This window comes from Telopea speciosissima, chromosome 4, assembly GCF_018873765.1.
Source record: "Telopea speciosissima isolate NSW1024214 ecotype Mountain lineage chromosome 4, Tspe_v1, whole genome shotgun sequence".
NCBI lineage: Eukaryota > Viridiplantae > Streptophyta > Magnoliopsida > Proteales > Proteaceae > Telopea > Telopea speciosissima.
In genome coordinates, this window is record NC_057919.1 from 70,728,760 (window position 1) to 70,872,938 (window position 144,179).

The 144,179-nt window shown below is 41.1% G+C and overlaps 5 protein-coding genes, 1 long non-coding RNA gene and 1 pseudogene across 7 annotated transcripts; 4 read left to right on the plus strand and 3 right to left on the minus strand.

The window, feature by feature from the left end:
• Positions 1 to 22,359: 22,359 nt before the first annotated feature.
• Positions 22,360 to 22,913, minus strand: LOC122660155. The gene is made up of 4 exons (XR_006332633.1): positions 22,840 to 22,913; positions 22,701 to 22,760; positions 22,496 to 22,555; positions 22,360 to 22,415 (listed from the first exon to the last, which is right to left on the minus strand). It is a non-coding gene; the product is annotated as an uncharacterized LOC122660155 (long non-coding RNA).
• Positions 22,914 to 25,602: 2,689 nt separating this feature from the next.
• Positions 25,603 to 45,030, plus strand: LOC122660036 (pectin acetylesterase 12-like). Its single transcript, XM_043855209.1, has 12 exons — positions 25,603 to 25,839; positions 27,109 to 27,191; positions 28,335 to 28,464; positions 28,589 to 28,662; positions 40,943 to 41,029; positions 41,109 to 41,233; positions 41,336 to 41,396; positions 42,751 to 42,804; positions 43,003 to 43,080; positions 44,012 to 44,117; positions 44,244 to 44,389; positions 44,918 to 45,030. The coding sequence occupies exons 1-12, from the start codon at positions 25,668 to 25,670 to the stop codon at positions 45,023 to 45,025; spliced, it is 1,224 nt and encodes a 407-aa protein (XP_043711144.1). The 5' UTR covers positions 25,603 to 25,667; the 3' UTR covers positions 45,026 to 45,030.
• A 7,349-nt stretch (positions 45,031 to 52,379) lies between these two features.
• On the minus strand, positions 52,380 to 54,298 carry LOC122659620 (transcription factor MYB61-like). The gene is made up of 3 exons (XM_043854718.1): positions 54,113 to 54,298; positions 53,837 to 53,966; positions 52,380 to 53,652 (listed from the first exon to the last, which is right to left on the minus strand). The coding sequence occupies exons 1-3, from the start codon at positions 54,243 to 54,245 to the stop codon at positions 52,380 to 52,382; spliced, it is 1,536 nt and encodes a 511-aa protein (XP_043710653.1). The 5' UTR covers positions 54,246 to 54,298.
• A 33,352-nt stretch (positions 54,299 to 87,650) lies between these two features.
• On the plus strand, positions 87,651 to 89,342 carry LOC122660356 (muscle M-line assembly protein unc-89-like). Its single transcript, XM_043855627.1, has 2 exons — positions 87,651 to 88,162; positions 88,211 to 89,342. Exons 1-2 carry the CDS (start codon positions 87,822 to 87,824, stop codon positions 89,073 to 89,075), a joined length of 1,206 nt encoding a protein of 401 aa, XP_043711562.1. The 5' UTR covers positions 87,651 to 87,821; the 3' UTR covers positions 89,076 to 89,342.
• Positions 89,343 to 102,926: 13,584 nt separating this feature from the next.
• On the plus strand, positions 102,927 to 131,715 carry LOC122660253 (charged multivesicular body protein 7). 2 transcript variants are annotated; one of them, XM_043855472.1, is made up of 8 exons: positions 102,927 to 103,215; positions 103,637 to 103,696; positions 128,563 to 128,733; positions 129,183 to 129,365; positions 130,030 to 130,160; positions 130,619 to 130,787; positions 130,859 to 130,988; positions 131,382 to 131,715. In XM_043855472.1, exons 1-8 carry the CDS (start codon positions 103,027 to 103,029, stop codon positions 131,660 to 131,662), a joined length of 1,314 nt encoding a protein of 437 aa, XP_043711407.1. In that variant the 5' UTR covers positions 102,927 to 103,026; the 3' UTR covers positions 131,663 to 131,715. The 2 variants fall into 2 exon arrangements, with proteins under 2 accessions (XP_043711407.1, XP_043711408.1); XM_043855473.1 differs by lacking the exons at positions 102,927 to 103,215; positions 103,637 to 103,696 and adding exons at positions 117,547 to 117,551; positions 126,023 to 126,027.
• Positions 131,716 to 134,299: 2,584 nt separating this feature from the next.
• On the plus strand, positions 134,300 to 136,951 carry LOC122657749 (putative pentatricopeptide repeat-containing protein At3g01580). Its single transcript, XM_043852541.1, has one exon. The coding sequence runs from the start codon at positions 134,332 to 134,334 to the stop codon at positions 136,723 to 136,725; it is 2,394 nt and encodes a 797-aa protein (XP_043708476.1). The 5' UTR covers positions 134,300 to 134,331; the 3' UTR covers positions 136,726 to 136,951.
• A 1,715-nt stretch (positions 136,952 to 138,666) lies between these two features.
• On the minus strand, positions 138,667 to 141,454 carry LOC122659621 (annotated as a pseudogene).
• Between the last annotated feature and the right edge of the window lie 2,725 nt (positions 141,455 to 144,179).

The following is a 144,179-nucleotide window of genomic DNA, read 5'->3' on the forward strand; positions in this document are numbered from 1 at the left end:
TAGATGGATTGGCCAGTCGATTGATACGTGAAAATACTTCATTTGGAGATGGAACTTTCTCCCCTATAAGTAGTTGACCTTTCACTGATTGATAATTAGGATGCAATCCAGCCAGAAATTTAGCAACATGAAAATCATGCCAAGGATGTCTGGAATGATTTACGTGAAAGTTTTTCTTAAGAAAAGATTTTACTTTCCCAACTCATCGGATGGAGGAAGCGAGACATTTCTTTACCTTTCCAAAGGAATAAGAACATGAGATTTTCAATATCCTTTACGATTGATTGAGGAAGACCGTAGATTCTAGACTAATAGGTGATTGACGTCTTTCGAAGCATTCCGACTCCGTTCTTCATGTTCCTAAGTTTAACACTAACCTCTTATCTGTGAGCCACCTAACCAAATCCTTAAATTGTTACCACTTTTTTTCCATCTCATTGTATTTTTCAGGATTTGGTGGCAAAGAGGATTATTGGCAGTGGACGTGCAGAAAAGGGACTCTACCTTCTTGATCCAGGGACCTCCCCCTTACCTACTACTCAGTCTTACGCATGTGGGCGTAGTGACAACAGTACAGTTAACTCTGTGATGTTGTGGCATCAACGTTTGGGCCACCCTTCTTTCTGTGTTATGACTTATGAGGACAAAAATGCTGCACTTGTTTTCTTCCTTTCCTTCTTCCTATGTATTTCAGTGTGAACCCTGTTTGTTTGACAAACATTGCCGTTCTCCTTATCCCTATCATGGTAATAGATCTAATGTTCCTTTCCATAATGTGCATTCAGATGTTTGGGACCCTCCTCCCACTACTTCCTTGTTTGGTTATCGTTATTTTGTTTCCTTTGTTGATGACTATTCCCTGTCAACTTGGAATTTTTTGATGAAACAAAAAAATGATGTCTATAATACCTTTAAAAATTTTTATCAGCTCATTTGTACCCAGTTTCGTACTCGCATTCAAATTTTTCGTTCTAATAAAGGGGGCAAGTATATGTATAGGGGCTCCAACAGTTTTTTTACTGACCATGGCATCATCCATTAGGTTGCATGTGTTGACACTCCTCAATGGAATGTGGTGGATGAGAGGAAAAAACACCATTTGTTGGAAGTTACTAGGAGTCTCCTATTTGACATGCATGTTCCCAAGATTTTTTGGTCTGAAGCCTTTCTTACCGTTGCCTTTTTAATCAATCTCATGCCCACTAAACTTCTTGGCTCCAAATTCCCTTTAGACTTTGTTGTTTCATCAGACTTTTGCTTTCTCTCTTCCTCCCAAGGTGTTTGGGTGTGTCTGCTATGTCCATGTCAAAAAATCTGCTAGGACTAAGCTTGACCCCAAGGCACTTAAATGCCTTTTCCTTGGATATTCTTCCTCTACCAAGGGGTATAAGTTGTAAAACCCACCTCTAAACCAGGTCTAATTAAACTTGTATGATTCCAGGTCAAGGTTCAGCATCTGCGTATGCCTCTACGTTGTGGGCCCTAACTATTTTAGAATCGGGAAAATCCCCCAGTTCACCAATGGTGGATCTCGAAGAATCAACTGATGCAGCTATCATTAGGCCCAAGGAACCGGACAGGACCTCACATATAAGTTTTGCATGCGAGGAATGCTGGGTGGAGCATATGCAAAATCTATCAATCTCAAAGACCGGACAATAGGTAAGTGTTAACAGATTTAGAATTAGAGTAAGGCTTGGATGATTAATGATCACCCCAAGCTCTTTATTAATAGAGGACAGAAATATAAATAAGCAATGTGGGACTAAAGTCCACATAACAAAAAAAATAAAAGAAACAAAAAGAGGGTCCAAAATACCCCTACGCTTCTAATAGTTCTAACACTTCCCCTCAAGTTGGAGCAAATATGTCAATCATGCCCAACTTGACTAGACTAGGATGGAACAATTTCCCAGACAATCCCTTGGTGAAAATATTAGCAACCTGATCAGTAGACTTCACAAAGGGAACACAAATCAATCCGTCTTCCAACTTCTCCTTGATAAAATGCCTGTCCACTTCAACACGCTTGGTGTGATCATGTTGTACTAGATTGTGAGCAATGCCGATTGCAGCTTTGTTGTTACAGTACAACATTATAGGAAGATGGACAGGAATACCAAGGTCTTGTAGCAAGCCTTTCAGCCAAAGTAACTCACAAATGCCTTGTGCCATAGCATGAAACTCCGCTACAGCACTAGAATGAGCCACCACATTCTGCTTCTTGCTACGCCAAGTGACAAGATTGCCCCCTACAAAAGAACAATAACCAGAGCTAGGATTTCCGATCTGCAGAACCAGCCCAGTCAGCATCGGTATATGCCTCTACTCGTAGGTGACCATGAGGAGACAGAAGAATGCCTTTTCTAGGAGTTGACTTTAAGTAGTGAAGAATCCGAAGGATAGCCTCCATATGAGAAGAATAGGGGTCATGCATAAACTGACTCACAATACTCACAGCAACAGCAATGTCTGGACGTGTGTGTCAAAGATAAATCAGCTTCCCCACTAGTCTTTGGTACCGGCCTTTATCAACAGGTTCACCCTCCTTTTCTTTGAGATGAATAGTAGCCTCCATAGGAGTATCTGAAGGGTGACATCCTAACAAACTAGTTTCAGACAACAAGTCTCGGACTTACTTCCTTTAGGAGAGAAAGATGCCTTTAGAAGACCTAACAACCTCAATCCCTACAAAGTACCGTAGCTTCTATAGATCTTTAATCTTAAACTACTGCCCAAGAAACTTCTTCAACCGGTTGACCTCATCACCATCGTTGCCAGTAACTACAATGTCATCCACATAGACTATAAAAACAATGAGGTTTTTTCCAGCCCTCTTTATAAAGAGAATGTGATCAGCATTACTCTGCTTTTAGACCACAGAAAACATAGCCTTGTGAAACCGACCAAACCAAGCTCTAGGTGACTGCTTCAGCCCATAAAGTGCTCGCTTCAATTTGCACACTTTACCTTGATTACTTTCACAAGAAAACCCTGGTGGAATATCCATGTACACCTCCTCACCAAGTTCTCCATTTAGGAAGGCATTTTTCACATTCAACTGTTGTAAATCCCATCCAAGATTGACTGCACAGGATAGCAAAACCCGAACTGTTTTCAACTTTGCAACAGGAGCAAAGGTCTCTTGGTAGTCAATCCCATATGTCTGAGTGAAGCTTTTTACAACCATACGTGTCATATATCGATCCACAGTGCCATCAACCTTTTGTTTGACCACAAACACCCATTTCATCCCACTGATTTTTTTCCTGGAGGAAGATCTATAAGATCTCAAGTATTATTTTTTTTTAAGGCTCTCATTTCTTCCAACATAGCTGCCTTCCACTTTCCATCTGCATAAGTTTACTGCCAATTTTTAGGAACAGAAACAGAAGAAAGAGAAGACATAAATGCACAAAAAGACGGAGAAAGAGAACTATAAGAAACAAAGCGAGAAATGGGATGCAAGGTGCAAGTCTTAGTACGTTTGTGATGAGCAATCGGTAGTTCGGAAGGAAAAGTCTCACCAGGAGGAGGATGAGGATCTGGATCCTGAGCCGGCAATTGCATAGGTATTGGTGCCACAATGGATTGATGTTGCCCTCTTTTGGAGCATCTCTTTTGGTAGGTGATAACATTCGAGTTGTCAATTCTATTCTGAAATTCACTAATGGTCTTTTGGATTGGAGTCAACTCCCTCTGACTAGGAACATGACCATCATTATTTTCTACATGCTCCCCTTGTAAAGGGATCCCTGCGGAAGAAGGGGCAGCAGCCAAAGGAAACTGGGCAACAGCCAAAGTGGGCTACAAAGTAGGCTGGACAGCAGCCAAAATAGGCTCCAAAGGGGGCGGGCAGCAGCCAAAATAGGCTCCAAAGTAGATAGGAGAGGAGGAGCCTCAAGGGGAGGAAACACAAACACATCTTCACTAGATCTAGAATTCTCCCCCTGAAGATGTGGGCATGGATAGTAAACGACATCCATCTTGACCAGAGTACGACGGGAAGGGGGATGGTAACACTTATAACTTTTCTAGGTAGGAGAGTAACCCAAGAAAACACGCTGCAACCCACGAGGGTTAAGTTTACCATTAGATTTTGTGTCTCTAGCATAGCACACACAACCAAACACTTTGGGAGGAACCATAAAGGTAGAGTTCCCATGTAAAAGTTCGGCCGGACTGCGGGAGTCAAGAACACAAGAAGGCAACCGATTAATGAAATAGGTTGCAGTGAGGATAGCATCCCACCAATATTGAGAGGGAACATGGCGCGAAAACATCAACACCCTGGTCACTTCCAACAAATGTTGGTTCTTTTTAGCCACACCATTTTGGGCTGGGGTATTGACACAACTAGTCTGGTGAATAATCCCATTATCAACCAAATACTTCTGAAATTGGTTTTCCTTATACTCGGTGCCATTATCACTTCTCAAAACCTTGAGATTAGCCAGGAACTGAGTTTGGATCATTTTATGGAAATGCTGAAAATAGGAAAAAACTTAACTCTTTGTGTGCATAAGATAAACCCATGTATGCCTAGAATGATAATCAATAAAAGAAACAAACCAACGATGACTAGAAAGAGAAACTTTACGACTAGGGCCCCAAACATTAGAATGCACCAAGTGAAAAGGCGAAGAACTCCTTTGATTGGAAATCGAATAAGTAGAACGTGTCTGTTTAGCCAGAACATAAGCCTCACAAAAAAAAATCGGTCTTATCACTTTTTTTTTTTTTTTTTTTGGATGAATAAAAATATATTACGAAGAAAAAAGAAGGAATATACAAGCCCGTGGGCAAAAAAGCCGAAACTAGGGACTAGTTAGGGCACAAAATGGAAGAAGGGAGACCCCAGGAGACAACAATGAGCCTGTTCCTTGGGGAATCCTTAACATCCTTGAGGGGGAGGGATCTAACTTTAGATGAAACATAAAAAAAGATGGCCTTCCAAATCATGTCTAAGCAGCGGGAGTTGGATGTCCATCTTCTAAGGTTTCGTTCCATCCAGATGTGGGAGATAGTGGCACAGAAGGCGATCTTGCCAGTCGAGTCGCAAATCGACTTTCCTCCGTAAGTCATGTCGATCCAAATCCATTCCCTGCTGAGAGGAAGAGGAGTGCGCCGACCAGGCCAGCAATGGCGAAGAACTCGGGTCCATATGGAGGAGGCAAAAGGGCAAGTGAAAAATAGGTGATCGACGTCTTCAGTCCCGTTCCAACAGAGACAGCAGCTGGAGGGGACCTGAATATTCCGATGAAGAAGAAAGGCTTGGGTAGGAAGACAGCTTGCAAGGGCACGCCAAGCAGTGAGGCTATGCCGAGGAATGTGGCCACCAAACCAAACAACTCTGTACCAAGGACAAGGGGTCCCTCTATGTCTAACCAAATCCCAAGCGGAGTGAGAGCTGAATCTGCCCGATGGGGAAGGAAGCTAAAAGATGGTGTCGCCTCTGCCTCTATGCCCAGGGGGGATGGGGGGAAGGGAGCTCCAGAGGTCGGCAAGGGGAGGAGGGGAGAGGGGAGGGGACCACGAGCCATTGGAGATGATAGCGGCAACAGAGGCAGATCTGTCCAATCCGGAGGAGTAAATATCTCTAGGGCTGACAATGGAAGAGAGAACACCAGAAGGGTGCCACTTGTCAAGCCAAAGCAAGGTAGTCGAACCATCATCAATCCTGCTCGAAATGGCATCTCTGGCTAGCTGGCTCACCTGAAGAATTCTGCGCCAAACCCAAGAAGAATCAGCCCGAGGGCTAACGGACCAAATAGAGTCACTGCGCAGGGGTCCAGTATACACCCAAGAAGTCCAAATGGAGGATTTGTTGGTGAGGATCTTCCATATGAGCTTGATGGAACCAGCAATGTTGACATCTTTTATCCTCCTGAGCCCGAGTCCTCCTTCAGATTTGGGGACACAAAGGGAAGCCCAGCTCATAGGGTGGAGGAACCTGGCAGAGTCAACACCTTTCCAAAGGAAGGCACACATAATAGATTCCGCTGCCTTGATGGTAGCCTTTGGAAGACCAAAAATACCGCTCCAATAAATATAGCAAGACTGAAGCACCGATCTGATCAGCTCAAGACGACCAGCGTAGGATAAGAGTTTGGCTTTCCAAAGCTGCAACCTCTTGCGAAGAAGGTCTAGGATGGGGGAGCAGTGGTGGGCGGACAGTCTGACAGGGATAAGGGGAAGGCCAAGGTAGCAGACTGGGAGGGTGCCGATGGTAAAACCTGTGAGGGAGGAAAGGGCAGCTTTGGTGGTGTTAGGAACTCCGGCAAGGAAGATTTTGGACTTAGCCAGGTTGATGCGAAGCCCTGAAAGGCCTTGGAAAAGGTGGAGGGAAGACATGATGGATTCAATGGAGAGAGGGTCGGCCTTGGAGAAGATCATAAGATCATCAGCAAAGGCAAGGTGAGTCAGGTTTGTGGGCTTACATTTAGGGATGGGGGAGATGAGGTGGAGATCAGTTTTGGATTGGATACTGCGGGAGAGAACCTTGAGGGACAGGCAAAAGAGAAAGGGGGAGAGGGGGCAACCCTACCGGATACCAACAGAGGAGGGGAAGAACCCAGCAGGACTGCCATTCAAAAGGACCGAGAAACGGGGGGAGGAGATGCAAGAGTGGATCCAGTTGACAAAATGGGGGGGAAGGACATTTTGAGGAGGACTTGGGAGATGAAGTTCCAATGGATGGAGTCAAAAGCCTTGTGAATGTCGATTTTCAAAAGGGCAGTCGGAGAGTGGGACTTGCGGTCGAAGCCGCGGACAATTTCCTGGCAAAGGATGATATTATCCCAGATGCTTCTCCCAAGCAATGAAGGCAGACTGGTTGGGGCTAACAAGGGAGTCGATGACAAGGCTGAGCCGGTTGGCAAGGATTTTAGCGATGAATTTGTAGAGAAGGTTACAAAGGGAGATGGGTCTGAAGTCAGATATGGACGAAGCTCCAGGGAATTTGGGGATGAGACAGAGGAAGCTGTGGTTGATGTAATGAATCTGGTGAGGGTTCAAGAAGAAGCTCTTAATGGCACCGATAAGCTCAACGCCAATGATGTCGCAAGAGTGGGAAAAGAATCCCATCTGAACCCATCGGGGCCTGGAGCTTTGTTAGCCTTGTGGGAGCGACACGGAGGAGATTTGGAGTCGAGGGGATGGAGTTAAAGGAGTTGAGGAGATGGGGGGGGGGAGGAATTTGTTGATATGATCATCGGGGAGGGGGGAGTGGGTGTGGGAGGGAGGGCAAAAGATACCGGTGAAATGGTTCACGGCCTCACCTTTGATGGCATCAACAGAGGAGAGGAGAGATCCATCAGAGGAGGTAAGAGAGAGGATGGAGTTGGAGTTGGAGTTGAAGCGAGCTTTGAGGGAGCGGTGGAAGAAGGCGGTGTTTGAGTCGCCAAGCTCAAGCCATTTGATCCTGGATTTCTGCTTAAGGAAGCTTTCTTCTTGGGAGAGAGAGGAGGCAAGCTCGGAAGCAGCAATGGTTTCTTCTTCAGCAAGGGAGGGGTTGAGGGGGTCAGATTGGAGTCGGAGTTGGATGGCGGAGAGGTTATCTTGACAAGAGGAAACACGAGAAGAAATAATGCCGAAGGTGGTGGAATTCCAGGCTTTGAGAGCCACCTTGACATTTTTGAGTTTTTTGGAAAAGGCGAGGAGGGGAGAAGAGAAGGATTGGACTGGGATGTTCCAAGCTGCTTGGACAACGGGAAGGAAGCCAGGGTGAGAGGACCCCATGTCAAAGAACTTAAAGGGTTTAGGGCCAAAAGAAAGAGAGGGAAGGACAAAGAGAGAAATGGGGGAGTGGTCAGAGAGACCGGGAAGGTCAAAGAAGGCATAGGAGGAAGGAAGAGAGTAAAGCCAAGCATCATTGACAAGGACTCGCCGAGAGCAGGCAGCAACTCTGTCGGGCGGGCGCTTGTTGTGCCGGAGAGATCAGCACTGACCATCCGAGGTCGCTAAGCTCGAGTCCTCTAGACAGGAGTTGAAGGCTGCAATGCTTGAGTGGTCTGAGAGGAACCACCCAATTTTTCGTGGCTAAACGGATGACATTGAAGTCACCTCCAATACCCCGGGGGAGGAACCGCAGAAGAAGAGATGGATCGAATGTCGTCCCAGAGGGGGATCCTATCAGGGTGACGGTTGAGGGCATAAACCATGGTGAAGAAAAAAAGGTGGTTGTGAAGGTGATCTGAAATGCTAAGATGGAGAAGTTGGGCAGAGGAGGAGGAGACCGAGATTTGGAATTTGGAAGGATCCAAGAGAACCCAAATTCGGCCATTGGGGGAGTAGTTATAGTTGGAAAGGAATGACCAAGAGGGGGCAAGGGAGTGGGCAATGCGGGAAGAATTTTGCTCGAGCACTTTGGTTTCAAGGAGGCAGCAGAGGGAGGATTTGGTGGACTTGAGATGGGCACGGATTTCAGCTTGTTTGGCCGGAGCATTGAGCCCACGGACGTTCCAAATAATCCAAGGGATCATGAGAAAGGGGGGGGAGGGGGCAGCCAACCAGTGGAGGAATTAACCCTGGACCCCGGTGGGACACTACGAGGGCGGAGACGGTAGTCTTTCAAAGGGGGAAAGCAAACTAGGGAAGGGGAGGAGGGGGGGATGACACAAGGCGATGTGGGCCCAATTGAACCGGAGGGGTGAGTTGGGACAGGTTTGGCTGGGTTCAGCCGGATTGGTATAAGTGTGGAAAGGGTAGTTAAGTGGATAGGGGGGTGGGTATGCGGGTCGGGTCGACAGGGGCCAGGTTTAAGCGAGAAGGGATAAGGGGGGGTGGTTTAATTTAGAAGGGACAGGGGGGACCACGAGGAGTGGTCAATGGGGTTATATGGGGAACAGGGGACCTCGGTGGTGGTGGGTGAAAGCTAAAAAAAGGGGGGTTTTATAGCGTAGCAGTGGGGGGGCTGATGTTTAAGGTAGTAGAAGGGGAAGGGGAGCGAGGCAGGGCCAAAAGGTGAGATGCAGGGGGTTTCGCAAAGAGATGTTGCAGACCTTCGTTGAGAGTCAGCCTGGACTCCTTGGAAGCCGAAGAGACAGTGACAGCACAATCGTCTTCAGGATCGAGACTCATGAGGGCAGCGAATCGATTGTGGGCTTTGTCAGGAGAGCAGCGAGGTAGGTGGGCCTCGGGGAGCTCGCCGAGAGAGGAAATCTCTGCAAGTTCCCGGTGACTTCTCCGACGACGATTCCTTTGTTTTTTCCGGCCGCGAGGGGGGGGGTTTTGGGGTCGACTGCCTCAGGCGCCATGGAGGTCATCGTTGATTGTTCCACTGCCACAACCGCGATAGGGCCAGTCAAGTTATCTCCAGGAGCAGCAACAACCTGAGAAGAACCAAGCAGGGGGATCTCAGGGACAGCGGAATCAGCAGCAGGCAAGGCAAGCGAAGCCTCAGTAGGCAAAGTACCCGTGGCCAAAGACGAAGCAGGAAGGAGTTCTCCAGCTGGGGTCTCAGCCTCGACCGGCGTCACCGGTGCTGATTGGGAAGAAGCTGAGAGATCCTTGGCAGTGTTGGGGTCTGGCACGCAGCTCTTCGAGGTGTGACCAAAGAGTTTGCAGACAGAGCAGCGGTGGGGCAGACCTTCATAGAGGACACGCTGGGAGGAGTGACCATCTTCTTCCTGGATTGTGACGTAATCAGGAGGGGAGTCCTCAGCACTAAGCTCAACACAGATGCGAGCAAAGGAGAGGCGGTCCATTTTTTTTGTGCGCTCATCGGAGAAGAGGGGATTGTCGACGGTCGATCCGACGATGCTGAGACCAGAGGGGCATCAGTAATGGAAGGGGAGGCCAGGAAGGTTGATCCAAATGGGAATGGACTTGAGGTTAATCCTATTGAGGGTGGAACGGTGATCCCATTGCCTGAGAAAGATCTGCTTCCTTCCAATCTGCCAGGGGCCACCTTCAAGAGCTCGGGCTTGGTCAGCTTCGTCGGAGAATCTGAAGATGAAAATCCCACTAGACAACAAGTAGATGAAAACAGCGCCAGCAGCTCGCCATTGTTTGAGAAGAGAGGACTTGACGATATGGTAAGGAGGAAGGCTACCCAGGAAATGCCCCACAAGGCAGCACTGCCATTTGGAGATTTCTTCGTCGAGTAAACCTTTGGGACAGAAGCCAACTTTGGAATCTTTAAGGGAGGTGGGTGGGACAAAATGGAGAAGATGTCTGGCAGGGGTTGCAGAGGTGCTACCGGAGAAGGAGTTCCAAGGTTTAGCGACAGAGGTATGATGGTCGGGAGCTGGGGTGGATTGGGGGGAGTTGGGAGGAGAATGGGGGGGAGGGTCAGAGAGGGGAGTAGGGGGCAGGAAGCAGGGGAGCAGGCAGCGGTAGGGGCTGCCGGAGAAGGAGGGGGCATTCCCGAAACAGCCAAAATCAACCCCTTCAATTGTAAAACTTTACTCCATCTTTCGGCTGTGAATAATACATCGTCTCCCTTTCGGTCTTATCACTTGGTTTGACTAAAGTAGGAAATAAAGATGTTAATATTCCTAATGGAGGATGACCTAATCTAGAGTGCCACTGGTAAACTTCAGAAGAGACTAAGGAGTTCTGATGTAGAGATGGTAACGGGGTGGAGTGAGACGACCATCTTCAAGCAGGTACAAACCACCATGTACTTTACCCAATCCAATTGTCTTCCTAGAGGCTAGATCCTGAAACACACAGTGGGAAGGAAAAAAAGTCACTTTACAGTTAAGATCACGAGTAAGACTACCAATGGAAAGAAGGCTAGTAGTAAAATTAAGAATATGCAAAACCGAAGACAATGTAAGGGAGGAAGTGCAGTTGATGATTCCTTTTCAAGATATGAAGGAAAGGGAACCATCATCCACTTTAACCTTGTCTTTTCCAGAAGTGGGAGAATACTGATGGAACAGGCTAGAGGAACCGGTCATGTGATCCGTAGCCTCAGAATCGATGATCCAAGGATGGGAAGCTACAGAAGCACAATGACCACCAAATGGAATACCTGATCGGGCAAAGTGTGAACCTGAAGGAGCAGAAGAAGTGGCAGGTGCTGATGTAGTAGAGGCAGCTGCAGCGGAAGACCTTATCATTCGTAGGAAAGCCTGTAGATCACCCTGGGATAGACCAATGTCAGTAGCCGGGGCTGTAGGAATAGATTTAGAGTGGTTTGCCTTATTTTTTGTCTTCTTGGCAGCCTGTTTAGCCTCAACGTCAGCTGGTTTCCCGTGAAGCTTCCAACACTTCTTCTTGGTGTGGTAAGGCTTGTGACAATGCTCACAAGTAACTGTCCTTGTAGTACAATTACTAAGAGAAACATGTCCGACAGGTGCAGGGGTAGGCTGGGTAGCAAACTGGAGGGCTGATCTGTTAGTAACAGGAGGATGAAGCATAGCAGCCCGATGGTTCCCTTCAGAGGCGACCAAAGCATATGATTGTTCAAGTGTGGGAAAAGGGGAATGACCCAATACATGAACATGAATCTGGCCATACTCCATGTTCAAACCAGCCAAAAAATCATACACCTTGGTTTTGTCCAGATGCTTCTTATATGCAGTGATATCAGTAGCTGTAGTGGGATGGTAATCAGAAAAATGGTCCAGTTGCTGCCAGAGACTGCGCAAAGTAGCATAGTATTTGAAGACAGATAACTCCCCCTGAGTAGTATTATTAGACTTCTTGCGAAGTTCATACACTTATGCATCATTACCAAGTTGGCCATATGTCTCCTTGCAAGCAGACCAAATCTGATGGGCTGTATCAAGGAGAAGAAAACCATTGGCAAGATCAGATTGCATTGAGCCAATCAAATAAGACATAAGTATACCATTGTTGGAGATCCATCTAATCAAGAGAGTGCCAGGAGCAGTTGGCATGGTGATAGTACCATCAATATGGCCAGTAAGCCCACAGCCAGCAATAGCAAAGTAAGCCGAACGGGACCAGATCAAATAATTGCTCCTATCCAGTTTGATAGGATTAGGGAGGAGATCACGGTTGTCATTCCTACCAAGCCCATCAACAGCAGACGTGCCAGTAGAGACTTCAGAGTCACCCATAATGTAGCAAAAAAAAACCAAATCGCAAAGGAGGGTTGTGGTGACAAGAAACACAAGAAATCCTTCAAATTAAAGGCTGAAAATTGGAGGAGAATCCCCTTTCAATGTCACAAGATGTGTCTCCAAAAATCAGCAACAGCAGACAAGTGTAGCCCTTAGATCGATTTTTTCAGGGTTTTGAAAAAAAACCCTGTTAGGCTGAAATCGATATAAGGAAGAATTGTTTGCTTTAGAGTGGAAGAAGAAGAAGAGAAGAAACTTCAAGAGAGCAGCCATGGTTTTGGTTTGGTGTGTTATGTCTCAAAACAGGAAACTAACATCCTTATATTGAAAAGAATATATAATTACACACAGGCCCTTGGCCTCATACAAATGATATAAAGAATACATAAAAGAGGGGTTATGTACATATATACCCCTGATACAACTATTCTTAACACTCCCCCTCAAGCTGGGTGGTATATGTCATGCATACCCAGCTTGTCTAAGATAAAACTAAAGTGATGAGAGCTAAGTCCTTTGGTGAAGATGTCTGCCACTTGTTCATTTGTCTTCACAAAAGGAGTACAAATAGTCTTAGAGTCTATCTTCTCCTAGATAAAGTGTCTGTCAACCTCATCATGCTTTGTCCTGTCATGTTGAACTGGGTTGTGAGCAATACTTATGGCTGCCTTGTTATCGCAATATAGACTCATAGGTTTAGTCGTCTCAAATCCCAATTCTTGAACAAGTTTCTTCAACCACAAGATTTCACACACACCATAAGCTATGGCTCTAAACTCTGCTTCAGCACTTAACCTAACTACCACAGGTTGATTCTTACTTCTCCAGGTGACTAAATTTCCCCCCAACAAAGGTACAGTATCCAGAGGTGGATCTTCTATCAGAGATAGACCTGGCCCAATCAGCATCTATATATACTTTAATTCTTAAGTGACCATTCCTAAAGAAGAGAAGGCCTTTTCCAGGGCATGACTTCAAATACCTGAGGATCCTGTAAACTGCATCAAGATGTCCCATCTTGGGTGCATGCATAAACTGACTCACTACTCTAACAGCGTAGGTGATGTCAGGCCGGGTGAGGAAGAGATAGATTAGCTTACCTACTAATCTCTGATACTTTTCAGCATCCACAAGAGGTTCACCACAATCTTCCCCTAGTTTGTGGTTCTGCTCAATAGGGGAGGAGATTGGTTTGCATCCTAAGTAGCCTGTCTCTGTAAGTAGATCGAGAACAAACTTCCTTTGGCAAACATTGATCCCTTGCTTGGATCTTGAAACTTCAATCCCCAGAAAATACTTCAATGGACCGAGATCTTTGATCTCAAACTGCCGAGCCAAATAAAGCTTAAGCTTTGAGATTTCAGCTTGACTGTTTCCCGTGACCACAATTTCATCAACATAAACAATGAGAGCCGTAATAATGCTCCCCTTCCTTTGTATAAACAATGTGTGATCAGCTTGACTTTAAGTATATCCATTTTGCAGGAAGGCTTGTCTGAACCTCTCAAACCAAGCCTTAGGAGACTGTTTGAGTCCATAGAGAGCCTTCCTAAGATGACACACTTTCCCATTGTCACCAGGATGCTTGAACCCAGGAGGAGAGTGCATATATACCTCTTCTTCTAGGTCACCATGTAAGAATGCATTCTTTACATCAAGCTGGTACAATGGCCAATCAAGGTTTGCAGCCATTGAGAGAAGTACACGAATGGAGTTATGCATGGCCACCGGAGCAAAGGTTTCCTGATAGTCAATGCCATACACCTGTGTATAACCCTTGGCGACAAGTCTTACCTTATACCTCTCCACAATACCATCAAACTTGAACTTGACTGTGAATACCCATCTGCATCCAACAGGGATTCTCCCTTTAGGGAGTTCAACAAGGTCCCAAGTGTGATTCTTCTCAAGAGCCAACATCTCCGTGTTCATTGCTTCTCTCCATTTTGAATCTGCCATAGCCTTTGCTACATTCTTGGGAATAGATATGGATGAGATAGCTACAGTGAAGGCTATACCTGTAAGGGAGATAGAATCATAGGAAACAAACTTGGCAATGGGATTAGTACATGCCCGAGTTCCCTTGCGATGAGCAATAGCAAGATCTAAGTCTGAGGATGTAGAAGTAGAGGAAGGTACACCTGTCTTGATGGATGGAGGCTCAGGATGAGGAGACGAAGAAGGATTTTGGCAAGTCTTCTTTATAGGAAGCCATGAAGAAGGATTTCTCCTGTCCTTCGTATACACCAGTAGCTCCCCCTATTTTCTGTTTACCTGTGCACTAGGAGGCTCCCCCTCAACAACAGTATCCACATAATTTTTCTTTCCCTTGTCAATCTGAAAAGGGGAAATAGGAACAAGAGAGGAGAAAAAAAATGAAACAAACTTGGGAACCTCTTCACCCTCAACACTACTACCAAGAGATGAACACTCCCCCTGAAGAGGTAACTGAAAATACGGTATGGTTTCAAAGAAATGGACATCTTTGGAGAGAAGCCACCGACGAGTAGGAGGATGATAGCATTTATACCCTTTAGATGTGGAGGAATACCCAAGAAAGATGTACTTTAGAGCCTTAGGATCCAATTTAGTGTGGGCAGATTGCTAATATGTACATAGCAAATACAACCAAACACCCTTGGAGGAAGAGAAAGGAAGAAGACTGTGAGCGTAAGACATCAAGAGGAACCTTGAAGTTTAAGACACTAGACGGCATGTGATTAATAAGAAAGACAGCAGTGAGGAGAGCATCAGACAAAAAAGTTTTTGGAACATGCATGGTAAACCAAAGGGATCTAGCCACTTCAAGGAGATGGCGATTTTTTCTTTCAGCCACCCCATTTTGTTGTGGGGTATCAACACAGGCCACCTGATGAATAATGCCATGGTCAGAAAAAAAGGTTTCCAAACCACTATACATATACTCCCCACCTTTGTCAGAATGAACAATTTGGATCCGAGTTTGAAATTGGGTATACACTAACTCATAAAAATTTTTAAATGCAACATAGACATCACTCTTGTGTTTCAAAAGGTAAACCCAAGTAACTCGAGAATAGTCATCAATGAAAAAAACAAAGTAGCGGAAGCCACGCAAAGAGGTAACAGGGGAAGGCCCCCAAACATCAGTATGGATAAGATGAAAAGGTGAAATAGATCTATTACCATTAGATGTATAAACTGTTTTACAACTTTTGGCAAATAGACAAGGTTCACAATGAAAAACATGAGTAACAGGACAAGAAGTAAATAAATGTGGCAACAGTTTTCTCATAACAGAAAAAGAAGGGTGCCCCAAACGACGATGCCAAAGCAAAATATCCTCCCGAGTACATCCACCTTCTTGCCCACAAACATAGGACTGAGCTTGCACAACAGGGGAAGCACCAGTCTCCAAAATATACAAGCCGTTAGTTTCATGACCACTGCCAATCACCCTCCTCGTCACCAAATCCTGAAAAGGACAATGGGTAGGAAAGGTGACAAAGCAGTTCAAAGATTTAGTTAATTGGCTAACTGAAAGAAGGTTAGTGGCAAAGTTGGGAACATGAAAGGCAGACTTCAAGGGTAAAAGTGGTGTAACCTAGATATCTCCCTTACCAGAAATGGAAGAGAAGGAACCATCAACAATTTTTACCTTATCTTTCCCAGAACAAACAGAGTATGAATTATACAGCTGAGACCTACCAGTCATATGATCCGTGGTACTTGAGTCAATGACCCAAGGTGTGATGCCGGAGGAGGAAGAGGCTTGTAGTGCAGTGGAAGTAGGAGTAGTAGAGGAACCATCCAGGTGGGCTACAATCCGGCAAAATGCAACAATGTCTTCTTTGGAAAGAGAGGATGGATCAGATTCAATGACTCCAACATGAGCCTTAGGCCCTTTCTTCCGCTGTCCCTTCAGTCCCCCGGAGGAACCAGAAGGGGGCTTCCCATGGAGATCCCAACAAAAGTCCTTCGTATGCACAGATTTGCCACAATGGTCACATAAGAATCGGTCCTTCGCAGCTCCCTTAGCAGCCCCCTTATCAGCTCCCTTAGTGGAGTCCTGAGGGGTGGAAGAAATAAGAGCAGAGCGCTCAACAGTGGGACTAGTCCCCATGGCACCCCTACGGGTCTCCTCACTCTGTAGTTATCCACACACCTCCTCCAGTGAGGGAAGACTTGGTCGGCCAAGGACTTGTACCCTAAGAGGTTCAAAGTCAGAATTAAAGCCGCCAAAGAGACCCTCTCTTTCTCAAACAACCAGTGCACCTTGACCTCATCATCAAGACACAACTGAAGATCTCTATAGTGATCATACTCCTCCCAAAGGCCCACAACAAGACTATAGTAGTTAGAGATGCTTCTATCACCCTGGCGCAGGCTAACAATCTGTTGGAGAAGTTGGTACACCTTTGTAGAATCCCCAACCCGATCAAAGATACGAGCCACACTGTCCCAAATGTCTTTGGCAGTCTCCTTGCCCATAAACCTTCTTCCAATCTTAGGCTTCATTGAGAAAAGAAGCCAAGCCATCACAAGAGAATTCTCAGTGTCCCATCTGGAGTACCCTTGCTCGGTAGGGAGGGGGGCCTTGATGCTACCATTTATGTACCCCATCTTCCCCCTACACCGAAGAATCAATTTCATGGATTGGGGCCAATCCAAATAGTTGTGATTCTCAAGCTTGGCAATAGGAAGTTGGATATTGGGGCTCTCAAAGGAAGAAGGGAGAGATGGAGCTGTTTCCACACGGGGCAAGGGTGTTTCAATATTTTTCTCACCCATATTTGATCTCAAATCAGCCACTTAAAAGGAGGAAACAGCAGCACTTCAAGAAAACAGGTTTGTCTCAAAATAGTAGGCACAAAAACAGGGCAAACAATAGCCAAAAAAGGCTTGAAACACTTGTAGATCTTCTAAAAATACTCAAATAGCAGTGGAGTAAAGATGAGTAATGCTCCTTACCCAAAAACGATGCAAATGGACCATAAAAAATGGCAAACAAGGCTCTATTGAAGAGCAGGTGCCAAACAAGAACTCTAGTTGGCGGAAATTCTGGGCAGAACAGCCAAACCGAGATGCAAACCTGATGAATGGGTGCTTGCAGAAGGTGAGAGAGAAGCAAAGGAGATCAAAGAGGACCCCCAAACGAAACTAGAGCACCAAGAAGCACTCCATTTGGATTCCAAACGGGAGAGAAACAAGCTGGAGAAGATGACCTAACCAGTCCTTCGAACAACAGCAAAAAACAGGTGAATGAAACCCTTCTTCACACTCCAAACTTCCTTCGAACACTTGCAAACAGCAGGATCAATGCTCTGATACCATGTTTGCTTTTAGAGTGGAAGGAGAAGAAGAGAAGAAACTTCAAGAGAGCAGCCACGGTTTTGGTTTGGTGTGTTATGTCTCAAAACAAGAGACTAACATGCTTATATTGAAAAGAATATATAATTATACACAGGCCCTTGGCCTCATACAAATGACATAAAGAATACATAAAGAGGGGTAATGTACATATATACCCCTGATACAACTATTCTTAACAAGAATAGGCCCAAAAACTGAATTGTTGAGGCTCAAATTTGGGGAAGATATGTCTTTATAAGTGGAGAACCAGCCTTCAAAAAATCAGCACCAACAGAGGCTCAAAACCCTGAGATCGATTTTTTTAGGGTTTTGAAAAAAACCCTGATTTTGTTGAGATCGATGTAGGGAGAGGAACCTGCAAAAAAAAACACTGGATTGAGCTGAAACTTGGCTCGAGTGTGGGTCTAGAAGAGACTGAGCACCCCTCCAAATATCAGCCCCAACAGAGGACAGCAGCCCCTAGATCGATATTTGTCAGGGTTTTGAAAAAAACCCTATTTTTAAAGAAATCGATCTAAGGGGTCTTCAAGGTAGATCTGAGACAGAAAAAAACTTCAACAAAGGAACCTGCTGCAGTTCTTGATCTTCAATAAGGGAGATTGGTTGCTTACAGTTGAGGTGGAATCAATCAAATATGGGAAGCTTCAAATATCGCAGCCAAGGTGTTGTTGATATCGAAAAACTTATTTAACCATGGAATGAGGTGAGAAAGGGTAGCAGCTGGATCTATGGATTACCTCATCAATGCTGCCCTATTGAAGACTAGAAAACAAAAGAAGAAAAGAGAGAAGAGAAGAGGAGATCGAGAGAGAGAGAGAAGAGAAAGGAGCTGAAAATAGAAGGTAGAGGACCCTAATTCAAAACCTGCTCTGATACCATGTTAACAAATTTAGAATTAGAGTAAGGCTTGGATGATTAATGATCACCCCAAGCTCTTTATTTATATCCTTGAAAATAGAGGACTGAAATACAAATAAGCAATGTGGGACTAAAGTCCACATAACAGAAAAAATAAAAGAAACAAAAAGAGGGTCCAAAATACCCCGACGGTTCTAACAGTTCTAAGTTCTAACAGTAAGAAACCCTTTACTAATTTTACAGAAAACCATCATCTGGTTTTGTCACGGGGGATTTTATTGGTTGTGTTGCAATATGGGTTTCAAGGGTAAAAATGTCATAGGGGTAATATTATCCTTGTACCCATTCCAGAACATTCTTTCTCTTATTATAAGTAAAGATCAGCTGTAGTCACTCTGACACAAGCCATTATTCAAGGATTTCAACATGGCATCAGAGCCAAAAATCGGAGAATATGGGACCTAATATTCTTTTTCCTTTTTTTCTCTTTTTTCTTCTCTCCATCGTGTTTGTGACCTAGCAGCACCACCGCCTCCACCACTAACCTACCGTCAGCAGCCACCACCTTCGCCAGCAGCCACCTCTTCCGCTAGCAACCTGCACCACCGCCAACACTCCGCCAGCCCTGAACCATCCTTCTGCCACCCTCCCGCGACCTTTCTTTTCCCTTTTTCTCTCACGGGAGGCCTTCCTGAACCCTTGTGCTATTTTTTTCCCTTCCCTTGGTGATGAGTTGACTCCCACCAAGGGCCTTTTTCTCTGCCATATTTTTTCCCCTATGCCATAAATCTTTTCTGATTTTTTTTCTCTGTTATCGAGAGTTTCTCTGTGACCAACCACCATGCTGACCACTCTGAGATCACGTCTACCTCCCCCGGCCATGATGGCATATCGCAGCATGATTTTGTTCCTTTTCCCGCCAGTCCCATAAAATTAAGTAGGGCTAATTACCTACTGTGGTCTCGTTCCTGCTTGTTTGCTATCGGTTCTCGTGGTCTCTCTGGCTACATCACTGGAACCTCTATCAAACCTATTGATGCTGGTCCTGAACAAAATCGGTGGATGAATTTTAACTTCTTGGTTATGTCATATTTGGTGAATTCCATGGAGCAAGAGATTGCTGGTCGTTATCTTCTTCTAGATTCGGCAGCCAAGATCTGGAAGACAGCCCAAGACACATATTCACAGGTTGGGGATGCAGCCCAGTACTATGAGCTTCGCCAAAAAATCCACTCAACAAAGCAGTTGGAATTATCTCTATCTCAGTACTATAACAAGCTGTGCACGATGTGGCAGCAACTTGACTTCTTGGGCACCTTCACTGCTACCTATACTATTGATGCCACTGCCTTCCAGAAATGGGAAGACGGATTACGGGTGTTTATTTTTTGGCTGGCCTTAATCTCGAGTTTGATCAGATTCACTCCAATATTCTAAATCGGGATCCTCTTCCCACTCTTGAGGAAGCATATGCTATTCTTGCAACCAAAGATAGCCGTCGGACTGCCATGATTACTCCTGTTATTCAGGAACGTTCTGCTCTTATTTCTGGCCCTACAGCTCTTGCCCGTGGGAATTCTTCACGCTCTTCTAGTGGGGATCGTCCATCTGGTGAACATCTTCCTATTAAGAGTGATCACTGTGGCAAGGAATGGCACACTAAGGATCGATGCTGAAAGCTACATGGTCGCCCTACAGACACTCGCGGACATGGAAAAGGTGGTTCCAATCGATCCACTCCTGCCCGGGCAAATCAAGCAGCCACTGATGAATAGTACAGGTCACTTCCAACAAAAGGAGTGTATCAATTTTAGCTTGCTGGAATTCATTTTCAGCTATAAACGAATCCGATTTAACAGTATACCAGCTCAAGATAATGGGTAATCCGAATCTGATACAACCATTAATGAAATACAGAGATTCAAATGGAGCCTCAAATGGAATGAACTCAACCCAAGGGGATCGGAGGAATTATGACTGTTTAGAAAACCCCAAATTGTTAACCAATAAGTGAGTCTACTTGCAATAGATTCAACATTCTACCTGTAATAGAATGATTAAATGAGAGAGGAGAAACAAAGAAAATACTAAAAACAGAGTCTACGACATTCATTACCTCAAATGGAAAGAAGAAACCCAAGTACAAGCCATACCAATCTTCTTCTCCATTAACATTCCAAAACCAGAACCATAATGCATTCAAAGGACTCCATTCAAATAACAAAAGCTCCCAACAGAGTAAAAATTGTGGACTTATGTATGGGTGCCCTAACAAGTATAAGACACAACTGCCCCCCTATAACTAACTCCTTGGACCCTATACAATGTTGCCCTATGTAGAAGCCTCTAAGAAACAAGCAAATAAAAGATAACTTAAAAGGAAACTTCAAGTTTGTCACTCTTTCATTTTACAGAATTCTTGTGAAGCCGAGGGGATCTCCTTATGGCCTTGGGGTGGTCCCACTCCCTGTGTAACTTCTCTTTTATTGGTTCTGCTCAATCCTTCTCAAAGGGTGCATTTACATCAGTTGCATCATTTACCCTCTTCCTTCTCCACCCCTTCCTCCTCTTCTTTCTCTGCCTCCACCTACTTTTCATATGCCTCTCTCTCTCTCTCTCTCTCTTCCTATTAATCAGTCTCCCTCACCTTCCTTATCCATTCCACCACCTCCTTTTCTTTTTCTTCCACTATTTTTTCTTCACCGATACCCTTCTCTTACTTACTTGTTTTTTTCCGCTTCTTCCTCCTTTTTTTTTTGGGGGGGGGTGTGTGTGTGTGCTTCCCTTCATTCCTTCTCTCTTCTTTACAAACAATTCGAAGCAAGTCAGAGTTTGCATATCCCAATGTGCATCCAGACATGTCAACACACATGTCCATGTCAAACATGTATCAACATAGGAAAGAAAAACCCAGAAAGCCATGTACCCTCAACAAAACCTCAATTTTATAAAATGCATGTAAATATGTAGATTGACACCTAGTAATATTAAAAATTGCAGAAACTCTATCTAGACCAGAAGAAAAAAAGGTATTTCCCTCGGACAATGGACAATTAATTAAAATCTTATATATGCCATCTGAAAGGAGACAGAAGCTAAGGGAACATAGCAGCAGAAAAAAAAAAATAAAATTTTGCAGTTTAGGCTCTGTTCATCTTGATGTAAATTTGCACAAAATAAATATAAATGTATTACTTTCCCTACCATGTTTTAAATTCTTAGGACATGAAATAGTATGCCCAACTGTGAACTTTATGTCCATTATTTTTACTTGCAATGAAATAATAGAAATCTGTGTTCATTCTTTTATTTCTGGCCATCTTATGTCGAAAGAAACAGAGCCTTAAGAATCAAGGTAAATTAACATCATGTCACTTCTCCAATTGACAACACGATGTTCAAGAAATGACTAGTTCAACCATCCAAGTCAATACTCTCCAGCTATATCACATTTTATACAAAAAGCGATGAGTGAAGATGACTTTATAAAAAGTACACTCAAATATATTTTGCTTTTCAACATCTACTTTAGAAGAGCAATAAATTATATTCTAGGGATCAAAACAGATTCTGTTTAAGAAACAAATGGGAAACCGAAGAAATTCAAAATGCTGCAGTTCCTCATGTTCAAAACATGCTGATTGGGAAAAGGTTAGAATGCAATTCTGCGAGCGAACTTGACTGGTGTGTCAGAAATGCTTACCTCTGTTGCTGCTGCCAAGTCCTCAGTAGCCAAAACATGCTGATTGGGAAAAAGGTTAACTTCAACAGCCTAATTCAGGACTCTGCTTTGTCCGTCTGATTAAAGGCACAACTGATTTGCACCCAAAAAAAAAAAACTAGTTTGAAAAGTTGGCTGAGGTTGAGGAAAACAGGCACACCTTATTCGTCCTTTTACTAAACTTCTCTATTCTATGTCTTCCTTATCTCCTGCTTGCAATATTTCTCAAAATTTAAATAAGTTAGAATGCAATTCTGCAAGTGAACTTGACTGGCGCGAAGAAATGCTTACCTATTGCTGCTGCCAAGTCCTCAGTAGGATCTGTTCTTTTGGAGAATACAGATTTAGTGTAGAAACCAGTAATTAAGAATGTCATTGTTATACTGACAAACCGCTTTGCTAGTTCTTGCTTCTTCATATCTGGTGGCTTTCCATAAAAAACGTACCTGATAATTATAGTTAGGGGGGGGGGGGGGAAGGGATATTGAATGATTGAAGGTTGAGGGGGAGGAGGAAAGCAACTTACATCGGCTTCAATCCAGCTTCAAGAAGTCTAATTGTTCGTGTGAACATTCCTTGCAAGTGACTATACCACAAATTACAAATGAGCATTCAGTTTCGTAAGAAGTATAACTTGGGGTGGTGAAGAATGTCGCAAAAACAAAATGATAATGTTGAACAAAATATAAATTTTTTTTTTTTTGTTTAGTTTTATTCCCGCTAATTCCTACCTCGTTACTTCACCAGCCTCATTCGTTAGCATCTCAGTCTCTATCCGCCCCCACCACAATCTGCACAAACCAGCCGTATAAAGAAGTGGCCCAAAAGTGTCAAAGCTTATAGAACCTGAGAAATTATGAAAGTACGGACGAGAAACTGATAGATGTTCATGCTAGCATCAATGGCAATCCTTCGGCCAAAATAGCCCTCGAATTGTTGCTCTTTCATACACTAGGTCGCATTGTCTGCGAGCAGCTTTGTTAAACCCTATCAAAAAAATCCAGCCATGAGATCAGCAGGTAAAGGTAAAATAAGGCGGAATTTCAATCTATTAACTTCAAAACGCCAGCAAGCAAAAAAGAGTTAAAGGAATGAATTGTAAAGTACCTTGATACCCATTGGGATTCGCAGTGGAGAAACAGAACGATAACAAAGCGGCTGAACTCTATACTGTGTTCCTGTTGAAGCTCTTCTTGTTGATTAATTACGTAAATCCGTATAAAGTTGAAGGATTTCACTGTTAAGTTTTCTCCAGGACCCAATTGTGGATTCAGATCTTCTACGGCCTCTATAATAGCAGCCATCGTGCAGCCCTATATTCTGGACATGACACGTGTAAAACCCATAATCCAACGGATACTTTTGAAAATTTTGAAATTCGTTTGTTAAAAGCGGTTGAAGGCTTGCAAAAGCAAGCCCGACCGGTCGGACAAATCAAAACCGACCTGGTCCAGCTTGGTTTATACTAAACAATTGTCCCCTTTCCGAAACCCATATCTCTTCTTCCCAGCGAACCCAAACCGTACTTCTTCTTCCTCTGAAGCCTTTCAAACTCAAACCTTGCTTCTTCCTTCTCTGAGAAACCAAAATGGCATCAACCTCCGCTGTTATGGAAGCCTCTCTTCTTCCTCTTAGGCATCTGGTTCTGGGTTTTGGCTCAAATCGTTTGTTAATGGTGCGCTGCTATCTACCTTGCACAATCCTGAAAAGCTATCATGTTCTTGCTTTCTATAGATGAAAAAATAGTAGCTCGAGCAAGGAATCTGAACCCATCACATAAAGACACTCAAATCTTCATTATTAACCAAAATCAAAGAAGAAAATTATTCATCTTTGTTCTTCTCAAGTCGTTGCATCAGAATTTTATAAACAATAATATAAAAAAGAAGTCAGAGTGAGAAAGGGGGAGAGTGAAGATACCAATTAGAAATTGCAAGTTCTCTTTCTCATTCATTGAATTAGAATTTTCTATGTTTTTTTATACAATAAAAAAGATGGATAAGATACAAAGTTCGGCAGGCCAAAACTCCCCCCCCCCCAAAATTGCCCAAACCACCACCCCACCACCACCACCTTCAATAATAGAGACCAGATTTCAAGCCCATGAAGTTACAGAAACCTCCAGATCGCAAAGCTTATACAATAATTAGGGCAAAAAAAGTGGGGGAAAAACCCCCAACGACACACTGGTTGCGTTGAGGTGGGTGCTGAGGACCTGAGGGCGGATCTCTAACCCGACTCAAAATTGAAAAGCTACCCCACACGTGAGTACGAGAGACCAAATAAATATAGACTAATTATGATTTTTGAAGCCTTACCAAAAAAAAAAATTTCTGATTTTTGAAGCATGTCACTATTTTAAGACTAAAAGAAAATTCCAAAATAAAACCATATTGACTAAATTTTGACCCATCTATCTGTCGGTAGAGTTTAAAGAAGCTTCATGTACGTGAAGTGATTTTTCACGTCAAGTGGGCTATTACTTTTTTTTTTTTTTTTAAAAACGTGTCATTACATGACATTATGTACAAGACGAGTCCCCCCTCCCATTTGTCGGTGGAGGTTGCAATTTGCGAGTTTAGACCAGCTATTCACATGGGGATAGGTTCACACGGGAATAGGTGGGGACAGATCTGACCTTTTCATGGGACAAGAATCCCACACCCTAGAAGCGGATCCCACACTCTCATGAAAGATTCAGATCTATCCCCACCCGTTCCATGTGGATAACAAATCTAAACATACAACTTGAAAGCTTCGCACGAATTACGGAAGGCAAGGATGCCCGGCATCTCCGCCCTAATCTAATACTGATGCTTCTCGATAAAGTCGAAACGGTTTAATCTCTGTATATATATATATATATATATATATATATATATATATATATATATATATATATCAAAAAGTGGAAACAGCTTTCTTATCAAAAAAAAAAAAAATAAAATGGAAACAGCTGTAAATCTAACTGGATTATCTACCAATAATTATTTGCTTTAACAGCCTTTGTTTTTTTTTTCCCCTTCTTTTGTGCGGGAGGGGAAGAGAACAGACGTTTCAGACTACCAGACCATAAAAAAAATAGGGAAAGTAAAGATGCCAAACGTGAATGCAGAACCTTACTTGCGTTAATTTAATAAAAAAAAATTCTGAAGAGACGACAACCGTCTTCGTTCTTCTACTAATAAAGATTTCTCGAGAGGTCTGAACTACTGAGCTCTTTCACTCGTTTCCCTCATTATTATTTTTTATTTTTTATTTTTCCTTCGTGGATCAAATAATGGAGTTTTTACTGTGATATTTTCCTCTCAGGAGTCCACAATGCCAGCTGATCCATAGTCCATACTTTCCTAATTATAACGATGAATCACTATTCTCACTACCATCCCATCTAGGAAGCATCCAAATCTAGCAGGGGATATTGGCGAGATAACAGTCTGTTTCACTGTCTCACATTCCTAACTTCAGCTCAAAAGGGATTATATTTCCTCCCAAATTAGATATCCTCCACTCCACTCCCCTCCCCTCCACTCCACTCCATGCGTTAGATTTTTTGCTCATGGCGGGCGGTGTTTCAAACATTCAGATTCCAGTGTTGAGTTTAGTTAATTGGTTCATTTGTTTTATATTTGGTTTGGTAGCTTAGGCATTAGAACAGTAAGAACGGCTGCTGAGAACTGAGAAAGGCACCATATATCATGAAACTCTTGTGGGTCTTTGGTTTAGTTGGGTTTTTTGTGGGCAGATGGGTGGATTGTTTTGAGGGTTTGAATGTGACAGAGGTTTCTCATCTCGATAGTTATGGAGTCTCCAGCAATCTTTTGATGGTGGGTCTCAGCCTTATCAAAGGAGCTGCTGCAAAAGGAGCCGGTATGTATTATTTTTCTTACTTATTTTTCACTATCCTATACATATAATTTTCTATGTAATACAAAAAAAATAAAGGTTTGATGAAAGGTTCTATTGGTATGATTATATGGATATAGGCTTGCTTCTTGGTGTTGATGGCATTACGATATTTTCTTCTTCTTCTCCTCTGTCCAATCTCCCTCTCTTGCTCGCAGTGTCATAATGTTTTCAAGCAAAATTTCCTCTCCATAATGTTGTCTCCATATGCTTGGATCGCAAGCAAGGTCTATTATTTATTTCATTGGTAAAAATTTCCTGTTCCGTGGCTTCTCATTCCTTTCGATGTAGTACTATATTACTGCTTTTACTGTTGAGTGATGACATCGGTGTGATCTTGCTTCTTGTGGTATCACGAACTGATTCTCTTAATCTAGCGATTTATATGCTTCCTTTCATCTACATTTTGTTGTTCTCATATGAACCCTTATATTTTACCCTGCTTATCAATTACTTTGTTTTCTTAGCCAGGCATTGTACCTGTTTATGTACTTAATTCAGACCAATCCCATGGTGCATTTTAACCCTCCCCCCTTTTTTTTAAAGATTCAGTGTATGCCGCCAAAGCGGCTACTATACCCCCATGACTCCCTGGCTGTATGTTATATGTTTCTTCTTATGTGTTTATTTTTTTGTGTTTGAAAAAGAGCGGGGGGATGGAAAGTTCTTTTATCGAAAAAGAATTCAATTATGTATATAAGACTGAAACAAGAAGATGGAAAGTCCTTTTCTCGAAAAAAGAATTCAATTATGTATATAAGATTGAAGCAAGAATGTTTACCTTAATGGTATGATCCTTTCAAGAAGGGACACTATCGTGGAACAATTAAAAATTGTATTCACATTCATTCATGAATTATTGGGGAAGCAGCACATCTCTAGCAATGTCTCAAAGAGGTGTTTTTTTTATTGGGGGTGGGGTGGGGGGATAGTTTTTAGATTTTTTGTATTATGAATTGCAATTGTTGTTGTAGTATGTGGATATAGAGTTCCATATAGAAACATGGTTTTTTTTTTTTAATAATTATGTCAATACCCGTTTTTTCACTCTAGATGTCTTCATGTGGCGAAAGCTTTTCGATTGTCTTTGCCATTGACAACTTGACATTGGCCACTAAAGTGATGATAGTGTACATCACTGCATAGATCCTTTTATTTTTTTTTAAGATTCTTTAAAGTGAGAATGATGGAAAAGGATTGTAACTCTTCTATTTTGTAACTTTCAATGTACAGTTTGTCTGGATGGAACTTCACCTGGTTACCACTTGCATCGTGGATTCGGGTCAGGGGCGAACAGCTGGCTCATCCAATTGGAGGTCAGTGACCAGAATGAGAACTAGATAACACTATAACAGACAATGTGTGGTAGTTGCATTGTAATTCCATTGTACAGTTTAAAATCATGCTGTTTACCTGTTGTCCCGGGTTTCAGTGGCCAATGGGGGGTATGCTTGAGTCCTTTTATTTTTTGTATGGTATAACCTGAAAATGTGCGTAATTTCTTGGTTTAAAAGTATTATCAGTTTCACTAAGATAAGCTGCAACCGACATGACATTTGTATTTCTAACGTGGATGGATATGTATAGCATATGGAAAATAATTGTATGTTCTGCAGTAGTTTTGGTTCTAAGATTTTAAGCCAGGGTTTATTTTTGGTCTATAAAAGATATAAGTTTTGCAGAGCAGTGACATAACTCATTAGTGTCTTTACAAGATATTATTTATATTTTTGGGGGTTCTTTGTTCAACTCTATTTTCTATTCAAGCTGGAATGGGAATAGAATCAGAATTTCATTGAGATATATCTATATATATATATATATATTCCAACATGCCCATTAAAATATCTGAAATCTAAAAACAGTCTTTAATTTAGTCTTTGGTATGTTTACTTAGTGGACTCAGTGACATGGTAACTGGTATGATGCATAGACATTGACCATTGTACTGCAGTAGTGTCCTAATCTAAGCATATAGCAGCATCTACGTGTTCTATGTTTCATGGGACATGTATGTTATATTTTACCAGTTCAAGCCAAAATCATCTTGATCATGCAATATCCACTGTGTTATTGAAGTTTCTAAAAGGGCGTATCCAGAGCATGAGGCTTGGGAGGGTCATAATGTATGCAGCCTTAACCCTGCTTTTGCAGAGAGGCTGTTATGTAAGTTCCTATTTTCATTACAATCGGAAAATTATAGATCACATGATCAAGATTCTCAGCTGGTCAAGCTATTTTTAACCTAGGACCTTTGAAGTCGAGCCATGAATCCTCTAAACATGAGACATTTTGGGTTTCCTAGACCTATTTTACTAGTCCAAGCCACTTCACACCCCACTTGCCTGAACATTCCCCTCCCCCCTCACCCAAAAAAAAAAAAAAAAAGAAAAGAAGAAAAAGGAATTCCTTTGATTCAAACTTGACAAATTTGATCACGCTGTTGGTATTTATGACAGGGAGGAGGCTGGTGCAATGACATTAGGACTTGTGTTTACCGCAAGAAAACCCGCCGTGGTTCATCAACATATATGGAAAAGCAGATCCCTTTTACAGGAATTTTGAGCAATAAAGCTGAAGAAAATCCTGGTTTTCTCTCAAACTGCTTATTCTCTGTCTATCTAAAGCCAAAATATTATCTTTTTCATTATGTTTTTCTGGTGCCCTTTTGGGGACTTAATTTGTTTTTTCTATGGCACTTTGACACTTGCAGATTTTTTCAACTGGAATAGGGTCAAACTTCGTTATTGTGATGGTGCATCTTTTAGTGGGGATGGTCAAGATGAGGTAGTGGGTTTTCTCCTCATCTTCTATTGCATCATTGTCAATGTCAATTCTGCTAGCATTGTTAAGTACACTAATGGGTATTAAATTATAGAGAAACAATGGCACCTAAAAGATTCTTAGGTAGGCTTGCATGTATATGTATGACCACTGTAAAAAAGATTAAGGTGCTTGATCACCAGCCAAACTTGTCTAAGATGCTAAATAAATAATAGTCTATTTACTCCTGTAAATAAATCATCACCGTTAGGGTGTTACTCCTATGCGATAGAATTGGTACCTGGACATGATACAAAGTGCGATGCTCCCTAATAGTGATGTTGTAGGATTCTTGAATGTAAGAGCTGGTTGTAATTTTTAATATTTTATTTTTGAGAAGCCATGTAAAGGGAGGCTACTGAACTGCGTATCATAACCTCGTATCGACTCGGCATATCACTTCAAGTACCAATTTGGGTCTCTTGTGTGAGTCCCTTGCGCACCCGATGTATGGCTCATTAAATAGTGGTGTGGAGATGCCCTTTCCTCCAATTTTTTTGTTCGAAATCAATTTAAAATTATACGTTCCCAAACCCACACATTGTGAGATTTGTTTATGAGCCTAGCAAAATTTTTGGTCTCACCGTGTGGAAGAGAGAACCATTAATTTTAATTAGGGTTTCTTGAACAATTTTTTTTGTGAATTTATACTAAATGTCCTCCCTTCACATTATAGTGATGATTACCAAGAATGTTGTTGCTGACCTTAACCAAGGCAACAAGTTGGATGAAACCAACTATGACATTTGGCATTGTAAGATGAAGTTCTTATTTAATGAACAAGATTACCTTGAACACCTGACCTCTGAAATGGCTAAACCCGATGAGGGTACTACCGCTCGTCACTGTCAACAAAAGGAAGCCTATGAGACTTTGTTTAAAAGAGACCGTAGTGCTCGCTTTATTATGTTAAGCTCGATGCATAATGATCTCATCGGCCAGTATGAAAAGTACGAAACTGTCAAGTCCATGTGGGATCTGGTTAAGTTAGAATGTGGCGGTACATCAACTACAAGGTTGCGGGCTATGACCTTGAAGTTTGAGATGTACCGTAATGACCCCAAGCATAATATGGTTGAACACCTTAAGGTTGTGAAAGACATGATACGAAAGTTAGATGATGCTGGGGTACACCTTACCGATGAGCAGCAAGTTCAAGCCGTCATTAGGACGTTACCTGGTTCCTGGGCCCAAATGAAAGTGGTTCTCATACATAACGACAATGTTAAAACTTTCAATAACATGGCCGCTCATGTAGAGCTAGAGGCGGAGCACCTAGAGGTGACTCAATCATATGCCCTTGTCGCCCAAGCGGTGCAGCATTAGATTTTTGGGTCTAAGCGCAAGAGACAAAGGAACACAGGGAATCAGGGACAGGCTCAAAACGCTGCACCAAGTGGAGGCAAATCCACCAAGCGCAAATGTGGCAAGTGAGGTGGAAAAAGAGATATTACTAAGGTCAAGTGCTATAACTACCAGAAGATGGGGCACTTCGCTCGTGATTGCACTGAAGCGAAAAAGTACCATTTCTATCCCTCTCTCCCTGTACTTTTGTATGTACACATGTTTTGGTTGCCCAAATCCGATCTGACTGGATTGTAGATATAGGAGCAACAAGACACAGCGCATGATCGAGGGGAGTTCGTAGACTATAGAAAGATTCCGGATGACCTAGAACATCTATATGGAAAATAGCAAGAGTGAAGCAGTTCGAGGAGTTGGTACCTATCAGCTCATCTGGCGTACTGGGCACATCTTGCTTCTTCATGATGTGTTATATGTACCGGAAATCCAACATAATCTACTTTCTGTTACTGCACTTTTGACGTTAGGTTATTTATTTGTTTTTTATGGTGACACTTTTGAGATACTTTTGGATGTTAGTTCTTTTGGACAATGCAAATTTGCGAATGGTTTTATTAAATTAGTGTAAAGTGTAAACAGCCTTGAATATGAATGCTTGAGTAATCTAAATCGATCACCCAGCCCCTTTATTTATAATACCAGAATTACAAGTAGTCACAATGAAAGTAGGAATGCCACCCTTGCCTATTCCTATTAGGAATTCCTATTCCTACTAGGAATTCCAAATAGAGATTGGCTGAGGGGGGAAAAGTACAGAAAAAGAGATAAAACTAATAAAACTAGGACTAAATTACTCCTATCGGGTAAATTAGCCTATTTTAACACTCCCCCTCAAGTTGAAGCATAAATATCAACTATGCCCAACTTGACAACAGTAGGATGAAAAACCTTCCCACTTAAGCCTTCAGTATACACATCAGCGAGCTGGTTAGCAGATTGCACAAAAGGAACACACACCAGCCCTCCTTCCAACCTCTCTTTAATAAAATGCCTGTCAACCTCCACATGCTTGGTACGATCGTGCTGAACAGGGTTGTGAGCAATGCTAATAGCAGCCTTGTTGTCACAATATAACATCATGGGAAGATGAACAGGAGTATCAATATCTTGTAATAAACCTTTGAGCCATAACATCTCACAAATACCTTGTGCCATGGCACGAAATTCAGCTTCAGCATTAGACCTTGCCACTACGTTATGCTTTTTACCAAGTCAGGTAACAAGGTTGCCACCAACAAATGAGCAATAGCCAGAAATGGACTTTCTATCAGAGGAACCAACCCAATCTGCATCAGTATATGCTTCAACACGAAGATGGCCATTCAGAGACAAAAAAATTCCTTTTCCCGGTGCTGACTTTAAATACCGAAGGATTAGGATAACAGCATCCATGTGAGAGGAATGCGGATCATGCATGAACTGACTGACCATACTTACAGATACTGCTATGTCAAGTCTTGTATGAGACAAATAAATGAGCTTACCAACCAATCTTTGATAGCGACCTTTGTCGACCGGTGTTCCCTCCTTTTTATTAGGTCTGGTAGTAGCATCCATAGGTGTATCAGAAGGATGACACCCTAGCATCCCAGTCTCAGTCAATAAATCTAAGATGTACTTCCTTTGAGAAAGAAATATGCCTTTAGAAGATCAAGTAACTTCTATCCCTATAAAGTACTTTAGATTTCCCGGATCCTTTATTTCAAATTCTTGCCCAAGGTAAGTCTTCAACTGGGTGATCTCATGATTGTCATTCCTGGTCACCACAATATCATCCACATAAACTATGAGGATGGTTACCTTTTCACCATTCTTCTTGATAAATAGGGTATGATCAGCATTGCTCTGCTTATAACCCGCAGAGACCATTGCCTTGTGAAATCGTCCAAACCAAGCACGGGGGGACTGTTTCAGCCAGTATAAAGCACGCTTCAATTTACAAACTTTCCCGCTGGTTTTATCACAAGAGAAACCTGGTGGAATGTCCATATACACTTCCTCGTCAAGTTCTCCATGGAGGAAGGCATTCTTCACATCTAATTGTTGTAATTCCCAGCCCAGATTCACTGCACAAGAAAGTAGCACTCTGACGGTGTTTAGCTTTGCAACTGGTGCAAAAGTCTCCTGATAATCGATCCCATGAGTCTGAGTAAATCCCTTTGCAACCAAACGTGCTTTGTATCGATCCACAATGCCATCTACCCAACTGGTTTCTTTCCTGGAGGAAGAACCGCAAGCTCCCATGTATCGTTCTTTTTTAAGGCTTTCATTTCTTCCATCATTGCTGCTTTCCACTTTCCACTTTCCACTTTCTACTTTCCATCTGTAAAAGCTTCTTGCCAATTTTGGGGAATACTAACAGAAGAAAGAGAAGAGACAAATGTACGAAAGGATGGAGAAAAGGAATCATAAGAGACTATATGAGAAATAGGATGCTGGGTACAAGCCCGAATACCTTTACGATGAGCAATAGGTAAATCAAGAGAAGAAGGAGAAGATATGTTACTTGGAGATTGATCTGGTTTCAGGGCCGACAACTGTGGTGGTGCTGGTGCTGTAGTAGATGGGAGCTGCTTGTATTTGGAATGTCCCGTGTGATAGGTTTTAAGATTAGAGTCGTTAATTTTCTTCTGAAATTCCCTAATGGTTTGTTGGAACTGGAGTCATCTACCCCTGAAGGGAACCTTAGGTGGGACGACAAAGGAGGAAGAACCCTGCAGTAAAGAGGCAGGGTTGTCAGAGTCAAGGACTCAGGTAGGGAGCCTATTGATGAGATAGGCAGCAATCAGGACAGCATCTCCCCAATATTGGGAAGGGACAGAATGGGCAAATATAATAGCCCGAGTCACCTCAAGGAGGTGGCGATTTTTCCTTTCAGCCACACCATTTTGAGCTGGGGTATCGACACAACTGGTTTGATGGAGTATACCATGGGCAGCAAGGTAGTGTTGGAACTGACCATCCATGTATTCTTTACCATTGTCACTCCTTAATATCTTGAGAGTGGCATTGTATTGGGTTTTAATCATCTTATGAAAATTTTGAAAACAAGAAAAAACCACTTTTGTTGTGCATTGAATAGACCCACGTATTCCTAGAATAACAATCAATAAAAGAAACAAACCAACAATGGCCTTTGAGAGATGGTTTTCGGCTAGGACCCCAAACATCAAAATGAATAAAATTAAAAGGGGAAGAACTTCTTTTATTAGAAATGAAATAAGTAGAACGATGTTGTTTAGCCAAAGCACAGGCTTCACAAAAAAATTTGTTTCTATGACATTCTTTAGCTAATGCTGGAAATAAAAGGGATAATGTTCCTAAAGGGGGGTGACGTAGTCTGTTATGCCATTGTTGAAGTTCAGAAGAAACTAACGAGCTTTGATGTATCGGAGAAGCCAAAGATGGTAGTGAAGTAGGACTCCCATTATTAAGCAAGTACAATCCACCATGCATCTTACCACATCCAATCGTCACCCCCGTTGCCAGATCCTGAAACACAGTGAGAAGGAAAAAAAGTTACTTTGCAATTTAAATCACGGATAAGACTACTGATGGAAAGAAGATTAGTGGTAAATTTAGGAATATGTAAAACAGAGGATAAAGGTATGGAAGGAATGCAACTGATAGAGCTCTTCCCAGAGATAGAAGAGAGAGATCCATCAGCCACCCGTACTTTATCTTTACCAGATGTAGGAGAGTAACGAGTAAAGCGGCTGGAGGATCCAGTCATATGATCAGTGGCACCGGAGTCTATGATCCAGGGAGAGGAGACTACCGATGCACAGTGATTTGCAAAAGAAATACCTGAGTGGGCTAAATGTGAACCTGGAGGAGTGGAAGAACTGGCAGGTGTTTAGGTAGTAGAAGCAGCAGAAGCCTGTAACATACGACGGAAAGCCTGAAGTTCATCCTTGGACAGTCCAGTGTCAGTAGGAGGAGTAGGACTGACAGCCTCAGTATGATCAGCTTTTTTTTTCGATTTTCGAGCAGCACTTTTAGCATCAAAGTCGGTTGGTTTGCCATGTATCTTCCAACAGGTGGCCTTAGTGTGCCATAATTTGCCACAATGCTCACATTTAACTGCTGTTTTTTCAGATCTAGAAGTGTCAGCAACCGAAGGAGTAGAACCAGCCCTAGTGTGCAAGGTTGATCGATCAGGAAGTGTATTGTTAAGAATAGCAATTCTTCGGCGATCTTCACTATTAACCAAAGCATAGGACTGTTCCAATGTAGGGAAAGGATCCTTGCCTAGAATCTGAACCCTAATTGGGCCGTATTCCATATCAAGGCCAGCCAAGAAATCATAAACCCTAATTTTATCGACATACTTTCTGTAGGCAGCAATGTCAGTGGCATTAGTGGGCTGATAATTAGAGTAATGATCAATTTCTTGCTAGCACTTGAGGAGTTCAGCATAGTATTGATGGATGGATAAATCATTCTGCTTGGTGTCATGGATTTTTTTCCTTAATTCATATACCTAAGCATCATTTCCTACCTGTGAATAGGTGTCTTTGGCAGCCTTCCATATCTGGGCAGCAGTGTCTAGGAGAAGGTAACCGGGTGCAATGGAAGGATGCATAGAATGAATAAGATATGACTTGACCATGGAGTCAGTAGATAACCATTTAGTCAGAGCAGCTCCTTCTTCAGTAGGGATGGGAGTAGTGCCTGTAAGGTGTCCTGTGTAGCCATGGCCAGCGATCGTAAGGTAAGTGGATCTTGACCATATTAGATAATTTGTCCCATCTAGTTTGGTGGGAGAAGCAAAAGGAAGATACTCTGGTCGAGAAGATGCATCAGAGTCAGCTGAAATGATGTCAGACATCATGTAAGTGTAGAAGACACGGGTTTTTAAATTTCCACAAATTTAACCGTCAGAAATGGCTCAAACTAGGATCGAATTCCCTGCAGGTGGTGGGGAATAAGCCCTCAAAAAATCAGCAACTTCTGATGATGGAATAAGAAACCTTAACAGGGCTGGTACCAGAATCAATTAGAACCCTGGGTTTTGAAATTGTAGGAGTTCCAGCCGTCAGAATAGGCTGCAACAGTGATCGAATATTTCCCTTGTAGTGGAGAAGTTACCCTCAAAAAATTGACCCTTTCTGATGAGCCAATAAGAAGCCCTAAATTTTAAAAAATTTAGGAATAGCTGAATGCAAAGCAATCGCAGGTTTGAATCTGATGTAGTTTGGATTCAAAGCTACAATCTGAAAGTAAGTAAGGTGTAGATCAATAAGTGCAGCGATCAATCTCAAAAAATAACACAGAAATCCAGCTTAAAAAAGGCAGCAGCTCGATCTCCAAGGTTTGGAGGAAACCTGTGGCAGATTCTGATCACACCCAAGTTTGTATGATCTTCAGTGAGGTGTCATTGAGGGCAGCAGCTAAATCTTCATTGGATCACCTCAAAGTTGCTGCCCTGAATGAGATAGAGAGTCCGAGAGTAGTGGAGAAGAAGAAAACCAGAAGCCGAGAGAGTTGGAGAAGAAAAATCAAAAAAAGATCGAGAGGGCTGCTCTTCAGATCAGAGGTGGCTCTGATACCATGTAAACATCCTTGAATATGAATGCTTGAGTGATCTAAATCGATCACCCAACCCCTTTTATTTATAATACCAGAATTACAAGTAGTCACAATGAAAGTAGGAATGCCACCCTTGCCTATTCCTATTAGGAATTCCTATTCCCACTAGGAATTCCAAATAGAGATCGGCTGAGGGGGGAAAAATACAGAAAAAGAGATAAAACTAAAAGAAATAAAACTAATAAAACTAGGACTAAAGTACCCCTATCTGGTAAAGTAGTCTATTTTAACAATTAGACTTAATAACTCCTGTAGTTACTTCTTCATCTTTTGTAATTAATACTAATGTTTATTCAGAATCAATTGCATGGCATGCTAGACTAGGACACATAGGTCGAGATAGGATGGGATAGTTAGCTAGAGAAGGCCTTCTTGGTTCACTCGCTAAAACAACCTATCGACATGTGAGCTCTGTTTAGCTAGTAAGGCCCACTGGAAGCCGTTTGGAAAGGCAATCCGGGCAACCCAAACCCTAAAGCTTGTCCATTCGGACATCTGTGGACCAATGAATGTGAAGGCACGTCATGATTTCCTTACCTTTATAGATGACTATTTGTGATATAGTTATGTCTTTTTGATCGTTCATTGCTACGAAGCATTAGATTGCTTCAAACGCTTTGTAGCAAAGGTTGAGAATCAACAAGGCAAGAGCTTAAAAACTCTACGCACTGACCGAGGACGTATTTGTCAGATCAGTTCACAGAACTGTGAGGAAAAATGAATCACCAGATAATTAACTATTCCTTACACTCCGCAACAAAATGGTGTAGCAGTGCGAAGGAATAAAACACTTCTAGATATGGTTAGGTCGATGATGGCGCAGGCCAACCTCCCAATATCTTTCTGGGAGGATGCTCTGTTGACCGCTGCCTACATCCTTAACCATGTACCCTCACAGTCAGTTCCTTCCACTCCCTATGAATTATGGAAAGGCGCAAAACCCACTTTGGGGCATATGCGACCATGGGGATGTGTGGGATATGTTCATAGTACCTCCCATAAATTTGGGAAACTTGGCCCTATAGCTACAAAGAGTATCTTTATAAAATATTCCGATGGTTCAAAAGGCTATGTAATGTACTGTGGACATTAAGATAGAGGAATGACTGAGACTGAATCCCGTGATGTTGATTTTCTTGAGACCGATTTCCCTAGTATTAGAGACGCTGTCAGAGATCTTGATCTCTTTAAGATAGAGACTGATGAAAACGTTTTACCTACTCTTGGCGAAGGTGGGGAATTAATAACTCATGAGATCGCTAGAGAGGGTGAGAGTGATCATCAGCCCAGTGGGGGTGCGCCACTTAGTGAAAGCGTACAACTCGAAAGTTAAGATCCCTTTGCACGTAGGAGCGCACATGGACATGTTCCCCGTCGTTGTTTTGAGATTGAAGGGGACGCCCTCGTTTGCGTTTCAAGGGATGAGGATGAGCCAGCCTCAATCAGTGAGATACTCTCCTCTCCAACTAAGGAAATGTGGCAAGCTGCTATGGAAGATGAGTTGAATTTTATGAATAAGAACCAAGTTTAGGAGTTAGTTGACCTTCTGCCTAGACGCAAAGCCATCTGGAACAAATGAGTCTTGAAGGTCAAACACAAGGTATATGGTTCAAATGACAAGTATAAAGCACGCCTTATGGCAAAGGGATATACCCAAAGAGAGGGTGTAGATTACGATGAGACGTTCTCCCCCATGTGGTGAGAATGGTCTCTATATGCCTCAGTCTAGCGATTATCGCAAAGTTGGATTTGGAATTCTACCAAATGAACGTTAAAATTGCTTTTCTTAGTGGAGAAATGGACGAGGAGATCTTTATGGCTCAACCCATGGGTTTTGAGAAGGAGGGACAAGAGCGCAAAGTATGCTGTCTTAAACGTTCCATCTATGGCCTTAAGTAATCGTCCAGGCAATGGTACATTAGATTTCATCATGCCATTTCCTCTATAGGTTTTGATAGGATTGAAGAGGACCACTATGTGTATGTTGAACAATCTAAGGCAGGATTCCTTATCCTATCCTTATATGTTGATGACATCTTGTTGGCTGGGAATGACATTGAATTGATTGTCGCCACTAAAGAGTGGCTGTCCTCCACTTTTGGAATGAAGGACATGGGTGAGACCAATTTTGTGTTGGGCGTGAAGATTGTGAGGTACTGCACTTGGAGACTTCTTAGTTTGTCTCAGAGACTTACATAAAGAAAGTCCTAAAACGATTCCATATGAACAACTCGAAACCCATAGACACTCCAATGGACAAGGCATGCACTTTGAGCCTAGACCAGTGCCCTAAGACTCATGAAGAGAGAAACCAAATGTCCAAAATACCCTATGCAGCAATAGTAGGTAGTCTGATGTATGCGATGATGTGCACGCGTCTAGATATATGCTTTGTTGTTGGCATGGTTAGCTGTTACCAAAGCAACCCAGGACCAGTCCATTGACAAACAGAATCCTTCGATACCTACGTGGAACTATAGACCTCTCGCTCACCTTCAGTGGTTAAGACTTGAGACTGAGAGGCTATAGTGATGTTGATTGGGCTAGTGATAGAGACTAGTGCAAATCCACTTCAGGGTATGCATTTGTCTTAGGAGGCGGAGCTGTTACTTGGAGTAGCAAGAAACAGACTTGCATCGCCCTATTCACGATGGAGTCGGAGTACGTCGCATGTTCGGCAGTAGTTTAGGAGGCCGTTTAACTCACAAGGTTCCTGCAGAGGCTAAGTGTTTCTGCTCGCCCAGAAGACGCTGTGCTTATACATTGTGACAGCACGACAGCGCTTGCATTTGCGAAGGATCCCAAGTTTCATGGTAGAGCTAAGCACATTGATATACGGTATCACTACATTCGAGACATGGTCGTGCAGGGTGAAGTCATTCTGCAACATATCTCCACTAGCAATATGTTGACTGATCCTTTGACAAAGCCTATTGCCAGAGATGTTTGCTAGTTCATGTTAGGAACCTGGGATTCAGGCGGATTTGATGTGTATTTTCCGAAACACTTTTATGGATGGACATTTATTTCTATTCCTCTTACATTTATTAATGCATATATATTTGTTTGAGCAATGTTGTGTGTATACATTCATTACTGTAAAGATGTCACCGGGCATTGAATCGACCCACTCACATGGGTGATTCGCCTCGGCGCTTGAGAATAGCGAGTGAGATGAGCTCATGAGCATATGTGCTTGACAGCGCCTTAGTCAGAGCTAAGATGAGACCTTATTTGGTCCAACGTGGAAGATACCACACTTTCAAGTAGCTTGTAAAAAGCCGGATGTGAGATTCCAAGCAGAAACCATTAGGGTGATTGCGCTAGAAACAAGGTTAGGCGCTTGGCGGAGCGACTAGACTAAGATCCGTATGGCGTTTATATTTTTTTTGTGAGTGACGTACCCACCTCAATGGGAGTTGCACCATAGCATGCATATCATATTGCATGTGCTTATACCGACCGATAGTGAGAGTGACTGAATGGATCCCTGCTTCGTTACTGTGTGAGCCACGTGGATTATCTTAATCCCTCAGTACCCTTATTACCTGAGACAATGTCATGAAGAGGACATCCAATGACGCTACTTTGATGTTCTCCTTAGGATCATAGATGATGCGGTCCAGCGGGAAACAATTGGGAAAGCCGTTGGAAATAATTGGATTGACATGAGGGGCTTAGTGAAAACCATCTGATATTACACCTTTGTTTTGTGACTCATTGCCCGGGCGACTTGTCGTATTTGTGATCGACGTAGTCATGAGTACATTGCATACAAAGGGTTTCATCATGAGGGATCGAGAGTGCTAGATTTGGTGTAATTAGATTTTTTTGGGTATTTCGAGATTGTTTGTCAGTGATGTACTATGTTGGTTAGACGGAAGCTTGATATAGTACTTCTACCCTGTATTATCTTGATAGGTCGTACGCCCCATTTCCTGTATGAAGAGTTACACAATTGAGAGAGACTTGGATGCATAGTTAAACTAATGCGCCCCATGTGGGCGAGTAGGAGATGTAAATAGAACACAGGCCAGGCCTGGTCCAAACCGCCCACAAGGGGCAGGCCAGACCCGACGCGACCCGCTTCGTGTGGAGAGAACCAGCCACTTAAGTGGTTGGGTCTCTTCCCCCCTCTTAGATCGATTCCCAGTGGGAGTCTAATTAGGGGCAGGGGTCTTAGGGTTTTGGCTTTAAATAGAAAGCCTGTAACCCTAAGACCAAATAATCTGAGAAACCAAATTCCCCTCTGTCCAGTGTTTTGTGTTCTCTTTAGGATTCCATCTCTTCCTAGGGATTTGTGGTGTGGAGTTCTCTGTGGAGAAGCCTATCGTAATCATGGAGATTCGTTTGTGTGCTCGTAACCATAAGCCCTTGGCTTTTGATCCTTCTTCCGCTGTGTTTCCGTACATATTCAGGTATGATCCAAACCCGAGTTTATTTGGATCTGGTTTATGTGATCTAACAACTCCAATTTTATAATTTTGAGATTGACAATGATCGTTCTTTTCTGGGTGAACTAGACAGTTATTTTTCTAGTTATCGGAATTCCAGATAGACTCCTTTCCCGCTGTGGAGAGCAAAAAACAAAATCAAATGATTGTTTTTTAACCAGCGCCCCCTTTTGGGTATGTGGGTACTAAGAGTCCTCTCACTACCAATCAGCAGACATCATCTGTCTGGGTCTTGCTGGTATCAACAACGAGAAAAAACAAATAAATGGAAACAGAAGCTAACTGTGGCTCTTGGCCCAGACAACGTCCTAGGCGCTTCTCATGGATTTTTATAACCCTGCTGTGCAAAAATGGGATATGCATTTGAAATGGATGTCTGACCTTTTCCTGTCCTACTCAAAATCTGTTTGTGTGCTCGCTTTCTCTAGATGCTTCTTCTTAGTTGAAAACATTGAATGTCTTCTGGTGTCTTTATCTGATGTCTGTATCAGTATCCAAAACCTAGATGAGTTGTTTCCAATTTCTGAGTGATCTTATTTCAGCTTGTACTGAATAGCAATTCTCAAAGATTCATTCATTTAATGATTTCCTTGGGAACACTTGAAACGTTGCATGACTTGTACAGGGTTGGGGGGAGGGGGAAGAGTGAATATGCATGCATCCTTGCATGTGTACCATCCTGTAGCCATTTTCTTAAAAATCATATGAATATTTAATTCTGTTGAGTCAACTTGCTTGGGCTACAAGGATGGGTGAAAAATAATGTCATAGTATTTATTGTTTGTCCGTGTTCTCTGGCTGCATGTGTAAATATTTTATTACTCTTTTTCCAGGCTGCAGGACTTTACTTTCGAGGACAACGCATCTGGTTATCTGGCATGGAAGATTTAATGTCAAAGGGAATGAAACATGCCAACCAGGTTTTCTGTTTTACCACAATGCATAAATTTCTTCCTAGCATCTTGATTGTATTCATGATTGTGGAGAGCTGTGTTTCAGGCTCTTCTTTCTGGTTGCTCTGCTGGGGGTCTGGCTGCTATACTACATTGTGATGAGTTTCGAGCACTATTTCCTAGAACTACAAAAATCAAATGCCTGAGTGATGCTGGATTATTTCTTGATGCGTAATTACCATCTGTTCTTTTCTGCAATATTCATTTCTTGAATGTCTTATATATTTGCTCTTTTTCTCTGTGCTTACAGCTTTCATTGGTCTGGAATTGTAGGATTGATGTATCTGGTAGGCGTGCCCTAAGAAATATGTTTGGAGGTGTGGTTAGCTTACAGGTACTGGATTTAAATGTTGCAATGGTTTTTATATAAGTCCATGATAGAGATTGGATATATTATCCCAATGCATTGGAACTACAAATATCTTTTTCGAACTTCAGATTGTCATCATCATGATGATGGTTGCCTTATTCCTGTTATTTGGAATCAGCTAGGTGAATCCCATTTGTTCTGCTCTATATAGGACCATGCTTCATTTTCTTGAAAAGGTTAGTTAATGAAAAACTAGAAAATGCTTGTGTTGCAGCCTTTGTGAAGTGTAGTGGGTCCTTCACAAAGACTACTTGATTTTGTAATTGCACTCTTTGGTCTGTTGACTTTCATAACCTTGCTGTCCTGTAGACCTTGTTGGATGATCTCTCCCACCGTCCCCCCTCTCTCCCCCCCCCCCCCCAAAAAAAAAAAAAAAAAAAAAAACTGTTTTTCTTTCTTTCTTTTTTTTCCCCTTTGTAATAATCAAATCATATACATTTTGTGGAGTAGAATATTTTCTGGGTGCTGTAACATCCTTGCATATCCTGGTGAGGGTACACTAGTGAAGTGTGATTTCTGTATTAATGATTGGTGCCTTAATATCCTCTAGTCTAAAATTTAAAAATGAAGGTTTCATGCCAAAATGTGGAATTTCATTTGAAATCCTTGTAAGCTTCTCCCTTTGATTGGTCTAATTTTACCATAGTCATAGATTGGCTCTCATATATCCATTGAGGTCTCTGGATATTGCTCAAATGATTTGGTGTGCTTGATCTTTGACTATGGTAAGGAACAACTAAACAAGGACAACTAAATATCGTGGAGTTCTAGTGTATTTAGGAAGTTCCTTCTGGATGCACTAGCCAGGGATGGGGCATTGAGGGAGAACATGTATACAGGGCAATACCTGCCTATGAAGTAACTTTTAGGACTATTGAAACAATCCATTTTTGGTTTCAATTTGCAAGGATTTCAAAAGTTCTACTACTCCCAGAATCGGATATGAGTGGTCTTCTCTTTTGTAACTAGGGTCTGTTTTACTTTTTTGCATAGGTCTTGTATGGTATAACAGCAATTTTTTCCATAGTTTTTAAAATTCTGACCAGTAGAAAGATAATTGTAGATCGGCATAGCTTTTTGGTCCTGTGCTTAATTGTTTGTGTGCATCGTTTGACAGGGTGCATATGTTTTTAATAATTAATCATGTCAGGGTAGCTATCTGAGTGTATGGTCAAAATAATTAAGAATCCAAAAAATCTTTGCGAGTGCTTGAAACTTAATGAGGAAAATTTTCTTGAGTAAGAAATGGGATTCAATTCAAATCTTGATTGACTAGTTGGATTGCACTAGCTTATGAAAGGTTGTATGATAATCACAGGGTGTGCAGAAGAACCTGCCAGGAACTTGTACTGGCAACATGGATCCGACTTCGGTAATCCTTTTATTTATTTATTTATTTTGACTTACTGCAAAGAATTCACTTATAGAAGGGAATCAAAGAAAGGGCATTAATTTATGAGTCTTCTCTATATCATCTTTTTTGTTTTCTTGGTTTGGAGGTGTATATTTGGAGTTGGTTAAGAATTGGTCGCTGATTTATTCTTGTGTTGTCCTTGCTTTTCCATTTCAGTGCTTCTTTCCTCAAAACTTAATTGCCAACATTAAGACGCCACTTTTTCTTCTAAATGCAGCCTATGATGCATGGCAGGTAAACTTTTGTTTCTTTAATTCCTTTATTGATACAATAAATGGCAGGTGTCGTTGCCATCACATGGTAGCTTGAACTTTTTTCGGTTATTTTTTTTCAATCCTCTGCTTTCATTTGCAATGCAAAGGAGTCTGGAACATTAAAGTTCCGGGTGCCCCTACGGTTAGCCTAAATTAGGGCTGCAACTAGCATGAGTTTAGGTTTTGCATCTCAGCTCAGCTTTATCCTCTGGGATTAGGTTCTGTTTTGTTCATGAAGGTTTTGGGCAAAGCACAGGCTTGGCTCAGTTCATTCGCTTAATTCCACCGGGCATATTTATTTGATAAGGTGTGAAGTCCATGATTGCAATAGATTAATGCCCTCAGCTCAAAGATGTTGACAAAAATTAATACTGAAAAAACTTGTTACTAGTTTAACTTGTCTAACATAATAATCATACCATGTGATGTTCTGATATAACTATAAGCTTGAGCAAACCACAGCTTTGGTCAGGCTTCTTTAGCTGATTGAGCTTATGCCAAGGCTTGGGCTCATCACCCAAGCCACAAAGCTCATCTCAAGCAAACCAAGCGTACAAACAAGCCAAGCTAGCATTGCTCATTGAAAGTCCTTGCTACGATCCAAACTAGCCAATTGGCCCAGGAAAAATGTATCATTCAGTTCTGCTTCATCCTGATGAGCTGCTATATTCTAAGGGAAAATTTGGGTGGGTTCATTTTCATTTCTCACTTGGTATTTGACACACCCCTGGATTTGCACCACCTGGAGGGTGTTTTGTTTAGAAGTGTTAAATTTCTTTAATTCTGGGATTTGTTAGAAAAATAAACTCAATGGGATGGCATATATTAAGGTAATGTTTTAGTGTAAATAACAATCAGATAACTAGTTGACTAATTAGTTTGTAAAAGCTGATTGCTTTCACTTTCATCAGCTCCAAGCCAGTTTAGCTCCACCATCAGCTGACCCACATGGTTATTGGCATGAATGTAAATTGAATAATGCACACTGCACTGCATCACAGATACAATTTCTCCAAGGTAGTTTCTTGAATCTTGATTTTAAACAAGCTTGTAATACAATCTGAAGTTACTGGCCTTTTAATTTTAACATTTATCTGTGAACTGTGATTTGCCCTTTTTATTTTTGTTTTAAATATGAAGCAGGCTTCAGGAACCAAATGCTCAATGCTGTAAAAGGCTTCTCAATGTCCAGGAAAAATGGATTGTTCATAAATTCATGTTTTGCTCACGGCCAGACTGAGAGACAGGATACATGGTTCGCCGATGAATCACCCCTTATTGGGAGCAAGGCATGCCCAATCTAACTGAATCTCTTATTAGTAGTTTTCACTTGGAACCTAGTATAGAGAAATTAAAATATATATATATATATATATATATATATATATATATAGATTAGTGGATCTGGAAAGATGATAATACGAGTCTGGTTTTTTTTTTCAAAAAAAAAATTTATATTAAGGCATCCAAAGAATTCACAATATGAGATGAAGCCTCAGGGCTTCCTATGATTTTCAACATCATAACCTAGTAGGTAGATTTTGGAAAACCAGATAAATAGTTTCATGTTTACTAGTAATGTTTTACATGAAGTATAATTTGGGAGCAATCATAGATGACAACCAACAGTTTATTGGATCTATAATATTTAGAGATAGATAGATAGATAAATAGCATAATTGTTGAAACTTGTGGGGGAATTGGTACTTCTATAAAACGTAGCAACAGGTGTAGGTTGAAACCGGCATTTTCTTTTGTGGAGCTTTGCCAATTTTTTTTGCCAATTTTCTCATTGTGATCTTGTTAACAATATGCAGGGAATTGCACAATCTGTTGGTGACTGGTATTTTGACCGAACAAGAGTGAAGGCAATCGACTGTGCATATCCGTGTGACAATACTTGTCACAATCTTATATTCAAATGAGTAAGGAACAATTCATTGGTCATCATAATGGCTTCTCAACAATATAATTTAAATAATTTTTATCATTCAAAAAATCAAAAAACACGTGGTGGTTAATAAATGGGTTTATCAGATTTCTTCAAATTAATAATGTTTCTACTCGTGTATATATGTGGATATTTATGAAGGATATATTCGGATCCTCTCCAGTGCGGGGAGGTTCTGGGATCTTCCGGTAAGGCCTCTCCAGCTGACACCTGTGCTGGAGAGATCCAACGGCTGCAATAAAAAGTGGCAGGGATCATTATTTATTTATTTTATGCCCTCTCTCCTCAATGTTTATCTTTTTCTTTTTTTCAAGAATTAAAATCAGATTTGATGGCTATCACTAAATTGAGAAGTTATGAATTGGGATGTTGGAAGTTACATATCTAACCAGCTCAACACGACCAGCCATGAATAAAAGTCTACCCCTCCATCCCACCATTCTATTTTTTATTTGACCCATCTTGGGTAGCAATGGTTCTTTCTTTACCCTTCCTTTGAAGATATGAACACCAAGATATTTTGTTCGGAAGCTACAACCAGGGATCCCCAATCTATCTACAATTGTTTGCTTTCTTGATGGTGGGATATTTTACCCAAAAAGAGCTTGTTCTTTTTTAAATTGATATGTTGCCCCGAATAGCTTTGATATTTATCAAGAAAGTCCCTCAGGCCACTGATATACTGGGTGTTAGCATTCAAAAATCTAAATATGTCATTAGCAAACAGTAGGTGAGTTGGAACATCAATACCTCGTGGACCCCATGCTCATAACTTTCTTCTATTAGTTAAATCTAATTATTTGTGGGAATAATAAGTTTGTCTCAATATGAAAACAGTCACTCTTTATTTATAATAGAAGAAAATAGGTACAAGTACAAGTATACCCTTATATAGTTACAACCATACTGTAGCACTTCTCCTCAAGTTGGTGCATAGATGTCACATATGCCCAACTTGCACACAATTGGATGAAACACCTTATTACTAAGAACCTTATTGAAAACATCAACTAGCTGGTCGATAGACTTGACAAAGGGAAGTAGGGAACACAAATAACACCTTGGTCCAATTGGATTATGTGCAATTCTAATGGCTGATTTACTATTGCAGTACAACATCATAGGGAGTTGGAAAGGGATACCTAAGTCGTGTAGAATATTTTGAATTCGTAATAATTCACAAATACCATGGGTCATAGCACAGAACTTCGTTTATTGTTCATAATTATGGATAGACTTGAGCACTTTGCTATAGGGTTGTCATATTGTATGTTTCACCAATAAAGATTGGATGGAAACATAAATACGGGGCACTTTAATGCGTTGAACATTTATCCACTTGAGATTCTAGATGGTTTTACCGTCGGATGTTTTTTGCAATAGGAATTTCTGGTGAGAGACACTTAAAATTACGTTTATGTTTTGTGCGCTTGTGGTGAACCAATGGTTGATATCTACCAATAGGACTGACTACACATTGGTTGCTCAACGTACACAGTATGAATGATGATTGGGGTGATACTCAACAAGGTTACCACTATCCGTTAACCCGTTAAGGGAGAACATCCAAGTTAGTGAGTCGTCGGACTGTGACTGGTTGAAATCCTAGGCCTAGGTAGTAGGGTGTTGTTTTGTAAAGAGTTTACAAAAATGATTTTATAATATTATATTAAAACTAAATATATTTGAGAAGTGTTTTCAAATTGTTTTTGGTCCAGTCACTAGTCACGACACTCCTTTAGTTAATTGCAGTGGACCCGTTTGCATGGCGATGTTTTTTGTACCATGGTTTCAAGTTCACTGTGGATTTAGTGGTGGGGAGAAAGTGTAATGAAAAAATCTACCACAGGGGATTTTTTAGGTTATGCCTTTTGTAGAGACGTTCTTTTGTGCAACTAAGAATAACTTAAAGACTACCATTTAGGATCACACCACTTGGCAGTCCGTTAGATTGTAATCTCTGAAGTAGGCTTTCTCTATTTAAGAGAAGTTTGACATAAACTTTAAATTGCACAAATTATTGTTTTCACAATATTATCTTAGAGAAGAGAAGAGAGAACTTAAGAGAGAGAAAAAAGAATCTTCTCCGTCCTTAAGCTAGGGTTCCAGCCATTGGAGTTAGTGCAATCATACGAAATTCATGACCTTGTGCTACATCCCTTTGGAGGAATGTGCCACTTGTGCGTTCTAGATAACCTATCAAACCCATAATTGATTTGTTATCACAAGTGTTATAAAAGGTGTGTTAAGGGATTATGTCATTTTCTAATAAGCACCAATAGACACCTAAATGACCAATAGGTATGACTATTGGAAGACTTGTTTGATTGGTTAACAAACAAGTTTTTGGGAAAAGACATGGTGTTTGAATATGTCTCTTAGGAGATATCCTTTTGTGGTGTCTCTTTATCTCCTATATGTATAGAGGGGGTTTTGCCCATTTCTTTAATGTTTTTTGGAGATAATCTCTATTTCATTTTTCTCTTTTTTTTTTTTTTTTTTTTTTTTTCTCTATTTTTTAAAATTGATTTTGGTTCTATCCAATTGAGCGCAACTTTGAAGTGTTTTGATATGGCTCAGTAAACGAGTGCAACGACTACTGGAAAGGCCTAAGAAATTGTTTTATCTTACAGGATGATTTGCAAGAACCTGAGTTACACCATATGGGGCGTCTATAGTCTTAAGGAAAGTGTTCGTTAACACAACTCAACCCCATCAATTTCTTAAGTTTCTCCATGCTATTTTAGGTTCGTGATACTATATTTGGTGCTTGAGATTGACATTATCAACCTTGGTTTGTCTACAATTTAGATAAGTACCATATCCCCTTTCGTTACATATTTTGATATGTATGTTCTGTATGTTTATTTCCAACACAAGCCTCCAACATTCCAACTACTCAAACTCGGATCATTGTAAGTTCCACTACATTCCAAGGGCCGGCATCTGCATAGACTCCTTTATTAAGAGGGCTCTTTCGGTTGCAAGTTGGAAAGTTTGACCTAATTCAGGTCTCTATTTATTAGATTAACATGCTCAGTTTCATGGGAGTGTTTCTCATGTAAATGAATAGATTTTCTTTTACCAAATAATAATAAGGTAAAAATTGTCTGCATAATCGTGCATGGTGTATGATCATACTTGCAACCGTTGAATGGAGATGAGAAACCATGTATTGTACACAATCATGTCCATCAAATGATTGAGGTATGACCGTGCACCAAACACGGCCATGTACGAAAACTCTCTCTTAATAATAATAATAATCATACTCCAACGGACCGGTACTACTGGCAATAATAGTAATAAGATGATGATATGATTATTAATTGAGAAAAAATTTTCCTGATTTCAAAAGAAAAAAATTTGTATCAAAAAATAAATAAATAAATAAAGAGTGACCTAGCTGGCAATTCCACATGCATGCATGTATGTTGGCTCATGATCCTTTTCTATCAATATTATTCCTTCAATTCAAGAAAATGTCGTCCAAGGCAAGCTAGGAAGGAAAACAACCTTAAATTAATGGGAACGGGACATAGTTTTAGATGTATTCACGAAATTGAAACACAAATTAAGCAGCAACCGTACGTACCCCAGGCTCTGCCGCTCTGGTTTGGAATTATGATCCTTAATAATTCGCTAATTAATAAGATGCTTCTCTAAAATTGAATTGATAACTCCTCCTCCTTCCTGCTTTCCTTGTTTTCTTCCTTCTTATATGAATCTGGGCATCACATATGCATGTTCCGACAAAAATCCACATCGATCAAAGAATCAGAGAGAGAGAGAGAGAGGGGTGCTCATAAAAGCAGGAGCGAGAGGAAGTATAGGAGTGTATGAGACGTACAATGCGGACTTGGCTCCTGTCAATCTGGGCAGCAGTGCTACATGTGCAGCACCTGAGATGAGGCGATGCGTATTTACCGCCTTACCCCTGTCCAAACGCCTTGCCCGAGTAGGGGTAAGTCGGTCAATGTGCACGCCTCATCTCAGGTGCTGCACATGACTGCATGCTGCCCAGATTGACAGGATCTTTTTTAGTACAATGCCCATTCGTTGTAAGAAAGTTTTTTGCTATACGAAGTGAGTCTCGAGAGTGAAAAAGATCTTGTCAATTCGGGCAGCATGCAGCCATGTGCAGTGCCTGAGATGAGGTGGATGCATTGACCGCCTTACCCCTACTCGGGCAAGGCGTTTGGGCAAGGGTAAGGCGGTAAATGTGCACCGCCTCATCTCAGGTGCTGCACATGCAGCACTGCTACTCGGATTGACAGGAGCCGAGTCCGAGAGAGAAGTTGTTGTTGTTGTTGTTGTTGTTGTTGTTGTTCAGACCTCTTAGACTCCATATATACTCTCGACTCGAGAGACTCGGAACAAAACATGGCACGTATGGCACTCATCATTCCTAAGCATGGATCGTAAACTCGATCGAAACCTGTCGAAATAGTCAAGTTGTCTCGGTTTCGACAGGTTCCGAGATGGGTTGGAGTGGAACTTTTAAAAATCCCATAACTCGACCTGGTTTCGACTGTTTTGGTTAGGTTTCGATCGAAATCTACAATTTCGGTCAAAACCAGGTCAAAACCAGGGCCAATTGATATGTTTTTTCCTTAGTTTAAACGGTCGAAACATATTATACTTTTTCTTGAGGATTCTGTAATAAAACTGGTTTTGCATTTAATGATTTATCCCAAATTCAACCAACAGAATGTAATTCTTCGATTTATTATCTTTTGAATTTCTTTTTTCAAATGTTTGTACTTGATGCTTTAAGATGATAGATATAACAAAAAATAGGTTCACTAAAGAACGTTTACAGTTTCTTCATTGCAATGACAACAACCCTATATATACTCCATGTTTCTATCTGGTGGTCATATGTTTTTACTTGACTGAAAAAGAAAAACTTGCTGAATTAGGGAAAAAGCACTGGGTATTAATCATGACCTAAACAAATTATTGAAATGGTTCATAAATTAAACCTAATTATCATTTGGGAAGAAGAGTCAATAAATCACAGTGACAATTTATCAAAAAACAAAAAGAATCTGATTTCTAGACTGTTAAAACGTAATCGCACAAGATGACCAATATATGGGATCGAGGAAAGCAACAAGCAAGACAATCGCAAACATATCATTGGCAGTAATGAACTATCAGACCAAGTTGATGATGGGGCTTATCATTGGGCAGTAATGGACTATCAGACCAATTGGTCCCATAACATGTCATGGGATACGTATGTTGTGCATTCGAAGGAACGGCCTCGCAATCTTCAGTGGTATGTTGTTTGTTGATTAGACCCACTAACAAACTCCGCATGGAATTGAAGAGGGACGTCTTAATGTTTTTATTTGGATTCAATGTATTATTCAGGGTTCAAGTACTTTATAATTATGTGAACTAATTATAAATTTATAATACCACTTTAGTATATGTATCGTATCAGCGCGTATATTAGTAAACTTGGGTCAATAACCACAAGTACCATTTTCAGTGATTTTTTGGTGAATGTAATTCATGGATTGTATTTAAAATGTGAAAAATAGGCAACCTACAAAAAATCAGACCTAAAAAACCTTGTTTTGGGATCGAAAGCTTGGTTTCCTCATCAATGGGAAAAAATCCCAGGTTTCGATTGAAATATGGTCGAAACCGAGACAAACTCGATTTCTCGTTGATCGAAACCTTGTCGAAACCCGAGTTTTAGAACCTTGCTCCTAAGAATGAGAGTTGCTATCCTAAGTATCATTTCTGCTCATTAATTAACCACCATCTCTCGCAGTTGCGCAGTGCAGTATGTAAAGAATGAGGATGGAGGGGGGGTTGTCTAAGGGCTTGGCTACTTTCCTTTTCTTTTTTTTTTTTCTTTTTAAAAACTTGGGCATTGGAATCCAATACGTTTTCGTACGAGCTGTTTAGATGGAATCCACTTTGTAAGACCCACATGGATGAATTCCATCTGAAAGCTAGGAGCTGTTCTTGTACGCTCACATACGTGAACATGAGCCCAACTCGTGCCATTACCCAGTTGCTTTGCTTGCCATTCTAAAGCCCAGTTGAGCGGGACTAACAGGCCGGCACCGTCCGGATCAAGATCTTCTACGATGCAGGCTGCCCGTCCTACCGTGCTGCATAGACACAAGGTGGCGTGCATTGACCGCCTTACCCAATTGGGGGTAAGACGGTCATTGCGCATGGCTGTGTCTGTGCAGCACATGTAGGACAGGGCAGCGCACCCCCCCCCCTGCTCTCCTTTTGCTTCGGTACTAGTTCTATGCATAAAAATTGGTTCTATGTTGCCATTTCAAGCTATAAGGAGATGATTTCAGAAGGTTGGGCGTACTCGATGAAACAAAGGCAGGCGGCTATAGTTACATAGTCTTACAAGACCTTTGAGGAGTCTTACTCTCACAGAGTCCGTGACTGTCAAAAATCATCGAAAGCCTACTCTCTATCTATATATCTCTACACTCAATAGAGACACCGTTAGAGTATAGACAGCCATTAATTAATCTACCCTCCCCTAACCCCACGCCCAAAAAAAAAAAAAAAAAAGGATGGGAAAAGAAAAAATTACAGGTTTTTTGAATAATCTTGCACTGGAAAAGCATCCATGGATTTTTAAATTGGAAAAGCTTACGCAAGAAAAAGAGATTGGTACTTGGTAGTAGCGAAGAAACATAAGAAACCCAGACATCCAGAAAACGGAGATTTTGATTGCTGATAGAGGGTGAACAATTTACATAAACTTTCTCGCATTTTGATGGTTGTGACTGGAATATTATGTGGGAAAAAAAGAAAAAAAGGAAATCAGAGTAAATTGGAAACCTATTCAAATCTGTAAATCCACATTTTTTTTGGGTCTGGGGGAGAGGGGGGGGGGGGTTGAAAAGATATAGAAACACAACCTGTGATGGATCCAAAACAAATGAACTGAAGAATGACACTGGAACGTACAAGCAGCCTTATTCTGCAATTCTATCCACCCCAAAGGCCCAAATACAAAGGGGTGAGATCGAGCCTATTAATTAACTTCCCAAATAATCAAATATTGAAAGAGATCAAAAGCTGGATAAGGTTTTGTATCAAACGAACCTGGTAGCAGCTACTTACAAATAGAGAAAAAGATGTGGCACACACCTGTCTGTAATCAGAAGCGAATTAATAAAGCCCTTACTTATTCAAACCTCTATTTCTCCCTCTCCCCCTCCCCTTCTGTCAGAGTCAGACGGGTTTGAAAGAAAAATTCTGTAATTCTTTCCTCAAGGCCGGCCCCAATAATCTGAAGCTCCTCCACAAGGGTTAAATTACAACAGATCGAGCTATAGTTGTCCGAAGGCAGCCGCAAGTCTATGAAAATCCTTAGCATACATATCGGAATTAGCAGCTTGTAACTGTAGTTGTTGTTGTTGTTGTTGTTGTTGTTGCTGCTGCTGGTTGTTGTAGTTCTGATGATGCCATGAAGTACCATTCAACCTGTCATCGGTGGTGAGTATGTGGGCTTCTGATTTAATCTCATTGTATAATGGTTGAGGCATTTGGTTCTGTAGCACTGTGGAAGTCATTAGGAATGGAGTGTGGAGAAATTCGGACCATTTGATGATATCTTCAGCCGCTGCAGGTTCGGTTTCAATGTGATCGACTTGGCTGGCTACCTTATTATTATCTTCTGTGTTGTTGCAATCCGTCAATCCCCAAGGGAAGACGCTGTTCTCAAAGAAGGCGCCATTGCTGCTGCTCTGCAATTCATTAATACTGCTACTACCGCTTCCAGTACTGTTGTTGCTGCTGCTGCTGCTACTGTTGTTGTTGTTGTTGTTACCGGAGCTGCCGGCTCCCCAGTACTGATTTCCGTTTGTCGTAGTGTTATTAGAGAGAAGACTAGTAGTGATGGTGGGGGGCTTGAGACCCATTGGCATGGAATTAATGGAAGAAGTAGGGAGAAGTGAACTTATTGATGACCCGGATGATGGAAAAAGACTGGAATTGCATTCGGGAGTGAAGTAGTCGAAAGCCTTATTGCATGAGTTGTGATTGAACCAGAAGGATGTGTTTGGAGGAGGAGGAGGAGGAGGAGTTGAGTTTACGGAGGAGATCAGCCCCGTGTTGGTCGACCCATAATTATTCAATTGCTGAAGTGGAAAATACCCAATTGATTCTATAGACCTGCAAGTGCTGCTGCTGCTGCTGGTGTCGTGAGACGTCACAAACCTCTCTAGGAAGAATTCCTTGGTTGTGGCCGCGGGTGTGAGAGAGTCGCTGTTTCTGATGATCTTGGAACTCGAACAACCATGGAGTGGGTACCTATTCGCAGCCATTGAAGGCGACTTCGACTCTGGTGCTGCAGCTACCAAACCGGGTTTCAAATTCTCTAAGTTGAGGAGATTCAGTTCGTTGGAAACCCCCGGGGTTTTCTCATTGTTGCTGTTGGTGGGCGCTTTTTCTTCTTCTGCATGCTCAATAACCTCAGAGAGAGGTTTGTGGGTGTTGGGGTCAATGCCTCTCTGTCGGAGCTTCTTCTTAATGCAAGAGTTCCATAGGTTTTTGATTTCGTTGTCAGTTCTTCCCGGTAACTGTGCTGCAATCTGAGACCACCTGACGCACAGTTCCGCAATTAATTAAGTTTTAAAAATTCAAACAACGGAGATGTTTTACTATTACAATTTACAATAATAAAGCTGGTTTTTTGGGGGGACGGGATTATAATTAATTATCTCAGAAGTCAGACCAGAGAGAGAGAGAGAGAGAGAGAGAGAGAGAGAGAGAGAGATTAATTTACCTGTTGCCAAGAACAGCATGGAGTTCAATGATAAGGTTCTCTTCCTGGTGTGAGAATGTGCCTCGCTTCAAATCAGGCCTCAGGTAGTTTATCCACCTCAACCGGCAGCTCTTACCACACCTCTGCAAACCTGCAAGATAAACGTTTTTAAGAGGCCGGAAGTGCTATTTAAATAGGAAGGTTTAATGTTGGATTAACATCCCAGAAAGAGAAGAGAAGACAGACTCGTGAAATAAATTGTCCTAGCTAATTAGCTATAGCTCTAGAAATGAAAACCTGCTTGTTTAGGGACAGAGCTCCAACATCCGTGTCCATACTTGGTAATATGTCTCAAAAGCTTCTCGTCTTCCTCTGGAGACCAGAGACCTTTCCTCAACTTCTGTTTGTAACAGCAAGAGTGCCTTCCCATCTGATCGAATTCTGAACTCTGGAGTCAATTGAATGAAGTCCGCCTGCAATGCTGAAAATGCTGGGTAGCTGCAGAGGTAAGTTTCCAAGAATTGACAGATTCTGTACTGGGGAAGAAGGGGAACACGGCCGGCCCAGATAAATTGGCAGCGGCAAGGCAACAAGTAACACAAAGTTTATTTGAATGGATTGGATTGTTGGACGCTTTGGCTTTGGAGGTGGTGGGGTGACTGAGGGGAGCGAATGAGATTGAGGAGAAAGATAAAACGATCGATGACGATGACGATGACGATGATACTCAAGATCGAAGACCTGGCAGTGGAGCGGAGGCTGAGAAAATGAAATAGCAGCTGAGATTGAGAAGGGGGAATTGAATTAATAGAAGGCAGAGAGCCAGCTCAGAGCCTCGGAAAGAGAGAGGTCACAGTCCAGGACAGTGATTGGTGTCTTGAGTCTTCTCCTTCCCCTTTTCCTTCCTTTCCTTTTTATTCGATTTTCTTTGTACTAATGCCTCACCCTCCTCATTTTTTTTTTTTTTGAAAGTTTTTCTTCAAAAAGAAGGATGAGAAGATGAGGTATTAATCTGAGTTGCAGATGTCTAATCACAGCCTGAGAATTAATGTCTGTTGCAGGAACGGTGGGACACTTCAACTGATATTTTAAGGGCATGTCCAGGTACTTCCTACTTGGAGGACTTCTTTTTACTTTTTTTTCTTTTTTTTTTTTCGGTTTTTTGGTTTGGACTTTGGACCCAGAAGAGAAGAGAAGAGAGAGAAGTTGATTTGTTGATTAGAACCCATGCTTGAAACCCAAGTCAGTAAAAAAATAAAATAAACATTTGATAGTGTGGCGTGGTGAAACAAAGGCAATAAAGATAAGCGAAGGAAGTCCACACCGGGAGGTGAGGCATTAAAAAAAAAAAAAGATGAAACAAAAGGAGAGAATTTTACAGCAGCAGCTAGCTAGAGAGGGTCAGAGGAGTTTGTACTGGGTTTGAAGCAACAGCCTTTTCCCAACCAAGGTCAGGTCAGGTCAGAGAGGAGACACTCCAAAGATTCCATATAAGAGTGTAACTACAAAGATGAGGAAGAGGAGTGGAGAAAGGAAATTAATAATGAAAGGGGGAAATGGGGTTTTGTGACAAGAAAGAAAGAAAGACCACCCATATGCTTAGTTGAGGTTTACCGTTCAGTATACTGCACTCATGGAAGGTAACGGAAGCTTAGAATAAATATAGAAATAATAAGCTCTCTCTTTCTTGCTCTCCGAGTCATATTCATTGTTTGATAGTTAGAATACTTTTTGGCGTCAGAACCCCTCCAACCGAAGAAAATAATAACTCTCTCTCTCTCTCTCTCTCTCTCTCTCTCTCACACTCTTTCTCTTTGCTTTTGGAGGTAAAATTTTCAATATGATGATCACTTTGAAAAGTTTCATCATAACGTGGAAAAAGAACAAATATATGGTTTGGACCGCTCTGAGAAAGTGGAATGGAAGGTATCTTCCCTCCTTTCTCCCTTTCCTCCTTTCTGAAAGTAACATTTCATGTTGCAACTTCCCCCATTACTACATGTTTTCCATTTTCAGATAAATTTCGCAATTTTCCCTTTCGTTTTTTCCCCTTTTGTTGTTTCGCAATGGATGGAGAATCAGATAATTATTGAGAGATACCTGATGGTGCACGGTTACCCATTAAAATAGATATTATGCTAACTAAGGGTAGGGGTGCAAGTTTGGACCTATCAACCCGAACCCGCCTTGGCCTGTCCTGAGCTCGAATAGGGTTTGGACTAAGATATTTGGTCCTGAGGACGGGTCAGAGTTGAAAATTTTTTGCCCTAAGTCAGGGTCAGGTTGGGCCATGGTTGAGGCCTCGGGCTAAGCTGTCCCGACTTGGCCCGACCTTGTTTTAAGTTATACTATAAAATATATATATATATATATATATATATTATAAACGCTAAACATCACCCATATTTTGTTATATAATATATTATATATGAAAATAATAAGTGACATAATACATTTTATTATAGTGTTACTTTACGTAAAATTGATAATTTTCTTCCCGGTCCATTTCAACCCATTCATTTCCTTCCCCCTCCCCATGATCAGGGCCAATCTAGTCCGACCCTGAGGGCAGATCAATGATGGATTTTTCAAACTTTGATTCAAACCCTGAGTCAAAGTCTGGTAGGGCCTGGGCCTAGCTAAGGGGATTCAGGGTTGGACTAGGGTTCTATAAAGCCCGGCCCAACCCGACTTTGTTGCAGCCCTAACTAAGGGTTTCAATTGGTATGGTTTCAATTTTTTGGTTCGGTTAAAAATATAAAATGTAAAAGCTAAAATTGAACCAAAAATATAAATGAATTTTTAAATTCAAAATATAACTGATTGAATTCGGTTTCAAATTTGGTTTTAGGTGTCTGCGCCAACTTTTACCATCTTCATTAATAATAAAAAGCCCTTATTTATTAGGGTCATAATCCATCAAACTTTTTTCAAACATTAAAAAGGAATCGAATTCATCATCTACATTGATTGAAATACTAAAACGTAATATAAGTTTACCCGATTTCTTATTCGGTTTGAAAATAGGTATTTTGGTCCAATTCAATGGTTTTAGACAAGAAATCGAAATCAAACCAAGAAAAGATTCTAACTTTTGAAACCAAAACGAATCGATTTACTTTGATTTAGTTTGGTTCGATTTGATTTTAAATGATCTGTTTGGATTCTAAATTACACTCTTAATGCTAACAAAATGTATTTAATCAAATATATAAATTACATACGGTATTGTATATATGAAGCCGGCCATGAGCTGAGGGTGGTGACTATGCATGCAGATATTTACCCATCGTCAAAAAAACCTGATTGATTTTCCAACCATGGTTTGAATCTGAACTTGTATTTTTTAATTTAATTGGCATAATATTCTTTTAAAAAAAAGGAGAGAGAGAGTTTTGATTCCACTTCAATCTTTTCATCATTTGCTTAATTTGAGCGTGTTACTAGGGTGTCCTTTCTTTGATTATAAGCTGTGGATTGATATTTATTTCTAGTGATACTTGGAATTAAATTCGACAATAGAATTTCATGCAATTCTTTAGATATCAAAGTTAAACCCCCCCACCTCTTCCCTTCCAAAAAAAAAAAAAAAAAAAACCTTTACATTTCAAAGGTAAATCCCCAATTAATTAAATACATGGAGGATTTATATATAAATATTGTCTCATCTTAAATCACCGATGTGTATAACATTCAATTTGTTGAATCTTCGTCTATTAAATTTTAAGGAAAAGGTTTTTTGAGCAAGCGAAATAGAGGACACACCAATATGATGAGACGGACTGGCCTCATACATAGGAGGCAAAAAAATCATTTCATGAAAGAGAGATGATTCAAACGTACCCTCCCCTAGCCACTTGATCAAAGAATCTTTTCCCTAATTTTTATCAAGAGTTAATATACGGAGAAAAAAGTTAAAAAAAAAAAAAAACCAAATAATTAAATAAAAGAAAGAGATTCTGAAATCCGCACATTATCTTTGGGATTAGTTTTTATTTACCTCAATGATTAGAAGTGTATAGTGGCATGATAATTCAAAGATTCTTCACAGCTTTTATATAGATTAAAATGAATACGAGACCACAAGAGTCTTTGTTTTTTTTTTTAATTGTTGCGAGGAGGAGGGACAAAATCAAAATTCATGGTTGACAGAAAAAAAATAATAATAGATCAGTCTATTATATATAAATTAAAGGTTCTGCGGATATATCATTATTATATATAAAATATTGGTCAGTGTTTGAGGCTTTCAATCAGTCTAATCCTTGGTGTTTCCAGCTTATCTGAGGGGCCCTTTCAGAAACCAGACAGGAAACATCAAGGAGGAGAGTTTGGGGAATACACGTTTTAATTTAGAAGTACACCATGGAAGAATCAATCTAAAATTCTCAACCAAACGAGTTAGCTAATGGGATTTTTTATTTTTTATTATGAAGCATTAGCTGTCGTGCCTGTAGACGCCTTGAACCGCGAGAGCCTCTCAAAACTGCTTGCAATACTCTAATTTGGAAGGGGGGAAAAATTTGGAGAATACTGATTTATTAACTAAGAAATAATAATGATAATAACATAGTAATGATACGAACTTTTTCACCATATACATACATAGTTTTTTTTTTTTTTTTTTTGGGATAAAAGAAAAAGGATTATATTAACTTAAAAGGAATTTACAGTCTAAAGTATTGATGTCCGAAGGCATCCTTGTGAACAAGGTTCAAAAGCCCCACAGGCAAGCTGTCTATACAAAAATGGATCTCCTCAGGGTGATAGGGGAATCCGACTAAAAAGTCAGCACAAAAGTTAGTCTCACGCACATGGAACTGGAAATCAAGAGAATAGAAGCAGTCCCGGAGGTCTCACACATCGTGCACAAGGTCAAAGGTAGTCCAAGGGATAGCGACATGACCATTGAGGATCTGAATAGCCAAAAGGGAGTCAGAGTAACAAAGGATTCGCTCCAACCCAAGACTGAATTTACAGTCTAAAGTATTGATGTCCGGAGGCATCCTTGTGAACAAGGTTCAAAAGCCCCGCAGGCAAGCTGTCTATACAAAAATGGATCTCCTCGGGGTGATGGAGGAATCCGGCTAAGAAGTCAGCACAAAAGTTAGTCTCACGCACATGGAATTGGAAATCAAGAGAATAGAAGCAGTCACGAAGGTCCCACACATCATGCACGAGGTCAAAAGTAGTCCAAGGGATAGCGATATGACCATTGAGGATCTGAATAGCCAAAGGGAGTCGAGTAACAAAGGATTCGCTCCAACCCAAGACTGAATTTACGAGCCTAAAGTATTGATGTCCGGAGGCATCCTTGTGAACAACGTTCAAAAGCCCTGCAGGCAAGCTGTCTATACAAAAATGGATCTCCTCGGGGTGATGGAGGAATCCGGCTAAGAAGTCAGCACAAAAGTTAGTCTCACGCACATGGAATTGGAAATCAAAAGAATAGAAGCAGTCACGAAGGTCCCACACATCATGCACGAGGTCAAAAGTAGTCCAAGAGATAGCGATATGACCATTGAGGATCTGAATAGCCAAAAGGGAGTCAGAGTAACAAAGGATTCGCTCCAACCCAAGATTGCGAGCTTTGTGAAGTCCAACGCAAATGGCCATTAACTCCATTCGAAGAACATTGCGCTCTGTTGTCCCCCCAGCGATGGCAAAAAGGGGCGCACCGAAATGATTTCGCCCAAGACAACCATAACCACCACCTTGGGAACGAACATAACCATCATAGCTTATAGCAATCCAACCTGGAGGAGGAGCCAACCAAGAATAGGGGACTTCATGGCCTAGGGTCAGGGAAGCCGAGATCTTCCAACGACCCAAAAATTCATGAGCGAAGGGGGTGTCAGGCATAACACCTGCTGTCATACTAGAAAACTTATCCCTGGTGTCCGCAATGATATGATGCACAATAACCGAGTAGTGATGGGCTTCATTTTGAAAGGCACGGCTATTGCGCTCTGACCAGATGCGGTAAATAACAACAGAGAAACTAAACTGCTTGATGCACGCCACAAAGGAAGAGCCAGTGAAATGAGAACAAACCCAGCCGAGCTCTCCTTGCCAGGTGAGAAGCGGATCTCGCCTATAACCGTAGAGCAATAGAACTTCTTGCCAAATGGCATGCGAGTAGGTGCATCCAAAAAAGAGATGATCAAACGTTTCTTCATCAGTGTTACACAGGTAGCAGCTCCGCTCGGGGGATGAGATCATTTTGAACATTTGATATACAATCATTTGTGGAAGAAGAACGTACAATCAAATTAAATTGATTCATAAATTTCAAGATGTCTTTATTTTCTCCAAATCAACCTATATATATATATATATAAGAAAGTTGGATTACAAGGAGAGAAACCGAAATATATATAAACAATTAACGAAATAAGATACGAAAATAATATCTTTAAATCACACGCAAAACTTCAGAGACCCGATACACCCCTTAAACGTCCGAATTTGACCCCTAAAATATTAGTTTTCTATTACTAAGATTGCGATTAGATTTCTTTACCAAGAAATCTTCTCCTTGTCTTTTATATATAATACCTTCATTAGCAATGAAAAATTCATTCGACTACGAATCCTCACAAATACAGTTTCTAACTAGATATAATAATTATTATTTATAATTTACTGAATGTAGTAGCTAGACAAATGCCCTTATTACCATATTTAATGATTCGAGTTGACAGTTGATTCCTATAGTTAATAACAAATATTTACGTGCTTAATTTTTCTAACCTCTTGCTCTTAGAGAGATGAATTACTTGATCTGACATTTTGGTTTAGCTTTCAAATAATAATCATAATGCTTAATTATTAGTTATATTATTGTCCTAACGCAGCAAAGTCAAGGGTGTTACCATAAATATGAATAAGGATATGAGGGCAGAAAACAAATTCTCTAAATCAAATTGGAGTCTGATCGAGTTGATATAAAGATGCCCTGCATGCATTATTAATTATAGATTTATTTGTTTTAGGTAGCTAGCCTAGCTAGGCTAGCTAGGCTAGGTCATCATGAAATGAAAGGCCAAATATCCCATTGCATGCTAATTAGATGTATGCATGGTATGGTATGCCTAGCTAGCTACTTAGTAAAAGGTATCCTTTTTTGTTCTTTTCTTTTTTTTTTCCTTTCTTTGTTTTCTTTTCTTTTCTTTTCTTTTCTTTTATAAAAGAAGAAGAAGAAAAAAGATAGTAATTATTAATGATCTTCGTCTCCTCTCCAAAACCCTTATAAATTCATAATATTTGAAGCTTGTCTGCTTCTTATTATGGTATTTAATATGTACATTTGGGGCCGCCTCCACCTTAGCAATAATGTATCTTGTTGTATATGTATGTACAGACAGAGAGAGAGAGAGAGGAAATAGAAAGTGTATAATATTGGGCCGGATATGATAAATTAATAAGGGCCCCCCAAAGAGATACTTGTAGTGCTAATTAATTAATTTATGTCCATATGTATATGTATATTAAATAGAAGCAGCACATGCATGCATGACATGAGCTGTTCCGTTAATTAGTCAACCGGCCTTATGGTTTTGATTCCCAAATTTATACATTATTATGAATTTTTATGCATGCATGCAGGTGTCTTCAAATGATTTAAGGACGTAATTACATAATGTTTCGATCGATCGGCTTGGTAGTACCTGTGACCTGTGGTCCTTCATCAAAAAATTAATGACATTATAATATTGAAATCAATAGTTAACTAATCATAGAAAAGATAATAAATATTGACATCACAAAATGAACTCTACAATTAAATCATTCAATTTTTTGTCTGAATATTGATCCATTCGATACGGTCTAGTTTTCAGTCAGTCCCATCGTATGATGTACGCCAGTCCAAAACCAATACAATAAGGATTGGTTTGGTTTGATCCAGGTTTTTTCAATCAAATTTATTGGTTCAAATTAGGTTTTGACACCCCTAGACTGATATCAATGAAAATTTTCTAGAAGTCTTAAAAAAAAAAATAAAGAAAAAAAGATCTCTGTTTGGTGGCATGGGATTTGGGCAGAAATATAATTTTAAGTTAGTTTTGAAACAAGGGCAAGGAAGCTATTCCGACGCCCTCTCACAGGGCATCATTGCCCCCTGCAGGGTGGATACCCAAATGCGCTCTCCCATTGACCCAAACAGTGATGCAGAGACAATGCGACCAAGTAGCGATCTCATACCCATAAATAAATTAGTATGTACATCTTAAAATGAACAAGCTATTATTATTAATTAGGAGAAGTAGTAATTAAGTTGTAGGTAGGTGTAAGTAGAGTGATCTGATCATGAGGGCCGGTCAGAGACATAAACAGTATAGTGGGGTATTATGGCTAATATATATAACCACACCAAAAGGGCCAAGAAGGCAAGAAGCAACTGGAGGGCCACAGCCTGATCATATACATACATATATATGGATGCAGCTAGCAGGCGCCAGATAGAGCATAATCCTCGCCACCGTAGTACTTACGTCTTGGTTCATTGCTTAGTCATTAATTAATTAACTCCCGAGTACTCTTTGATAGAGTCTCCTGAGTCCTGACTGACTTCAGTAAGTAGTACGTACGCACGCAGTAGTAATAGTAGTGGTGGTGATGGTGTTCTAGTACAACTCTTCTTAGAGCGGCGATCACCGTCAAGATCGTCCCTTAAAGATGCATATAACCGTATATGGATATATATATATATATATATATATATACACTTAAAACAGTGGAGCATATATATGATGATGAGTTTCTGCTCTCTTCTCCCTACGCAGTACTATCTCTATATGTGTATGTGCGGTGGTGGGTCATGGGTGTCCCCTAATTATCGATTGATTGATATTCATCTATCTCTCTCTTAATTTCCTTCCTTCCTTTTCTACCATATTCATCCAATATTCCAAGCTATCTAACCGCCACATTACTCAAACATTCGTCGTCTCTAGAGCTCGCTGCTGTTCGGTACGTTGTTCAGTCTCAAGTCTCAACTCTTAAATAAATGAATTTTTATATTTATTTCAAAAATAATAATAATAATGAAAAAGATGAGATCCCTTAATTGGTGTATGTTTTTTGTTGATGATATTGTTTTGATAGACAAGACGGTGGAAGGGATTAACGCGAAGCTAGAGTTATTGAGATCATGCTTGAAATCAAGAGGTTTAATTTTAAGTTAAGTTGAACAAAGACAGAATATATGATGTGTGGCTTCAGCCAAACCAGGAGAGATGATAAAGATGTGACACTTGAGGAGTAAGAGATACCACCAAGTGAATACTTTAGATACCTGGGGTCAACCTTTAACAAAGAGGGTGTTATAGAGGATGATGTGTCCCACAGAATCAAAGTAGGATGGATGAAGTGGAGAGGTGCATCAGGAGTTTTATGTGACAAACGCATGCCTATTAAGCTTAAGGGGAAATTCAACAAGATAGTAATAAGACCAGCGATGATATATGGGGCAGAATGTTGGACCGTTAAGAATAGTAATATAGAGAAGATGAGTGTAGCTGCAGAGATGAGGATGGTGAGGAAGATGTGCGGCAAGACCAGGAGAGATAAAGTAAAGAATGATTGAATTAGAACCGAATTGGGAGTTGCACCAATCTCGGCCGTGCATAAAAATTTCTGTTATAAATAAATAAATAAATAAATAATGGATTTAATATTTAATAGGATTAATATTGGGACCATTGAAGGGTGTGATGGAAGGGTGTACATATTCACGCGATTATTGGTCCAATCTCCCGCATAACAAGGACCAAGAGGAGTATACGACCCTCTCTCCAATCACAACTAGTTAAGTTTATTTTGTAAGATTCAAAGAAATTAAGATGTATGCCAAAAAGGATCAATTTGGATCCTTTGTTGCCGCTACCACTACCTGTGCGGCCGGCGTGCAATCTCACAGAATGCTCGAGCAGTGGGTAGGACGGTCATTTCGCCCCCGCCTGTGTTAGGCTGCACGCCGGCCGCACAGATGGGCAGCAACAGAGGATCCCGATGAGATTGTTGACTTATTTAAGATTTTGAGTAATAACCCTTAGCATGGGGAGCAGGTACATATGTTATGTAATTAGTTCAATCGAAAATAAAAATGAAAATAGGAGAAAAATAGATTTGGTTTTCGTTGGACCTAATTTGGTATGATTTCTGTTGCTGCAAAAAATTGTTTTCCTACTGGCATGAGCTGTGTTAGGCAATGAACCTGTGGAAGGCAAGGAACATAACACTGTGAGAGGGCCGGAGCAAGCTCCGGGGAGGACTCTCTGATGCGTAAGTCAGCTTTCTAGCAACTATCAAGAGTAGCAGAGCAAAATCACAAGAGTTTAGAGTAATTGAGATAAGTGATCATATCTTACTCCATGGAGGAGGCTGTATTTATAGTGAAGTATTCGATAGCTCAAGGCAGTGGTGGGAGTCTCTCTTTGATACGTCGTCTCCCCAAGATATTAGTTTCCGTTTTGGGAGACAGGATGAGTATGGAGGGTCCTGCTATGGAAAGATTCTATTTTTGTGCTTGTGCATTGATTCCTTCCCTTATCAGAGAGTTGAGTCCTTGTTATGGCAAATCTTCTTAGCTTTAATGGTGTGAGGTTCTAGTCCCTATTCTGAGTATGATTTCCTTATTAGGTGCTTGGCTTGTAGAAGGTTTCTGTTTTGGGAAGAATGAGCTGGAGATATATTGGAATGTCTTTCCAATTTGTTACTCTCTGCGTATCCACGTGTCATGTTATGAGTGGTGTATATTATCCCTTAAATAATTTTAAATTGATTTTCATGAAATAATCGCTAAATATATTTTTTGCTCAAGGAATTGAAATTGTTTGATTGCATCAATCTAAAATATTTCAAGAATAAGAAATCCATTTGGTAGTTCAATTTCTGAGAAATAGATTCTCCATATTTCTCTAGGAGAGGGTAGAGTTGATAAAACAAAACAAGTAAGATTGACTTTGTTTTACACTTACTTTTCTTGTAAACCTCCATTGTTTTGTTATTTAAAATTTTCATATCTAGTAGATCAAGAAAATTGTCCCAACAATAATTACCATATATTAACATGTAACGCATCGGTGTTGGAGATGATCAGATGGGATAAACCCTCCCATGATTAAACGTTAGTCTCTCCGGAATTATTTTATTGAACCCCCACTCGAGATTCCGGCCTACCCTTCTGCCACTCATCATCATCATAAAAAACATTCATTCCATCGATCAACCTCACATAATACGAGTTAAAGAACAATTGAAAGCATGTGGACTTCTTAAGTTGGCTCCCCTCAACACACAAAACCTACATCAAATACAAAACAAAACAACAACAACAACAACAACAACAAAAAAAAAAAAAAAAAAAAAAAAAAAAAAAGGGGAGGGGGGTGGGGGGTGGGGAGGAGGTGTGTCTATTCTGAAGGACAGGACATCGTGCACTTGTCTTCTTATTTTGTATCTTGTGATTTTAGCTTAGCTTCAAGAAAGATTAACAGCATTGCTGACTCTATGGCAGGCTAAGACGGCACTGTCAGTAATGTATAGGACAGTTTGACCCAATTTCGATCCATTGATTCGATCAGGAGATAGTGTCTATCTCCCCCATGTGTAATCCACGTATAAAATGAATAAAATTCCCCCAATCCGCTCAATGAGGGAAGAAAGAGAAGAAGAGATAAATGATGATATATATGATACCAGTTGGACGAGGGTGAAATAGAGAGGGGTTGGTTTAAAATAGTAAGTGTCGGCAAAACCCACTTCTAAACCAAGGGATTGACATTAATTATGTTTTTGTATAAGTCATAATGTTGTGTTGGTGTAATTAACGGTCTCATTGCTTTCTCATGATTACGATTATTGGCTTATTGCAGGCTAGCTTCTCTCTCCAACAACAACATTAACGTATCATATATAGCCACCCACTACACTAGTACTAAAACGTCCCATTGGAGTCACCGGAGAGATCGAGAAGGAGCTAGAATCTACATTGTCAATATTCCAATAAGATTCTAATCAAATGGGTTGTTTGAAATCTGAGGCAGGCAGCATTGATGTGTCGTTGACTCTTTTTCCTTTCCCGTTCGCCATCCTCCTTTGGAAGTTCTCTTAAAGAAAGCATCGATCATCAATATTTATCCTCCCTAAGATGATGATGATGATGATAATGAGCTTATCCTACTCCTCTACGTACACGAATTGAAGAGGCATCTTTACAAATTTGGCCCCCAAATCAAACAATTAAACAAGACAACTAATTGACAAGAAAGTGCAACTATCACTTGAAATAATTAATGGTCGGGGTGGGGGTGGGGGGGATTAGACTTTTAAGTCCTCATTAGATACTATTATACCCCTTCCCCTCAGATTGGGTATGTAGGGATCGATTGATCGAGAACCCTCCTCCTTTCATTGTCAACTTCAACCTTGAGAGATAAAAGATGAGATGTGGTAGTGCATGAAGCTTAATTGATGGATGATGTCCTACCACCTTCCTCAAAAGAGGGACATACCCCACAAGAGGGTGGGGGAGATCGAAAATTAATTAAAAAAAGAGAGATTAATAATTATTATTAGTAGTAGAAGAAGAAAGAATCAAGAATTTCACTATAATCCCACGTATGATTCTTGTGAGAAGACGACACACCACGTTCCATATCATATCTCCCAAGTCCCACAAAAGAAAAGAATGCGATTGTCCCATCCATCCAAAATGACATTTAATTAATGGTAACCCCCACCTCATAGGCCCATTATCGTCCTAGTGGTAGCATAAGCACATGGATATTTCATAAGTGTCTGTTAAACCATGATTCTATCCTTTTTATTCATTTCTTTCTTGGTCGTGTCATTAATGGACATCGAAAACCTTGTTTAGCACCAAAGAGAGAAAAGAAACTGATCAATCATACTTACTTTTTTTTTTTCTCTCTCTCTCTCTCTCTCTTTTAGTTTTGTGGGGAGGGAGGGAGGAGGGTGTGGAGATCCTAGACTTGATAATCGGCGATGCCCATTTTTCAATACGATATGGAAGTAAGGTTAAGAAGAAATATTGATGACCAACCATTAGATTAATTGGTTAAAGGAACTTCTAGTTGTAACCACATTGGTCATAAGTTAGACCACAACCATGGTCATGCTACGTGGCTTTTCAGGTGAGTGGGAATAAAAATTTATGAACAAATAGATCCCAAGGTTTACTACGTACTCACATGTAAAGTTGGGAAGTGAGGGATCGAAGCCACCGAGTATTAATGCATGACAATTGATCACTCTTGATACGACAAGGAATATATGGACTTAACTCCTCTCAGGTTCCCTGTTCGGTCAGATTCGTAGGTTCCTCTCATAGGGGGCCGGAAATGACGACCTCACCCCCTGCCCGAACACATTGACCAGGTGGGGTGAGGTCGTCATTTCTGTCCTCCCTATGAGAGGAACCTATGAACCTGACCGGGGGAGGGAACCTGAGAGGAGAAAAATTCGAAATATATATCCCATCCCCTTGTTGGTTGCCCCCTCTCCCCCTCCCTCTTAACAGGACCCATGCGATCAATTAGCAATCTTTTTCCTATATACATAAAATCACTAGGACGCATTTAAGCCACTTAATTAAACCCATAAATTAACTACACGAGTCTTGTGTAGTTGCAATCTTGCAATACAGCTTTTTGTCCCTCCTAATCCCAATACATCCTAAAAATATATAGGTAGAGATCTTTATCCCATATATATGGGGGAGCACACCTAGGTATCTACCTAGGGGATAGAGACATCATTTCACACTGTCTTGTGAGAGGGTGTAGGAAACACCTACCGGCCACCAAGTACGTAGAGATATTTTCCCATATATATATAAAAGAAAAAGCTGGAATTCTAACACACTTCTTGTTGAGCTCCAATTAGCTCTCTCCTTCTACCAAAAAAAAAATAAAAAATTAGCTCTCTTTCTCTCACTTAAAATGAATTATTTTAAAGTGAAACTGAAAACCCTTTCAAATTAATTAGTGTGTCTACTCACGCGTAATGCACAAAGCACGAAACTAATTATAGAAAGAATTCTGAAATGATTCGAATTCTCTGCATTATCTCTTGATATAGGAGACTTTGTGTTTATAAGGTATAGATAATTACAGGTGAGTATTTGAAATTCAAAAAGTAAGAAAGATAAGATTTGTTACAGATTGAGTTTAACTAAACAACTGAGATAGAAAATAGAGGAGACAGGCGAACTTAGTCAGCTTGCATCTGTTAGCTTTGTTGAACTCAAATTTGAATTTGAGTTGGAAACGTTATCTTTAATATGCCCCCGCAAGGATGGTGAGCTTGTCTCTTAGAAGACTGAATCCAGGAGCTGATAGTCCTTTTGTCATGATGTCAGCAACTTGTTTTGGACTTGGGATGAAGCGTATATAGAGATGCTTGGTAACTACCTGTACGTTTACGAACAAAATGATAATCTATCTCTATATGTTTGGTTTGTGCATAGAATAGAGGATTTGCCGCAAGATAAGTGGTTCCAATGTTGTCATAATATATAGTGTTGGTGTAAGAGAAGACACACCAAGGTCAATGAGTAAGTACCCACATCAGTTCAGCAGAAGCATTTGCAAGACCCTTATATTCAGGTTCGGTTGAAGATCGTGCAACTATGTGTTGTTTCTTTGAGCTCCATAAGATCAAATTATGATCAAGATAAATACAATAGCCACTCGTCGAGCAACGGTCATCAAGGCATCCAACCCAATTTGCATCATTGTAAGCAGTGAGTTGAACAGATGATGAAGCTTGGAGATGAATGCCGTGGTCAATACTATCCTTTAAATAACACAAGCCGCTTGACAACTGCCCAGTGTTCGGTTGTACAATGCATGAACTAACAGATTTTGTTTCCTGAAAAGGCAACAACCATGAACTAACAGATTTTGTTTCCTGAAAAGGCAATATCTAGTCTAGTCAGATTCAAGTATTGAACTACGCCATCTATACTCCAATAAAGTGTTGGCCGGATCTAGAAAGGACGTGCCACTGGTTCGAGTCTTGAGGATCAATCAATAACATGAAAAATTCTAACCTAGCGTTGCTTGGAGCAAGAGTCACTTGCCTCGTGACGTTTCATTATCCATTAGTATGATTTTTCGAGGGGTTTCAAGTCTCCTTTTGAAAATCCATGAAAAGCACAAGAGCAACCTTAAGGAGGGATGGTGTGCCTCATCCTCCTTGGTGTCATGACTCCTAGCATGGCATCATGACAGGCCACAAGCATCAACAAGGTTGTCACTGACAAGGCATTGGGATTGCACACGACTTGGTGCATCCAGGCTTGTAATGGCCTACGAATAAATGTGGAAACAAGCAGCATCAATTGAGAGGAGGCAATCCCAAAACCTAATGCTATAACCATTTAAATTTTACAAACACTAGTATTTGGTGCCAAATACCAAATCAAATTATTGAAGATTGCTAAGGCCTCCCTAAATACCAAACTAATGGGTAGTTATATGACATGGATGGACATGGAATGACAATTCCATTATAACATTTAAACAATAAAATTGTATAGTCCCATTATAACATTTAAACTTTCACCCAAAAAAAAAAAAAATTATAACATTTAAACAATAAAAGTATCTGCCAAAAAAGGGGACTCCGAAAGTAGAACATTATTAACACATAAACTTGAAGCATGCATGTTTAATGTCAGTTGTTCCCCATCTATTCTTGTTTTAGCTCATACTTTCATCAACTCTCTGTTGGAGATAAATGTGCAAACATAAAGAAGAATTCAACCACACAATTATACACGATGTAAGGAATTTACCATGGTTTGTATGAAATAATTATCCAAACCAAACATGATATCACAATAAGGTAGGATTGTCAAAAAAAACCTAGCCTTAACCCACCTTGAGTCTGGACAAGGTTGGGCCGGGCCTGGGGATAAGGAAGGGCCTAGCTGGATTTCACAACTGCTAGGCCCTGGCAGGGCCAACCTGCCCTTGTATTAATGTATTATATAATATATAATGTTATCTCTCTCTCTCTCTCTCTCTCTCTCTCTCTCTCTCTCTCTATATATATATATATATATATATATATATATATATATATTACATTAATATATTATATATATTATACAATACATCAAAAAATGGGTTGGGGCTTTGTTAAGTGGGTTGTGATGCCATGATAGGCTTTGTTAATTTCACTATTCAATGGACCATCGGGGCCAATCAGGGTCGGGTCGTGCTGGGTTGAGAGTATACTTGGCCTTGGCAGGATCAGGCTAGCTGGGGTTGGGTTTAGGTTAAGGCTCCTAGGATTGGACTAGGGTTAAGGTCAATCCCAGCCAACCCGGCCCATTGACACCCCTAAAATAAGGGGATAGAGTACTTATCTGAATCATAAACAAACCGAGTCGATCATGTTGACAATAAACACTAAATACAACATCACGATCCTAGAAAACCAAACCATAGAGAAACTTAAGGAATAGGTGGGACTAAGTTGTGACAAAAATCACATCCTTGAGACTGTATACCCCCTTTATGGTGCAAACCTGGTCCTTACAAATCAGCGTTCAAGATGAAACAATGCCCCAAACATGAAGCTATCTAGTAGTGCACTTCACTTGTTAGACTAATAAGGGCATGGAGAGTTGCAATCAATTGGACATAAAGAAAGAAGAGAGTAAGTCAAAAACAAAAATGAGATTGTATCCTATTGTTAGAGAAATGGGCTAGAGGTCTTCTCTTTATATAGGAGAAGAAGAGGCACCTCTTGGGAATGTCTCCAAAAGATATGCCCACAAACCAAGTTTTTGTCTACAAAACTTGTTTGTTGACCATTTAATTAAACAAGTTTTCCAATAGCTACACACAGTGGTCATTTATGTATCTATTATGAAACGGAAAAAAAAAATCTAATATTTGGAATCATATAGTTTAATTCATATAAAAATTTCAACATGGTTCGAAAAGATTACCTACATCCAATCGAGAGAATCAGAGATTTAGAAGAATCCAAGCAAACAATCACACATAATGGAAAGAATTTATTGTGGTTTGGCAAGATTGCCTACATCGACCTAAGAGAACCATAGATTTTTCATTATTTCCTAAAAAATTCTCTACAACACTCTCCACCTAACAAAGTGCTCCCCTTTGCTTCCGCCTAGTGTTTTCCACACAAAAACAATATATAAAAAAACCCAAAGCCCTAATCTGTACACAATTATATTCTACCCTAGCTAGTACATGTAATTGTCCCAAAACCCATCCCAATTACAAATACAGACTCAATTACAATTATGTGGAATGTTACAAAATACAAGACATACCCAACCCCAACAATCTCCACCTTGTCTTGGATTTTGCAAGCCACCCTGAAGAAGACAAGTATTGATGTCGTTTCTGCAAACTTCGCCACACCCAAACCGGCATGACCCACCCAAGCCCCCACCCTGGGTATCCTTGCCTATCTATTATGCCCAAATCGGCATGGCCCACACTCCACTCGGGGTGTCCTATACAGCTCACTGCCGTTGCACAAAGTGACGTGGCTTCACCTCTCCTATGGATGCGGCCCCTCTCCGTGATATCACTGCCACTCACCAAATCTAAAACGAAAGATACACGCTTCTTTTCAGACTTGTACTTGTTCATCACCTAAATCATGTACAGTCTCTATCCTCCACCTGTACCTCTTACGTGAGTTCCAATTACATGAGCTCCACCTGTTTTAACACTACCTACAAGTCTCTACACTCTACAACTTACCAATCATTTGTCCATGCCTCACAACCATGACCCTCTCTTGAAATCCTGAGAACTCCACCTTCATATGAGCATCTGAAACCTCTCGAATCCAATGTTTTTAGTGAAATCAGATTTTTCTTAAATCCGGCATATGCCTCACCTCAGTCGAAGTTCACACAATCCCATCAAACATATGAATACATACGAACCCAATCCCGACAACCTTACTTTCTGTATTATTTGCCATTTTGAATAGTTATTTTTTATTTTTATGTTGCATTTTAAATGGATAATGGAAACAGGTCTTATCTCTATAATGTCGTTCACCTAGAAGAATATGGTGATGGCTTGGTGAACTTCTTTGGATCAATAGAACCTTCAAAGGTCGTTCAATCCACTGTTCATGTGGGTATGAATGTCGTTGCTGTGACTACATATCAAATACAAGAATCAGGCTAATCCCTTTAATCAAATCTTGAGTCAGATCTCATCAGAAGTGGAGATAGTGTGTTTCAAGGTTCAATGTATAGTGTTGTTCCTTCTTTGACATTAAAGTGTCAAATTAATTCCCATAAATGGAGGATCTTTATCCTCTCAATTTGCCTATCCGTACTTGACATCAAGTACATCTAACAGAGGGAGCAGAAATGACTATCCTATCTCCTGTCCGAACACATTGCCTGAGGTAGAGTTGATGCAGCCACAGAAGAGGTCTTCACCAACCAATTAGAATTGTGCCACAACCATCCTAAGCAGATCCGACGTTCATCTCGGATCCAACAACGCAAAAGAGTGGTTTAATGCACAAGGAGTTCCACACGTCCAACAATACCTCTTCTAGTTTCTATATGATTTATTTTATTTTTTTAAAGTTAGGATTTGTTTCCAGATTGGTTACGTGTCTTACTTAGATAGTTATTTTCTTTAGTTGAGTTAGATAGTTAGTTTCTTTAGTTGAATCCTATTAGGAGTTAGTTCTCTTTTGTTTTTTTTTACTCTATTTAAAGCCACGTTTCTGCTTGTAAGAGGGAATTCAGTTATTAAAATTTAAGTTTCTCCACTTTCTGAGATTCAGTTTAGAACCTTGAAGAGTTCACATGAAGATCTTGAAGAATCTTCATTGCATTCTTGAAGAAGCGCAATTTCTTGAACCGTTGTGACGATCAACGTCGCAACTCCGTTGACGTTGCCGCTGGGTTGCTCCAGTTTGGTATCAGAGCTGTGTTCGATTGCACCGAGACAGCCGTTGCATCCTAGTGACGACTGTTTCATCGTTACTAGTTTTTGTGGGTTGCATTCACGTTGAAGCTATTAGCTGCATCTGCTTCATCATCTCTGCACCAATTCCAGTTTCCAACTACATCAAGGTTTGACCTTGCTGTCATGGTTTCCAAGCACAGAGGAGGCCGCTCAGCCCAGGTAGAGCAAGTTTATGAGAGAGATGACACTGCCAGAGAAGAGACGTTGCAACTTCGGCAGTAGGTTGCCGAACTAACTCGCGAGCTTGACCGCCTACGATCTGCAGCTCATAATACCACCAACACAGAGGAAGATAACGACAACCATTCTTCATCCTCGGAAGATCTTCAACATGCTCGTGTGAGAAGACCATGCCCACAACGACCACAACCAGCACCTGTCGAACGTGAACAAGACTGGAATCGCAAGTTCAAAGGAGACATTCCAGATTTCACGGGTAATGAAACGTCGGATGAGGCTGTGGATTGGTTAACCCTTGTCAATGAAGTATTTGAGCATTGGGAAGTACCAAAGACCAAGCACGTCGGCCTAATCACTATGCGACTGCGAGGTAAAGCCATCGCATGGTGGAGACGAGAGAAACAGACATGCCATAATGATGGTAAAACTCCCATTACACAGTGGCAACGAATGGAGGAAAAAATTGAGAAAGCACTTTCTTCCTGCAAGTTACAAACGGGAGTTATACCAACGGTACCAACACTTGAGACAAGGCACCCGTACGGTGGATCAATACACCAGCGAATTCAATGAATTGCTAATTCGCAACAATATTGGGAATTCAGAAGAGATGTTAGTAAGTAAATATTTGGGCGGATTGCAGTCCTATATTCAAGAGGTGCTTGAAGTTCTTGATATTTAGGACTTGGGAGATGCTCACCAACGTGCACTTAAGGTTGAGCGATCACGGCAGTGAAAGCAGCAACCTTTTTCCACGCCTAACCGATTCTCAACCGTGAGAGATACAACAGCCTATAACCCATCTTCTAAATCTACTTCCACCGTCCAATCCACATTAAACCCTACAATCCCTTCCACTACATATGGACCCATTTCTAATCAACCCAGTCGTACCACTCATCCACCTCCATTAACTCAATCTTCATCATCCAATATTAAATGTTACGCATGTGGTGAGATGGGTCACCGTGCTAATAATTGTCGGACTGTCAAGAACCGACTGGCTGGAAAAGGTCTACTATTAGAGAATGATCCTAACAATCCAGAGGAAGAGAACCTTGGCCTTAATCATGATCATGAATATCCACATTATGACAGTTCAGGTGACCATGAAGCAGGAGAGGTCTTACATGCTGATTCTGGTGAAATGCTTATGATGAGAAAAAATTTTCTCACACCTCGACAGGAACCCGGCGATCGTTGGCTCCGTAATAATATATTCCACTCGGCTTGCACTGTTTCAAGCAAAGTGTGCCAACTTATCATTGATTCTGGATGCTGTGAAAATGTCATCTCAGAAGAGGCAGTTCGAAAATTACAATTGGAATTGAAGGAGCATCCTACCCCCTACAAGATGACATGGCTAAAGAAGGGTATTAAGGTAACTGTATCGAAACGTTGCCTAGTCTCATTGTCTGTTGCTACTACATATTATGATAAAATATGGTGTGATGTGTTACCTATGGATGCTAGTCATATCATTCTTGGCCGCCCTTGGCAATTTGATAGGAAAACTGTTCATGATCGATGGGTACAAAAATACCTACTCTTTTGTTTATGATGGGAAGAAAATTGTGTTAGCCCTGTCTAAGGAGCCTATTAAACCCCCCATGGCTGAAAATTCCTCTTCTAATTTGCTCACCTTGAGGGACTTAAGAAGTGCTATGAATACTGTGGATGTGGTATATGTCTTGTTGAATAAATCTACAAATGATAGTGTTTCACATACTGTTCCTGAGAAAGTGAGGCCCCTCTTGACTGAGTTCCATGATGTATTTCCCTCTGATCTTCCTAATGGTCCTCCTCCTATGAGAGACATACAACACCAAATTGATTTGGTGCCCGGGGCTTCACTACCAAATTTGGCTCACTACCGAATGAGCCCAGTTGAGCGTGCAGAATTGCGGAGACAGGTTACAGAATTGATGAGTAAAGGCTTCATTCGGGAAAGCCTTAGTCCTTGCGCTGTACCGACCCTTTTGGTACCTAAGAAAAATGGCACATGGAGGATGTGTGTGGCTAGTAGGGCGATAAATAAAATTACTATCAAATATCGCTTTCCCATCCCTCGCCTTGATGACCTCTTGGACCAGTTATCTGGCGCCACCATTTTCTCGAAGCTAGATCTAAAAAGTGGCTATCATCAGATCCGAATTAAGCCCGGCGATGAATGGAAGACCGCATTCAAGACACGTGATGGGTTATTTGAGTGGCTCGTTATGCCATTCGGTTTATCTAATGGTCCTTCTACTGCATGCGATTCATGACACAGGTTCTGAAGCCATTTTTGGGACGTTTTGTTGTAGTTTATTTTGATGATATCTTAATTTTCAGCAAAACTAGTGATGAGCACTTGCAGCATCTCCGATCTGTTTTATCTGTGTTGAGACAGGAACAATTATTTGCAGCTCCTGACAAGTGCTATTTTATGGAGTCTCGAATCCTATTCTTGGGATTCAATGTTTCCGGAGATGGTACATCTGTTGATGATGATAAAATTAAGGTGATTCAAGAGTGGCCAACTCCCACTAATGTGCATGAAGTTCGTAGCTTTCATGGGCTTGCTTCCTTTTATCGACGATTTATTGCACATTTTAGCACCATTGCAGCCCCACTCACCACTTGCATGAAGAAAGGAGTGTTCGAGTGGACCAGTGCAATTGAAAGAAGTTTTGAGCAATTGAAGGAGAAATTGAGCATCGCTCCAGTTCTTGCCTTACCCAACTTTGACCTTATTTTTGAAGTTCATTGTGATGCATCAGGTACAGGTATTGGCGCCGTTCTAAGTCAAGGTGGTCACCCCATTGCTTATTTCAATGAGAAGCTTAGTGGTGCAAAGCTTCGTTATAGCACCTATGACTTAGAATTCTATGCTCTTTTTCGCACTCTTGAACATTGGAGGCCATATTTAATTCACAGGGAATTTATTTTGTATACTGACCATGAAGCTTTAAAGTATATTTCCAGTCAACAAACCCTTAATTCCCGCCGTGCGAAGTGGGCTGAATTTCTTCAAGAGTTCAATTTCATCATCAAGCACAAAGCTGGTATTCACAATCAGGTAGCAGATGCTCTTAGCAGAAAACAAAGTTTGCTTTCTACTATGCGTACCACAGTACTTGGTTTTGAGTCCTTTCGAGAACTTTATGCAGAAGATCCTTATTTTTCACATATTTTGGAAGAGGTGCGTGCCAAGACCACTGTTGAGTTTACTCTTTGTGATGGATTTCTCTTTAAGGGGAATCGACTGTGTATACCAGATTGTTCCCTTCGTTTGAAGATTATTGCAGAAGTTCATAATGAGGGACACTTTGGTCGTGATAAGACCCTTCAGTTGGTAATGAGTCGTTATTTTTTGCCCAATTTGAAACGGGATGTGCACCATTTTGTGATGCGTTGTAGAGTGTGTCAAACATCCAAAGGACAGGCTACCAATGCTGGTTTATATTTGCCCTTGACTATTCCCAAAGCTCCTTGGGAAGATATTTCTATGGATTTTGTTCTCGGGTTGCCACGAACCCAACGGGGTATGGACTCCGTCTTTGTTGTCGTTGACCGATTTTCCAAGATGGCCCATTTTATTCCTTGCAGAAAAACCATGATGCGTCTCGTATCGCCGATCTGTTCTTTAAAGAAGTTTTCAAATTACATGGTGTTCCCAAGACCATCACCTCTGATAGAGATGAGAAGTTTCTCGGACATTTTTGGCGACAACTGTGGAAGAGTCTAGGTACATCACTTTAGTTCAAAAGTGTTTCATCCCTAGACTGATGGGCAAACTGAGGTTGTCAATCGTTCCTTGGGTAACTTGTTGCGGAGTTTGATAGATGATAACCCCCGTTCTTGGGAGAATCGTTTATCTTTGGGCGAGTTTGCCTTCAATTGTTCAGTGAATCGCTCCACTGGTCTTAGCCCGTTCATGATTGTGTATGGTAGGCAACCAACAACGGCACTCGACCTTGCACCGATTCCTTTTCCTAGACAACCTCTTGTCCAAGTAGAGGAGATTGCATCTCAATTGCGGCTATTCATGACGAAGTACAGCAAAAGTTGGTGACTAGTGCTGCGACGTATAAGAAGGCTGTCGATCAGCGGCAGCGAGAAGTGCTCTTCGAACCCGACGATTATGTTTGGGCATTCTTACCCCCTGAACGTCAACCCACTGGCAGCTATAGCAAGCTTAATGACCGGAAGATAGGGCCATTGGAAGTTCTTGCGCACATCAATTCAAATGCATACCGTTTAAAGCTGCCCTCTCATATTTGAACGCATAATGTCTTTAATGTTTGGCATTTGACACCTTATCTTGGCGATTCATTGGATGATGGTGACACGAATTCGAGGTCGAATTCTCTTCAACCTGGAGGGAATGACGCAGCCACAGAAGAGGTCTTCACCAACCAATTAGAATTGCACCACAACCATCCTAAGCAGATCCGGCGTTCATCACGGATCCAACAACGCAAAAGAGTGGTTTAATGCACAAGGACTTCTACACGTCCAACAATATCTCTTCTGGTTTCTATATGATTTATTTTATTTTTTTAAAGTTAGGATTTGTTTCCAGATTGGTTACGTGTCTTACTTAGATAGTTATTTTCTTTAGTTGAGTTAGATAGTTATTTTCTTTAGTTGAATCCTATTAGGAGTTGGTTCTCTTTTGTTTTTTTTTAACTCTATTTAAAGCCACGTTTCTGCTTGTAAGAGGGAATTCAGTTATTAAAAATTAAGTTTCTCCACTTTCTGAGATTCAGTTTAGAACCTTGAAGAGTTCACATGAAGATCTTGAAGAATCTTTGTTGCGTTCTTGAAGAAGCGCAATTTCTTGAACCGTTGTGACGATCAACGTCGCAACTCCATTGACGTTGCCGCTGGGTTGCTCCAAGAGTCCACATGGGGTCCACCTCCCTCTATTAGATGTACTTGACGTCAAGTACGGGCAGGCAAATTAAGAGGATAAAAATTAATAATTGGAACCTTTACATAGGTTTTTTTTTCGATAAACCTTCACAAAGGTTTCAACTGTTTTGTTGTCTGTTTCATTACTTGGACTTTTATTTCTTGGGGTGATGTTCTCTGTGCCGCAGTGCAGCCTACACCCAGGCACATGGGGGTGGATGCAATGACCACTCTGCCCCCCTGCACAGGCTGCCCATATGTCTGGACGTAGGCTGCACTGCGGCACAGAGAACATTCTTCCTTATTTCTATTATTAATATTAAAAACAAAATTATTGATTACCCATAAAGAATGAAAAAAATATATATAATTTTACCCTTTGGCAACGTCATCCGATCCGAAGGTGAGGTTTGATGCATATGCAAGAGAGGTGGGGCCTAGCTGTCTGTGTTTTTAGGGTACCGTCTAGGCTGTCATGCGGCAGATCATATGGTGTCTAGGCCGTCATGTGATGGAAAATTATCCTCTTGAATTCCTTAAAACTCGACAATGCTAGGTGGAGATGACACGTGGCAGCTCGGACATCCAACGGTCCGAGCTTATTGACTATGTTGAACTCGGACTGTTGAATGTCCGAGTTACCACATGTCAGCATTCCCACCTAGCACTGCCGAGCTTAGGAATTGGAGAAGATAATAATCCGTCATGTGGTCGATGATATATATGAGGAGTGGGGACAGCAGGTAATACATATTATAAAATATGGAAAAGGGCCGGGCTGAATGAGATAGCAGGTAATGGAAACTAGGGCTGCAAGTTTGGCCCTGTCGGCCCTGGTCCGCCCTGAGCCCGAATAGGGCTTGGGCTAAGATTTCTGGCCCTGAAGGCGGGTTAGGGCCAGAAATTCCTAGCCCTGAGCCAGGGTCGGGTCAGGGTTGAGACCTCGGGCTTAGCCCGACCTTGATTTTGACCTTGAATTTTGACCCTGAATCTTGGCCATGTAGAAAATTCTTTATCTATTAAAAAATATAAGTTCTTATACATCAACAAGTCTCTAGCGTACTTGATAGTTTGTGGTGCACCAAACCCACTTGCTATCAAGAGGTCTTGGGTTTAAGCCTCTTCTTTCACATCTTTTTAACACTTATTATTTTAATTTGCTTATTGCAGGACCACGATCAGGGCCAATAGGTCAAGCCCGACCCAATCAGGGCGGGCTTGGGCTGGGCTTGGCCCGTCAAGGTTAGGGTTAGGGTCATGGTATTTAGGCCCTGAGTTAGGGTCAGGGTCAGGGCGGGCCTGGGCCCAGCTAAGGGGACTCCTGGTTGGGTTAGGGTTTTAAAAAGCCCGAGCCTATTGCAGCCCTAATGGAAACCATATAACATTGAGAAGTCAAAAGCTTTTGGTAGCAGGAAGGTACAGTACCTACAGAAAAGAAAAAGCCTGTAATTTAAAATATCCTTATATGTATGAACCTTGTAAAAATTTACCATCTAATTAATATATTTTCTTTCTTTTTTCATTAAAAAAAAAAAACAGAAAAGAAAAATGCGGTTTCCTATAGAAAGATCAATGGATCATGGATGGGGAAGAAAAATCTAATTTGAATCATCTACTGCCTAGCTGTCCGGCAGGACCGTGCTGCCCAGACACGATGAGGCGTGCAATGACCGCATCACCCCTGCCTGAGCGCCTTGCCCGACCGAGTGGGGGTAAGGCAGTCATTGTGTGTCTCATCGTGTCTAGGCAGCACGGTCCTGCTAAGCAGCTCGACAGTAGAGGATCTTGATCCAGAAAAATCAACCAGTGATGTAATTCGAAAAGGAAGTTGGGTGGTATCAGAGCTACCCTTCAAAATGCACCACTTAAACGCATCATTTAAATCTAAACCTTTGAATTTTTTAAATTGAATTTTAACCATTAAAAATATAAGTTATTTATTTTAATTATTTTTGTTATTACCTCCCACAGCCGATTAGATTATTTTGAGGGTGAAATTGAAAAATGAAAACCAGAAGGTAGTGTAGAGCAGGATTTCTCATCGGTGTCGGTGGAGATCGAGAGCTCTCAAGAGCATCGATGTTGTTCGCACCTCCATTTTCTTCGCCGCTGGTTTCAGATGGGGAAGGTCTAGGAAATTATAGAGATGACGGAGGTGGGAGGAGGGAAGGGGGCGGTGTTGCAGACTTACAGGTGGAGGTGGGGGAGATATGAGGAGGAAAACGAGATGCGATGGGGCAGGGTTGTGGTTTCCCTTCGTCAGTGGGTTGGGGGAGTTGTAGAGGGTGGCCGGTGGTATTCTGTGAAGAAGAAGCATGGGGTGGGGTTGGGAGGACGAACAGGGGATGTAGAGTTGTCATTTCAATCTACGATTCTCGAGCCCCATTTTTCAATTCTTTTTATTCGCCCTCCTTCTTTATTCTTTGCCGAGGGTTTCAAGGGGGTGGGTGGAGTTGGGAAGACGGATAGGGGATGGAGAAAGAAAGAGAAGTGAAAGCATTGTTTGGGGTGAGGATTGTGTGAGAATTACTATAGCAACAGAGGGGAAGAAGGCACGGGGTAAAAGGGCATTGGGGGAGGGGGGGGACCTATGAGGCTTTACCTTTCCTTTTGTTGCGTTGGCTACTACAGTCTTAAATCTGAAAACATTTTCATGCTTCAGCAGAACTCGGTGAAACAACCTCAGTAGTCCACTTGTGCGATATTGTTGAATACAATAACTAGGGCAGAAGTGAGGAAGTTTTCTCTACATGATTGATTTGATGCTCCAAATTCTAATTTTTGGTGTGAATGGTAGACACCGACAGAAGAGCAGTGGCAGAGATGTACAAATGAAACAACCGTACAAGAGAGAATATTAACCGGTTAAGGGTAAAATGATTGACGGGTTAAGATTTGATATAATAAATCAATGGTTAGATTTGGGAGGTGCATATAGGGAGGGACCCTGATCTTCTACGGCACCACGGGCAGAGCAGCCTGAAAAGCGCACATATAGGTCGTTCTGCAATAATTGCCTTGCCCTTGTCCGAGCACCTTGCCTAAGCAGGGATAAGACGGTTATTGCAGGACACCCTATTTGTGCACCGCTCAGACCGCTCTGGGCAGAGCACTGTAGACTATCTGAATATGTATAGGGAGTGAGTTTAAGGGTAGCGCTGCCACTGCAACCTTTTACCCCATACTTATATATATATATATATATATATATATATATATATATATATATATCCGACACTCTGAACCGAAAGAGAAGAATCAAAAGCAGTTTACTGAATGGGACATGTATCCTTTATCAAAAAAATAGATGGGACATATATCCCCTGTTCGGCTGTTCCCCACTCGACAAAGCAGTCAGCAGTAAGCAACCTAGCATTCAGCATTCAACATTTAAAGGGGTAAAATTTTTTTTACTACAAATGCATGCATACATGCAGATTAAAGAATGATTTTACATGTGAATCCATTCTGAAAGTTAAACATTTCACAGCGTGACAAGAAACCAACCACTTCTACCCAAAAATAAACAGACAAGAAACCAACCACCACTATCTTCATCCTTCTTTCTTCAGTGACCACCACCTTATAATTCCAAAGAGACTAAATGATTTAAAAGAGAGGATAAACAAATGGGGTGGAAGAACCGAATCCCTTTCTATATTGCACGGACCAAATGATTTAAGAAACAACTGGCCGGGACACAGCGGAGGGGAGAGGAGAGAGAGAGAGAGAGAGAGAGATAATGTAATATAGAAAAGTACAGGGAAAATACCTCTTGAGGCCCCGGTATTCCCCTTCCCTCCGACGCTTGGTGGGAGGGAGGGAGGGGGTTAATTGCTGGTGATCCGATGAAATTAAGTCAGCTGCGGTCTTGCAGGTGGAGTCGCTGGGCCAACAACCTTCTTCAGGGTCGGGAACTGTGAACAGATCTTCATTACTTTCCTCTGAAACGTCATCAACAGATCCGGAATTCCCAGATCGATCATCTAAATCAAAAACCGCAAAAAAAGACGGACAAACATTCTCGAAATATACTAAAAAAAGAAAATTGGTTGAACTCTTCTAGACAGACGAATCCAAATGCTAAAAGTGTCAATATTCATAAAATCGATCAAATTCATTGTTCTAGGGCTAGTACAAGCTTCTTATTTAAAAAGAAAGCAACTTTAATCTCAAGCCTCACCCATACAGATTTATCTATGGCTGAGATTGAATATAAAGCAAGGGGCATCATAGTGGAAAGGAAATCATGTTCTCGTTTGGATTTCATATGTGCGTCATGTCATCTGGTGTACGAAAATGGGTAATCAGGTTATTACCTGAACGGAGATGGGAATGCAGCAGAAGAGGATCTCGTACAGGTTTGGTTACTAGTTTCACGAACTCAAATAATCTGCTTCACGATCTTTGAATATCTTGTTAGGTTTCTTTACGGAGAACTCCACACCACAAATCCCTAGGGAGAGATTGACTTCCAAAGAGAACACACAACACTAAAAAAGAGGGAGAATTTGGTTATCAACACAATCTAAAATAGAAGAACGTGGACAAAAAGTTAGATAAGGCGTTCTTGCTTGGCAAGTGGCAACTACAAGAGGATCTCTACTCCACCAATTAACGATTCCAAAACCTGATCGAGACTATGTAACCTATGTGCTGATGAGTTTAATGTATTGGTTATCTTAATACATTATCAACTCATCAAGCTACCCTCTCACATTATATAAGGACATCCAATGTTGTTTTCAACGTTCGATGTGAAAAAGTTCTGTTGTGACATTTCAAATTACCATCCCAATTTTGTTTGTTTAACTTTGGGTGATGAACTTACAAAAATTTGGGGAACAACATTAAATGTTTTGTTTATTGACATGACATTTAAAAATCTCACCCCTACACTATTCAAAATCCCACAAAAAACAAAAGCCTTTGATTACTGTTCATGGAAAAAATAAATATCCCACTCTTATTCCCAACTTGTTACACTGTGAGACCTAGTTTTACAACATTTCCACCCTATTTTCCCCGTCAAACAAGCGGGCCTTATTGAAATATCATTTAGCCCTAAAAGAATCTGCAATTGCAATTGAGAATATACAATCTAATAAAAAAAATTTGAAATGATCGAAAAGACAAATTGACAAAGTAACAAAATCAAAAATAAAAAAATAAAAAAAATAGAAGAAAATAGCTGAGGCTTCCAACGAAGCTAGTTTGGAGACCGCACCAATGAGAGGGGCAAGAAATGGATTCGTTCAATGAAAAAACTCATATTTTGTCTAATAAGAGAGAAGAATGTCAATGGACTTTATGTTGGGTTTTTGAACTTTATTAACACATGCTAGTCTAATTGGGCCCATGTATAACTGACTTAATACATTGTGGGAGTGTGATTAGGGTCAGGGAGAATATTATATATTCAACCCAAGGTCGCCACAACCGTCACTTGATATATTCTATTATTTTTTCTACTCACGGGAGAACTAAATGAAAGGCTATGGAAGGCTATTGGGAAGGAGAAAAGCTAGGTAATCGACTTCGATCATCAATCAAAAGTTATGTTTTGTTCTCTCTTAATCATTGATGCATTCCAAATCTGTATGGGCATATTCATGAGTGATTGGGATTCACAAATCCCTACACTTCATAGATTATTGATAATTCATTCTGTGAGAGGGCGTGGGGTGAAATCCCCACTCTGGCATGGTTTTTAGTATCGGTATCAGATCAGCTCATATGACATTGTTTGAGTTATTGGTCTCAAATCAGCTGTATCGTTCAATCCATATCGATACCGGATCAGTGAATTATATGGAAATGGTACAAACAAAGGTTATACTTATCAAAATACACTCAATATTGGCATATTTGAGCATAAAACCATCTTACATGACCAATATGATACCATTGCCAATAGGATCGGACCTGATACCCATACCGATCCATCCAATGCTCGATACCCCAAACCATGACTCTGCTAATGGTTCTAGTGAACGGTACGGATCAGATTTCGACACAGATCAGATATCGACATGGATCAGCATTGATCCATTGATAGTTTTGTTCCTGGCTTTCCTTAAAAATAGGATTTTTTTTGATAAATTTACCCTTAATTTGTATTGTACGGCAAATACGTAAGTGACTGTATCAAAGTCTACCAATATCAATACGAATCATCCAATATGGCCAATTCGTGTCCGATACCTAAAACCATGACTGGAATCTTTTTCCAAATGAAAAAATGAGAAATATTGTTAAGGAGTTCCTGTAACTTCCTATGAAATCGTAGTATCTTGTAATGGGAAAATGTTTTGCTGCTTCACTTGTAGTGGGAATGTTCTTGCTACAAGACTTGCAACTAAGAAAATGGAATAATTCACTTTCCCTTTAGGTTCATATATATCTTCCTTGGTTTTAGTATTTTCTAAAGTATTCTTTAGATCTCATTTCTTTAGTCGTCAGCCTAAGTTTAGCAAGAACATATATGTTACAAGTGTAGGAGCAAAATTTGGTCCCTTGTAATGGCATATTGCAATATCTTGTAACCATAGAGTGGAGGTGAGTGAGACGAGGATCCGACTCCTCTCCAATGAGCCCGCCGCCAAATGAATACCCAATGGGCATTTGCCTAGATGTGTGCCAGCAAGCCCAGCCGATGGATGTATCATTGGGCACTGGTTGGGCAGATTCCTCATTGGAGAGGAGCCCGACGCGAGAGACGAAAGGGACGTCAAGGGACGTCAAGGGTCTTCAAGCTTTTCTTCATCCCCGGAACTAGAAAACCAATTATATAAACGCCACGTGTCCCACGACAATACTGCATACACAATAGCATTCCCTGGGGTTTTAGATAATCCAGTGTTTCTAGTCTCAATCTAAAGGCTTATAACTAACCACCTAATAATACTACAATAGCAAAGATAATTTGCACGAGAATTCCATTAAATAGGGGACTTGGGGGAGTGGTGGGGACTGAGGATTGGCACTGACCTGAATGAATGGATTTCCTTCCACCCATACCAGCAAAGATACATGTTATGTGACTACCTTTAATTTGTTTTCTGACTTTTCTCAGGTCTCTCTTTCCCATTTGCTTGCGCTCCGTCTGCTGCAACTCCTTTTGGGTTGTCGTGATTCTCGTGACCCATTTCCTTAGCTGCTACTCCTTCTCCTTGCTTTTTCTCTTTCGAGCTCAACTCTCTCTCTCTCTCATGGCTAGCGATGGTGTTGTCCCGGATCACAGTTCTGATGGGGTAAGTAACTTTCGTTTCCCTACTTATGAGTTTATTAGAAGCAATACAATCGGGTATTAGATCTCGTCCAAGAGATATCATACGAGATTAGGATTGATAAGAGAAGGAAAACGTTCAAAATTCATGCGTGTTTCACTGTCACTGTTTATGATTCTACCCGTTTGCGTTTTGGTCTAGTTTTCATGAACCGCTTTTGGGATGAAGTCCTTTGTAACCTTTTTTTCCCCCTTCTATCTATGCTTTTCATTGTCACGAACAAGGAACTTTAGCTCTGTACCCACTGCAAATTTGGAATTTGTTTTCCGGGAGGGAGAGGGGAGAGGGGGAAGGCACCTAACTTAGTTATCTGAGAATAATTCACCAGTTTTAACCTAGCAGAGTTTTATCTCTAAACGAAGCATTTTAGGAAAAAGGTCTAAAGTCGTAAGAGATTCGGTATTGAAATTATATCGTCAAGAAGAGCATGTATGAGTATCTACTCATTACAATGATGAGAAGTGTTAATTGATTAATACAATATGGTTTGATAAATTCTTTTTTTTTTTTTTTGTCCTTACGAATTTTTTTACCTTGAATGGACTCTGTTTTGGATTGATGTACCTGATTAAACTTTCTATTTCAGTATTTCTCGGAAGAATGCGTGAAATAACCTTGTAGTAATTGCCGACGAATTCATAATTTCTTGGAATGAAAGACTCATGATCATGGATGTCCTTGTCGTCAAACCCACTGGTGTCTTTCCAGTCAGTTGTTTCTCAAGAAATAGGCTTTTCTTGTGGCTAAACAAATTCTTTTGTCTTTCATAAAAGGAAAAAAAGAAGAGAAACCTTTTCAGCCCATTACCTATTTTGATAACTGATTATGGATCCAAGCACAGCCAGCAGAGCAGCGCCTATTTTTTTCTTTATTTAAAGAATTTTCACCAGAAAAATCTGGAGCTCGGAGAGAGAACATGGAAAATAAGGTTTATGTTGTTTTCTTTTTTATACCTCTGACCATCTTACAATTCTATAGAATCTTTGTAACACTAAAGATTTTTGTTTATATTGGTGTCTGGGATCACCTGGTTTCTGTATTCAGTTTAGTGTTTCATGAGTGAGCTTGATGAAGCTAAGATGATCAAAATTTTCATTTTCTTTTCATATTTAGATCCCTTCCCCCCCCCCCCCCCCATTTTTTCTCCCAACCCACACATCATGAAGTTGCTTGCATTCACAAGTACTGGAAACAAACATGGAGTTCATGAGCTCCAAACGCTAAACAAATGCAAAAATTGGAAAAGCTTGCAAGATTATTTGGAAAACCCATTGAAAATTTAGTTACTGCTCCTCTCATCAGGTTTTCTTCTCCATCAGCTAGCCTAGTAGAAGTCTCCATCAAACATTTTTTCTATGTTTTTGAATTATGAAATGTAGGGAAATACATGAGGGCCCAATATTACTCATATAGGTTTCTCTATTATTTTAATCCTGAGCCATGGGCATGCTCTTTAAATTTTCGTTGAGAAATAGATAGAAGGTACAACCTGCCAGTTATGTCTCTCTCTCTCTCTCAAAATAGATATTCTGTTGCTGATGAACAGGAATTAAATTTTGTTTTCTTGCTTTGATCTGTGCTTGATACACACATCTTTCAAATTAGTTCTTACCCTTCCTTTCAAATCATTTTTCCGCTCCTTTTAATGTGTATGATTATTTCTTATTCTTGACTGCTGCTAATGGGTTCAAACTACTGCAGCAAGTTGAGAAGAAGGGAAATGAAGAACCAAAGACCATTGAACAAGGGGGTATTCCTCCATCGAAGGAAAATAATGTGATTGAAGGAGAAGAAAAGGCCAAAGATGATGAATCTGTTATTGTCAAGGCACCTACTATATCAAAAGAAGTGGCAAATACGCAGATTGTGCCTCCTGCAATTGCAGAGGGTGAAAAAGTTGAAGAGTTCGATGAAATCACTGATTCGGATGTTCCAGTGACAGATGGTTCACAAGTGAGAGCAAGTCCTGATTCAAAACTAGATATATCCTCTGTTCCTAATTCTGTTGTTGTGGCTGTTGAAAAAGAACCAGAGGAATCATCAATTGAAGGCTCAGACAATCCAGTAGAACTCTTGGAATCTCCTATAAAAGATTCAGAACCTGAAGTGGGAAAAAATCCAGAAGAAGCTTCTGTTGAGGAGCCTAAAATGGTTGAAAAACCAGAACCAGTTGCAGAAGTTAAAGGGAAACCACAAGAACTGTCTGAAGAAGTTGAGGAAATATATCAGACACTTGCGCCTAACGAGAGTGTGGATAAAAATATCACCAGTGATGCAGGGACTAACAATGACGAGTCCTTGAAGGGAGAAGTTTCCATTGTGGGACCTAAAATGGAAGAAAAACCAGAATCAGTTGTTGATGTGGGAGGAAAACCCCAAGAGGTTGATATATACTCTGTTCCTGATTCTGTTATTGAGGCTGTTGGAAAAGAACCAGAGGAATCAATTGAAGCCTTAGACAAACCAGTGGAACTCTTGGAATCTCATACAAGAGATTCAGAACCTGAAGTGGAAAAAAAGCCAGAAGAAGGGAGCGTGGATAAAGATATTATCGCTGATTTGGGGACCAAAGCGGACGAGTCCTTGAAGGGAGAAGTTCTTATTGTGGGACCTAAAATGGCAGAAAAGCTAGAATCAGTTGTTGAGGTGGGAGGAAAACCCCAAGAGGCTGAAGAAGTTGAGGAGAAATCTGAGATGCTTAAGCCTAAGGAAAGCATCGATGATGATATTGGAAAAGATGGAGTGGCCCAGACAGAGGAGTCCTTTAAGGAAGAAGCTTCTGTAGTGGAACCTAAAACACTAGAAAAATCTGAGTCAGTTGTTGAGATGGGAGGAAAACCACAAGAACAGGATGAAGGAGTTGAGAAGAAATATGAGATGCTTGATTCCAAGGAGAGCTTGGACAGTGACATCACAAAAGATGATTTGATTGATATAGTCGAGGAGGATACCAAGTCCTTGAAGGAAGAAAAGGTCACTAAAGATGAGGGCCCTGTTACTTTGGAATCAGATACAGTTGTTTCTGCTAGTCAGGGAGCAGGATTTGGTCTGAAAGAAGATGGAATGAAATCTGTTACTCCTAATGTAGAAAAGGTCAGTGTGGATGATACTAAGAAAGAATTTGGGGTTGATGAGGAGAAGGCAGCTGTGCAAGTGGGGGATATCGAAACAAAGGAAGAAGGGAAAGTTGTAAACATGGAAGAGGGAAAACACAATGATGTGAAAATAGAGGAGCTGACTCAACTGGAGCAAACAGAAACCATAGAAGAAAAGGAAGCAAAGGATATGAAAATTGATGAGAATGAAGAAAATAATGTCAAGAAAGAGGAGTTGATGCTACCTGAGCCAACAGAAACCAAGAATGTGGTTGGCTCCTATACAGAAACTGAAGTTACTGAAAAATTTTCCGAGGAACAGAGTGCTTCTAAAGATGCTGAAATGGGCACTGAAGAGAAGAAAGAGCATGATGCCAAAGTTGGTACGCCAGATTTGAAGGGTAAAGTGGATGTGGTTGAAATTAGCAATGTTGTTAATGAACCCACTGCGGAATCAAAGGAGTCAGAGTTAGAAGGGAAGGTGGAGGAAGCTATACAGACATGTGTAGATAATCTGGATAAAGGAGTAGTGGTTGAGGAGACTGCAAAATCAGGTGCTCCAGATGTGGCATTATCCAAAATTGAGGATAACTCAAAAACAGACCAGGACCCTCCTGAACGAGAAGCTCCGGCCAAGCCCTCTCAAAAACACTCTAATAACATTATATCAAAGGTGAAGCAGTCGATTGCAAAGGTCAAGAAAGCAATCATTGGGAAATCTCCAAGTTCGAAAACCCTCTCTTCTGAAGCCAAGGGTGATATACAAATTAAATGATGGGGGCAAAGATAGAGGGAAGTTTCTAGTTGGGTTGTCAAAGGTGTTTTGTGCTGGTTATTGTTTTGTCATAGATGCTGTAAATGTCAGGTTTCTGTGTGATGGCAAGTGAGTGTACATAGAAGGTATGGGCCATGCACGAGCTCTCTGTCTCTGACGATTTTGATGGTTTTCTTCTCCTAGCTTTTTCTAGTTGCAAGTGATTGCTTGTATTTGTTGGTGTTTTGTTTTGGTGAGTACTTATTTATGCCCTTTATGATACATCGTATATTTCTATATATGTTTCTCAATAGATCTATTGATGTATGTATTTTGTATTGTATATTGTGATTAGTGAATTCATATTATTCTTTTACCTACTATGTAAATTTTTCATTTGTGGGTATGGTCTCCCAACTATTGAAGCTTCTTTTTGTGCTCAAATACATTCCAGATATATGATCATAAGATAGTATTCACTCTTCCAGAATAAACCAAGAGTTCGGAATGACCTTCATAAGATAAGGCCGTTCGAACTATGTGGTCATAAGCATGAGACAGGTGGTGCTTAAGAATTTTTGTTTTTTTTTTTTCGGGTAAACATGGTGCCTAAGAATTAAGATCCATTAATACAACCTTTTTCCCAAATCCATCTCTCCGCCTATCAACCCCCCCCCCCCGGCCCCCCCAAAAAAAGTGTGTAGTAGTTGGTCATGTACAACAAGGATGTTATCGAGATCTGGCGCTTGGAGATTTTTTTGTTTTTGGTAACTGGCGCTTGGAGATTCAAGTCCTACCACATGCATATCATTTCTTATCGCTTCTCCAATAGTCAATTTAGAATTGCCCCTACCTCTTTTAGCTCCATCACTGAATCTGGTCATTCTTCCTTACCAGTGCATCCATAAGTCTCCGTTGTACATGACCATATCACCTCAAGCGGCTCTCACGGAGCTTCTCTTGGATTGCTGCAACTCCCAGTTTAGTTCTAATACAATCATTCCTTATCGTATCTCTCCTGGTCTTGCCACACATCCTTCTCAATATCATGATCTCTGCTACACTCATCTTATCTATATTACTCTTCTTAACTGCCCAACATTCCAGCCCATAGGTCATGGCCGGTCTTATTACTGTCCTATAAAATTTCCCCTTAAGCTTACAAAGCATGCGTTTTGTCACATAACACTCTCGTAGCACCTCTCTACTTCAGCCATCCTACGCTCCCGGACAGAGAATGCGTTCCCATAAACTAATGATTCTGACATGGTGCATGTGATTTACAGATGAGCACAATATAGGTATTGTGTTCGTTCCTTGTGAAGGAGATGTAGGAATTAAATATTATACAACATAATTTAGGAATGGGAGAGGGTTCTCTGAGCAAGGAGTGAACTTGATCTGAAATGGTGTCATGGAGAGCAGTGGGGTCATTTCATGCTAGGAGGAGACATATCAGAGATTGAAAGAAAGGATGCTAGTGTACCTTTCTCTCATAGCTCAAAGAACCTTTTCCCTATATATAGGGCAAGGGATCGATGATTGGTCGTGTGGCCCACGCATTAGCATGGACGAATCAGGGACTCAATAGAATTTGATCTATCCTTTTTTCTTCTCTTGTTCCTTTTTAGTTCCCTTCGTTATATGGTTTTTTTTTTTATTGACACCTTCGTTTTAGTATAACATTTTTTTCTTTCAAATGAGGGGAATATATTATCATTTCACAAGTAGTATCCTCGAAATATGTACAAGACAATGATAGCTTAGATAATCACAAAATGATAAGTCATTTTCAAAATTATTTAAAAGACCATTTTATACCCTGAACTTAAAGAACTTTTGATAATAAGACAAATGACAATTAAATGGAAGTGCCAAGTTCTAAATAATAAATACACCCATAGAGCTATCCTTTAGGCACTCCCTATATATATTTAAAGGGACAAATAACATTCATGGTTGCGTGGAGCCTGCACCCAGACAGAGGAAAAATAACATTGCATAGGTGGGGAAGGTTAGAAGATGTTGATTATCTCTCGCTTAATGGTTCCATTAACTTGAACAACTCAAGTGTATAGAAGCACTAAAAAGGGCATACCCAATGCACAAGGCTCTTGACATTCCATGGTCTAGGCAAGATCATAATGCACGCAGTCACACTGGAGCAACCTTATCGTTCCTCGAGTATATAAAGGCACTAAGCACACAAATATAGAAATAAATGAATAGGAGGACAATGGTTGTCCCTCAAACCTTTGGTATGAAATCCATAAGACCATAACACCATTTCCCATCATCCTGATGGAGTCGGATAATCTAGACTTCATCAAGCACCTAAATCAGGATTATCCACCTCCTCCGCTACTGGTCGATGGTTTCATCTACGACATTCGGAGCTTGACTAAGCAGTTTAACTCATTGTCCACCTCTTGTAATTTAGATGCCTCGTGCTCTTCTTGCCTTCTATCTGAAAAAAGTTGTGTTTTTCAAAAAAAAATAAATAATAATTTACCAAAATAATAATAATAAGGGAAAATTACATACCCCTCCTCTGTACTTTGCCCTAATTACATGTTCCTCCCCTTGGTTTTCCCACCTTACATACGATTCTCCTGTAGTTTTTGAAAAATTACTAATATCTCCCTTGCAGTTAGCATCAGTCTGTTCAGTGCTGACGTGGCATAGTTAAATTTTTTATAATGCCCAAACTAACCCTTGTTCATTGTGAGATGACCCTTTTACCCTTCTTCTTCTTCTTCCTCCTCCTCTTGCAACTTCGTCCCCACCATGCTCCTGCAACCTCTGATTTTGACATTGACTCAAACTTTTCTGAATCCAACAATACCCTTCTTCTTCTTCTTCATGATGCAATCCCACCCGCCCCCACCCACCTCATCATGGATAAATTCTCATTTTTATTACCCTTCTTTTGGGTTATTCAAGCACAATGTGTATCCCACATAAGATTTCTCCATCAATTTCAAGATCTGGTGGTTTAACTGCCCCAACTGCTGCAAGAGGTATGCTTTTATTTCATAGTCCATATTCTTCTTATCTAAACTCCCTAATGCGCTCCTCCCGTTGTCTGAAACTGAATCGGAGGAGGAGAGATGATGAGATCGGGATCTTCTCCACTGACGATTCCGCGATTGATGCCTCCGCCCGTATCCTTATCACTTTGTACTTCCCTGCGAATGATGACAAGAGCTTCGGGCGGCAAAGAAAAATCGGGCAAGACACATGAACAACTATCTTTCCTCTTCCAAGGGATTACATTTGAGAGCTTGATTAACATCCCAACATGCCCATGATTGATCTGGTCCTAAACATGGATATCCAAAAACTCACAGATTCAGAATCTTTTGGGAGCTTTCAACAGCAAACTTGCATGCTGCAAGTCCAATTATATATTCTGAAATATGCTTCCGAATGGTCTCCTGGTATCCATAATACTCACGCCATTAGCGCTGATTTTCTAATGTGCCTGCTTCAGTTGTTGAGTTCTCAGAATCTAACTGGGGCACTGATGAAAAATCCCAATTAACCTCTAACACGTAGGACTCTAAAGTTACAGTAGTTCTCCTGTAAGAGGTTGTTTTCAAGTTGTACTCACGAACCATAGGTAAAGCTATATTTTTGCATTTCTCTTTTTATGATATCTCTTGAATCATTGGCAGGTTTTTCTCTTTTCATGATATCTCTTGATTCATTCAGGTTGTTCAAGTGCACCAGGATGTTCAAGGCGGGCTTAGAGTCTCCGGTGGTGCTGGTTTGGGTCTCTTTTCCTAACCTATGGGTTAACCTCTATCATGGAAACTATTTCTTATCAGTGGCGGGAGTGGTGGGGAAGGTTTTGAGGGTGGACAGTGCAACTGCAGGGTGCTCTAGGACGGTTGCGGGAAGAGCTTGTGTAGAGGTGGACCTTTGCTGCAAGCCTCCGGATCACATATGGGTAGGGTGTGGTGCGACTGGGTTCTTTCATAAGGTTATGTTTGAGAAACTGCCTGAGTTTTGCATGGGCTGTAGCAAACTAGGGCATGCGGTGGACAAGTTTCGCAAGCAACTGGTGGGGGAGAGGCCTGGAGGAGGGAAGGTGGTTGAGCTGGGCCCTTCTACTGTGCTACCTACAGAAGGAGATCATGGAATTAGCGTCGTAGGGGCCCCATTGGTGGAGGGTCTGACGCCTCAAGGTGATTATGGAAACAATCAAAAGGGCAATCTAGAAAGGGGTATCGTGGAGGTGGGCGAACCTTCGTTGGCTTGTGCACATGCGGAGGGGGAAGCAGCAGGTGATCATGCATTGGTTGTGGTCCCCTCAGGGACGATTCAGGGTAGGGGGTGGCGTTAGTGGAGACCCACAGGTCGCATGTTGGAGAAGAGTGGTGGGCTTCGACGAGTGTCACGTTCGGTGGCATGTAGTTCAGATGCTAGGGTTGATGCTGAAGTGGCAACAGGGCTGGTGGCTGGTTCTTGGAGGGCAAGGGATTCAACTACTCAGGTGGAGGTACGGCTGAGCCTGATAACAGCTGCAGGGCCAGGGGTTCATGCGTCTGCAAGAAAGGTGGTTTACTCCACCAACGATGATTCTGGTGTGGCTAGCAGCGATTTGCAGCAGGACTGGAGGACAACGCTGAATGAGTTGAGGGAAAGCAGCAAGGGTATTGACAAAGGTTTCAAAGCATTCATGGCTCGGGTTCAAGAAAATAGGGAGGATCAAGGAGCGATAGAGGCACTGGGTACCTTAGCCAAGGCAAGTACAAAGAGTAGCTCTCAGCCAGAAACAGTGAGTCGCAGAGGCATGGTCACTAGGTCTATGAGGCCGGATCCCCCACCCCGTCGTGTTTATAATGATCATGTTGTTTTGGAACATTAGGGGGATAGGGAATAAGCCGACAGTGAGGCGTTTGAAAGCTCTGGTTAAAGATGAGAGAGTGGATATTGTGGCCATCGCAGAACCCAAGGTACGCTTTGAGAAGGCGGCTCGTATCATGAGGAGATAAGGCATGGAAGCGATCACCACCAATGGTGTGGAGAGGGGAGATAGAATTTGGATATTCTGGAAGAATGAGATTCAGGTGAGGGTGGTGAAGGAGCACATGCAATTTGTGTCCGTGGAGTGCTCAGTTCAGGGGTCCCAAAATTTTTATTTCTCGTTTGTGCATGCGTTAAGCACAATGGGGGAGAGACGTCAGCTTTGGGAGGATTTGTTGGAAGATGTGCACAACTCCAACCAGCCCTGGGCGATGGGTGGGGGCTTCAATGCAATTTTAGATCTTTCTGAGAAGGCAGGGGGGAGGGCGGCATGTCCCTATTCTTTGGAGGACTTTGAAAATTTTGTCAATGGAGCTGGTTTGGTTGATGGGGGTTTTCAAGGGAATACATATACCTGGGCCAACAACCAAGCAGGTGGTAGGCGTGTGGTGGCTCGACTAGATCGCTATCTCTTTAACGGTCAATGGATGGATTTATTTGTGGTGAACAAAATGGTGCATTTGAGCAGGGTGTGCTCGGACCATGCTCTGATTCTCTTAGAGTGCTCGCACCTGGTGAATCCCCGTAGCAGCCCTTTTAAATTTCAACAAATGTGGCTCTCTCATCCAGGATTTTTGGACTGTGTTCGAGAGTGTTGGGCGACTCCGGTGTTCGGCTCTCCACTCCATGCTCTTTACCTCCATTTAAAGGCACTCCGTGCTCACCTACGTGGCTGAAATAGAACTGTATTCGGCAACATTCATCAGAACATAAGGAAGGCAGAAGACAGAGTTTGCAGGGTTGAAATTGAGCTTAAACAGAACTTCTCGGAGGCAGCTAGAGGTGAGTTAGAAGATGCCACCAAAGCCCTCAATGAGGTATTGTTACAAGAGGAAATATTTTGGAGACTGAAATCAAGGGTTCATTGGCTCAAGGAGGGGGACAGAAATACGAAATTTTTTCATGCCATGGTCAAGGTGCGTAGGCTGCGACAGGGAGTGGAAAAAATTAGAGATGCGCATGGTGCTTCTACAGGTGAGGCGGTTAGATTTTTTACTAAAATGTTTTCTTCTCAGGCTTGTCTACAGGATGATGATCTCCTTCAGTACATTCCTCCGTTGGTGACCGTGGTGGAGAACGAGATGCTTTTGGCCACCCCCTCGTTGGAGGAGGTCAAGGGGGCGGTGTTTGGCCTGTCTGCAGATAGTGCCCCTGGTCCGGACGGGTTCACAGGTTTTTTTTTCACGGCATGTTGGGACATTATACGGATTGATGTTTGGGCGGTGGTGAAGGATTTTTTTATGGGGGGGAGTCTGCCCCAAAGCTACACATCAGCAAACTTGGCTTTAATTCCTAAAAAGGAGAGCCCAGAAGCAATGACAGATTTTCGGCCAATAAGCCTGTGCAACTTCTCTTGCAAAATAATTGCTAAGGTTATCTCGACGAGACTTGCAGCCATTCTACCTAGCATCATTTCAGAGGAGCAAGGAGCTTTCACTCAGGGCAGAAACATTCATGATTGCATTGCTTTTGTGCAGGAGGTAACTCAAGATATTAACAGGAAAACCCGTGGAGGAAATGTGATTCTTAAGCTGGACATGACAAAAGCTTATGACCGCCTAGAATGGGAATTTTTGTATAAAGTGCTGGACAAGTTTGGCTTTGCTACAGAGTGGATTCAGATGATCAAAAAGACAGTAGAGAATTGCTGGTTTTCCGTGGTGATGGAAGGGGAGCCCTGCTGGTTTTTTCAAATCTTCAAGGGGGGTGCGTCAGGGGGACCCCTTGTCGCTTGCACTGTTCATTATTGCAGAGGAGGTGCTGAGTAGAGGCTTGAGGTCTTTATTCATGGAGGGTAGGGCGGCCTTCCTCGAGGATGTCCGGGAATCTCACACAGTCTGTTTGCAGATGACATGATTATTTTCACGAGGGGCCTGAAATCTTCTTTGAATTCTTTGAAGCAGATCTGTGGGTTTATTAACAGGTACGAAGGAGTCTCGGGACAGCTGGTTAATAAATCTAAAAGTTGTTTTGTGATTAGTGAGAGGGCATCGGAGCAAAGAAGCCGCATGGTGGAGTTGGTTACGGGGTTTCCCAGAAAGAGGTTGCTGATCTCCTATCTGGGGGCGCCCCTGTTCACAGGTCAACTTCGGGTGAGTTTCTTTAATGATTTTTTAGCAAGGATGCGAAGGAAGATTGCGGGCTGGCAAGGGAAAATCTTATCCTCTGGAAGGCGTGTAGTATTGCTCAAACACGTTCTGGCTGCCATACCGATTCATATTATTTCCTCTTTGGATATTCCATCCACAGTCTTAAGAAAATTCAATGGAATCTGCTCAGACTTTCTATGGGGTCATACAGAATGGGGAAAACGGCACCATTGGGTGGCATGGAGCAAAGTGTGTGCGCCAATCGCTGAAGGTGGGTTGGGGATTCGACACATAGATGACATGATAAGGGCGTTGCGACTGAAGGGGCTGTGGAGAGCTATGTCTGGTAAATCCCTTTGGTGTTCATTCTTTCAAGCAAAATACTTTAAAAATGAACACGCGGTTCTAGCTGGAGATAGGGCCAGCGGCTCGGCCATCTGGAGGAAAGCTTTGCGGTCCAAGGACTGGCTGCTCTCCAATTCGCAATGGCTCATTGGAAAAGGGGAGGGGCTATTTTGGTTGGACAACTGGTCAGGTAGGGGTGCGTTGATGGATTTTGTTGATGGGGCACTGTAGGTGCAGCGGACGGAGGGTCGCTGAGCGTGCACCCAGGGGGAAAGAAAGAAAATGGGAAAATGGGAGTCGCCACCTAGATTTAGGGTCTAGGACCCATGAATGGTGCCCCTCCTTTGCAGAAAGGGCGCTAAAGTAACTCCAATGACTCAATGGATGGTCTGCCCCAAATCTCTGGGTAAGTGTCAAGTTACGAATTGGGAAGGTGTTAGGCACCCAGCAACCGCCCGACCGACGACCGGTCTTCCTAGACCAAACTCTATTGTGTGCTGTTGTGTTATACATATTATGCACTTAATTAAACTAATTTTTTTGAAGATTTTTTATTATCTTGATTGAAATTTATGAGCCTAGTTAGGCTAATTAAGATTAATGTTTTAATCCTAATTACTATCATTAGGCTAGATGATTATGTACATTATGCATCCTAGTTAAGCTAATTAATGGATTTTACCTAAATTAGAAAGCCTAACTCTATGGTCTAAAACATGGTTGACTGTAAAAAGAAAACCAAGTCTAATTATATCATGGAGAAGGACAATTATATTGATAAGCAAAACAGCTTATAGGCCAAAATAGCCAAATTTACAAAAATGCCACTAAAGGGCCAAAATATGTACAAAGGCATGAAATCATATTTAAATGCTGTAAATAAGCAAAACATGATTAAATAACATTAACATCATGCATTTGGATCATCAAGAGCACATGAAATGGCAAGGAAATGTGGGGTGATAAAAATTACCAAAATGCCCCTGTTATGGCAAACATGTAGAAAATGCATGATAATTCATGAAAATGCTGACTTATGCTTAAAACATGTTTATTAAATGTTAAAACATGCGGCAAAAGTAATAGGAGCCTTTCCGGGGTCCTAAGCAAGGTTTGGTCACAAAATGACCAAAATGCCCCTAAGGGCAAAATGGCAAAAGTGTCAAAAGACACTTAGAATCATAGTAGGCATCGAAAGTGATGTTAAACATCCTAAAATGACTGAACACACCAAATGATATTTCCAAAATGATAGCTTAGGCCCACGTTTGGTAAATTACCAAAATGCCCCTAGAGGGCGCAAATGACTTTGTATGCATATCTATCAAGCATGATGGTCACGTATGCATATGAAAACATCCTAAACCATTCTAAAACAGCATGTCATGCATAAAGACATTTTTTCCTATTTTTTCAGAATTTTTCATTATAATTAAAAAAATGACATTTATACCCCTAAATGAGGTGGGAAATGTATAAAAACTATCAAACATGCATGTCAGTGGATAATGATTCCATAAAATCCAGCATGATGAAATATGCATTCCATAATTTTTTTTGTGAATTTTTATGCATTTATATTATTTTTAATATTTTCTGAAATGCTAAAAAAGAAGGAAAAACAAAGAAAAATACAAAATCCCCATCACAGATCCGAATTGGATCAAACCAGAGCCCATTCCCACTAATCAAAACATGATCTTTAACATGGTCATAACACTTTTGTCCAAATACCCACCCACATGTTCAGATTTTACATAATCCAAAATCCTTTACAAGGGCAAAAATATCACAAAAAAAATATGATTTGGAGCTTGAGAAAATTAATGAATGTCAAAAATAGTGGTAAGCATCATCCATGAAAATTTCATAATTTTATCACTCTTGAATTTTTTTTAACATTTTTATAACTGACAAACAACCTTTGTTGTAAAGAAAATCAAAACAAATGCTTAAAAATAAGTAAAAAATATGGGAAAATACCCTTGAAGAGTGGAAGTGCCTAGGCTCAGCTTGAGTAACCTTATGTGACCGTAAATAGTCGCCGAAAACCTCCAAAAGCGGCTCCAAGTGTGGTTGCTCCGAATGGCAAGAGTGGTGAAGAAGTGGTATTTACGGAATTTTATATCAGTAATGAAGCATAACCTATAGATGATAAAACCATGTTTGGAAAGAGGGGATCAAGGACTGCGTGAAGGTAATTTTTCACTAATTTTCTCCGTCCCTAACCTCTCTAAAACACCTCCTATTTATAGGAAAAAACGTGTGCGAGGAAATGACTGAATGAGCCCTGGGGCATTGAAGGTAGGGGACAAGAGGCTGGTGAGCAGCTGGGGCTGGCAGGTGCAAGTGGCTGGGCGCACATGGGCTTGACTTGTGCATGCCTAGGCCTGCTGGGGGCAGCTTAGGCCGGTGCAGCCAAGACTTTGGCAACCAAGTGGGCATGGGGCCATGCCCATGTGTGGGGAATGGTGGGCCTTGTGGCCTGCCGACAGGCCCAGCCGGGCTGGGTCAGGCCGGGTTGGTCCGGGTCGGGTTAACCCGGTCTGACTCGGTTCAGTAAACTTTTTTTTTATATTTTTATATAAACCTTTTAAAGATTCCATTTTAAAGGGTCCACATTCAAACATCAATATCTTTTGATCCAGATGGTCGTTTTTTGCACGCCACATACCGACATGAAGGTCGCAACACGTACTTTCCATCTGTGAGGCTGATGTAGCCAGATTTTAACTAAAAGTGGCACGGATACCAAAAAAAGCACATAAATGGTTTTCACACCGATCAAGGTCCAAATGTTACCGGAATTACATGAAATTTTACGTGTAAGCACAATATGACCAAATAAAGTTATCCAAATGGTTTTAGGTCACATCAAGTGGCTCGGGTACCAAGAACCATGTCAGGGGTAAAACAGTCATTTTTATAAAAGTTATCCGATTTGGCCGAAACTTTACGTGAAAGCTTAATATGACTAAATGAGGTCATCCAAAGTGTTTCAGACCAAATGGGGTGGTCCATATACCGAGAATCGTGCCAGGGGCAAAAAGGTCATTTTCATGAAAGGTGTTGGATTTGGGTGAAACTTCAAATGTGAACTTAAAATGGTTAAATACGGCTATGTTAGGGGTTTAGGCTCTATTTGGGACAGTTGGTTACAAAAGGTGGGGTAGGGGTAATTTGGTAATTCTTGCCATTCAGTCACCACACGAGTTACGAACTTTACCATCATTGCCAGGACACACTTCCAATGTGTCAAAATGTGGTGTCTACAGGCACTAAACCTGGACCTAGATACTCATGTTAAAGATGTTCTTAGCAGAGAAGGAGCTTGGAACATGGGGATTTTGAATATGATTGACTCTGACAATGTTCGAAATAGCTTGTTGGAGGGACGCTTCTTTCTATCAGAACAGGAGGATCGGTTGGTGTGGTCACCGGCGAAGGATGGGAAGCTCACCACGAAGTTGTTATGGAATGAGTTAAGACGGGGTGCGGCTGAAAAACAGTTCGCGAAGTGGTGTTGGAACCGAGCTCTTCCAACCAAGGTGTGCTTCTTCTCTTGGCAGGTTTTGAGCGGAGGGATTCCTACAGATGACGCTATCATGAAGATGGGGGTACCACTCGCATCGAAATGTCACTACTATGGCTAACCCATGTGTGAATCGGCAACACATACATTAGTTGCAGGTGGAAAGGCTAAAAAGGTATGGAAATTCTTCTCACAGCTCTGCGAGGTGGAATTGGTGCCGCTGCAGGATGTACACAGCCGCTTGATGTTCTGGCACAGTCAAGCGAATGAGGGTAAGTTATATGGTTTGATTAAAGGATTGCTCCCATCCTTTATTATCTGGGAATTATGGAAAGAAAGGAATCATCGAAGGCATGGTGAGAAGGGTCGATCGGCCAGGTACATTGTAGAGGTTATTAGGAGGTGGATTGTGGAGATACCTATATGTCTCTCGCTGGGCAGCAAGCCCTCTTTTAGGGAAGCTCTTACGCTGTAGTACTTTGGTGTTTCTCATCGCCCTGGCTCTCCTAAAACACCTATTCCGGTGTTCTGGTGTCCCCCACCCTCATCCGTGAAACTGAACGTAGATGGGGCGTGTAAAGGCAACCCTGGGATGGGAGGGGGTGGAGGTGTAATTAGGAACAGGGAAGGGGAACTGGTGGCGGGCTTTACCAACTTCTACGGTGTGTGCACCAACACCATAGCTGAACTGAGAGCTTTGAGGGAAGGGCTTAAGCTCTGTGAAAGCCTAGGATTCAAGGAAGTTCATGTTAATTCGGATTCGTTGACAACAGTGCAGTGCATAGCGAAGGGAACATATGGGAATTGGAAGGGCTGGTATTGGTTTCAGAAAGTATTGGGTTTGGTCAGCTCTCTAAAACCGATGATAGAGTTCTCCTTCAAAGAAGGCAACAGGGCTGCAAACTATCTGGCAAATTTAGCTTGTGCATGGAAGAAGGATTCCACGTTCTATGGGGAATCACGGTTGCCTCAAGAGCTGCAGCGAATTGCTCACGAGGATGCTATAGGACTTCCGGTTATTAGAGTTTAAGATTGGTAATTCTATATGGGTGGGTGTGAGCTCTATTAGGAGCGTTTGAGCTTCAGGCCAGCTTGGGTTAGGGGTAAGGCGGGTATGTCCCCCCCTCTTGTACACCTATTCTTTTTGATTGATTAAATAAAATCACAGGAGCTGGCCCGGGTTCCAAAGAAAATTCGGGATAAAAAAAAAAAATGATATCTCTTGATTCACTGGGAGGTTTGAAAATGGCAATCTATTTAGCTTTTTTTGGCTTTTTTGGATAGTGGGTTCAGAAATCGAAGAAGGAAGAATAACACAAACTGAATGGAAGTATGATAAAATTATTCAAATGAAATTGGGTCTTCCTGATTCCTTGAAATTTTCATCAAATATAACCTAAATTCGTCTCATTTTGATATTTTGTGTTTCTTTTTTTCCCCTACAAACGGAAGAAAATGGAACTCCAGGGCTGGCGGTTTTTTGAGAACATAAAAATGGGAAAGGATTAAAGCAATGATTCTAAGTGAAGAAAAGCTTTGGAGAGAAGATGACGAAAATTGAAGAAACTAACCTCAAATGTTACAGAAGAAATAGTGTTACTCTTTCTCCAACGAATTAGGACTCCACAACTCTTCATCATCAAACCCCCCATACTCTGCCCAAAACCGGCAAAATCCCCACTGGAAACAAAAACCCTTTTTTTTTTTCCTCTTGAGATCATAAGCTATATATGTCCTATTTCACTGGAATGAGTAGCGGATCAACAAGTCGCTGGAGTCTTGTTGTTAATCAGATTTTCAGCGATTGTCGTGATGGCGGTGGCGGTGGCGGTGGTGGTGGTGGAAAGAAATGGGTGTTTTAAGGTTGAAGATGATGAAAAGAGTATCATTATAATTACATTTGTGGTGTTTTAGTAGAACAGTAATATTGTTTTTTCAAACCATTAACTAACACCACCCTACTAACACCGTCAGTCATAAACTCATAAAGGGTCAAAGTGTAAGGTGAAAAAACCAAGGGGAGGAACGTGTAATTTGGGTAAAGTACAGGGAAGGGGTATGTAATTTTCCCTAATAATAATAATTTACCAAAAATAAAAAAATCAAAGAAAACAAGTAGTGTACGTTCTCTACTATTTTTTTGATGAAATCTTGTATCCCCGTCAATAGTCCTGCTAATGGTCTTGAGATTACAATGGGTGTCTTGGAACTCAGATCTGAAGCTTAAGCAATTATAACATATCAACTCAAACTGCTTCCAAATCCAAATTGATTATTATGGATCAATGACTCGCTTATGGAAATTACGATGATGGTGTGCTGAATGTTAAAAGAAGTTGATAAATCGACGACTACGAGTGTTTTGTTTTGAGTTCTCATCGTTTGTGTTCCTTGTGTAATAGGATTATCTGATGCAGAGGAGCTGTTATCAAATAACGCTGAGGTTCATATTAGGAGAAAGGATTGATGGGTCTATGTTGAAGGCAGACACCGAAGGTATATTGTATGTTGCTTCGGTTAAATTTTGTTGGGCAAAAAATATATATTTTTTTCCTGTTTGGTTGCTTGTCAGGGAAAAATATAACCCTGGACTTGGACCGGATTTGCATTTATCAATTGAAAGGGTGATTCGAATTTTAAATTTCAAATCTGATAAATGGGTGCAGCCACCAACAACAGTGTATGTTCTATTGTTCATGCGCCCCAGGAGGAGTGTCAATCAGCGCCGGCGATGTAGTTGAATCGAAAGCTTTTCTGCTCTGCTACTCTTTCCCACCTAAGTCAGGAATGACCGACTCACGGACTACTGGAGTCACCCATGACCCATCCTTGCTTATACGTAGCTTTGATGTTAATCAACAGTACAGAAGTGGAATACTGTATGTGCGAATATTATTTGTGGAAGAACAAGCGTGAATTCCGAAATCAAAATTCATCAGGTATAGGTAGATAATTCCTTTTTTCATGTGCGCGCATGACTTCGTCGGTGGCCGAATTCATTAGACGAGAAGTGCCCGATTGGGATGATGAAGTCGTTGCAACGGCCCGATTCAAGACCCTCAGCGGACAGAGGTCCGATTGGGAACCCAGATTCCTTTTCTGGAAGGATTTGATTCTCAAAGTTGCACGCCATCTCGGCGTCTTCATCATCCAACCATCCCAGGTGTGTGTGGGTGTGCTTCCCCTTTTTTTTTTTTTTTCCATCCATCACCCCCCCCCTTCTCTTTCATCTTTGTGTAAAGTCCTTTCATCTCCTATCACTGAATTTCTGAAATACAATTAAACCACTCCTCTCCCCCTTCAAAAAAGAAGCTTTGAATGAATGAATAACTCTTTTGGTTTTTATCTGTGATATGTTCACTGACTATTTACGGTCCTCTTTCTAATATCAGTATCTAGGGTTTGGCAATTGAGTTCCCCAACTGGTTAAAATGAGTAATCCACTAACGACTGAAAACCAAAAATTTTTATTGAATGATATCACTGTCAACCTTACCAGATCGTTGTTCAGTATGGAAATATATTTGCCTCTTGTCTGATTCGTACCTCAACCTCCTTAACAATTGGGTTCTGTTCTTCTCTAGGTCATGTACAACTGGTTCAATCGTGGAGGATTGACACCCCTATGCATTGAGCATGTTCTGGTGATTATGCTCAACCTCTCTCTCTCTATCTATCTATCTATATATTTTCCTATATGGGCTATAATCGTTTTTTTTTTTCATCATCTACAGAAAAAATTTCTACTGAATGTTGTCGAAATTTTCGTCTTCCATGCCCCCCAACCCTCTTTTTTTGGGGGCTGAATTTATTGGTTCTTGAAATTTTGTAGACTTTTTCTCGTAATGACTATTATTTGTGGTTCTCCATATAACCGAAAAGTGGACCTTCACTTCTAGTTAAGTACCTCGGATAATCAAGTATAGATGTTTTCTGCGAGAACAAAGCAGTCACTTACAATACCAATTGAATCATTGTGAGTGTGAAGTAATAGAAGTGGACCAAAACCAATGACTGCAAGTGGCATGAAGCAATCAGACAGTTCAGTTAGTGTGATTCTAAGTTGCCTAACGGGATAGGGTTTAGAAAACCAACTGAAAACCAGAACTGCAGACTAGATAAAATTTCCAGATTCAAGTGGAAGCAGCATAGCAACAAAATAATAAATCAGATGGGGCCAGCAATCTGATCGAGTGCTCAAAAGAATATTTTAGAGAATAAAAATACCAAAAGATAAAATCAATCCAATGGTCTGATAAAGAAATATGCAAGGATCCTACTTGAACAAGGTAACTTATAATCCCAGCAGAACCAGAATTTGAATTTAAGAATTAAAGCAGCAAACAGAACTCTGAAGACTGATACTGAGATAAGATTAAGAATCAACCAGCAGACTATCGGAAATCAGAATATGAAACCCGATCTAGAAACTGAAATAAAAAACTGAACTTTTAGAAGAGTTTGACCTCAGGTAGTGTAGAAAACCTAGGACCTGTAACCAATAACCTTATGGAGGAGAAAAGAGAGAAGAAAGAAGAGGAGAAGAGTAACTGCAAGGGGAGGAGCTGTATGTCTTGTGTTGCTTCCTCCCTCAAGTATCTTATTTATAATAAAACCATTACAATCATAAAAGGAAAAGGAAACTAAACCTAATCTAAAATAGTTAACTAACTTAGACTAGGAAACTGACTCGTAACTCCTAACAATTAAAGACATAAAACAATAAAGGAAACCATAATGGACTCAACCACAATAGGGACACTCCCCCTATCGTGGTACACTTCTCAACACTCCCCCTCAAGCTGGAGTATACAGATATTAAAAGAAAGGCTCCAGCTTGGACTAAAAAGTATAGAAAATCAAACTCAACACCAGTCTTGAATAGTAGTTGTAGACTTCAGTGAGCACAGAGGAAACTCTAATAAAATCAATAGAAATATCAGCCCAAGCACTGGACGATAGATAACATCAACTGCGATCCAAAAACAACAGATAGGTAACTATGACAGATGATCTCCAATAATTGCGGAACTTCATTGCTAATAAGAGAAGACGCGATCTTCAATATAAGGAAAGAACTCGATCTTCAAAGTAAGAATCAATTCAATCGCACAAAGTGGAATTTTCCTGTCAATCTTCAAAAAACACCATAGCTTGCTTAAAAGATGGAGGGCAGCATCTTCGGAGTTTCCCTTCAAAAGTAAAGTAAAAATCTTCACTGAAATATTCTTGAAAAGATAAGACTCTCCAATTGAGAAAGGTAAGACTCTCTAGAGTCTCCAATTGATGACTTGTGCAGAGCAGATATGCAAATAATAATATTCAATTCTAATCTCCCCCTCACGTGTAGCAGTACACGTGAACAAATAACGGGCAATAATCAACATCTCAAAGCACGAGCATCATTAAAAAATTTCATAAACAAGAGCACCGCAAATAACAACCGTTGATATAATCCCAATATATATCAGTTTCTAACCTCCCCTCACTGGAGCCAACAACCACCATGCAAGGTCCAACCTTCAAAGAAGTACAAATCCCACATGTGTTCGGCGCCCACCTGGGCAACTGTACTTCAAGAATTTTAAAAAAATGTCGGAATTAAAAGGGCAATGGCAGTTTGGTATATGACCAGTATCTCAATAATTTCCAATCTTCCCCTCAAAACAAACTCCAACCTCAATATCATTTAAGTACCAATTTGCCAAAAAACAAATTGATGTGATCTGGGCCCACAAAAGCAATAATATGGCATATATGTATACCCAATGGCAATTCTGTAATAACATCATGCAATCTCCAATTGATGTGGAACCCAGGTCAAAATACCCAATTTCGTTCGGGATGGACCCATCCAAGTATACAATAGGAATAACAAGAGGTAATGGCAGAACTGTAATTTAAGTGAAATCCATATATATGCATAAGCAAGACCAAATTTAAGGGAGGAGTGGCAATCTGGTAATAAACCAGAATTTGCAAGGGGGCTATGGGTAATTGAAGAAGTAGTGGGACATAATGGGAATTAATTTATAGATTTAGGACTAACTTGGAAGAAAACAAATTAAGGATAGAAGGGGTTATTGACATTATGGAAGGGTAAAATTGGAAAGTGGGGTAATAAAAGTATAAAAAAGAAAATTCTTGGAAAGGGGAAGTTGAAGAGGTCGTCTCCTACCTCTAGCTCAAACCAGAGACGGAAAACCCAACAGGTTTCAAGGAAAGAACTCCTTTGGGGATGCTTTGTTTATCCTAGGGTTTTAACGGTAAGTAGGTGATGGAAATACCTCCTGGATTGCACCCAAACAGCTCCAATCGACCACCGATTTTGAGATTGAAGGACCGGAGCTGCAGCAGGTAGAGTTGCAGCATTCATTGCAGTTCGATTCTCACAACTAAAGGAAAGTTTCGAAGGAAATCTTCAAAGACTTGAGCCGTCTATGGGCAGGCACCCTTCAACCGAGATCTAAGAACCAATCGACAAGGATTAAAGATTCAGCATGCTTCTTCTTGGTTCTGGTAATACCGCCCAGCAGAGATAAAGCCTAGAATTTCAGCAGCAAATCGATATTCCTTAACAAATCTTCCAGCGGTAAATCGATTACTCAACGGAAAATCGATCATAGTAGAAGTAGAAAACGACAACAATAGCAGGAAGATTCCGCAATCGATGCACACCCAACTTCAGGTATGATCTTCAGACACTATTTCAACTTTCATCGAAACCAGTATATGAAACCCTAGTTCCTCTTCTTCCTTTATGGACTAGGGTTTCCTTCTTCAAGCCAGAATTTAAAACCGACTCTCAAAACGGCAATTACAGTGATAATCAGGTATTGGTTACAACAACTCTGATACCATGTAGAAAACCTAGGACCTATAACCAATAACCTTATAGAGGAGAAAAGAGAGAAGAAAGAAGAGGAGAAGAGTAACTGCAAGGGGAGGAGCCGTATGTCTTGTGTTGCTTCCTCCCTCAAGTATCTTATTAATAATAAAACCATTACAATCATAAAAGGAAAAGGAAACTAAACCTAATCTAAAATAGGTAACTAACTTAGACTAAGAAACTGACTCGTAACTCCTAACAATTAAAGACATAAAACAATAAAGGAAACCATAATGGACTCAACCACAATAGGGACACTCCCCCTATCGTGGTACACTTCTCAACAGGTAGGATACCTGAAATTGAACCAGAAAGGGGGAGTTCTAGAACTAATTTCAAACCATGATTTAAGACCATAAACTAGAACAGAAAAGGGCAGGATTTAATAAAGTATCCCAGCCAAAAGGACCACAGCAGTCCAGAAAAAACATCCCATCACAGGAGCACACAATATTACCTTCTCACCCCCCATGAAATCAAAATCCCATCCAAGTAGATGCCTCTACACGGGCTCTCATTGGCCCCCGTGCTGGTGTAAGAGCTACACAACCAGGCAGAGATCTCTTGCTCATAATATATATATATATATATGGGAGAGGAAAGATCTGTTGGAATATAACTATTGGAAAAGAGTCATTGAAAACCGTTGGAAAAGAGCCTTATGAAAAGTCTTGGAAACGAATGTATTTGAAAAATGAACCGTTGCTTGAGAAAGATATTGAGAGATAAGGTGGCATTGAAGTGGACATTAAATGCTCATCGTCATGACTACATCTTTCTCCCTCATTTTGAAAGAACTCGTCATCGAGTTTGAAACGGCAGCCGGAGTGACAATTCGATTGTCAACCATGTTCTCCATTGTCGAGTTTGCTTCTTGATTTCGGATCAATTTTGTATACTTGCTTGCCACAAGAATCAGGACTTGCTCTGATACGAAATTGATGCAACTCAAAAGGGGGGAATCAGAATAAATTAGAAAATAAAGAAAAATACAGGATAACAAGGGTCAGAGAGGGCTACTTAACTCAAGGGTTAGAGAGGACCACTTAACTCTGGGTCTCTTAGGGACTCATTCACCGCTAAAAGACCTCAAACTCACAATGGCGCACCCACAAGTTCCATAAATACAAATTATGAACTCTACCTTCTACAAGCCAAATGATACACATATATAGGGGAGGGAAAAGAGCCATTATATTACAATACCAGATTTAAAAACCAACAATCACCATAGAGAAAGTGGAAGAGAAGAAGAATGGAGAGATTGATAAGGAGACTAGCAACCAATGGATGTAGTCTCCCCACTTCTTATCATTATATAAGTTTCAGATTACATAGATAGGAAACTAGACTATGAAAGTGAATCAGCAATCTAATCTAGAGACATTGTATTCTAGATTAATAAGGAAACGGTTACAGAGATCAGAGATAAGAAGAAACACCTACGCTACTACCGTTGGGACATGATAACGATAATCCACGATAGAGGGACTCCCCCTTTCGTGGTATTATATAATACCAATATCCCAAGGTTTAACACCCCCCCCCCTCAAGCTGCAGCATATAATTCACCCATGCCCAACTTAGAACATCCTTTATGAAACATAGGACCAAACAAAGGCTTGGTAAACAAGTTACCAAGCTGATCAGCATAGGAGACAAACTGAGTAGCAATCGGTTTCTTCGTGACAACATCCCTTATGGAATGACAATCAATTTCAATGTGTTTGATTTGCTTAGGTTGCTGGCTATGTATATAGTTTCTTTTTTATCACAAAACATCTGCATGTGTTTAATAATCAGAAAACCCAATTCTTGAAGCAAAGACCTCAACCACATCAACTCAGATGCAGTGTGAGCCATAGCTCGATATTCAGCCTCAACACTGGTTCTAGCCATAGTTGTCTTCTTCTTGCTTCTCCAAGTGATTAGATTTCCACTAAAAAATGTACAATATCCTGCAGTTGATCTACGATCACCATCAGCACCAACCCATTCAGCATAAAAAAAGCCTATCAGATTAATATTGTGATGAGGACAATAAATGAGCTTCTTTCTTGGAGGCTGGAGCTCCCTTTAGATGCTTTAAAACACAACAAGCTGCCTCCCAGTGAACCTGCTTTGATGACTGCATGAATTAACTAATGACATCAACAACAAAAGAAATGTCTGGTCTAGTAACAGTCAAGTAGATTACCTTTCCTACAAGCCTTCTATATTGATGCACATCTTTAAACTTGTTACCACCACTGGCCCCAAACTTCTAATGTTGATCCATAGGAATGCCAACAGGCTTGGAAGCAAGCCTATCAGTCTCAGATAATAGGCCTAACACATACTTCCTCTATGATAGGCTAATTCCTTTCTTGTTTCATAGGACTTCAATGCGAAGGAAATACCTGAGGGCATCCAAATCTTTCATTTGAAAATGCTGGTGAAGATAACTTTTTACCTTAACAATCCCGGAGACATCATCTCTAGAGATAATGATATCATCTAAATAGAGCCTTGGTGCCATACAGACACAAAGTGGTCAGAGTAGCATTGTGAGGACCTACAACAAGTATTAATAGAGCTGAACTTGTCAAACTAGGCTTTGGATGACTGTTTTTTTTTTTTCTTCTTTTTTTGTTAGTTAGGCCCCAAGGAGAGTTGATCTCATGACCTCTGTGAAGTTTGTAGACTCTGTCAGAATTCTCCCCCTGAGCAACATATCTGGGAGGTTGCTCCATATAAATTTCCTCTTGTAGATCACCATACAAGAATGCATTTTTTATGTCCATCTGATACAGGCTAGTCTAAATTCACAACCAAAGATATTGGTACACCATCAGAATTTAAGCGAGCCACATGGGAAAATGTCTCAAAATAAACTCTATAACTCTGAGTATACCCCTTGTCAACCAAACGAGCCTTGAGGCGCTCAACAAAGCCATTTGGGTTATATTTGATGGTGTAAACCCAGCGACACCGCATAATATCTTTACTTGGAGATAGATCCACGAGAGTCCATGTCTGGCAGGATACTAAAGCATCAATTTCCGTCTTCATAGCTACTTTCTAACCAGGGTGAGACAAGGCCTCATGATGTTTTTTCAGAAGAGAGTTTGTAGACAAAGAAAAAGCAAGATTATGAAATGGAGATGGAAGATGATAAATAGACACATAATTTTCAATGGGACAGGCAATCATATATATTTTAGTGCAAGAGCGGTTCCCTTTCCGAAGAGCAACGGGTAAGTCAACAGGACGGTTAGAACCAAGATTAGACTGTATGGGGGGGCTAGGCGGAAGTGGAACCCAAGTATGGAGGCATTGTCTTCTTGCGTTGCTGATATACCTGTGGTGGATGAGGAGCAGACACTGAAGTGCATCAAAGGGGACAACAATAGGAATGGGTAGTACAATAGTAGATTTGTAGAGGCAATATCGGTAGAAGAAGTAGGGAGTGAGTAATATGAGTTATTCTCAAACACAAAATGTTTATGAGTAAGCGGATCATAACATCGATATCCCTTCTGAGTTCTAGAATAACCAAGAAAAATGCACTTAACAGTCCGGGGAGACAACTTACCAATGTCAGGTTGTAAAATATGAACAAAACATACACAACCAAAAATCCAAAGTGGAACAGCAAACATAGACTCATTGGGATAAAGAACTGAAAATGGTATTTGGTTATCCAAAACCGAAGAGGGCATTTTGTTAATGAGAAAGCAAGCAGCGAGAATAGCATCACACCAAAAGTGTTATTTGTACCTTGGATTTGCACCATTGGTGCTCCAGGATCACAAAACTAGTTCCCTTGTTCTCCTTTCCACTTATTTTCTAGTTCTCTTGTGGACACACCAAATTTTTTCACAAAACTAAGGCCTATAACATCCTTGTATAGACCTTCAGCTGAGGTTGTTGTGCTTCCCAAGCTGCCATGCTTCAGTATCCAGTGGGTCTATGTTCGTTGAACCTTTAGGTTACGTAATTGGGCTCATCATGCCACCATGCTTCAGCAGCCAATGGGTCTATGCTCATTGAGCCTTGGCTTCCCACAAGCAAACCATAGTTCTGACTTTTGAAGTACCAGTTCTCAATGCTGACAATGTTACTGAATCAGCTAGGCAATTTGCTAGCAAGGCTAGTAGCTTGAGAGCACAAGGTATTGCAACTCAACATGCTTGTGGACCAACCATACTTGCGAACACCCAACAAGCTTCAATGCACCTCAAGTCCCACTATGGCCATTTCTTAGCGGCTTAGCCCATGCATATGCTTGCGAGTTCACAAAGCAAATAGTCGAGGCATTCTCACCTTCTTGTTAGCTTCTGATGTGGGAATCACAATTATTTTGTACAAATGTTGCTTCATACTCTACATGTCCCCAAAAAAGTCAAGGTGATCAGCTTGACATACCTTCATTGCTACAAATTCTTAAGGGAAAGCATTTTCTTTTTTCCTTTACCTTTTTTAGTCTATGACTTGTAAGAGTGAAAATAAAAAAGCAAATTTTAATAAAATGGTGTAGGATGCATGGTACAAGGTTTCAACGAAATTTTGTGAAACCAACCGAAATATTTCGGTTTCTCAAGTTGTCGAAACGAAGCGGCTTGCGATACTGAAGAATTGCAATGTTTCGACCGAAACTCGCAATTTCGGGCGAAATTTCGCCCATGTTTCGTATTTCGATATCTTTTCTGTATAGGATGCATGGTACAAGATTTTAACGAAATTTCGCAAAACCAACCAAAATATTTCGGTCTCACAGGCTGTTGAAACGAAACAACCTGTGGTATTGAAGAATTGCAATGTTTTGACCGAAATTTCGTAGTTTTAGTGAAAATTCAATCATGTTTTGTATTTCGGTATCGTTTAAGTCAAATCCTTTGTATAAAATGCATGGTTTTGATCAAAATTTTGTAGTTTCGGTATCATTTCGTAAGTTTCAACTCCCAAGAGGAAAACTTCCTAGAAACCTCAGTGCTTGTGATTTTTGGCCAAATCACTCCCTTATCTTTGTAATGAACCATGAGTAAGGTAATTATGAAATGGTTTCTAGTTTTTGTTTATTCAATCCTAAAGCATATTTTAATTTTTTAATTGAATTATGTATGTTCTAGTACTAAATTTTGTGTATATAGCATCGAACAACGCACCGCATACACTACCAACCTAAGAGACAAAGCTGAACTACCATTTTGTATGTGTTATTTTACAATCTAAGGGTTCCACTATGTTTAACGGGCTTAAAATTGGGTTTCCTAGAAGTTTTGGGAACTAATTTAGTCATTTGGGCCTCGAAACCCTCAATCGAAACCAGCAAACGAAACCTTCCAGGTTAGGTTTCAACCGAAAGTTTGCGATTTCACGAAATATTTCGGTTTCGAGCCTGGTCGAAACCAGGCTCGAAACTGAAACCTTAAACCTTGGTAGGATGGGTGGTATATAATTGTACAAGAACTCCACTTCTTTAACGGAAATAAAGGAACATGTTGATAGAAATTGTGTAATGAAGAAAACCCCATCACAGAGAGATAAAGAGGAAAACACATTGCTTTATAATTTTGGATCTCCTAGCATAGTTGTCAAGGCGCCTCCTTCACGTCAAAGCGGAGCACATTTTTTGGGTTTAGGTGGCTGTCGCCTTAGCGCAAGGCGTTGGTTTAATTTTTTTATTATTCTTTTATTCCATTTGTTACGTTTCTATTGGAATCGAACCAGGATTGGCACTGATTTATTCCAAATATCATTTAAGTAAATATCCATTTACTTCAGATATTATTCATAAATAAGCACCCCCCCCCCCCAAATGAATCTAATAAAAATAGATAAAAATTCTAATTCTAAAATGATAGAAAGTCTACTCCCCAGTTCAAGAACATAAACTGAATTTTTGTTCAGTTGTAGGGGTAATTTTCAACTTTCAAATGGTAGGGTTTTTCTCTGTGAATTATGTAATTATGTAGCTCAATTAGAATAGAAGAATATTCTAATCGAGATTCTAAGTTAGTGTTATGTTGTAATTCTAGTCGGTCTTGTCAGTCCTAGTTTCTAATTTTGATTCTCAGTAGGATTAGGAATCCCTTTTGTAATCTCATCTTATATAAATAAAGTCATTGGGGGGGGGGGGGGAGCTGCTGAGTATCGAATTCACTCTCTTAGCAGCTCCCTTGTTTCTCCCATATCTTCTCTTCTCTCCTTTGATTCTCTGGTTTCTCAAGGTATTCTCTGTTACATGGTGTCAGAGCATAACTATTAATTGGTTCTTGCTTTTCGGTTCTGGTTTGATGATCTTACAAGGTTTCTACTAAAGGGTTGCAACACCCTATGCTGCAGACGACTTCGGATTAAGCCCTAGTTTTGAGATAGGCTAGTTACCCGATTGGGGGAATTAGTCCCAGTTGTGTTAGGATTGCAGTCCTAGTTGTGTTAGGATTACTCTTTTTCTTTCTTTTATTTTTTATTTTCCACTGTTTTATTGTATTTTCCTCCTCAGCCGAGTGCTATTCTGGGATTCCTAGTTGTACTAGGAATTCCTAGTAGGATTAGGACTGAGGAGTTTTACTTCAATTACATGTACTTCAGATTACTATAAATAAAGGGCCTAGGTGATCGATTCTGATCACTCAAGCATTCATATTCAGAGCTGTCTACATGGTATCAGAGCCATCTCTGATCTGAAGAACAGCTTCCCCTCGATTTTTCTGGTTTCCATTTTCAACACACTCTCGGCTTCTGGTTCGCTTCTTCTCCAACTCTCTCGGACTCTCTACTTCATGCAGGGCAGCATCTTTGAGGTGATTCAATGAAGAATTAGCTGCTGCCCTCCATGACACCTCTCTGAAAATCATTCAAATACTGGGGTGATCTGAACCTGCCGCAGGTTTCCTCCAACCTTGGAGATCAAGCTGCTGCCCTAATCGAGCTGGATTTCTGGTTTTATTTGGAGATTGATTCCTGCACCTTCTGATCTACACCCTATTGTTTTCAAACTGCAGATCCAAAGCTGCAATTTTTTTGCATTCAAACTACAGATCTGAATTCAATCCACAGCAGATCCAAATCTGCAATTATTTTGCATTCAGATCTGTCCCTGCTAACCTAAATCTTCTCCAATTCAGGGCTTTTATTGGCTCATCCGAAGGGGCCACTGTCTGGAGGACACTTTCTCTGCTACAAGGAAGACACTCGAACCTTGTTTCAGCCAGTTCTAAGGGCTGCAACTCATACAGCCTTAAAATCCAGGGCTCTACTCGATTAGGGTTTCCTATTACATCATCAGTTTTTTTCTGATTTTTTAAGGAACTTTACATGATGTCTGACATCACTTCAGCTGACTCTGATGGATCTGCTCAACTAGAGTATCTTCCTTTTGCTTCTCCCACCAAACTAGATGGGACAAACTATTTAATGTGGTCCAGATCCACTTACCTTACAGTTGCTGGCCGTGGCTACACAGGACACCTTACAAGCACTACTCCTATCCCTACTGAAGAAGGAGCTGCCAAGACTAAATGGTTATCCACTGACTCCATGGTCATGTCATACCTTATTCATTCTATGCATCCTTCAATTGCATCGGGCTACCTTCTCCTAGACACTGCTGCCCAGATATGGAAGGCTGCTAAAGACACCTATTCACAGGTAGGGAATGATGCTCAGGTCTACGAATTAAGGAAGAAAATCCATGACACCAAGCATAATGATTCATCAATCCCTCAATACTATGCTGAACTCCGCAAGTATTGGCAAGAACTTGATCATTACTTTGATTATTAGCCCACTAATGCCACTGACATTGCTGCCTACAGAAAGCATTTTGACAAAATTAGGGTTTATGATTTTTTGGCTAGACTTAATGTGGAATACGACCCAATTAGGGTTCAGATTCTAGGCAAAGACCCTTTCCTTACATTGGACCAGTCTTATGCCTTGGTTAACAGTGAAGATCGTCGAAGAACTGCTATGCTCAATACTACAGTTCCGGATCGATCAGCATTGCAGACCGGGGCTGGTTCTACTCCTTCAGTTGCTGATACTTCTAAATTTGAGAAGACACAGGTTAAATGTGAGCATTGTGGAAAATTGTGGCACACCAAGGCCACTTGTTGGAAGATACATGGCAAACCAGCCGACTTTGAGGCTAAACGTGCTGCTCGTAAATCGAAAAACAAAGCTAATCATACTGAAGCTGTCACTCCTACCCCTCCTACTGACACTGGACTATCCAAGGATGAACTTTAGGCTTTCCGTCGTATGTTACAGGCTTCCACTGCTACAACAACACCTGCCAATTCTTCCACTCCTCCAGGTTCAAATTTAGCTCACTTAGGTATTTCTTTTGTTGGTCATCGTGCATCGGTAGTCTCCTCTCCTGGATCATAGACTCCGTGCCATCGATCATATGATGGATCCTCCAAGATCTTTACTCGTTACTCTCCTACATCTGGTAAAGACAAAGTATGGGTAGCTGATGGCTCTCTCTCCTCTATCTCTGGAAAGGGCTCCATCAGTTGCACACCTTCCTTACAGTTATCATCTGTTTTACATATTCCTAAATTTACCACTAATCTTCTTTCTATCAGTAGTCTTACCCGTGACCTAAATTGTAAAGTAACCTTTTTTCCTTCACACTGTGTGTTTCAGGATCTGGCAACAGGGGCGACGATTGGATGTGGTAAGATGCATGGTGGATTGTACCTGCTTGATACTGGGAGTCTTACTTCACCACCGCCTTTGGCTTCTCCCATCCATCAAAGTGCGTTAGTTTCTTCTGAACTTCAACAATGGCATAATAGACTAGGTCACCCCCCTTTAGGAATATTATCCCTTTTATTTCCAGCATTAGCTAAAGAATGTTATAAAGATGATTTTTTTTGTGAAGCCTGTGTTTTGGCTAAACAACATCGTTCTACTTATTCTATTTCTAATATAAGAAGCTCTTCTCCTTTTAATATTGTTCACTCTGATGTTTGGGGGCCTAGCCGCAAACCATCCCTTAAAGGCCACCGTTGGTTTGTTTCTTTCATTGATTGTTATTCTTGGTGTACATGGGTATATTTAATGCACAACAAAAGTGAAGTTTTCTCTTGTTTTCAAAATTTTCATAAAATGATTCAGACCCAATACACTGCCACTCTCAAGATATTGTGTAGTGACAATGGTAAAGAATACATGGATGGTCGGCCAGCAGTGACTCTTGCTACCCATGGAATACTCCATCGCACAGTTGTGTTGATACCCTAGCCCAAAATGGTGTGGCTGAAAGAAAAAACCGCCACCTTCTGAGGTGACTCGGGCTCTTATGTTTGCCCATTCTGTCCCTTCCCAATATTGGGGAGATGCTGTCCTGACTGCTGCCTATCTTATCAATAGGCTCCCTACTCGAGTCCTTGACTCTGCCACCCTTGCTTCATTACTGCAGGGGTCCTCCACCTTTATTGTCCCACCAAAGGAGTTTGGTTGTGTCTGTTATGTTCGCGATACCCGATCTCCGGGCAAGCTTGAACCCCATGGGACCCGGTGTTTTTTTTAGGTTACTCTCCTTCCCAAAAGGGATATAAGTGTTACCATCCTCCTACCCGTCGCACCTTCACTAGTATGGATGTTGTCTTTCATGAAACTTTATCTTATTATCACCCCACACCTCTTCAGGGGGAGACTTTTGGTGAAGATGTGATAGTTGACCTTCCCATACAGACCCAGACCCGAGTCCAACTACCTATTTCACCCACCCCTCAACTGACTATTGTTTCCTCCCCTCTCCCCTCTCCTACTTCCCCACTGGATTTTCCCCAGGGGGAGAACTTAGAGGATGCTAAAAATCCTATTGGTGATAATTCCCTTCAGGGGGAGGTGACTCCAGTCCAACAAACCATTAGGGAATTTCAGAAGAAAATTAACGACTCTAATCTCAAAACATATCACAGGGGACATTCCCAATACAAGCAGCTTCCATCCACTGTAGCTCCAGCACCACTACAGTTGTCGGCCCTGGAACCAGATCGATCTCCAGGTAACATATCCTCTCCGTCATCTCCTGATTTACCCATCGTAAAGGTATTCGGGTTTGTACCCAGCACCCCATTTCTCATGTAGTCTCTTATGACTCCCTTTCTCCATTATTTCGTTCATTTGTCTCCTCTCTTTCTTCTGTTCGTATTCCCCAAAATTGGCAGGAAGCTTTTGCAGATGGAAAGTGGAAAGCAGCAATGATGGAAGAAATGCAAGTCTTAAAAAAGAATAATACATGGGAACTTGTGGTTCTTCCTCCAGGAAAGAAACCAGTTGGATGTAAGTGGGTGTTTGTGGTGAAACAGAAGGTAGATGGCATTGTGGATCGATACAAAGCACGTTTGGTTGCAAAAGGATTTACTCAGACCTATGGGATCGATTACCAAGAGACTTTTGCACCAGTAGCGAAATTAAACACTGTCAGAGTGCTACTTTCTTGGCTGGGAGTTACAACAATTAGATGTGAAGAATGCCTTCCTCCATGGAGAACTTGACGAGGAAGTGTACATGGACATTCCACCTGGATTCTCTTGTGATAAGACCAGCGGGAAAGTTTGTAAATTGAAGCGTGCTTTATATGGACTGAAACAGTCCCCTCGTGCATGGTTTGGACGATTTCATCAGGCAATGGTCTCTGCAGGTTATAAGCAGAGCAACGCTGATCATACTTTGTTTATCAAGAAAAATGGTGAAAAGGTAACTCTTCTAATAGTTTATGTTGATGATATTGTGGTGACCGGGAATGATAATCATGAAATCACCCAGTTGAAGACTTATCTTGGGCGAGAATTTGAAATAAAAGATCTGGGAAAACTAAAGTACTTTCTAGGGATAGAAGTTGCTAGATCTTCTAAAGGCATCTTTCTTTCTCAAAGAAAGTACATCCTAGATTTATTGACCGAGACTGGAATGCTAGGGTGTCATCCTTCCGATACACCTATGGATGCTACTACAAGACTTAAAGAAAAGGAGGGAACTCCTGTTGATAAAGGTCGGTATCAAAGATTGGTTGGTAAGCTCATCTATCTGTCTCATACAAGACCTGACATAGCAGTATCTGTGAGTATGGTTAGTCAGTTCATGCATGATCCACACTCCTCTCACATGGATGCTGTTATCTGGATCCTTCGATATTTAAAATCAGCATCGGGTAAAGGAATTCTTTTGTCTCCGAATGGTCATCTTCGTGTCGAAGCATATACTGATGCGGATTGGGCTGGTTCCTCTGATAGAAAGTCCATTTCTGGCTATTGTTGGCGGCAATCTTGTTATGTGGCGTAGTAAAAAAGCAGAATGTCGTGGCAAGATCTAGTGCTGAAGCAAAGTTTCGTGCTATGGCACAAGGTATTTGTGAAATGTTGTGGCTCAAAGGTTTATTACAAGATATCAGGACTCCTGTTCCTCTTCCCATGATGTTGTATTATGACAACAAGGCTGCTATTAGTATTGCTCACAACCCGGTTCAGCATGATCGTACTAAGCATGTGGAGGTTGACAGACACTTTATTAAAGAAAAGTTGGAAGGAGGGCTGGTGTGTGTTCCGTTTGTGCAATCTTCTGACCAGCTTGCTGATGTGTTTACTAAAGGCTTAAGTGGAAAGATTTTTCATCCTATTCTTGTCAAGTTGGGCATGGTTGACATTTATGCTCCAACTTGAGGGGGAGTGTTGAGATAGGCTAGTTATCCGATTGGGGGAACTAGTCCTAGTTGTGTTAGGATTACAGTCCTAGTTGTGTTAGGATTACTCTTTTTCTTTCTTTTATTTTTTATTTTCCACTGTTTTATTGTATTTTCCTCCTCAGCCGAGTACTATTCTGGGATTCCTAGTTGTACTAGGAATTCCTAGTAGGATTAGGACTGAGGAGTTTTACTTCAATTACATGTACTTCAGATTACTATAAATAAAGGGCCTGGGTGATCGATTCTGATCACTCAAGCATTCATATTCAGAGCTGTCTACAATGCATAGTTATCACAGCGTCTAGGTGACCCAAGGCGTTGGAGAGGGTAAAAAATCAAGGCGACACCAACTAGCCGACCAAGGCCCCTGGAAGCCTAGGCGTTACGTAGGCGACGCCTTGACAACTATGAGTTTATGATACTAATGACAAACTAGGGTTCTACTTTCTACTCTACTGTTTACATGAAGTGAAGATCGGTTGGAGTTCTCTAGTTGAAGTTCAAGGTTGCGGTTCATACTCGAAGTTTACTTTCTACTTCTATTTCTGATCCAACTAGTGGATGGCTATTATTCTTAAAGGCTATATTGATTGAAGGTTCAATTTGATCAGATTCTTTGAGTTCATTCAAAAACAATTCTTCTTACTCCCTGTGGTATCCTAAATAGGATAAGATATTAGATAATTTTATCTACAACTTCTCCAATCGACTCAACAACTTGCTGTGAGCTGGTTTTTTTTTTTTTTTTTGGGGGGGGGGGGGGACCTGGTCCCCCTCTCCAAGTGCAGTGTTCGATCCATCTGGTTTACTGAAATTTGGGTTTTTTAAACCCTAAAGTTGATTCTTGTTGAGATTTGGGTTTTCAAACCCTAATTCTGGTTCTTTTCAAGAGCCGGTTGTGTTTACTGCTGCTGCTCCCACTTGTGTTTGATCAGTTGTTTTCATGGCTGATTCTAAACCACCAACGGACAATGTCCAAGTTCAGATTACTATTATTAAATTCTCCGGAGTTTCAAACTATCTCTTATGGGCCCAGGCACTACAGGCATACATCCATGCCGATGGAAAACTGAAGTACATTATTGATGACCCTCCTGCTACTTATCCAAAGGATCTTGCTACAATCACAGCTCATGATGAGTGGGTGCGTGAGAATTCTATTATCAAAATATGGCTATGGAACAGTGTTGAACCTGTTATTGCATCTAATGTGATGTTTCACACTCTTGCTAAAGATGTCTGGGAAGATTTGCATGAGTTTTTCTCGAGAAAAGAATATCTCTTGTATATATGATCTCTATGAGAAACTCTTCAACTTCAAACAAAGAGAGATGACTTTGAATGAATACTTTGCTAGTTACAAAGGTATGGTTGAAGAACTCCAGATACATCAGCCTTTAACTACTAATCTGGAGCAGTTGAAGCAACAAAAGGCTGAATTCCATGTAGCAAAATTCTTAGCTGGTTTACATCTTAACTACCAGTCTATGAAGAGCCAACTCTTTATAGGAGAGAAGGTTCCCTCTCTCAATGAAGTCTTCTATCGTATCAATCGTCTGGCTAATCTTTCTAAACTTGATACTACTCCCAAGGATAATTCAGCATTTATTGCCAATCATGGACGAGGACGTGGCCGTGGCCGTGGCCAATCCAGAGGTTGAGGCCGTGGCAGTGGTGGTCATGGTACAAGTAATCAATCTGTTGATAAATCTTCTCACCAGAATACTCATTGTGGGCGATCAAATCATACTATTGATACTTGTTGGGCAAAACATGGACAACCTGAGTAAGAGAATGAGTTGGTTAATACAGCCATAAATGGTACTTCTATTGAGAAAGCTATTGATTGCTCTTTATCTACTACATCTTCTACTGTTTCTCAGGATGATTACAACCAGTTACTCAAATGCCTTCAACACCTTGAAGCTACATCTGTCTCCATATCTACAGCTACCTTAGCTCATACTGGTAACTCTGCATTCCATACCTCCTCTACCCCATGGCTTATTGATTCCAGTGCATCCAGTCATATATTGGTAAGTCAAATTTGTTTTCCTCTATAAATGAAACTAAAAAATCCTCTTTAGTCATCCTTGCTGATGAATCCCCTACCCAAGTGTCTGGTCATGGAGCTATCTCTCAGACTTCTTCCATGACTTTCTCACCAGTTCTTCATGTTCCCAAATTACCTTTAAGTCTTTTGTCTGTTAGTCAACTCACTAAATCTCACAATTGTTCTGTTACTTTTTATCCTTCTTATTGTGTTTTTCAAGACTTTCAAACAAGGAAGACGATTGGTGGAGGACTTGAGAGTGATGGTCTATGCTACTTGGATGGCACAGGACCTTCTACTTGACTACTTCTGCCACCACTACTACCATTACCTTCTCCTTTTCAGTGGCATCTTCATCTAGGTCACCTGTCTCTATCAAAGCTTCAATTAATGGTTCCTAGTTGTAGATTTATTCCTCGTCTTGAGTGTGAAGCCTATGTGTTTGGAAAACATCACCGTGCGTCTTTCCCTGCTTGCAGTTGATGCAGGTGCACTTAGGAAACCAGACCAAGAGTTGGGTCCAGATATGGTTTTTAGTCCGGTAGATATTTAGGATTTTATTATTTATTTTACTGGGATATTTATGTAAAGAGATCTTTAATTTGGGTAGGATATGTAGGAATAGTTTTAGCAAGTTTTAAAATTTTAAGAGTCCTAGTATAGTTGTTTCCTTATTGATGTATGTTTCTTTTATTATTTATATGCTTGTAACCAACATATTGGACAGATTGAATAGAATGGAATAGTTATGGTTTGAGTAACCTATGTGGGTGTGCATGTGCACTCTTCTCCCCCACCCCCACCCCTCCGCTTCTTCTTATGTGATTTCCCCTCTCTCCTGCAACTCTGATATCCCATTCTCCACCGGCCCTCCGTCAATTTGGTATCAGAGCTGAAGGATCCATCTCCTTCCCCTATTAATTTCTTTCATTCCTTGCTCCCAAATCTCTTTCCCGTTATCGCTCTACGTATCAATAGCAATACCCCCAAAAAAAAAAGAGGTCTCCCTTCTCAGAAGCCTCACCCCCATCCCATGCCAGCACTGGACATTACTGCACGAACCCATCGACCCATCCCTCCAGATTCCCTTAGTAAAACCCCAACTCACCGACTCCACTGAAACCCAACCACTTGTAAGAAAACCCCCTCGCAACATCCATTGTGACTCACGAACCCACCTACCGTCCCACTGTACCCTCAATTGAATCCCTTCTAGGGTTCTGTCAATAAAAAAAAAAACCAGAACCCAGACCTTGATTCTGCCACATCCCACATCTGTCAGCGACCAACACTCCACTGCCCCTCTCATCTCCCATTGAGAGTTCCTCCAGTGAAAAAACAAAAAGAGAATAGAAGAGAGCGAGCAGCAGCAAACAAAAAATATACATACCTGGTTTTTGAAGCTCCCATCATGAATCGACCTCTTTCGAAATTGCACTCCTCCCGTTAAAGTCCCCGCCGGTGGTTTGAAGTCAAACTTTCCAACCTTGGATGACTAAAACTCCTTGCTGAACTCCTCTGTCGCACACACCGAATAAGGTTTGACCCTGTTAACAAAACAGGAATTTCGTGAATGGCTTGAATGATCAATGAGATCAGTCAAGCTCTCTATTTATAATAATAATAATAAAAGAGATTACAAAGGGAAACACTGTTCACGACACTGTTCATGTGAACAGTGTCACAGCCCAAATTACAATTCTACCCTTGTTCAAAAGTACATAAATAAAATACCAAAAATACCCTTATAATATCGGGTAACACATCTCAACACTCCCCCTCAAGTTGGGGCATAGATATCACACATGCCCAACTTGACTAGACTAGGATAAAACAACTTTTCACTCAACCCTTTGGTGAAGACATCAGGCAGTTGATCTCCAGACTTCACAAAAGGGATACAAATCTGCCCACTCTCTAACTTCTCCGTGATGAAGTGTCTGTCAATCTCCACATGTTTGGTACAGTCATGCTGCACTGGATTGTGGGCAATGCTAATTGCTACTTTGTTGTCACAGTACAACATCATTGGAAGATGAACAGAACCACGGATATCAAGGAGTAAACTCTGAAGCCACAGTAACTCACATATGCCCTGGGCCATAGCACGGAATTCAGCTTCAGCACTAGATCTTGCCACAACATTTTGCTTTTTACTCCGCCCATGTGACCAGATTTCCTCCAACAAAAGTACAATAGCCGGAGGTAGATTTCCGTCGTGGTTACCACCCCCAAGATCCGTGGTAAGCCTCAATGCGAAGATGGTCATGAAGAGACAAAAGGATCCCCTTTCCTGGAGCTGACTTCACGTAATGGAGAATACGAAGAACAACAGCCATGTGAGTGGAATAAGGATCATGCATGAACTGGCTCACAAGACTCACAGCAATAGCAATATCTGGTCTGGTGTGGGAGACATAAATCAGCTTGCCCATCAATCGTTGATATCTGCCCTTATCAACAGGTTCACCATCCTTCTCTTGCAGACGGGTAGTAGCTTCCAAGGGAGTGTCACAAGGATGATAACCAAGCAAACCAGTCTCTGATATTAAATCTAGAACATACTTTCTCTGGGAGAGAAAGATGCCTTTTGGAGAACGGACAACTTCAATCCCAAGAAAATATCTTAGCTGTCCTAGATCTTTTATGTCAAATTCCCGTCCCAAGAAAGCCTTCAGGTGAGAAACTTCATCTGTATCATTACCAGTCACAACTATGTCATCAACATAAACTATGAGAAGAGTGACCTTTTCTCCCTTTCGCTTGATGAACAGAGTGTGATCAGCATTACTTTGTTTGTATCCACAGGAGACCATGGCTTTATGAAACCTACCAAACCATGCCCGGGGAGATTGCTTCAACCCATAGAGTGCCCGTTTGAGCCTACAAACTTTCCCATGGGTCTTATCAGAGGAAAAACCCGGAGGAACATCCATATAAACCTCCTCTTCCAACTCCCCATGAAGAAATGCATTTTTTACATCCAACTGCTGTAGGTCCCAGCCAAAGTTGATAGCACAAGACAATAAGACCCGGATAGTGTTCAACTTCGCAACAGGGGTAAATGTCTCCTGGTAGTCGATCCCATAAGTCTGAGTAAAGCCTCTGGCCACAAGCCTGGCTTTATATCTATCCACTGTTTCATCTGGCTTCTGCTTGCCAACAAATACCCATTTGCACCCGATGGTTTCTTACCCGAAGGAAGAACAACTAGCTCCCATGTCTCATTTTTAAGTAAGGCCGTCATTTCTTCCATCATGGCTGCTTTCCACTTTGGATCTGCAATCGCCTCCTGCCATTTCTGAGGAATAGAAACAGAGGAAAGAGAAGAAACAAATGCACGATAGGAAGGAGATAAAGCATCATAGGAAACAACATTGGAGATGGGGTGTTGGGTGCATGACCTAACGCCTTTACGAACAGCGATAGGTAAGTCAAGGGAAGGATCCATACCAGATGATGTAGCAGGGTCTGGATCTAGATCAAGTGCAGACGATTGTGGAGGTGATATGGTGGTGGTGGTAGTCTCAACTTGTCCTGTGCGCTCCTGGGTATATACCTTATCAACAGGGATTTAACTGACTGGTCTACGCTCCCCTTGAATAGGAGCCACTGTAGGAGCTGAAGTTACAGAGGGCTCCCCCTGAATAGAAGCCGGAAGAATAGCAGACACATCTTCAAAACCCTGATCCTGCTCCCCCTGAAGAGGTGTCTGGGAATAATATGACAAGGACTCATGGAAGACAATATCCATGGAGACAAAAGTACGACGAGAAGGTGGATGGTAACACTTGTATCCTTTCTGGGTCACAGAATAGCCCAGAAAAATACACCGAATGCTCCATGGATCAAATTTCCCATGAGGATGATGATTGCGGACATAGAAAACACAACCAAAAACTTTGGGGGGACCACAAAGGAGGAGGAACCCTGGAGGAGATCAACGGGGGAACGACCATCAAGGACACGGGTAGGCACACGGTTGATGAGATAAGCAGCGGTAAGAATGGCATCACCGCAGTAGTGAGAAGGAACCTGCCGTGTAAACATAATGGCCCGGGCTACCTTAAGGAGATGCCTATTTTTCCTTTCAGCAACCCCATTCTGGGCAGGTGTGTCAACATAGCTGGTCTGATGAACAATACCATGTGCAGCCAAATAAAGTTGGAACTGACATTCCATGTACTCTCTGCCATTATCACTGCGTAAAATGTGCAAGGTGGCATTGAATTGGGTCTGAACCATACGATGAAATAACTGAAAACAGTGGAAGACCTCACTTTTATGGCTCATCATGTACACCCAAGTGGCACGAGTATAACAACCAATAAACGAGACAAACCATCGATGACCAGAAAGGGAAGTCCAATGGGCAGGGCCCCACACATCAGAATGAACCAAAGCAAAAGGAGACTCACCTCTTTTATTTAATGAAGAATAACTGGAACGAGTCTTTTTAGCCAAAACACAAGCCTCACATAAAAACTCATTCCTATTACAATGCTTAATCAAGCGCGGAAACAAAAGAGACAAAGTACTAAGGGATGGATGACCAAGTCGATAGTGCCAGAGATGAAGGTCAGGGGACGAGGTGGACTGTAAATGATGAGTTGTAGAGGAAGCCGAATGCAAAGTAGAACGCTGACCCAGGTCAAGTAAGTAGAGATCACCCTGCATCTTACCACCTCCAATCGTGTGCCCCGTCTCCAGATCTTGTATGACACAATGAGAAGGGAAAAAAGTCAGTTTGCAGTTCAGATCTCTAGTTAGACTACTAATAGAGAGAAGGTTGGTAGAAAAGGACGGAACATGCAAAACAGATTTTAATGAAAGGGTAGGTGAGCAGTGTATGGAACCTTTCCCATTAATAGGAGAAAGGGAACCATTAGCTACTCGAACACTGTCTTTGCCAGAAGATGGAGAATAAAGATGAAATACATGGCAAGAGCCAGTCATGTGGTCAGTGGCATCGGAATCTATAATCCAAGGACTGGATATAGCCGATGCACACAGACTACTGACCGGAGTACTTGAGGCAAAATTAGAACCAGGAGGGGCAGCAGGTGCAGATGCCGTAGTGGAGGCAGCGGAAGAGGCCTGTAGCATGCGACGGAAAGCTAGGAGCTCATCCTAAGTAAGCCCAATGTCAGATGAAGGGGCAGCAGCAGCAGTAGTAGGAGAATCAGCCATATGAGCCTTGGGCTTAAACTTCCCACGGGCTTTCTTTTCCTCAAAATCAGCAGGCTTCCCATGGAGCTTCCAGCATTGAGCCTTAGTATGATAGAGCCTGTTGCAATGTTCACACTTGACCGGACCTTTAGGGACAGCAGTACCACCATCAGTAGTGGTAAGAGAAGGAGTACTGGAAGCAACATACAAGGCGGATCGATCAACAGTAGAGGAATGCAGCAGAGCAGCCGGACGAGATTCCTCATTATGAACCAAGGCAAAGGCCTGCTCTAGGGATGGAAAAGGGGACTGCCCAAGTACTTGCACCCGAATAGGATCAAACTCCATATTTAGTCCAGCTAAAAAATCATAGACACGTATTTTGTCAACGTGTTTGTGATAGGCAGCCAGATCAGTAGCAGTAGAGGGCTGATAGTCGGAGTAATGATCCAATGGCTGCCACATGTTCTTGAGGGCAACATAGTATTTGGAGACAGAGAGCTCCTATTGGGTAGTGGCATTAGCCTTCTTTCTAATCTCATAGACCTGTGCATCATTCCCCGTGCGACCATAAGTCTCTTTGGCACCATTCCAGATAGTATGGGTTGTGTCCAATAGAAGAAAATTGTCTGAGATATCCCCTTGCATAGAATGGATCAAGTAGGACATCACCATCGCATCATTAGATAACCACTTGTTGAGCTGAGAACCCTCTTCCACTGGTTTAGTTGTTGTCCCAAGAAGATGGCCAGTGAAGCCACGGCCAGTTACTGTCAAATAGGTAGACCGAGACCACTTCAGGTAGTTAGAGCCATCAAGTTTGATTGGGGCAGCAAGGGGAAGAAAATCAGTCCGGGGGTGGCCATCAATGCCAGAAGAGGCCAAAGAAGAATCTGAACCAGTCATTACAACAGGTAACCAATCTTCAATGAAGCAGCAAACAGCCAAAAAATATCCAAAAAAAATTCTGGAATCGACCCCCAATAGAAGAGGGTTGTATTGGAGCAAAAAATCTCAGATATGTAGGCTGAGAATGATGTCTAATGAAGGCAGCAAGGGTGCCAATCGGATGCAGCAGGAACCAGCAGCCCAACCCCAAGATTGATTAATGTCAGGGTTTTTTTCAAAACCCTAAGAGAAATCGATAAGGGGCTGGGGTCTTCAACCAATCTGATGAAGTGAATAGGGGCTGAGAACAATATCAAATAAAGATCCCACAATAGAAGATGCAGCCGAAACAAATGTAGATGCCTGATCTCCAAAAAAAATAGGAATCTTCAAATCGCAGACAGTTCTTCAGCTCCACTCGATCCAAAAAAGAGGCATAAAAAAGGAGGTATGTTGGGGCAGCAGCTAGATCATTACGATCACCTCAGTAGTGCTGCCCTGATGGGAGAAGAAGAACCAAAAGAAAGGAAGAAGCTCGATGGAGGGAAGGAGAAAAAAATCGAAGGGAGGGAGGTTGGTTTTGAAAACCTAGATCAGAGTGTATTTGGCTCTGATGCCATGTTAACAAAATAGGAATTTCGTGAATGGCTTGTATGATCAATGAGATCAGTCAAGCTCTCTATTTATAATAATAATAATAATAAAAGAGATTACAAAGGGAAACATTGTTCACGACACTGTTCACTTGAACAGTGTCACAGCCCAAATTACAATTCTACCCTTGTTCAAAAGTACATAAATAAAGCATAAATAAAATACCAAAAATACCCTTATAATATCGGGTAACACATCTCAACAGACCCAAACATAACTCCTTCAATATAAATCAGACTTATGCAATCTTGGATTTGTTGAAAAACTGGTTTTGTGCTCTACCTAATGCAAAAAGTCTCATGTAAAAATAAAATCATTTGGCCAGTCAAACTTATTAGAGAATAAGAACATTTCTCTAAATCAAGAATAGTTTAATTACTTATGGATAAGATCATATTTTCCAAGAACAGTATAAACAGAATGTGGGACTAGGTATACCAGGATAATGATCATTTCCAAGAATAGTATAAACCAATTGTATGTTTTGATTGCTTCAAATTTTCAATGGCTTACTTCTTCAGTTTTGTTGTCTTCTAGTTCTATGTTGATTTTTGATGACATGATGTGGCTTAATATTGATTTTGGATGACTTGATGTGACTTATGTTGATTTTTGATGACTTGATGTGACTTAATGTTGATTTTTGATGACTTGGTGTGGCTTAACGTTGATTTTTTATGACTTGATGTGGTTTAATGTTGAATTTTGATGATCTAAGGTATATATATTGTAGCATACTAAATAATGTATGCTACAAGTGGTGCAATGGTAAGCTTTGCTCCATTGTGACCAAGTGGTAACAGGTTTGAGTCTGGAAACAGCCTCTCTGTGAAAGCAGGGGTAAGGCTGCGTACATTATGACCCCCTCCCCAGACCTCGTAGTGGCTGGGGTCTTGTGCATTGGTACACCCTTTTTTACCAAATATTGTTAGAAAAGAGGGGAAATAAAAAATAACACTTGGGTGCCTTGTCACCTAAGCGCTTAGGCACCCTCCAGCATCTTGGGTCGTCTTGACAACTATATATCCTAGGACTATTTTGCTTTGATCTCATTTAACTGGTTGTATTTGCTACCCGTTGATAACTTTCAATAATTGTAGTTAAATTTGTTGTTTATGCTTCTCACTTCTTTTTTTTCTCCTTTTTTTTTTTTTTTTTCGTTTTTTACCAGCTGGAAATGCATAAATCTGGTGAAATTATACAACGTAGGGATCTTCTAGATCCAACTAGTGGACGCCTGTCCCAATTGTTTAAAAGAGTAATGCAATTGACAGGTGTATCCAGATCATCACCACAGCAAGTTATTTCAGAAGATCAGTTCATCCTAACTTTACTACTTCAGGCATGTACTAAGAGTATGCATGTCCCATCTTTTTCTTTCCCCCCTCCCCTCCCCAATCTCTTATTGTATGCAAATGTGGTATTACAGACTCTACACAAATACATTTTACTGATTGCATATATATGCACATGGGGTACATGCCAGGAAATCGAACCTATGGATCCCACCCTGGTGATCTATGTGAAATCTAATCTGGTCAGATGATCATGAATTTCATTTTCAGCTGTAGAGGATGTCATTGTTGGCATCCATCAGGTACTGGGTTTGACTACAGAGATTGTGCCCAATTTGCAGACTTCCTGTTCGCATAAAATATAATATTATCACCTATGTGGTACAAAGCACAGGTGCCAATCTGGACGGCTGGGAGCAAATCTTTATTTTTCATCATTTGTTCCAAGTGTATATATATTTCCCTGTGTTCTTTAAAGTCTGTCTCTTCTTTGTAGGAAAGAGCTGCAGAAGTTGTCACTTTTTTGTCTGAGAGCCGCTGGACTTCCTTCTGTGTTATTACTATGGGGAAGTTCCAGAGGATTTGTAAAGGACCCGATGAAGCTTCTGCAATCTTGGGTTATTTGTCAGGATGTGGAAAAGCACGGTATTTCTCGATCAGTAAGAAGGATTTCATCGAGGTACTGTATGTAGTTCCTATTTTATCTGAATAACCTTCAGGCAGGTTTCATTCGAGAACCATCTGAATAAGAGCGTATCCAGTGCATGAGGCTCTTGCCACTGGTGGGAAGGGTCATAATGTACGCAGCCCTACCCCTGCTATGCAGAGAGGCTGTTGTTTCCCGACTTGAACCCACGACCACTAGGTCACAATGGAGCAACCTTACTGTTGCACTGAGATTCACCCTCTGAGAACCATCTAAATACTCCCATTGAAATCTTAAAACTCACACACAACTTGGTAGTCAACCCTTAGACCTGGTTAAGTCAACTCAGCCAAGTTAAATAAATTAAAGAGTATTTAAGGATGATCGTGGAAAACCTGCTTTAAAAAACTTGCAAACAGAAAAAAAATATTGCAACATACCATTCAGCAGGTGTTGTTTCTCATAGACTGAATGAGTTTGAATTAGCAGAGCTGGTGACCAGATCGACAAATTGCTATTTTATTCTAATTATTTTTTTTAAAAAAAATCCGGGTCCCTCATCAGGTTGTCGCACCCATGTTTGGTGCCAACCAAACCAGATGGCTCTGCGGGATTTTCACTGACAACTGGCATTGAATACTGACTACTTTATCCTGATATATTTTCAATTTTGAGTACCTAGATCTACTGTTTACAGGGTATCAAAGTTTCTCTTGGGCAAGGGACAGTTCCTAGCATCTCAAGTCTTGATTGTGATGTTTTGCATTTGATTTGGACTACAGAAAAGCTTCAGCAACAACTTGATGTGATCGACCAACGTTGTGAAATGTAACTATTACTTGCGCATGATGCTTGTTCCTGACATCATACATTCTTGCTTGTGGCAACTTGTGCACTTAAAAGCTCTATGGCAGGCAGATCTATCCGTGAAGATAGGTGGTGTCGAATTGATCCTCAAACCCAAATAGATACTTTGTATACTAGTAGGACCAAGGTTCAACATCATATAATAATAGAACTTATCGGGCACCATACATCTCTGGTGCCCTATGTGAAGGTTAAGTTCATCTGAGTGGTGCACTTTGTGCATCATGCTCCCCATTCAGCAATCATCAACTATGGGTGTAGAACAATGAATTGGTTGTGGGGTTTCAGTTTATTTAGCACGATGTCCCGTTTGTCCATCATGCTTTTATAGACTTGTAGGCTCTTTTCTTCCGAAAATGGGTTTTACTTTTTTTGGGAATTGGGAGTGTCCTTGTTTCACAGATTGGTTCATTGTGCAGGTCAAGAAAATCAGCATTAGCATCCCTGAGGACCAGAAACAAAGATGTTGCCCTTAGGTATGCGAAGCAATTAAAATTGGCACATGAAAGCAGAGAAAAATGCGCTTCCCTTCTGAACCGGGTGGAGGAAGTACTTAATATCATTTCACATGCTGAATCCACAAAGAAGGTAATGATGCTTTTTCTATAAATCTTTTTCAGTTGCTTTGAATCTGTTCATCCATGGTCTCCTGATGCCAGGTTGCTGAAGCTATCCAAATTGGAGCTCGTGCAATTAAGGAAAATGTGATTAGTGTGGAAGATGTCCAACTGTGTCTAGAAGAGCTTGATAACAGTGTTGCTTCACAAAAGCTTGTGGAAGAAGCTTTTGGTAATTTTCTTGCTGCTCCCTGAGCATTCACTTAATTAGTTCTTTCAATCATGAAATCTATGGGCTACTTAATGTTGTCAGAAGTTTATATGATAGTGCAGAGGTAATGCCTAACTGTTGAATGAATTAAGATCTTTGGATGGAAAGGGCACAAGATGCAAATGCCGGTTGTACTGCCCAGGCAATCTTCCAAAGTGAAAAAAAAATCAAACTACAAAAATATTGCAACAATCTGATCTATTATGCTCTTTTTTGGACTTGTTAGATGAGTTCTTCATTTGCAGAACTTGACTAGCTGTTGATATTTTGTGGTATTGAAGATTTCATTTTGTTAATTGCATTATCTGTAGAGATTGGTTCAACTGTGGTCATCTTGGTCTGTGGCTCTTGCAGAATCAAATCCACTCCAGCACACTGGTATTGAAGATGATGATGTTGAAGAGGAGTTCAAGAAACTGGAGTTGGAACTTGGTGATGAAAGCTCACAAAACCTGAGACCCGGACCTTTTGTGTACTTGCCAACAGAAGTAGAGGGTGCAAAGGCTGCTGAATCGTTAAGCAATGCCTTGTCAGATCTCAAGCTTAGAGGTGGTGCTGTAGGGCGAGAAGAGAGTCAGGAATCCGCTGAATCTGTGAGCATCAAGCTACCAATTCAACAGCCCGAGGCAGCTTAGCTTCATTTAAATTCTTGAATTCACTATTTGAATTTTCTCCCCCCCCCTCCCCCCTCCCCCGTCCCCGCTCTAACAAACACATCCCTTTTTTGCCCGACTTGGCTTTGTCCTTTTCCGTGTGACAGAAAGAAAAGTTATATTGTCATCTTTCACAATGTTAATTTTGGTGACTGCATTCCTCTGGATCTATGGGGAGGGTTTTCCTCAAGGAGACAAAAACTTTTTGGAGAAAAAAAAAACCATTGCAAGAGCTAGGGGAATGATCTCATTTCTTGAGAACGTCCCTTGCAAGTTACAAGGGACGGGGAAAAGATCCCCAAGCCAAAAGTGTGGGGATGGGAAAACGTCATATCTGGTTGATAGTCTTTCTCCATGACTGTGGGTTCTTTTGTTGACTAAATCATTACTCGTGTCGTAATTGATGTATGAGAGATTCCTTGTAATAATAGAGAGTTATGATTTTATTGCGAGGATCCATAGGAGATTTTTTTTTCTCTAAAAAAGGCTTGACCTCAAAGTGAAGATTCCCATAAAGGTGGATACCGTGGATCTCTTGACCTCTTTGGATCTTGCACTAAACTGCAGTGACAAGATTCAGGCATTTCTCAACCTTTTCGGTGGCCGATTCGGCTTTGGTTCAGTATCCTGCCTGTGCTGCACGTGTAGCACCAAACATAACGAGGCGTGCAAAGACCACCTTACCTCTATTTGGACAAAGATTTGGATAGAGGTAAGGCAGTCTTTGCATACCTTGCAATGTGAGGCAAGGTGTTGCACAGGGGAAAAGGATCTTATGCAGTTGTGGCGGGAGCTGCACTTGTGCAACACTGCTAAACGATAGCAAAAACAGGGGTAAGGTGGTCATTTCACAAGTGGGTCCCACTTGGGCCCCACATGTGAAATGACCACCTCCCCCCTGTATTTGGGGTGGTTTTTCGAGCTGCACAGTGCAACTCCCGCCACAGCTGCACAAGATCCAAGTCCTTGCACAGGAGCCTTTTCGGCAGCCAACTGCCTTAGCGTAGTTGTTAATGTTTCCATCTGTGCGTCAACTGTACGGTAGATGACGCATAGATGGAATCCATTCAGCCTCGTAGCCCATGGTTTGTCTTGTGTTCGGAGACTTCCCCCTACTCCAACCCCAACTCCAACCCATTTTTTTTCTCTAAGGTTCCTTCACCCATACGGTTGTGAGGTTCTCCTTAGAGATGCTCGACACGTGTTAAAGAAAAATCCAACGGTTGTGGGAGTGGTTCCCAAACAATGAGTGACTCTCTCTCTCTCTCTCCTCTCCTCTCTCCTTTCTCCACTCTTTCCTCAAAACCACTCTCTTCTTTCTCCTCTTTCCACGGTTGCAGTTTCTTTTGAGAAACTGCAACTCTCACGTCTCCTCTCTCTCGTCTCTCTAGTTTCTATATACTATTTCCAAAAAAAAAAGGAAGAGGGTAGCGGCAATGATTTTGTCAGCTCGTGAGCCTGCAACTGTTCACTCTCGGCCCTCCATAAACCTCCCGAGAAAGAAAGGATCGAGCAATGGCAGACTAGAGTGAGCAGATGGTATTCAAGCAATTCAAAGAATACCCACATCGCCGTGGCTCCTCCAAGCACACTGGCAGAAATCTTCTTGTTCCTCCACAAGAATACATCAGCAGCTGCAGCAAAAATATCCAAACGATATTAGCATCTATAGGGAAGGAGATAGATGTAAGTAAGTTTCCTCGCGACTTCAAAAAAAAAAAAAGTAAATCTTGGGATTTAGGAAGTCGGAGAAGCAAAATTTTGAAATGACGATACTGTAAAAGCCCTTCCGAAACCGTAACCATCAAAACCAAAGGTCCTCTCTATAAGCTGAAATACTAAGCCTTTCCTAAGCAGTAAATTAAGGAAAAAAGAACATCCAAAACCAAACTTTAAACACTGAAGAGAGATAAAACACATTACACTATCCGACTATCAGATCAAAAGTACAAAACACATTACACTATCCGACTATCAGATCAAAAGTACAAAACACATTACACTATCCGACTATCAGAAGCAGAGATTGCCTAACTGCTGGAACTGAACAAATTAATGAGCCAAAGATAACATTGAGAGAACTGACCAAAGTGCGCAGCGGTGACGCCGGGGGTTGATCCTTTCTTGGGAGGTTTATACAGGGCCGAGAATGAACGATTGCGTCTGCCGCTTCCCTCTTCGTTTTTACTTTGGAAATAGTATAGAGAGACTGAGAGACGAGAGAGACGAGAGAGAGAGGAGAGAGGAGAGAGAGTGGAGAGAGGAGAGGAAGAGAGAGAGAGAGAGTCACTCGTTGTTTGGGAATCACTTTCACAACCGTTGGATTTCTCTCTTACACGTGTCGAGCATCCCTAAAAATAACCTCACAACCGTATGGGTGAAAGAACCTTAGAAGAAAAAAAATCCCAAACTCCTATATGGGTCATCGATGGGAATGAAAATAAAAAACAAATTAGATTAAATCGACAATGTGATGTGTCACTTTCCCATTGGAGAGGAGCCATTTATTTGTATACATACTCTTTCACGTAGATTTTTTTTTGTGTACATCATCCACGTGGATCAGACGTAAGAATTAACATCTCTCTCTCAAATTGAAGTGATGAAGTGGAAACTGGAGACTGAACACTACCAGTGCAGTAGCAGAACATATGGTCTCCATAGCTAGACTACCTCGGACTCAACTCAGGAGGGCAACCACCAACGCCCCACCATCAAACATCCTTCCGTCACCGTCCAGCAGAACCGCTTCGACTCCGCTCATAAACTCCCCACATAGATGTGGAGAGCATTCCAATCACACACACCAACAAGATTCATACCTCAACTATTCTATATTGAACCCAACCAATCAATCGCTGGCTGAACCTTCTGACTTCTCCTCTACATCAGATTCCTTCTACAACAGCCTATTCACCCATCTGAGGTTACTCACCAACTTATCTGAAGCCGAAAAGGTTCATGGTGTTTTGGTGGTCCATGGCTTCTTCCACCCCTGTAGAACCGATTCAATGCTAGGTGCTCAACTTGTTAACGTCTATGTTGGTTTTGATCGTCTTCAAGAGGCTCTACTAGTCTTAGATCAACTTCCTCAAAAGAACAATTTCGCTTGGAATGCTATACTTAGGAAACTGGTCGATATTGGCCATTTCTCGGATGCATTGGTATTCTACCACTCCATGCTTAGAGAAGGCTCCATACCTGATAATTTCACTTACCCACTTGTCCTAAAGGCTTGTTCCGGATTATTCGCACTTGAAGAAGGCAGAAGGATAAAGGTGATGATCCAATTCAATGAGAGTCGGTACAAGATAAAATCCAATATCTTCGTGGCATGTGCCATGATCGATATGTTTTCCAAATGCGGCAGCTTAAGCGAAGCACGTAGGATATTCGACGGAATGCCCAGCAAAGATTTAGTCTCGTGGAGTGCGATGATCTGTGGGATGGTGCAGAATGGGGAATGGTTTGAAGCTCTATGCCTATTTCGAAGGATGATATTAGAAGGATGGAGACCTGATTCGGTGATTGTAGCGACTGTTCTTCCAGCCTGCGGTAGGTTGGGTGCTCAGCAACTGGGAATGGCCTTGCAGGGCTTTGCCGTGAGGAGTGGCTTTGGTGGCGATCTTTATGTTTCCAACGCCGTGTTAGACATGTACTGTAAATGTGGGGACACCCACGAAGCCTGCCGTGTATTTTGCGGCATGATAAACAAAGATGTGGTCTCTTGGAGTACCCTGATCGTGGGCCACACTCAGAACTCAGAGTATTGCGATGCTCTGAAGTTGTACCTTGAGATGAAGACTATGGGTATTAGAAGCAATGCAGTCATAGTGACTAGTGTCCTACCTGCGTTAGCAAACCTCAAACTGTTGAGACAGGGGAAGGAGATGCACAACTATGTCCTTAGACACGGGCTTGAATCAGATACTTTTGTTGACAATGCATTGATTGATATGTATGCCAACTGTGGGTCAATGAGAGAAGCAGGTTTCACCTTTGATATGATGTCAGATAGAGACATAACAATATGGAACTCGATGATTGTTGGGCATGCTCTAAATGGGAATGTTGATTCAGCCTTTAGGATCTTGCGCAGGACCCAAGAAACTAAACTAAGACTGAATTCTGTTAGCATTCTGAGCATCCTTCCATTGTGCACCAGAATGGGGACACTGAGACAGGGAAAGGAGATCCATTGTTATGCAACTAGAAGCAGTCTTGTATCTCGAGTTTCGGTTGGGAATACTCTGATAGACATGTACTGTAAATGTGGATATTTAGAACTCGGAATGAGGGTATTCAATCAAATGGTAGAGACAGATATTGTAACATTTAACACTATCATTGCTGCAAATGGGATTCACGGATATGGGGAGGAAGCTTTTTCATTCTTTGATCAGATGAGAGATGCGGGAATCAGGCCCAATAAAGTCACTTTTATAGCACTCTTATCGGCTTGTAGTCATGCAGGTCTGATGGACAGAGGCTGGTTTTTATACAACACCATGGTCTATGATTATGGCATTCTGCCTGACATGGAACACTACGCATGCATGGTGGATCTTTTAGGCAGATCAGGGCACCTTGATGATGCTTGGGAATTCATAAGAAGGATGCCAGTGGAGCCAAACATTGATGTTCTGGGGAGCCTTCTTGGAGCTTGTAGAGTTCACAATAGGGTTGAGCTTGCTGAGCTGGTGTTGAGGCGAATTTTCCAAAAGAATCCTGAAGATCCGGGCTATTATGTTCTTTTATCCAATATATATGCTTCTTCAGAAAGATGGGCAGATGCATCAAAGGTCAGGGCAATGATAAAATATAAGGGCTTGCTAAAGAGAGCAGGAAATAGCTGGATCCAGATCGGTTGTCATGTTCATTCATTTAGGGCTAGAGATCGGATTCACCCAGAGTCCCAGAGAATCCAAGAGGTTTTGGAGAGCTTGATCTTGGAGATGAAAGATGAAGGATATCTGCTAGATTTAAGCTGTTCTTCTCATGGCATCATTGAAGATGATGAATTGGAAGGTGAAATCCATTTATGATCTCATTGTCTTGTGAAACCATTATCAGCGACTGATGAAGTATTTTACGTGTGCATACATTTGGCAGAGGATAATACTCCATAGAACATTCATCTATAACAAGGATAAAGAAGATAGATATGAATTTATTGAACTGGCAATCTTCAAAGAGGTCACTTTTTGAGAAGTCATTGATGAAACGTTTTCAAATCATCCAATTGGCAAGATCGACTAGAATGGGTGTAAATAAGGAACGATCAACTTGCCTTCACATGTAACTTCATCTAGTAACATAAACAACATGGTGATGCCAGTACCCCAACTGCCTCAAGCTCCAAACAGAGCTGTATGCCAAGAAAGCAATCCCTAGTTTTATTAATGCTGTGTTTGGTTGCTTTACTAGAAAGACTCAGAAAAAGAGAGTAGTTGTCAAACAATTTTGGAGCTCTCATTAGATTGTTTTTCCAAAGGATGATTTTGGGTAGATGTTTCCCCCAAAGTTTGTTCCATAGAAAAGAGTTGGAAACATTGTCAGGGAAAATGCCTTGCTTACTTTTCCTTTGTCTACTCAAGGCAACCAAATTGGTAGGAAAATCCTCTTCCCCTCACCATTGCCTTTCTATGATCCTCCATAGAATACAACCCAACATAGGTGAATGTTGTGGATTTGAATTCATATTATGTACGCAAATAATAGGAATTGTTAGACTATTTTAGGGTCGTGCATTAGCCATATATATATAACTTGCAAGAGGACCATGGATCATTTGATTTTTAGTTGCCACGGCTGGATGCGACTGTGTAAGAGTAAGAAGCCAAGGCCATGGTGTCACTTGGTCAATTCCTAGTTGATCAAAATTTGACGTGTAAACGGATGACCTTGAGATCTGCCATATGAAGAACTCACTCTCCATAGCCCCCACCCCCTTCCAAAGGTCCCATATGGGAAATTGAATTTGATTATAACTTGCCATACTAATTGATGATGACATTGGGATGAGTTCACAAAAATATGAGTACCAACCAAAGGGAGCTGCTTCATTTGACAGGCAGGCAGAAGCAGGACATGGCCATGGAGCATATTGTTTGCCCCTTTTTAACTGAAATAAGGGCTTGAGATTTGCAACTTTGCCAATCCAAAGAATGACATTCCTATTCCAATGGTCATCAAATTGGTAAAAAAAACCCATGAGAGTTGAGACCTTTATTCTGTAGGAGCTATAAATGGAAAACTTTGTTGTGAAGGGAGTTTTGTTTGTATATATGGTCTCAAGGGTAACCTATAGCTACAGGCTACAAACACAAAGCATGCATTAGGATCCCCCAGGCAAACCAGTGAATGAATTCCCCGTATTATATATAAGTTCAATATAAAGTTTTTTTTGGGTAAGATAAGTTCAATATAAACGATATGAAGTTTTGAGAACCGAAAAAAAGGCACCCAATAAATACTCACTAGTCGCCTGTGGACTATATATATAAATCCCATCTCCTTTTCTAGAGTTGCCAAAACAGTTCCATCATTGCCACTGAGATGTAGACTTTAGATTCTAAAAGACAAGAGCAACTTCTCTTCTCTTCCTTCCCTAAAAATAAGACAAAAAGCTAGTAGTGGTAGCATATCTATCGTATGATTTCGCAGACCCTCCTCCGCCTCCGCTTCTTAGTTCTTAGTTGTGTCATTCACCAATCACCAGTCCATTTGGTCACTTGAACATGAGAATTGGCTTTGTGTCAATTATTACCATCTCTTCTGTTTGCACATTAGCATGAGACTGGTTGATTCTCTCACCACAGTCCATAGGTAAGATCCAACAAGGAATGTTATTTATGTACTTTTTTTTTTGGAAGTATTCTGACCTTTACCTTGTGGAGTTATGGACTAATGGGTGCGACTCCAACACAAAGTAACACACAGACTTGAGTACATCTCTGAGCCCTATGAGCAATCAGAACTGTTCTTTACGTGTCATCTGCGACGGTTCCTATGTACTTGAAGGGGCTACAGAAATCGGGGGGACATCCATTGTAGCCGCAACCCTGGAGACATCGAACACCAAAATTGATCTCGTAGATCGAGGTAGGAATAAGACCACCGGAAAGAGGAACCAAGGGTGGTGGCGGTGGTGCACGAGTGGGCATCAAGGGAAGTCCCTATCTAGGAAGCCCAAACATATGAAGGCTTGGCCCTACCGCCATTCCAGGAAAAGTACTTGTGAATCCTGTAAAGGGAGGAGGGCAAGTGAGCTGCAGTCCATGAATCAATGGGCAACCAGAGGAAGCACCACCATCACTCATGTCAACCATTCCCATTCCGAATCCCATCATCCCCATTCCAACACCCATGAGTAGGAAATGTGGCATCGGTGGTGCATGTTAGTGTTGCATTCCTGCATGTAACATCATCCGAGGCATATACAACCCACTTCCCATGGGCATAATCTGCATGAGGAGGACGAGGAGGAGGAATTCAATTCAAGGGTTTTAATTTCTCCATGAGAAACATCTTTCTTGTAGGAAGGAGGAATGGGTAATGAGAGAGAACTAACCTGTACTTGAAACTAGAGGCTCTTCAGATACTCAATGGCCTCATCAAGCATTGAAGCTTTGTCCACCTAACAAAAGAGCAGCACACACAATGCATGACAGCATCAGGAAAGATTGGCATAATTTAATTTGTCAAAGTAATTATTGAACTGCAAGCGAGGTTTCTTGGATCATAAGATCAATAAATGATATCAAGATTTAGAGGCCCTAATTAAGAAGTTGACGAGAGACAGAGAGAGAGAGAGACATAGAGAATCGTGAATATGGGATACTGACTTTGTTGCAGTTGGGTATGAGTTCTTGTAATGCCCGCATCTTCTCATTAATCCTATCCCTTTGTCTCTGATTAGAAATGTTCAAACCACAGTATGTATGTATCAAGCCAAACACTAGAAATCAACACCATATTTATTTGAGTTGGTTAAATACTGTGAAGTCCCCAAGTCCCCCCACTCACCCTTTCGGATAAATTATGCACTTCTGTAACCCGACTTCTCTTACCTCTGTGAGCAGGAGGAGATGGTTTTCTCACTCCCACAGACTCCTCCTCTGCATCCTGCACCTTTTGTCCCAGCCTTTTCACCTTCTGTCTTTCCTATGGTAGTACTTGCTGCAACGCTAGTCATTCCGATTCTAGTTTTACCAGGAAGTTGATCCAAGGGTACAATATCATTTCTGGTCCTAGACAAATCTTCTTGACAGATAACTTGTGATTGCTCAGTAGAAGGTGTCTCCATAGGAGACCTAGAGATGGAAGCTTCAGAATCCAACATCTTGGTTGGCACCGAAGCCAGTTGGGCCTGGCAATCGATTGCAGTTCTTGAACCAGAGAGTGAACCACTAGTTGACTCCATCAATATCGATGAGAAAAGGCTGCCGCTACCAGCAGCAACAGATACCCTATCGTTATTTATCGACTTAGCATTGCTCGATAAGGCTGAACAAGTCGTGCTACCAATGCTCTGAAGATTAGCCTTAACAAAAGCCACAGGTCTAGAGAAATGGGAAAAGTTCATCAAACCTCCGCTGCCACTAGTATGCTACAGTGGTAACGAAGGTGGAGGCCTCCTTGTGGGGTTTGGGTCTTGCTCTTGCAGTTTCGTGTTGGATAGATCACCAGTTGAATTTGAGGTTAGGGTTGAACATAAAGTCCCGCAGAGGGCTTTGTGGACATTGGCGGTGAAAGTGGTGGTGTTACTGCTAATGATCTTTGAAACTCTGGATGTAGGATTAGGAGCAACAGATGAAGTTAAAACTGGACAATGCTGGAATTGCTACAATAAAGGTGAACATAGCTGGCTTACACCAACTCCACAAGACTCAACGCCTCCTGCACCAACCTTGGATGCACTCCCACTCCCTTGTTCTTGGGACTTAGCAGCATTTGCACAAGTCATTTTGGAACCCTTATCCATCGGGCCATAACTATTGTTCTTAAAGACCGATACGGCATCATTCTTCGTGGAGAAGGCATTCATATTGGCCCCAGTTAATTCAAAGAAAAACTCAAAACAGTATTCATGATTCAGAGAATCATCAAGTACTGGAATTGGATAATTCAGCCAAGAGACCATATCATCATCTTGACCCATACCCATATTACCTGAATGCCATGTCGGCAGAGAATCATTCAACATGGAATCCATGGTTGTTAACATCTTGACCTTCCGAGTAACAAAGTTGTCTCTTGCATCTTTCTCTTGAGCCTTGGAAATAATTGGAGGAGGAGAGCTACTGATACATGAAGTGCTCTTTCGGGTTCTATTGGATTGCCCTTGCATCAAAATCTGACCTTTCTCCTATACTAGCTCTACGAATTCACTATCGGGCCTGCAGTTAAACAAACAAAAATTATAATTAAGAAGAAAAAAATTGAAAAGAAGAACAATGAAGAGTTCAAAAAGGGGGAGGGGAGATGAAAAATACAAAAACTGGCTTCCAACCATAAAACAGAACACCACAACTCCAAGCAAGTAAGAACTCACATGAAAGCTAGATCAACCGAACAGTTGTTACTCGTCTTTGGTTGGGTCAATTCAAGTTTCCCTTTTGCTATCTCATGAGGTTGAGAGTAGGGTATGATGGATGGAGACCAGAACTATGCTTCTCCTTAGACCTCCAATGCTGAAAACTAAGCCATTATTGGCAGTCTCATACACCATACCTTACATTGTACATAACATTCTTTAGAGCCATTGGCCATCTACTATGTTTAAGAAATCTTTTGACCCAAAAAAAAAAATAAAGAAAAAGAAAGAGTGTAAGAAACCAATGTTTGCAAATAAATCTTTTTTCTTAGATTGGGACTCCTAACCACCAGCCTAAAAATTGAAATGTGAAGAAACTCCATCAGTCTAATACACATCTCACAAGCAAAAAGTAACACCGTTGTAACAAAAAAACCAAAACATCAACTTAGGGGGAAATTTTTTTATTTCTTCTTTCCTTACATTCTAATCAATAAAAAATAATCCATAAAATAAAGAAGAAACCTCAGTCAAACCCATCTGCAACATTTCAGTAAGACCCTAGACAATATTCATATTTGAGTTCATTTAAAAGAATTATATTAAAAAAGAAAAAGGGAGAAAGTGTTTTAATCATTAAAAATGGAATTCAATCTTCAAATTATAAACTCCAGTGCATTTCCTTCTAAATGGACTCGAAAGTTATAAGTTCACTAACATTAAGAGTAGGCATCCAAGAAAAGGATCCAGCCGTTACATTTCAACAAGAACTCCTCTAGACCAAGTCAAATTCGTAGAAGTCTTACCTACTCACCACCAAAAATGTTTTGCACATAAGAAATCACCAAAAAATGGGGGAACCCTGGGGAAGAAAAGAAAATCCAACTTCAGTAACCCTCCAAGAGTGGTACGAACAATCCCACAATCCGACGATTGAAAAAAGATAAAGTCGGGAAATCTTCACGAGGACCCCTTCAGAGTTTCAAATATACGCATCTGTTATTCTATTGCTTTGGGGGTCGAGAGAGAAACTGATGTGATATATATCAGGATTGAGATCCAACTGGCAACTGCTCGAAGAAAGCAGCAAAGGGCTTGTGGATGAAGGCAAGAAAAAGATAAGTCCGATACTTCGTTACAAAAAAGAAGGCAGGGAGAGGAGTCCAGATTAGCTCCACATATGTGGAGAGTATTTACTCTCCACATATGATGGTAGGTCGACACCTAGCCAACTTTTCACTTGTGGTTACCTTCTCTTCCAAAAAAGTGTCATTGTTATTACTTATTTTTGGGAAAAGGGAGAGAGAAATATAACAAAAGAGTGGGTCCCATGACATCTTCTTCCTCTTGATCCCATTTTTCCCAAATCTTCCTCTTGATCACATTTATCCCAAATCCTCAGAACTACTATTTTGTAGGAAAGCCCATTTTGGTTTGGTCTTCTAGAACGTCCAAAACGCAACCATTTCATCTTTTGAAAACAAAGATACCCAAAATCTAACCTGATCATCTTCTTCTTGTTCTTGCGTCTGTTTTTTTTTTTCTTTTGCTTTCTCCTTGTCTTCTTCTTCTTCTTCTCAACCTGGCCAGCCCATGCATCTCCTTTTTCCAACTTGGCTAGTCCATGCATCTCCCTCCCCCTCCCTCAACATGATTAGGCCAACAGGGTCAGCCCGGCTCGATCCTGAGGACATATTAGGGTTGGATTTTTATGACCCCGAGTCAAGGCCGGATTAGGTCTGAGCCTAGCCAAGGGGAGGTTGGGTTGGGGTTTTAAAAGGCTCAGCCCAATCCAACCCTATTGCAGCCCTACCCCTACCCCTTTGCGTGATACCAATCCCTTGATCGTGGTTGAAGGAAAACTCGATCCATATGGGGAAGTATTATTGTCCATAAGTGTGGCTCCTACGACTACGTAAGACCCAATTAGCGCCCCCTTTTGGTTCATCTATAGGGGTAGGGAGGTCATTTTATAAGGAGGAGGAGAGGTAGAAACACAAGGATGCAGGCCTAGGAGCCGTGCTCCCAGACATGGCCTATCCTATTTTGTAATTTCAAAGATATTACTTGGCTTGGGAGATTTAGACATGAGTAGGATTTTTAGTTCACGGTATTGGAACGGGTATTGGTCAGGTTCGAAATTGATAACGTATTTGAAGCATACATACAGTACCATATTTTTACTATTTTACTTTGTCCATACCATATCACCAATCTGATATCGCCCAATTATCAATATCAGTGTCGGCCAATACCGATATGGATCAATTGATATGATTGATCTGATACCAAAATCTTAAAACCATGGACAAGAGTTAGCCCAAGTTAAGGGTTATTTTTTGTAATTTGCATTGACCACAAGTGCAATAACACACCTATCGTCCCTGTTAGTTTAAATTTTTTTTGTCTCTATGTTAGTCTTGTAGTCTTGGGAGACGTATTTTGTTTTATAAAAGGGATGTCTAAATGACACCTCTATTAATGTATTTAGAGCTTGGCACCTTCTTTTAATTGCCCCTTGTCTTGTTTCAAATAGCTTTTCAAGATAAAAAATAATAATTTGAAAGTGACATATCATTATGTCATTATCAAAAGATATCACTTCATGCAGATTTTTCAAGTATGCATGTGAACTGATACTATTATCCTAAATAGAAAAAAAATATATGTATCATTCTAAGGGAAAAAAAAGTAACATTGCAAATTATTTGATACATTGAGGGGTGTTAATAAGAAAATCCCTTTTATAAAGGGAATACTTTTGATCCCGGAGTCTTCGCTACGTGGAAAGGGCAGAACATGATGAGCGCATGGAGTCCTTTTGTACTACCAAGTGTCATACCAATTTCAAAAGTCAGAAAATTCCCCTGGCAAGTACTTTATCAGTTGAACAAAACCGGTGTCATATGGTAATTGGCATTTGGTAACAAGTAACCACAATTTTATATAAAAAAGGAGAAG

What these genes read in the sequence shown, in the direction of transcription:
- LOC122660036 (XM_043855209.1), top strand. Translation starts at nt 25,668, where the DNA reads ATGAAACTCTTGTGGGTCTTTGGTTTAGTTGGGTTTTTTGTGGGCAGA. An exon ending in GTGGGGATGGTCAAGATGAG is followed by an intron (nt 28,663 to 40,942) that starts GTAGTGGGTTTT and finishes CTCTTTTTCCAG; the next exon opens with GCTGCAGGACTTTACTTTCG. An exon ending in ACAGATACAATTTCTCCAAG is followed by an intron (nt 44,118 to 44,243) that starts GTAGTTTCTTGA and finishes AATATGAAGCAG; the next exon opens with GCTTCAGGAACCAAATGCTC.
- LOC122659620 (XM_043854718.1), bottom strand. Translation starts at nt 54,245, where the DNA reads ATGGGAAGGCACTCTTGCTGTTACAAACAGAAGTTGAGGAAAGGTCTC. An exon ending in CTCTGTCCCTAAACAAGCAG is followed by an intron (nt 53,967 to 54,112) that starts GTTTTCATTTCT and finishes TTTATCTTGCAG; the next exon opens with GTTTGCAGAGGTGTGGTAAG. An exon ending in CATGCTGTTCTTGGCAACAG is followed by an intron (nt 53,653 to 53,836) that starts GTAAATTAATCT and finishes ACTGTGCGTCAG; the next exon opens with GTGGTCTCAGATTGCAGCAC.
- LOC122660356 (XM_043855627.1), top strand. Translation starts at nt 87,822, where the DNA reads ATGGCAGAAAAGCTAGAATCAGTTGTTGAGGTGGGAGGAAAACCCCAA. An exon ending in GTCGAGGAGGATACCAAGTC is followed by an intron (nt 88,163 to 88,210) that starts CTTGAAGGAAGA and finishes TGTTACTTTGGA; the next exon opens with ATCAGATACAGTTGTTTCTG.
- LOC122660253 (XM_043855472.1), top strand. Translation starts at nt 103,027, where the DNA reads ATGACTTCGTCGGTGGCCGAATTCATTAGACGAGAAGTGCCCGATTGG. An exon ending in GTAAGAAGGATTTCATCGAG is followed by an intron (nt 129,366 to 130,029) that starts GTACTGTATGTA and finishes TACTGTTTACAG; the next exon opens with GGTATCAAAGTTTCTCTTGG. An exon ending in ATGCTGAATCCACAAAGAAG is followed by an intron (nt 130,788 to 130,858) that starts GTAATGATGCTT and finishes TCCTGATGCCAG; the next exon opens with GTTGCTGAAGCTATCCAAAT.
- LOC122657749 (XM_043852541.1), top strand. Translation starts at nt 134,332, where the DNA reads ATGGTCTCCATAGCTAGACTACCTCGGACTCAACTCAGGAGGGCAACC.